Source organism: Vulpes lagopus, chromosome 8 (assembly GCF_018345385.1).
Source record: "Vulpes lagopus strain Blue_001 chromosome 8, ASM1834538v1, whole genome shotgun sequence".
Lineage (NCBI taxonomy): Eukaryota > Metazoa > Chordata > Mammalia > Carnivora > Canidae > Vulpes > Vulpes lagopus.
Genome location: NC_054831.1, coordinates 41583177 through 41727355, shown reverse-complemented (window position 1 = coordinate 41727355; position 144179 = coordinate 41583177). Strand labels below are relative to the sequence as shown.

At 43.1% G+C, this 144179-nt stretch overlaps 1 protein-coding gene, 3 long non-coding RNA genes and 1 other non-coding gene across 7 annotated transcripts; 2 read left to right on the top strand and 3 right to left on the bottom strand.

Annotated features, from left to right (window-relative positions):
- The first annotated feature begins 44300 nt into the window (after positions 1-44300).
- HMGB1 (high mobility group box 1) lies at positions 44301-50629 on the top strand. The gene is made up of 5 exons (XM_041767208.1): positions 44301-44443; positions 46653-46815; positions 47047-47192; positions 47710-47884; positions 48940-50629. Exons 2-5 carry the CDS (start codon positions 46666-46668, stop codon positions 49114-49116), a joined length of 648 nt encoding a protein of 215 aa, XP_041623142.1. The 5' UTR covers positions 44301-44443; positions 46653-46665; the 3' UTR covers positions 49117-50629.
- Positions 50630-62682: 12053 nt separating this feature from the next.
- On the bottom strand, positions 62683-93422 carry LOC121497951. Of its 2 annotated transcripts, XR_005989579.1 has the most exons (4): positions 93226-93422; positions 75958-76111; positions 63477-63568; positions 62811-62941 (listed from the first exon to the last, which is right to left on the bottom strand). It is a non-coding gene; the product is annotated as an uncharacterized LOC121497951 (long non-coding RNA). The 2 variants fall into 2 exon arrangements; XR_005989578.1 differs by lacking the exons at positions 75958-76111; positions 93226-93422 and adding an exon at positions 72144-72279 and having other exon boundaries at positions 62683-62941.
- LOC121498305 lies at positions 67990-68095 on the bottom strand. Its single transcript, XR_005989701.1, has one exon. It is a non-coding gene; the product is annotated as a U6 spliceosomal RNA (small nuclear RNA).
- Positions 79407-88467, top strand: LOC121497952. Its single transcript, XR_005989580.1, has 3 exons — positions 79407-80533; positions 84073-84901; positions 87548-88467. It is a non-coding gene; the product is annotated as an uncharacterized LOC121497952 (long non-coding RNA).
- A 12473-nt stretch (positions 93423-105895) lies between the features above and the next one.
- On the bottom strand, positions 105896-111621 carry LOC121497950. 2 transcript variants are annotated; one of them, XR_005989576.1, is made up of 5 exons: positions 110762-111621; positions 109102-109498; positions 108144-108246; positions 107699-107744; positions 105896-106214 (listed from the first exon to the last, which is right to left on the bottom strand). It is a non-coding gene; the product is annotated as an uncharacterized LOC121497950 (long non-coding RNA). The 2 variants fall into 2 exon arrangements; XR_005989575.1 differs by lacking the exon at positions 105896-106214 and adding an exon at positions 106805-107447.
- Between the last annotated feature and the right edge of the window lie 32558 nt (positions 111622-144179).

The following is a 144179-nucleotide window of genomic DNA, read 5'->3' as shown; positions in this document are numbered from 1 at the left end:
CACACCAGCTTATGCAGAGAGTGAGGCCTATCAATAACATCACATCGTTCTTATACTAAGAACAGAACACATCTCTGGAACAAATCCTGAAAAAAACATTTTTTTTTTTTGGTTTCGATACATATACTCCACATGCTAATCAACCTGTTGGACTCTGTTAACTCAGTATAATGTCATGGCTCAATGATGAGAAGTTGACTTTACTAGTGAGGTAAGTATGCTCCGTGTAAAGGCCTTTTGCCTCACCCAGCCAGGGTTTAGTAACATGCAGCTTTTCTTTGACTAGGAAAGACTGGAGCTATAGTGCTTAACCTCCAAGGAGATTATTTCATAAAATATTGATTTTTTTTTTGCACATAAAGGAGATAGTTCATGAATAGAAAATGTAAGCATAAGCAAAAATTCTTTCGTTCTCTCAGTTTATGAGCACAAAATGTAATGAATCCAGCTCACCAACTGAGGCTGACACCTACTGTTCCTATTGCGGGGTGGGCAGAGCTGGAATATTATTCCTCTCTGATGTCATAATTCCAAGAAGAGATATGCCCAAAAGAGACTAACCTGGACTGTACAGCCTTTTACTACAAGCTGTGAAGGCCACGTCATAGACTTCGTTGTAAGTTGTAGACTTGTTTGCCTCTGTACTTCCCAAGCTACAACTGGGCCTTTTCCCAAAATCAGACTCACGTTAGTGAGCTGTTGCTGGCCAATATGGTTTACTAGCTGTTGCTGTCTTGTGAAAGCCAGCAGCAACACCACAGCATCTCACGGCATGGTGCAGTACTGTGTCCTGCACCAACCCCAACCTCCCCGCCTTCCCCAGCTTACCTGTGATCTGTCATCACTCTTGCCCTTACTCAGTAGCAGGTAGCTAGCAGTTCCAACAGCCAGGTGTGGAGGAGGAACAGTGGTCCCAGAATCTAGAAGCACTTTGGCTCACGTGCTGTCCCGAACTGAGCTATCTTGAGCAAGTTGGTGAATCAGTCCTAGTGTTTACTTCCGTGACTGCGGGTAAGGAATGGTGACAGATGTTCTGCAGATCAAATGAGAAAATGCAAGTGAAAATGCTTTTAAAAATAAATGCAGTGGCCACAATGAGCTACTCATTCACACCCACTAAGGACGGCAACAAGCAAAAAGACAAGATAATAACAAATGTTGACAAGGATGGGGGGGAAATTGGAACCCTCATATTTTGCCAGCTGGTGGATTGTAAAATGGTACAGCTGCTTTGGAAAAACAGTCTGGCAGTTCCTCAAACAGTTAAACATAGAGTCACCATAAGACCTAGCAATTCTACTCTTGGGGATGTGCCCAGGAGTGATGAAAACATACATCTACACAAAAACTTGCACATGAATGTTTGTGGCAGCCTTGTTTATCACAGCCAATAAGTAGAAACAACCCAAATTTCCATCGGCTCGCAAGCGGATGAATCACATGTGGTATATCCATACAATTGAATGTTGTTTGACCAGCAAAAGGTAGGGAGAACTGACCTGCACTCCAGTAGGGATGAATCTTGAAAGCATTATGCAAAGTGAAAGAAGCCAGTCACAAAAGGCCACGTATTTTGTGATTCCATTTATGTAAAATATCCAGAATAGGCAAGTCCATAAAAATGAAAAGTAGAGGGATCCCTGGGTGGCGCAGCGGTTTGGCGCCTGCCTTTGGCCCAGGGCGCGATCCTGGAGACCCGGGATCGAATCCCACGTCAGGCTCCCGGTGCATGGAGCCTGCTTCTCTCCCTCTGCCTATGTCTCTGCCTCTCTCTCTCTCTCTGTGACTGTAATAAAATAAATAAAAATTTTTTAAAAAAATGAAAAGTAGATTAATTGTTGGAGGGCCAGGAGTTGGGGGGAAGAATTGGTAGCGGCTGTGAATGGGTCCAGGATTTCTCTTTAGGATGATAAGGTTGTTCTAAAATTGATGTGTTGGCATACACTGCGAATATACCAAAAACCATAGAATTTTGTGCTTTAAATGAGTAAACAGTATTGTTTGCGAATTTTATCTCAATAAAGCTGTTATGGAAAACAAATAAGTACAATGTGAAAGCCATTAAAAGTAATACTGTGTTTTCTGCGATTACCAAACAGAGCTGAACCTCAGCGAGGATCCGTTCAGGGCCTCATTGATTTATTACCAACATCTGTGAAATCAAGATGCATCTTATAATCGAAGACGCCTCCCAGTCCATTGGCCAGGCACAGTTGTCATTGCCTGCATGTCCAGGAACTTCAAATGCACCAGTGTCCAAACTTGGGAAATGGGTGTCCATTGCTTGCAGTAAATTCCCATAAGGAAGAGTGAAGCACTCTTTCAATCTCAAGAACCAAATGTTTATGAAAGAGGGAGTGGGGAAAATGATGAATCATCACATGCTTGGTAGTATTCTTTTTTTTTTTTTTTTAAGATTTTGTTTATTTATTCATGAGAGACCTAGGTAGAGGGATAGGCTCCCTGTGGGGAGCCTGATACAAGACTCGATCCTAGAACCCCGGGATCACAGCCTAAGCCGAATGCAGACACTCAACCTCTGAGCCACCCAGACATCCTGCTTTGTGGTATTCTTGAAGCAGGAATCAAAAATAAGGAAGCAAAGAGTCCAGTCACAAGAGTTTTTTGTACTTTAGGATTCTCTTAAGTAATGCCGCCTCACCAATGCCTCTGATAGTACCAAGGGTGACATTGAATAAGCAGTGACCCAGACTCTGAGTCAAACAAGTGATTCAGAAGACAGGAGCTCTGAATGTGAAGACAAAGTAGGAATATTTGAAATCAGCTTCTTTTGCCTATGCTTTCTTTTTTTTTTTTTTTAAAGAATTATTTATTTATTTATTCATGAGAGACACAGAGAGAGAGAGGTAGAGACACAGGCAGAGGGAGAAGAAGCAGGCTCCATGCAAGGAGCCCGACATGGGACTCCATCCCGGGTCTCCAGGATCACACCCTGGGCTGAAGGCGGTGCTAAACTGCTGAGCCACTAGGGCTGCCCCAATGCTTTCCTTTTTAAAAATCAAAGTCTGAAAGACCAACTTCCTAAGGTACAAAATGAAAATTGTAAGCGAGAAGGAAGTGTCTTCTGATGGTTTAATTGACTTTTTTTCTAAGCGCTACATAATATGATGCTGTGTCTTAGAATTGGAGGCTTTATATTTGATAATATCTGGTACTTATTAAAGATAGTTCATGAGGGTGGGGGAACCTCTGAGTTCTTTCATTGAAAAATATTATAGTGGTGGAAGGACCAGCCCTGCCCACCTGGGCATCCATCAAGAGGAGAAAACAAATAAGCAAATAAACATTTAGTATAATTCTAGCTTCCCAAGCATTAAATTGACACCTATTCTAGAACTTTTATTGCATTTTTATTAGTAGTAAGGGCTGTTTTCTGTTTATGACCTCTTAGTCTGCCAGACACTATACTACATACTTTTTGTGTATTTTCTTATTGGTGCCTAATAACAATGAGATGTAGAAGATAGTACTATTTCCTATTTTATAGAAAAGGAAGCTGAGGTTTAGGAATATTAAATAACCCTCCCAGGGTCATTCAGCAATAAATGACAGAGTGAGGATTTGAATCCATCTGACCTAGAAGATCATGCTCTTGACTACTCTGCCAGAACACATTTATGATTGATTCTAAATTGAATCATAAAATCACAGGCAAGTAAACAAGTGGACATAGAAGTTATACGGTAGTTGCAGGCTTCTGGCCATTCCCTAATTACACTAATGATCAGCAAGGCCAACACTGCATTTCCCATGTTCTAGAAGTTGGAGCAAGAGAAGTGAGAATCTATAGTTCAAGGCTCCAGCTTTCTCTTTCTGTCAATTCTGTTGATCAGCTGTTAAAACTAATTTAAGTTTCTGTATTCTACCTTCATTCTCTGAACATTCTGGTTTTGCTTTGGTGTGCTGAAACACCCATAGAGGATTTGAGATGTAGAGCCAGAACAAGGGTATCTTACAATAAAATCCGCAAACACAGAGCTTTAGAACTAAATGGGATCTCAGACACTGGCGCACATCAAAACCACCTATGCAGCTTTTTCTCAGACCTGTCAAGTGAGAATCTCAAGGGAATTGGTATAAGAATTAGATTCTCCATGGCTATTGAAATGGGGTTACTGGACCAGCAGCTTCAGCATTACCTGGAAACTTGTTAGAAATACAGATTCTTGGGCCCCTCCCCAGAACTGTGGATCAGAGACTCTGGGGCTGTGGCCCAATGATCAGTGCTTTACCAAGTCTTCCAGTAGTTTCTGAAGCCTCTTAGAGTTTGAGAACCACTGACCTACAAGCAGAAATTTGGGTAGGAGCCTAAGTTATTCCTCCTTTTTGAAGTAGATTGCAACTCTATTTCAAATTCAATTTAAAAAATATTTGTTTTCAAAGGGCCTGGGTGGCTCAGTGGTTGAGCGTCTGCCTTTGGCTCAGGTCATGATATCCCAGGGTCCTGGGATCAAGTCCCACATTGGGCTTCCTGCATGGAGCCTGCTTCTCCCTCTGCCTGTGTCTCTGCCTCTCTCTCTGTCTCATGAATAAATAAATAAAATCTTTTTTAAAAAATTTGTTTTCATACTTTATACATAAAATCTCTTTTAGAATTTGGAGTATTTAAAAGCACAAGAATCCTAGCCTAAAATTCTAATATTCTCCTACTCTCCTCCTTGGGGCCTTACTCAACTTGACAATGCTGACTAAAGAATCTTTTCTTAAAAATTTGTTTAGTCTGATGTGTTTTCTGCATTCAATTATAAAGTAGTAGATGACAGAAATCACCTTGTTCCACTTATATCTGAAACATACCACATACCCATTGATGCATAAATGGGTGTATAGTATCACTAAGACTATTCTAGAGATGCATAAATAGGTATGATATCACTAAAACTATTCTAGAAAGTTCCTTGGGAATCCTTTGGCTATATAGGTATTTTCTTAATATAGCTGTGAAAAATCATTTTTCCCACTTACTGATAGTAGGAAGAAAAATAGTGAAAAGTTGATAAGTTGCTATAGCCAATAGAGAAAGAAGAGGGGACACTTTCCTGACTCCTGAATATCTTTAACCAATTCAGTTTCTGAAACATATCATTCCCTGCTAATATATTGATTTGATATTTGGTCTGGGGGGATCCCTGGGTGGCGCAGCGGTTTGGCGCCTGCCTTTGGCCCAGGGCGCGATCCTGGAGACCCGGGATCGAATCCCACGTCAGGCTCCCGGTGCCTGGAGCCTGCTTCTCCCTCTGCCTATGTCTCTGCCTTGTCTCTGCCACTCTCTCTCTGTATGACTATCATAAATAAATAATAAAAAAAAAAAAATTTGATATTTGGTCTGGGGAAGCGAGGAATTTGTTTAGGTCAGCATTTCCCGAATGGTGTTCCTACCAGATATCAAGTTGTGTCTCAAAGCAAAGATTTTGTGGTAAATACATCTGGGAAATCCTGTATTTAAAAAATAAAAAATTAAGTAGATTCACTTCATGACTGTTTTGAATTCTTAGTATGGTAATATGCAGTGTGACTCTCCAAAGGGGTATGTAGTACACAGCACTTGACAGATTTTTCAAATAAAAATTTTTGGAAACAAACCAACAAAGCATTGTTTCTAAGGATCTTCTGCACTGACATGAAAATAGAATTGTTACGTGGAATCCTTTTTTGTAATGGTAATTTATGCAAAGAAATTTTACCTGTAAATTCCTTTGATGATTACCTTAGTTTGTAAAATATTTTGCTAGCTGACTTTTGGTGTCTTGAAACTTAAATATAGTCCTTGGGTATATGAAATGTGTATCTAGGTGCACATTTAAATAATCTTTAAATAATTCCTTTTTGTGTTTTATAAAAACATCAATTCTGGAATAATGTGTTTTAAGCAATTTAATAAATATAAACCGAGCATGACAGATATTGCTTAAAATAAAATCTTTGTTAAATCTTTTTTTAAATTTTTTAAATAATAGAGAAGACGTTGACATTCTGACATTACTGGTGATAAGGTAAAGTTATTTCAGCTATTAATGTTTTCTCAATGAATATGTATCTACTCTACTGTTAAATAATGTGTTAATAATTAAGACATTAAAAAGTATTAGTCTTCTATTGCTACATATCAAAAATTGTCACAAATGGAGGCTTCAAACAACCCCCAGGCATCAGCTTGCAGTTCTGCAGGTGTTAAATCCAGCTAGGCATAGCCAGGTTCTCTGCTCATGGTATCAAGAAGCTGAAATCAAGATGTTGGCCCAGCTGAGTCTGGGGAAAAAATCCATTTCCAGGCTTGTTAAGTTATTGTCTGAATCTGGCTCCTTGCCACTCTATGATTGAGGTCACCATTTTCTTGTTGTCTTAGGGCATCGCTCCCTGGTCCTAAAGGCTGATTTCAGGTTGTCTGCCTTCAGGCCTGCAAGGGCATGCCCAACTCCTTCCTGTGCTTTGAATCTCTGACTTTCTCTCCTGCCTTTAGCCAGAGAAAACTCTCTGCTTTTAGTGATATAATGTAATTAGATCTGGCCCACCTGGGTAATCTCCCTTTCTTAAGTCAGCTGTGCTATCTAACATGACCTAATCGTGGGAATAATATCACATTCACAGATTCCACCGACATTAAAAGGGGAGGGGATTCTACAAGTAAGAGGGGTTATGTGGGGTCATCATAGAAGTCTGTCTATCCCAAAATATAAGACACACACCAGTTGTCCAGTGTTTAAAAATGCATCAGTGGGTGGATATACAAACATGAACATAATATACATTTTTAAATAAATAGTACAGGTAGTGTAGCAGTAGTTTATAGAAGGGCAACATCATTGCAATGGTTAGAAAGGTCACATAGAGTTTAAAAAGAAATTGCACTTGACCTTAAGGGATAATAGTAGTAATGGCTAACATTTATTGAGTTATGAGACCTGGGTACTGTGCTGTTTATGTGTATTATCTCATTTGATCTTTACAAAGTCCAACTATAATTATTCCTGTTTTAAATTCAAAGAAACAGAAGCTTAGAGAGCCAAAAGCACCAGCATGTGGTAGAACTGGGAACAGAGTAATGCCAAGCCCATTGTGCTCCTTGTTACCATCAGTGTGAAGGACCTCTGCTAGGTCTTTGTCCTGTGCTAGGCAGTCTGCTAGGTGCCCTTAATACAAAAGTAAACTACAATTCCTGTCCTTGGGACTTCACAGTAAGAGAGAGGGTCAGGGGAACAAATCATCACCATAGAGTACGTAAGGCACAATGAGAGAGCATGTATTAAGTAGAATGGCTTCACAAAACAAGGAGGAATCAACTCTTTAGTGAGTCACCAAGGGCTTCTCAGAGTGTGACACTAGAGCTACATCTGAAGAATGAATAGTTCTTCAGGAGAATGTGGAGCATTGGGATGGACAAGGAAAAACCTCAGATAGGAGCAAAGGCAAGAATGAAACCATGGGGTCCATTTAGGGAAATGCTGGTGTACCTGGTAGTTCTATATGGCCCGATCTCAGGGAACTGGGAAAGAAAGATGAGGCTGGGAAAAAGGCCAGGGATCTCGATCATAAAGGGACTTGTATGACATAATGACCAGTTTGGATTTATCCCATAGATAGGGAATCCATTGAGCTGTTTTACATAGGAGAATAACATGTTCAGAGTTGTCCCCCAAAATGATAATTGAAGCATTCACACGGAGGGTGTATTTGAGAAGAACAAAAGTAGAGCAAGGAGACTGTTTAAAGATGACCATCATAGTCTAGATGAGCATCAAGGGCCTGAGGTAAAAGGCAGAGCAGACAAATGTGAAGGGACAACGGGTAGATGAGATTTAGTGACTGATGAGATGTGGGACATGAACAAGAAAGGGAATTTAGGATGACTCCTGGGTCTGATTTAGCATGCTCTTTGGATGATGGTACCATTAATTGGCATAAGGAGGGAAAAGTAAGTTCAGCATTTGCTCAAATAAGGCTAGGTTATCTGTATCACATCCAAGCAGAGATGTCCAAACACATGTGCAGGTGTCACAGTGTCATGAAGGGCACATGCACAGCATCCTAGAACATTCATGGGGAGTGACTCCCTAAAACAGCTGATTCCAGGGAGATAGGAGTAAAACCAGGAGGGAATAGTGGAAGGGATCTTCTGTAGAGCAAGTGAAAGTGACTCGAGAGCCAAAAATGGGAGCAACTAGAAAGAAAATGGAATCCAGATTAAGGTAGTTCTGTGTTTATGGTGTGGTTTTACCATAGTGCACTCAGCATGGAGTGATGTATAGACTGTGCCTAGATAGTGAGCAGACTCTCCACTCTGAGGCCTTCCCTGAACACATTTACCTTGGTCAGTTCACTGTGGTCCTGGAGCTCTCCCTCAGGCTCAGAAATTTGGTTTATTTTATTTGTTGAATATCATTATTGTTGGAGTGGAAGTGGCTACTGCAGGGGGAACTGTGATCAGCCATCTGCCTGACTGACAAGGACCCAGTCCATGGGAAGCCAGTCTGCCAGGATCTTGCTCTGGGACCATGGGCTAGTAAAAGAGATTGTTAGGTTACTCCTGTGCTCAATAGTGTCAGTCAACGTGAGTTCTCACGTTCTCCCTCAACGGTGGGGGCAGACGTTCTGGTTGACTTAACAGATAGGTGTTACCTGCTTCTTGCTCCTTAGGTTTCCTTTGCTGGCCCTTCTAGTCACTCTTTTTCTCTTAACCAGGTTCATCATTTGCTTCTGCTTGCTAAATGACAGTTACTTTTTAGTCCAACTTCCATGGTATGACTCCCAAGTTTGGATTGGAGTTTGGCATTGTCCCCAGGTCTACAGTCACTCATTTCCGGAGCAGGTATTCTTTTGATTCAGTCCTGCCGGTGTTACATCCATTGTGTAGAGCTTTACACAGGTAAATCATGATGACAACTCCCCAGGACTTAAGGGGCAGTCCACAGTCACTTCCCCTGTGAAGAAGAGTCAGAGAGCTTAGACCAGTAGTGTAGGCTAAGATTTAAAAGTTCTTGAATATCTGGCTTAAGAGTGTGTCCCTTGTCCTATGGAGCACGAAGGAGCCCCTGGAAATGTGGCTGGGATGAGATGTTTGGCTGTGAGATGGTTTGATGAAATCCATGTTGTGGGGAGGTTGATCTGGGGCTGAGGGTAAACTGCACTCAAATCAGGTGAAACCAAAAACTGAGAGCCCAGCTAGGAAACTGAGATGACGCACTTAGATGAAATACGCAAGGCCAGGACTAAAATGGTGACAGGGCACGGAAAGGAGATGCCATGTTGAATTGTCATCCAAAAGACAGAAGCAACGAGTCTTGGTGACTGAAGAGCTAGAGAGAATAAAAAATTGGAAAACATTGGTATACTCTCTTTCTTGAGTCATATGATTGTTATCGGCAGTGTTTTGGATACTTAACTATTCTCATTTTAGGTGTGTGTTTATAGGCACTACGTAGGTAGTAAAACTGTGGTTTCTGTGTGATGAGCCGTATGTCAGAATCTGGCACTCTCACTCTGCTTTACTTAGGATAGTTAATAGAATGAGCAACTTCTTTTTTTTAAAGATTTTATGTATTTATTCATGAAAGCCACAGAGAGAGACAAAGGGAGAAGCAGGCTCCCCACAGGGAGCCCAATGTGGGACTCCAGGACCCCAGGATCACTACCTGCCAAAGGCATATTCTCAACCATTGAGCCATCCAGGTACCCCTGAATGAGCAACTTTAAAAACAATTCCAATCTGTAGGTTAATCTAGATTGTTTTCCTTTCTCAGATATCTTAGGAGGAAATGTTCCTGATCATAAGCAGTAAATTGCAAAGGATAAGGACTAGAATTCAGAGAGAAACTCTAGGTACTGAAGAGTGAAGTGGGGGTGGGAGAAAGAGTCATTCAGTAAACCTTTACTGGATGCCTGAGGTGGTGTGAGGTGTTGTGAAGGCCACAAAAGCTCTATAACAGCTCCTTTTTGTAAGAGCTTAACGCCTTCTCCAGAGCCGGATCCTTCTATAAGAAATCACCAGAAGCCAGCAACATAAAAGAGTCTATCACTGAGCCGCTAAGCTAAGCCGTGCATAGAGATTAACAGTATTTACGTAAAGACTGAGTGATGGGCCTTTGGAAGCCATAGCAGAGAAAACAACAAGGTTAGGAGGACAAAAAAATCATAGCTTGAAAGGAATAGGCAAACTAGGGCTGGTAAGTTTAGTAACAGATTCCAGAGGGATTTGTCCTGTCTATCCCACCACCACCACCACCCCAGAGGTTTATTCTTTGCAGAACACTTTTATGTGTATTAATCTCATTTTAACCTCAACACAATCCAGCAAGGGAAGCAAGGTAAGGATTATAAAGGGGGGAAGGATTTTGGAGAGATTTATGCTGTAGAAACAGCAGGATCTTATATCCAATTAATCTGGTTGAGGGTGAAGGACGAATGGAGGATGATGTGCCCCCACCCATTCACTCATTCACTCATTCACTCACTTGTATGAGTACTTCTCGAGGGTCTGTTACGTATCTGCTCCACACTCCCATGCTGGGTTTCCAGATTCCTGGCTAGGCTACCAGGTGGATTATTGTGCCATTGCCTACCCCAGGTGACAGTGCAGGCAGATTGCCGGATCCTAGTGGGCCTTCAGATGTCAACCCTGTGAATTCAGGTCACCTGTGTGACACCCAGGTGAAATTGGGAGGTAGGTGATTTTGGCTTTTGCAGGAAAGAGCTCTGGGATATGATATCCATTTGGAAATCATTAGCCTATAGGTGAGCATTAAAACCCAGAGTGAATTAGGTGACCTAGGGAGATCTTGGTTAAGATGTTTAACGATTCTGAGTTTTCAGTTTCCTTCTCTGGGAGATGGAGATAATATCCACATCACAGGATCATCTTCAGTCAGATGAATGTGAATGGGCCTGGACAATAGCAAAGCGTTATAGAAACTGAAAATATCATCACTGACATCTCATTACTATACTATCAGCACCTTCTCACCACCTTAGCAAATTCCTTAAAGAAGACCAAATTTTGCAGTAATATCCTTCTGTTATCTTATTATCATCACACTTCCAGGCAGAGGTCAAGAGCTGAATATGAACAGGTCTTGATATTTTGGCTTTGACTGGGAATTAAGAATACTAGACTAATTCATAAATATATTCTAGAGATGAGAGATGTGTCTGATCCGGAACCAAGGCAGGAAGATAATGCAAAGCAGAAGGTTGTACTTTTATTCAGCATGGTTTCTAAAAACACAACTAATGAATAATTAATAGGCAAGAAATATTTTCAGATATTCTGACTATCGAAGAGGGAGGGAAATTTAGAGAAATTTGAGTGAAAAATTCAAGTTATGATCAGGAAACTCCCTGACTGTCAAAGTGAAAGCCAGGGGGAAAGCCAGGATACCTTTAGAAAAATACTCAAATTTGAAGGAGACTAAATTTAAGAGTGCTGTTTTGATTGAATGCAAGGATGAAATAGATGATAAAGAGGTTTGTTTTGTTTTTTTTTTAAAGATCTTTTTTTTCCCATTTTCAACTCCATAAGACTGTGGTTTAAAAACAACTTTATTAGATGAATCTTTTTTTAAAAAAAGATTTGTATTTATTTATTCATAAGAGACACAGAAAGGCAGAGACATAGGCAGAGGGAGAAGCAGGCTCCCTGCGGGGAGCCCGATTCACGACTCAATCCCAGGACTCTATCCTGGGACTCCGGGATCACAACCTGAGCCAAAGGCAAATGCTCAACCACTGAGCCACCCAGGTGTCCCTCTTAGATGAATCTTTTATTTTTCAGATGATGTTACTGCAACTAACTTTATGGGTTAGAGCCTGACTGGGAATATTAAGGAACACATTTGCACCCAACTTTTAATTGTTTATACAGTATGATACAAGAGCAGTGGCTTAGTGCCACGGCCAGTCAGTCTATCGAGTTTTCTGGATGAAACTCTCATTCTAATTAGTGACTGGGGCCATAGGTACATCTACTGTGCAAGTAGTACTCAGAAGTTCAACAGAGGAAGGAAGACAGGTAACCATATGCTGGAAATGTGCTTACTACCACCAAAACATAGTAGGTCATTTCCTGAAATTTTAATTTTTGAGACCTTAGATACTCAAAGTGCAATATTCATCTTCCCCAGACCACAGAAATTAGCATGAAGTGTCAGTTAATTTGTGTTTCTGCAGTGACAGAAAGTGAAGGAACCAGATACTTGATTTCCTCCTCCAGCATAAACAGGTGTTTTTATGCCAGACATTGTGCTAATTGCTAGACACAGATGAATGAAGTCCTAGCTCTTAGGAACCTTCCAGGCTAGAGAAGAAGACAATGCCAGGATTAGGATCAGAGCACATTTCACACAAATAGTTACCACGAAATCTGAGTCCTCAAGGATCAGCAGGAAAGAAAAAAAAAAAAAAGAAGATCAGCAGGACATGGTCAGTGGGTTAGGGGTTCAAATCCTAGCCAAGGGAGAGAACCTGCAACATGAGAGAATTCAGTACGGGGCTTGGAGAAGTTCACATTGTAGGGGGAGGTTGTATGCTTATTGACAGAAGGTTGAACTGGAGAGCTAGTTCAAGGCTAGAAGGACCTCACATGTCATTCTAAAATAATCTGGATTGTTACCTTGCATGTGATGGGAGGCCTCCTGAAGAACAGTTAGTAGGCAAACACTCTGATCTCCTTGCTTTGGGGGAGACTCTTCTCTGTAGACCGAATTACTTTGAGAGCAGAGGTGGTTTTGTTCACCTTTGTGTCCCCATTGTTACCCCTCAAACGTTTAAGAGCCTTGTGAGCCAGTACCCTGAGAGCCAGGGATACAGGAGAAACCTGACTTAGTCCCTGCCACCAGGGCCTCAGCCCAGCTAGGAGAGAGAGATGCTAACATGCACCTGTGCATGGAGGGCCCGCAGGATGCTCGAGACTCAGATGTGGCAGATGCGCCCCCGCCCCCAACTCTCTTGAGAAAGGTGGTGTGTCATGGGTTCCCTGAAGAGGGTGAGGCTTTGGAGAATAAGCAGTCCAGCAAGGGGAGGGAGGACAAGAGTGTTGTGCTCAGGTGTGTGGCGGAGCAAACGCGGCATGACAGCAGGAGCAACGCCCTGGAGGAGGTGGGAGGACACCCGGAGAGCTGAAAGTAGACTTGCTGGCCAGGAAAGAAGAGGATCACATCCTCCTGTGAGATCAGAGGACAAGAAGTGAGGGTGGATGTGACTACAGATTGGTTTAAAGAAGGGATTGGTAATAAAGTTTCAATAAACATCTGCTTATTCAATCACATTTGGATATCCTTAGCATCACAGGAGCCAGAATGAGCGTCAGCAGGTCTTAGATGCTTCTCCCAAAAAGTTGCGCCTCCCCCTCCTCTGACCCTCCCAGGTTTGTGATCTCCCCCATTCAAAGGCCCCCCTCTCCTGTCAGAGGTCCCAGGTGCCCCCATGTGGCAAGGGGGTGGAGAAGCCTTTTAAGCCGGAGTTCCACCTCTCAGCCTCGGAGAAGCTCTGCTCTGCCTTTTCCTGGTTCTGTCCTGATTCAAAGGGCTTTGCCTGTCTCCCTTCCAGCCAGTTTGGTATTTCCATGGAGATCTTTTCTTCTTCCTCAAATCTGTCTCCTTGTTGTCCTCAGATTACCCCTCAAGAGGATGGGAGTGTGTGAAGGGAAAGAGGGAATCCAAAAAGCAGGCTTGAGGTTCACTGAAGTCATTGAAGATGACACGGTGGCCTCAAAATAACCCAGTCAGTGGCAGTATGGATGAAAACAGGACTGGTGTGTGCTGCTGAAGCTGGGCGATGGGTTCACAGGGCTGCATTACACTCTCATTTCTATTCCTTTGCAGCTTCCCATGATAAAAAGTAAAAAGTAAAATGGTACTTTTTACATTAAATGGTGAATTTACAATAAAACCTCATTTTTGACAGTTAAAGTGAAAAAAAAAAACCCATACATTATTTGCAATGTAAAAAAAAAATGCAGGAAGTGTCTTATGAGAGCATTGCTGGGTTGGTCCTCTCCTTCCCTCTCACCTCTGGCTCCAGTCTTTGGTGGTATCATCTGGTATTTTTCTTTCTTGTTGGTTTTTTTTTTTTTTTTTTTTTTTAAGAATTGTATTTATTTATTCATGAGAGACACAGAGACATAGGCAGAGGAAGAAGCAGACTCCCTGCGGGGAGCCTGATGTGGGACTTGATCCCAGGACCCCCAGAATCATGACCTGAGCCAAAGGCAGATGGTCAACCACTGAGCCACCCAGGCATTCCCCCTTCTTGGTTTTAATCAGAATCACCCTATAATTTCATCCCTTCTGTCTGAGCATGCTTGTGAAAGGAGCACCTTCCTGTATCTCTGTTCAAAATTGGAAAGGGTAACCCTATTGTAAGGAAGGTGCCATTTAGACCTAACCCAAGCCTTCCCTGGTCTGGGTTCTTCTTTCCACTCCAGCTATGACTTTGATGCAATGAGGAGTTGCTGGTTGTCCTACTCATTTTTCAATCACCACCCCTTTGGGCGTCTCGAAATGAATCCTTTTATTGTCCAGCTTTTTCACAGGTTTCTGATGTTTCAAAAAGCAGTGTCTAGAACTTCTCCAGCACTGAAAAAAAGGCTTCACGATATTAAGCATGCAAAGCAAATTTCAGATATAAAAGATTATTTTCAGTTGAGACCACATTGTAATTGAGAAACTTGAAGACAAGTAACTTTATGAGTCAAAAGATAAGGAACCAACGAGCAAGAATGGCAGATGTTTTGGGTGGAGCCTGTCACACGCTGGGACGGAATAGTTCACATTCAGCCTTCTAACTGCCCTTTCCTCCAGGGCTACCCTCTTCCATTCCACCTTCTAAATGGCTCTACATTTTCTTCAGGATAAAACCCAAATGTGTCTTACAGGGCATATCAAAGTCATTGAGACCTGTGTATCTCTCCACTTGCATCTCTAAGTTCCCTTCCTGGAAGCCTTCCTTGACGCCTTGAAACCATGCTGATTTCTCCACTGGTGCTTCCAAAGCTTTGATCTATTATACCACACCTTGACTAGTATTTTCCCTGCTACAAGTTTTCTGGGCTCAGGTTTAGTCTTGGTTATTTTTGTAGTATCTGTGTTTGGCACCTACCAGGTTCCCCCAAAAAGCCTAGTGGCATCAGCTACCCTACAGAATGGTAGCAGCCCCAAATGAAGACAGCTCATTAAACAAACTCTTAGGGTGGAAACAAATACTAGTTTTCTAATAGTATAAAGACATTCATCCTAATGTATATGACAATATAATTGTCTTGTTTGTTTATTTACCCTTACGGTGTGCTTACCATGAACCAGCCACTAAGCAAAACACTTCTGCCTACTTTTCCTCAAGTACTTTTGTCTTAAACTACTCCCTCTCTTTCACCCACCTGCCCCTCTAGTTTCCATCAAATTAGAGTGTGGGCTCTGAAGCCCAGTCTGCCTCTTTCTAGCTTATAACTTTAGTGGGCAAATTACCTTCTTGTGCCTTAATCTCCACATCTGTAAAATGGGTACCATAACAGTAAATACCTAAAATGGAATTGTCGTGAGAACTTAAACAGTTGTCAGAACTTACATATTGAGGTTTTAGAACAGTATCTTGGCCACAGTCAATGTTATATAACTGTTAGCTATTCGTATCACTATTTCAGGATACATACTCAAAATTGCTGTTTTGTGTGTGTGTTTTTTTTTAAATCTATTCCCTGCCCTTTTTTTCCCCCTCCATTTTCCAGTTCATTTTTGGACTCAAGATTTTGTAAATCAACTGACGTCTCTGTCTATTGAAATCACAGGATCACCAAAAACAATCCTATCTAATTGCAGTCTCTGAGCATTCTTTTTCTAAGGAAACTGAGAAGATGGCCTCTCTTTTTAGAAAGTAATCACAGGGATCCCTGGGTGGCGCAGCGGTTTGGCGCCTGCCTTTGGCCCAGGGCGCGATCCTGGAGACCCGGGATCGAATCCCACATCAGGCTCCCGGTGCATGGAGCCTGCTTCTCCCTCCGCCTGTGTCTCTGCCTCTCTCTCTCTCTCTCTCTCTCTGTGACTATCATAAATAAATAAATAAAAAATTAAAAAAAAAAAAGAAAGTAATCACAAATCTTTCCATGTTGACATTGAGAAAACATCTTCAAGAAGGTTTAGCACTAACTAGAAAATGAAAGTTAAATATCCATATATATCCATGTATCACTGTAATCTAAGTAACTGAGTTTTTAAATAAATTACATATACGATATTATATATATATAAAATTTTAAAATTCACTTACCTAGATCATGATGATGGTTGTACAGACCTGAAGATTTACCAAAAATCATTGAATTGTACATTTGACACGAGCGAACTTTATATGTATATACATACATATAGTATGTACATTACATTGCAATAAAGCTGATTTTAAAATCCTGTATAAGCTTCTGTGTAAAGAAAACATCTGGCAGAAAATACATTAAACTGGTAATAGTATTATCTATATAATTATAACAGTTACTATAAAGAGAGGAACTGAGATGGGGTGGGCCTTCAGGAGAACAACTGTGCTTTTTTATTCTATACACTTCTGTAGCTAAATGTTTTATAATGAGCCTATATTTATGTATTTTTATATATTTTTCATCTGTTCTATTCACTGCTGTTACTTTAGCACCTAGATCAGTGCCTCCATATAGCAAAGGATCAATAAATATTTGTCAAATTAATGGATAAATAAATTATATTGTAAATGTAAAAAAACAAATAGTGTGCACAATAACTTGATAGGTTTGTGTATGGCTGACTCAAACTTGATCATGTTTAAAATCCATTTTCAAGATAGATTTACGGAAGTGATGCTTTCCAGCAATTTGAGAACTATTCTTGGAATACTCTGAATGGATCCCGGTGTAAAAAATTCAGGCTCTGAATTTGATTTTTGGCTGCAAAATTTGACTATGAAAGGAGTTTTCACAGAATGTCTTTTAATCAATCTGTTATAAAGCATGCAAAATAATTTATTTTTCTTATTTGATACAGGAAGATGAAATGCCATAACTGAGGAAAAATGTGATTATATTTATATTACCTTTGAATTACTTGATTAAAGTATTTCTTAGACATTAAACAATAGCAGAAGTACATCAGCCATTTTCAATCTAAGCTAAAATATGTATTTGACCTTCCCCTTCTCAGATAAATTTGTTTGATGTATATTAAAGGTAAATACTTGTGGATAGGTACTGGCAATGCTGGAATAATACGTCAGTATTAGTGTTTAAACATGGTCACTGATCATGTTATGATTATAGTATCTGATGTGTTTCATCTTTTTGTTTGCAGAAATGGAAGGTTTTTTTGCTATTTTAATGCATTTGTAAGCATATAAAATAATATTTTGATTTAAATCTTCCCTTTTCTCTAAAACAAAAGTTCTTTTTCTTAAAGATTTTATTTACTTATTCATGAGAGACACAGAGAGAGGCAGAGACAGGAAAAGCAGGCTACGGGACTCAATCCTGGGATTCCGAGATCACGCCCTGAGCCAAAGATAGATGCTCAACCACTGAGCCACAGAGGCATCCCTAAAACAAAAGTTCTTAAAACTTTTGAAGGCCATAAAGCCCTTAAGGATCTGAGAGAAGTCATGAACTTTTGCAGCAGAAAAATGTACACGTTTGAAGATGGTCCACACCCCAGGTTAATCACTTGTGTTCTAAATTATTAAAATGCATAGAGATATCCATAGATATCTTCACACCCATAGTTTTCCGTTTATACATTCATATGTACATTTAACTTAAAAGCATGCAGTTTGACTTAGGCTCTTACTTAGCTTTTGTATAGATGGAGACTTTCATCTGTAACCTGTGGCTCTTCAAGCTAGCAAGTTCCTTGATGAGAATATCATAATCGCTTCTCCAGAAGTGAGCTACTCAGATGACTCTAAGATGGTTGGCAGATGGACTTCACATTCACATTGACCAAACTCCAGCAGCTTAGGACAGATTTAATTTAATTTTGTTTAACTGAATTCAACAGTTTTCTGAACTCTTCAGATAGTCATTACATAATTATTTAAAGTAATATAACTGAAGACTTGGCCTCACAAGATTCCTTTTTCGGTCGTATGATCCTAAGAAGTTTAAGACTAGCAACTCTAAAAAAACAAACTAACAACTTTGATGTTGAAAGACGAGAGAACCTGCGATTAATGAAGGGTTATTTCTCATGCTTTGTCCTCCTGTGAGAACAAGAGAAGAGTATTGTGGCTTTGAAAAGTGGTTCGGGGGATCCCTGGGTGGCGCAGCGGTTTGGCGCCTGCCTTTGGCCCAGGGCGCGATCCTGGAGACCCGGGATCGAATCCCACGTCAGGCTCTCGGTGCATGGAGCCTGCTTCTCCCTCTGCCTGTGTCTCTGGCTCTGTCTCTGCCTGTGTCTCTGGCTCTGTCTCTGCCTGTGTCTCTGGCTCTGTCTCTCCTTCTATCTCTCAAGAATAAATAAATAAAAAATCTTAAAAAAAAAAAAGAGCTATCTTTAAAAAGAAAAAAAGAAAAGAAAAGTGGTTCGGGGAATGCTATGATAATGGAAAGATCAGTGTTGGGACAGACCGCAAGGTCTGATGAAAGACAATGATAGAAACTCAGTTTAAAATAAGAAAAAAGAAAACCAAAGAAGACATTAGATTAAGGATCAAGGATAGGTCAGAATAGCAATTTGTGCACTGGTGATCCAGAGACATTCTGGTGAAGAGCCACCCAATCTAGAGATGAGAGATTCTGTGGGCCCATCACAGATTGATGCATAGCTCTCATTCAATTCTGTTAGTAAGGAATGGAAGGGGTTGGGTGATTACTGTTCCCGTGTTCAGAACAAAGAATTTGCTGATTTTCTACACTAAAAATATTCTAGTTTTGTGGTATTTGGGACAAAATGGATTGGAATCATATCCTGCTCCATAACTAGACACGGGGGGAGGGTACCTTAAGAAGGTAGAGTAATGATAATCTTCAGAGGATAACAAGCCCAGCAATCTCTCTCACCTCAGCAGCTATTCCTCCTCTCAAGTCTCTCCCACTTTGGCTGGACCCTAACAGGATAAGCAAAAGTATACGAGAAGATAAATTCCAAAAGACCATGGATTTGGTCCAACTAAAGGCCCTTACTGACCTTAGGAAATATATTTTTGTAGGTTAGTGAAAACGGAGTAAGTGGTGAATCTGAGGTAGCAATAAATGTTGGATAATCATTTGAAGTGCTCGGCAAGTGAGAAGAGAGAGATGAGTTGGTGCAGTGGTTTTTGCATTGAAATATGTCTTCCACATTGTAGAGTCCTGGTTATATTTAAAGGGGAGGAGGAAAGACCCAATGGAAAGTGCTAGGGGATAATTTTGGAAGAAGAGGTAACTAAGGACCTTATGGTCTCTTTCCAGGATTGAAGAGAAAAAAGGCTGAGAAGCGGAGGGGATAGCTTTCCTGTGTAGAGGAGTATTAGCACTGAATTTCTAAGTAGAAGAGACATTACATGCAAGACTCTGGGAATGATGAATATATTGGTGATGTGTGTTAGGAGGGTGCGGGTGGTTGATCTGATGAAAGGCATATCTACGTGGAGGAACAAATGACTATCAGCCTGAAGTTGACCATAGAGGGGAAAAGTGCCAAAACTTTGTTCCATTGTCTTTCCTCTTTAAACAACTCAAAAGTTTCAAGGAAAGTACCTGGAAAAGCAATCCTTCTTTTTGCCTGTCAAATATATTGTACTTTACTTTGGAAAATTCAACAAAAATAAACAATGCTCCTAAAGAATCTTCTCTCCTGATAGCTTAGCTTTTTAGCTTCACAGAGAAAGCAAGCTAGAAGATTGGTTTATTGGTCCATTCCCCTGCACATTTTTGGGGAAGGCTTTTATTTAGTGCACAGAGTCTGAACTTCCAGGTATTTTGCATAAATGCACTTCCTGGTATATGTGTTTTATGACCATTGCCAACCAATTTCTGCTTCTAATCATCTGCCACAGTGCCCAATAGCTATCAGGGACAGCACTGATGGTGTGAGGAGGAGGCCCCTATGTCAGATTGTGCATCTTGGCAGATTGTTGAAAAAGCAGTTACTTACTAAAGGCTAGAGTTTGGTGAGTAACAGATAGGAGGCCTGAAGGGAGGAGTGGGTGTGGTGGTGACCTGCATTTGTATCGGGAGCTGTGAACATTTAATAAATAGGCAAAACTGGCAAGGACAAAATTCTTTCCTATCTCAGCTCTCACTCTCTTCTTTCCTTTGGCCACTCCTTTCTTCAGGTGCCCAACAGCATTGTCAAAATTTATCTGGGGAAAAAAATCATTAATATTTGAATTTACTGCAGGTTAATATATCATCAACTTTGGAGATAAAAGATATTAATGGCATGTTAGACTGCATTTCAGTAGTAGAGCAGAAGAAGAAAAGAGACATCCAACTTTCTAGCTATAGGATTATATTTAGGCATCCCGTTTTCAAAGGGACACACACAGCCCAACTTGGATCACATCAGAGACTAGCTGGGGCCACCATGTTATCTGAAGAATGAGCAAAGGCTTGGATAAAGAAGGCCCGGTGGCTGTCTTCAGGTACTCATGGGTTGTCTGCCATGTAGAAGGGGGAAGTACTATTATTCAGTGTTGCCCTGGAGGCAGAACCAGGAGCAATGGGAGGAATTGATGAGGAAATACATATTGGATTAAAATAAGAAAAAAAATGGTACTAATCAGAGTTATTCAAAAGTGGAGTGGGAAAAACAAATTTCAGAACAAAATGAGACATTTGATTCCATTTTAGTTTGAAATTCTATACAAAGGCCTTTTGAGTAATGGAGGGACAAAATCACTGCTTTAGCAAAAAGATGCTGGCAGTAGGTAAGAAGATGCGTGAAAGAAGACAGGAGATCCAATTAGTCGACCAGTGAAATAATCCAGGTGAGCGATGATGTGACCTGAAGCTGGGGTAGTAGCAGTGGGCATTCACAGTTAGAGATGACCCACATGTCCATCAACAGATAAATGGACCAACAACCCATGGTGTGTACATGCAGTGGAATATTCCATGGCCTTCAAAAGGAAAGAAATTTTGACAACATGCTATATAACATGGATGGACAATGAAGTCATTATTCTAGGTCAAATAAAACCAGTTACGAAGGACAAATATTGCATGATTCCACTTAGAAAGGGACCCTGAGGGGCACCTGGGTGTGTCAGTGGTTGAGTGTCTGCCTTTGGCTCGGGTCATGATCCTCAGGTCCTGGGATTGTACCCCGCGTCTGGCTTCCTGCAGGGAGCCTGCTTCTCCCTCTGCCTGTGTCTCTACTCTCTCTCTCTGTGTCTCTCATGAATAAATAAATAAAATCTTAAAAAAAAAAGGGGGGGAGGGACTTGAGTCAAATTCATAGAGACAGTGGAATGGTGGTTGCCAGAGGCTGGGGAGGGAAGAGAATGCCGGGGGGCAGGGTTCACTTTAGGGAGATGAAGAGGCTCCAGATATGGGTGGTAGTGATGGCTGCATCACAATGTGAGTGTACTTAATGTCACCGAACTGTACATTTTTAAGTGGTTAAAATGGTCAATTTTATGTTATGCACAAGTTTAAAATACACTGTTCTGATTTTTTTTTAAAGGAGAGATAAATTTGAGAAAGGGAGTAAAGGTGTGGAGGAGGAGTGAATGTGGTTGCCAAGCTGTCTAGCTTAGCTGACTGGGTAGAAGGCAAGGCAATTAGTCAAGAAAGAGCATTAAACCAAAAAAAAAAAAAGAGAGAGAGAGAGAGAGAGAAGCAGGCTTGGAAGGGGCTTATGAGCTTGATTTTAGAAATATGAAATTTGAGTAACCTAAAGAACATTCAATTGGAGATTTAAAAATAATTTATGGAGTTGTACAGAATGCAAATTGCATCTAAAGTGTACAGTTCAAAGACTTTTGAGGGGATCCCTGGGTGGCGCAGCGGTTTGGCGCCTGCCTTTGGCCCAGGGCCCGATCCTGGAGACCCGGGATCGAATCCCATATCAGGCTTCCGGTGCATGGAGCCTGCTTCTCCCTCCGCCTGTGTCTCTGCCTCTCTCTCTCTCTCTCTCTGTGACTATCATAAATAAATAAAAAAAAAAAAAAAGACTTTTGACCAATACGTGCACTCATGTATCTATCACAGCCAAGATACCAAACATTTCTATCATCCCAAAGGTTTTCTGGTCCCCCTGACCCCCTTCCACTCCTGTCCCAGACAATGACTGATCTTTCTTTCACTTATAGATTAGTTTGCATTTTTTAGAATTTTATTTAAATGGAATCAATCATGCAACTTGTACTTTTTGTGTGTCTGACCTATTTCACTCAGCACAATTATTTTGACAATCATCGTGTTGTATCAGTACTTCAGTCTTTTTATTAATGACTGATAGTTTACTGTATGGATATGCACAACTGGTTTATCCGTACATCTATCTGTCCTTGGGCATTTGGTTTGTTTCTAGTTTTTGACTATTACAAATAAAGCTACTATAAATGTTCCTGTAACGTGTTTGGGTGGACATCCCATTTCATTTCTCTCAGGGAAATACCTAGGAGTAAAATGACCAGGTTGAATGGTAGGTGTACCTTTCACTTTTTAAGAAACTGTTAGTCATCCAAAGTATTTGTACTATTTTACATTCTTACCAGCAGTTGTTCCATATCTTTGTCAGCACTTGATATTGTCAGCTCTTTAACTTTAGCTATTTTATTTAGGTGTGTGGTAGTATCTCATTGTGGTCCTAATTTGCATTTTCCCTATGACTAATGATGTTGACTACTTTTTCATGTGCTTATCACTTTGTAAAGTGGCTGTTCAAATCTTTACCCACTAAAAATATTGCATGGGTTGTCTCCCTCCTATTGAGCTGTAATCTTTATATATTCTGGATACCAAATCTTTATTACATTTATGTACTGCAGATCTTTAGCCATTCTGTGCCTTATCTTTTCATTTCTTAAAAGTATCTTTTCAAAAGTGAATTTTAAAACTTCGGTAAAGCTCAGTTTCTCAATTTTCTTGTTTACCAAGACATTTTTGTTTCCTTCAATGTTAAATAGATTTTCTCCTTTGTTTAGCCCTAGGAGCCTTCTAGTTTCAGGTTTTACATTTAGGTCTATCATTAATTTTTAACTAGGGGCCTCTGGGTGGCTTAGTCAGTTAAGTATCTGAATTTGGCTTGGGTCATGATCTCAGAGTCCTGGGATTGACCCCACCCCACCCTGAGTCAGGCTCCCAGCTCAGCAGAAGCCTGCTTCTCTCTCTCCCTTCCCCCCATCCCTTGTGCTCTCTGTCTCTCTCTTGAATAAATAAATAAAATATTTTAAATTTTTTTTAAATTTTTTCTATAGAGGGTGAAGTAATAAGGGTCAGTGTTCATCCTCCTCCTGCCCCAATATGACTATGTAGTTGTCTATCAGAATTTATTGAAAAGATTTTCCTTTTCCCCATTAAATTGTCGTACCACCTTTATTGAAAATCAGTTGACCATTTATGTGTGGGTGTATTTCTGGAGTCTCTATTCTGTTCCACATGTAGGTTATCTAGTGAGATGATTCAAGTAGGGAATTGAAGTAGGGAATACCTTTTTGGTGAATATTAGCCTTGTATCTCTGCCTGGCCCCTGGAGAAAAGCATCTTTCCTTACCTCTGTTAGGTTTGCTTGTCAATTCTTAAATTCTTGAGTGAAATACATATTTCTTATGAGTTAACATTAGAGGCAAGACCTACACCAATGAGGCAAAGGAAAATATGAAAACTTGGGTGTAGACTTGGTCAAATGCACCATGTCACAAAGTACTTTGGGGACCTAATTGTTTACAACACTAAATTTATTCATATATTATTTCTGTGAGCAATTTTACAGGTTAAAGGACTCAAAGTGCCTGAAGACAACTTAAGGATCTGGGAACTTTCTCTGCAAAGACAATCAGGAATCTGGACATTGGCAATCTACCCAGCCTTTTCTTATTCCAGTTCATCCACAAAAAGTCATCTTTCAGGGAACCAGGATCACGGGCTGTGATTTCCTGGCACTGGTGTAGATGTGTGGGCCTTTCTATCTCTAGAGCCCAAGAGAAGCAAGTGCTTGGCAGAAATGGATTCAACCACCTCTAATAATAGAGCCCGGCCCATGTCATAGGGGTTCAAGAAATACTTTTTGTTCCCATAAAGGGTCTCTTTATTTCCCTACATTTATCTGGGTATAATGGCCTGAGGAAAGAAGAAACTAGTCCAATTTATTATAAATAAGAGTTTAAAATAAGTATGAGAGCAGTTTTGAGGACATAAGAGTGGAAGAGACTAAATATGAAGTTCAATTTTAGTGGATAATTTAAAAGGATAGAGAATATGTTGAAGAATGTGTATTTAGAAGCATGGGGCCTGGGGACAGAGAGTCTAAGTTTGTACTCCAACTTGGGCAAATATCTCTTAATGAGAACTGCACATGCTATTAGGAGCAGGACATAATGACTGCTTCACTATGCTTATTTAATGACAAGTAAATTTAGAAATATATTCTAGACAAATCCTTTTCCACTTACACATGCAGTGGGGTTTTTTGTTGCTTTTTGGTTTTTGCTTTCACACTTTAGATTTTGACCCTCTTTCCATGAGTACAATTACATCTTCTTGGTAGAAAACGTCAACTCAGGAATTGATTTTATAGCCTTCAACAAGAGTCTTCGGAAGTTAAAGTTACAGGGTTTGAAACTGTTAATGATCTTCTGAAGAGTGTCACATCCACTACTTGCTAAGCCTATGCCCTTAAAGGTCCTCAAAAATGTAGTAAAACTCCCAGGCCGTAAGATGAAAGGAAAAAAAAATTTTTCCAACATTTGTGTTTTTGGTAAATATTTACACTAAATGTTCACGTTTAACCTTTTGTCTAATTATTTGAATTCAGGTCCTCTTCTTAGGCTATTGTGGTTTTTGTGTGTGTGTGTGTGTGTGTGTGTGATGGTAGGTGTGTGGAGGATGGCATAAGATACCTTAAGTTTCTATAATTGCAAAAGTTGTTAGTTGCCTTGAATCATGGTGAGCCAATGGATTTTTTTTAGTAATAAATATTTATTGATATTTGCCTAATTTGGACCTTATTGAAATGATTGCTTTTAGCTTGGCTTCAGTCATCATCCAACAGACAAATGTGTGGATTAATTACTAAAGTAAATCACCTTCACCAAGTTCTATTTATCTCCTCCATAACCAGAGGTATTTTCAGAGACTCAACTATAAATTTTTATTTAAATTCAGCCAACATACAGTACATCATCAATTTCAGATGTGATGTTCAATAATCAGTCAGTGGATGCTTTTTAAGCATTGTCTATTCATGACAAGTTCTTGATTTCCTACTTTGAATATTTTGAATCTGGAACTTTTTGTAGTTTATCTCCATAGCAATTCTGATACATTTCTTCATGATGTTGCAATTTCTGTCTTAGCATCCAAATTAGAAAATAAAACTAATTGCTGGTAGTAGTTTGTTTTTGTTTTGTTTCAAATGAGGGTTTCCAATTGTGTTTTTATTATTTAAAGTTTGCCAGTAGTAGGATATAATTACTTCCATTTTGGACATAATTTATGTATAAACATCAAGTTTATAGACCACGTCATGTATTTGGTGGGGTCCAAAGGTTACACAACAATTCTGTAACTCTTGAAAGACTGGCCATGTGGTTTTTTTCCCCCCTCAATCTTAAGTCATTATTTTGTAAGGAAATTTAATTAGAAAAAAAAATGGTTTTTTTAAGTGCAGGTCCCTCCATTGAGCCAATAAAGAATTTGTTTGAAAATAATTCCCAGCTTTTAGAACTACTAAGAGTATAAATTTTTCCCCTTTAATTAGTATCTTAGATTTTTTTTTTTAACTGATGCCAAATGCAATGTGAGCTCAAGTTTTTTAGTTCAGTTCTAAACTTAGAACCCGTGATTTTCAAGTGGGTTCTAAATTTGGCAAAATGTCTTCTCCCAGCCATAGTAGCTGGTGTTTTCCCATTCTTAAGGGTTCATACATCTTATTTTCTAAGCAAGCAGTACTGTTTTTCTGCACTTTTTAATAATTTTTTCCCATTTCCCTTTTAGGGAATACCAAATGTGATGCAACCTTTTTTAGACTGTAAAATCAACTAGATATGGCAGCTTTTTGAAAGAGAAGGGAGAGTGGTAAGGGGTGGAGGGTAGTCATTTAGCTTCTTCCTTACAACGAAAAGATAAATATCATATGTCTTAGATATCAGAGTTGTATGAAGTTTATGTACAGTTTGGTCGAAATCTCCACATCAGAGTTCAAGTCAAATACTTATCTTTTCTGCAAATTTCTGCATATAGACCAATGAGTCCCAGCCCCATCCTGAGAAAAACCTGTGAAAGAGCCTTACGTTCGGTCACCACTTCAAGAAGTGTGTCCTACAAAGCCATAAAAGCGATCTCCTGCAGTCTGCTCTGTGCTAAATACTTAATCCTACTCCTTGCAGATAAGGACCCCAGGCCAAGTGCTCAATGCAGACCTCTCGGGGGCAGAACATAGGCCCTGGCCACCGCGGAGTCCCAGCTGTTGGTGGATAGCTGTTGTTAACAGTTGTAGACACTTCCTCATTCTGCAAGGTGTCACAGAGAAGGACACCAACACCTCTCCCCCAGACAGGCACACGCACACATCCCCCACTCACCTGCACTTATTTCTGCCCGCCAGCTCCAGGCTCAGATCTCTCACTATCCTAGTCCACGTATCTCTTTTTCCTCCCAGTACCACCATATTTTCATGAAAATAAACCGAATCAGAGGAAAGAAGACCAGCACGAAGAGAAAGGTGAAACTGGACTCTGTTTCCCTGCAGGGGCCAGACCTGGGGACTTGATCCCTAGCTGCACACCTCTGTAGCAGCGTGCATCTGTCTGAGCAGCCTTCTTTTCTACCTGGGATTACGTTGTCTCGAAGCATTTGTGTCCGCCACCCCAGCACAGAATGCGAAGCAGAAGCATGATCAGAGAGTATTTCCCAGCACCTGCTTGGAGATCTTGGCAAATGGCATCCCATGCACTCAGGTCTCTCCAGCCCAGGCTCATTTCTCTGTTCCTCTTCTTTCCGGGCCTCTTCTAGCCCATGGCAGCCTCCAACAACAAGAGAGTGGCCTCAACGGTCTTGTCCAACAGGTTCCTCTGCTTTATTCTCTCTCTTGCTCCTGCAGTGCCAAGAGGGGAGGACTGGAATACTTAAGATATTTCCCACTCCCAGTCTGCCTGGGTACTAAGCGTCTTGACTACCATACTCCCCACAGAGGCAGCAGCAGAATTTTCTGGGATGGATGGCCCTCCCATCCTCCATCCACTGCCACTGGCAGCTGTCTCCCCTCCCCACCCTGCAAGTGTTGGTAGAATTCCATTGACCTCAACATTCCTAGAGTGGCTGCAGTTGGCTTGGACATCCAACCTTGAAGGGAATGCAGCCATGTGAGTGAACCAGCCTGTGCTCTCCCCCAGTGCAGATCATTGGAGTCCAAGGAATAGGTGCTCCGAGAGAGAAACGCCAATCAGTTTATGGATCTGCATGTCACCCAGGCTAGTCTTTTGCCTCTGACAAGTAGTTCAAATGGCTATTTTGGGAGAAAACAGTGTTGCTCTCTCCCATGTCAGCCGCACACTTTGAGGGTTACTGCACACGACATGTTGGCTTTCCTTCACAATATATTATTTATCTGGCCCTTCCAACTTTTCTATTTTGGGGCTCTATCGTCTGTCGCAGTGTTTTTTATAGGAAATAATCTAAAGGAAATAGCATTAACTAGGCTAGGCGTGAGAAGTCTTGGGTTTAATATGTAGCTCTGCCATAAGGTGATGTATGAGCTCCAGCAAGGCCTACTTCTGAGTTCCCTGGGCCTACTTCCTTCATCTAAAATGCGGGAGCAGCTGCATTGATTATAACCATGTTTTAAAATTCCTTCCATGAACTGAGGCACCTGGATGGCTCAGTCAGTTAGGCATCTGCCCTCAGCTCAGGTCATGATCCCAGGATCCTGGGATCGAGTCCCACATCGGGCTCCCTGCTCGGTGGGGAGTCTGCTTCTCCCTCTCTCTCTGCCTGCCACTCCCCCTGCTTGTGCTCTGTCAAATGAATTAAATAAAATATTAAAAAAATAAAAATAAAATAATAAAATTCTATGAACCTTCTTTAAACTGCTACTGAATAGTATGGTAAATGGACAATACTATTTAAAACACCACCGTGAGAGTGTACTTCCCCCACAATCGTCCCTAAATTACTTTGGTCACACTTTGAGAAGCAGTGCTATTTCTGGTCTTCCAGGTTTGCCTGCCATTCAGTCTATTACTGAATTAACTTCCTCATACTCCCTCTTTTTCTTCAGCTTTACTGATTGCAGATCTACTGTCTTTTTTTCTCTTTGTTAATCTACTTTTATTTAGAAAGTCTCAAAATGCTTGATTGTCTTTGCTACCCATCTCTAGGGACACCCCAGCTCTGAAGGAAGCAGTATGTACTGAAGGCAGGATTATGGTGTTTTCCATTTGTTTCTTCATGATACTCCAGTCTGGTGGCATTGGGATGGCAGCCAGCCCCCTGAGGTGGTGCCTTTTGGGGCTACCCACAGTGTAGCCCCAAGATGCCTTTCCTATATTATAAATAGGAGCTCACAGTCCATCATCTTCTAAGTACATCTGAAAATTTTTTGCTCAAATACTTTACTCTTGGCCACAGGAATACCTGTCTTCCACTTTTTGCCCATTCACAGAGCTTTGAGAGATCTTTTGGTGGTTTATGCCATTGGCCCTTCATCACCTTGAAGAGGAATCACCTACAGAATTGAAGATTGCCCTGTGTATTGCCACTTGCATGTCATTTTTTTTTTTAATTCTGAAAAACTGTCAGGGCACCTAGGTGGCTCAGGCAGTTAAGCCCCCAACTTTTGATTTCGGCTCAGGTCATGATCCTGACCATGACTGTGACCATGATCTTGAGATCGAGCTCCGCATCACGCTCTGTGTGCAGTGCAGTCTGCTTGTCCCTTGCTCCTCCTCTGCTCCTTCCCTTGCATGCTCTCTCTCAAACAAATAAAACTTTATTTTTATTTATGTATTTATTTATTTTACAAATAAAACTTTAAAAAGATTTGGGGCTCCTGGGTGGCTCAGTCAGCCAAGAGTCTGTCTGCCTGCCTTCAGCACAGGCCATGATCCCTGCATCAGGCTCCCTGCTTAGTGAGGAATCCGCTTCTCCCTCTCTCTCTGCCCCTCCCCCACCTTGTGCTTTCTCTGTCTCTCTCTCAAATAAATAGTCTTTAAAAGGGGGGGGGGGCTCTCTCCCTCTGCCTTTGCCCCTCTCCCCTCTAAAAAATAAAATAAAAAATAAACTCTCATACTCATCCTGATTCCTGGGAGTGGGTAGCAGTCAGTGGGGGATAGTGAGTGAGGAACAAGGTGAAGATCCTTTTTAAAGGAGGGGAAAACAGCACTTCATTTTACCATGGATTCTAGGAGCAGGTTACAGAAGTTAGTGGCAAAGTCATGATTAGACTCACATCTCTTAATTACTTTCTCCACTTGGTTATATGTAAGCATTTATTCATGAATCGAGTAGCTCCTATAAGCCAGGCTTTAGGCTAAACGCTGAGGAAAATGGTGAATAAAGCACACCCTGCCCCAGAAGGACTTACAGAGTGGAAGTGTGGATGGTTGCAGGCCTGGGTGAGAGCATGCCGAGATCAGAAGAGTGGAGTAGGAGCTTTGCAGGGAATGCCACACCCAGGCTTGGGCACAGATCAGGGTAGTAAAGGAAGGCTTCTGGAAGCAGTGACATCTATGATTAAAGACAAGCTGAAGTTGCATCATTGGAAGATTATCATAACCGAAGGAATTGCAAGTGACTGAGGAAGCATATACATCTCAGGACCTTCCAATGGTTCAAGATGATGAGACCATAGAGCATGGGGCTGGAGAAAGGGGCAGGTGCTGGCCATGAAAGGCCTAGGATGCTCTGCTAAGGAGTTTGAATGTTCTGCAGACAATGGGAAGTTCTGGAGGGGTTTTTTAAAGTAGGGATATATTGTGATCATATTTACTTCAGAAGAAAAACCACCTGGAGTTTTCTAAAGCCAAGACTCAGGGACATTAGATGGTTAGAAATTGTTTAAGTAGACCAAGCTTCAGCTAAGACCGTGGCCTTTGAAACGGACAGAAGTGAGTAAATCAGAGGAATAAATGAAAGAGGCAGGATCCACAGAACTTGATGGTTTGTTGATGGTTGGGAGTTAGGGAAAGAGAGGAATCAGTGATGAAATGAGTGGACTTGGGAGCCAGGATAACTGAGTGGTAAAGCACCATGAGAGGGTGTCCATGGTGAGTGCAGAGGTGAATGAAGTCTCGACTCTTCATGGCTACCCGAAAGTATCACCAAGTTTCTAAGTCATGGTGTACCCAGAACCATAAAGGACTATCTGAAGAATGAAATGGATTTTCTGTGTCTCCTTGGCCCACTTACCTTTTTGGCAAAGTGTACTGGCACTACACCTTGGCTAGAGTCTCTGACCCATCACCTACCTGTTCCATTAGGATTTCTCCTCAATAAGTTGTAAAGAACATCGGTTTCCTCATTTCCTTTGGAATGTCTCTCATTGTGATTGATGTGTTGGGGTGCCAAAGCAGAGAGTATAAGGAGACATCCATACAGGGTGTCATGGCTTTGGAGCCAGAGAGACCAACTGGGTAAGCCTTAAGCAACCTTAATTCCCTCCTCTGTAAAACAAGGAAAGCATCAACTCCAAGGACTTGCCACGAGAGTTATAATGAAATAAAGCATGCCTGGTGTCCAGCAGGTGGTAGATGCACAATAAACGTTAATTTCTGCCCCCACAAACCCCATCCATGGGTACTTAAACAGTCCAAACAATACAGCCTTCCCCTCTAATAAATGCTGCTCTTACCTTTACCATCTTGCTGATAACTGGTTTGCTCTTGTTGTTGCTTTTAATTTCTTAGACAATGGAGAGAAAAAGGAGAAAACGGAAGGAATCCAAATCCAATTTAGCAACTTTTCTGAGTGGAAGTTTTGCCTGAAAGAGTTCCTTTAAATGCCTTGATGTCTGTAAACCTGCAGCTTGTGACAATCATGTGTGTCTATGGTAGCACATTTAAAAAGACTAAGAATACTTGAATGGAGCTGGAATGGCCAGCCAGTGGGTAGGACGATAGCTTCTTTTTCTTCATAGGCTGACTTTGCCCCACCACTCTTTGTCCTTGAATCTTACAGTTTGAATCTATGATGCAATTGGCATCTCACTTTCAAAAAATTCAGGTTCTTCTGCCTTGAGTCCTCTCCAAATGTTTCAGCTTTTGGAGATATGGATGTAAATTCTTTCTTATTACTCTTCCTGGATATAGATAGCATCTAACTCTTGCATTTATGGCTCACAGACTCCCTCAGGCCACCTTTCTTAGATGTTGGATGGATTTAGGGAACATTTTTGAGTGGAACAGTCTTTGGCGCTGGCTTCCACTTCTACAGCCTCCCCTACCCCTTCTTGGCATTCTTTCTTCTGTTGTCCTAGTAGTTCCTTTTCTAAGCTCATTTGTATTATTTTGCCCCATTAAAAAAAAAAGAGAAAAAAAAACACCCTCTGAGAAAGATGAAGTTCACTTTCAGCCACTTGGTTACTTTGCTTTTTACTGGGATTTTAATAGCTACATAAAATGTTCTTTAAATCTTCTGTCATTAATAAACATAGCTTAGGAAGACAACTTGCCACCATATACTACTTAGGTCAGGATACCATTTCTACCTACCCTACCCACATTTCTGTAGGTAAGGTAAGAAGACACAAAAGGAAAAAGATTGAAGAGACTAATATTCTACCTCTTTTAAAAGAGAGGCTGGAAACCATAAAGGTAGCCTCTCAAAAATCTATTCTTCTGTGTGGGATGAGATTATTAATTTCCTTAGTTACTATTTTTCCCTGAAGTGTTGAAATAAGTGCCTTTTGATGCTTAGGCTTGAGAAAAGCTTGTTCCCCCAAAGCCACTTGGCAAATATAAATCCCAGGAACTAGGTGTTTTAAGCACTGTGTTTGTGAAGCTGCAACCATTGTTGGGAGAGGAGGGTGGGAAAAGCGTAGAGAGGGTGAGGGAGGGTGGCGGGGATGGGTGGGGAGATGGTGGTGACAGTAAAAGGAACCAACAATGGGTGCGAATGACCAAAACACAAGAGAGTAGGTCCTTACAGGGACCTTGCAGGTGGAGCTTGTTTGGCTTTCCTCTTTCTACCACCACCCAGTTCACCTAGGGTACCTACTAGTCCACTTAAATCCTGGAGTACTTTCATGCAAATCTAAACTGGTACAAACCAGTTGTTGTTGTCGTTCCAAATCTAAAAGCTACATTGAATTCCTTGAATTCAGTAAACACACACTTTGGTGTCAAAGTAGATTTTCTACGCAAGAACAATGCTAACATTTTAGGGGAGTTTATGGGCTTCTGTGATATCTGACAATATGGAGAAAAAAATGTGTGTGAAACTCCAAAAGCAGCTTTGTTGCCACACAAATGCAACCATTTAGAAGCTTGGCGTTACTGTTTTGATTTTAAAGATTTTTAGTAAAATACATGAATTAAAATATGAATATATACAAATCAAAACCACAATGAGATACCACCTCACACCAGTGAGAATGGGGAAAATTAACAAGGCAGGAAACCACAAATGTTGGAGAGGATGCAGAGAAAAGGGAACCCTCTTACACTGTTGGTGGGAATGTGAACTGGTGCAGCCACTCTGGAAAACTGTGTGGAGGTTCCTCAAAGAGTTAAAAATAGACCTGCCCTACGACCCAGCAATTGCACTGCTGGGGATTTACCCCAAAGATTCAGATGCAATGAAACGTCGGGACACCTGCACCCCGATGTTTCTATCAGCAATGGCCACAATTGCCAAACTGTGGAAGGAGCCTCGGTGTCCATCGAAAGATGAATGGATAAAGAAGATGTGGTTTATGTATACAATGGAATATTCCTCAGCCATTAGAAACGACAAATACCCACCATTTGCTTCGACGTGGATGGAACTGGAGGGTATTATGCTGAGTGAAATAAGTCAATCGGAGAAGGACAAACAGTGTATGTTCTCATTCATTTGGGGAATATGAATAATGTTGAAAGGGAATATAAAGGAAGGGAGAAGAAATGTTGGGAAATATCAGGAAGGGAGACAGAACATAAAGACTCCTAACTCGGGGAAACGAACTAGGGGTGGTGGAAGGGGAGGAGGGCGGGTGTTGGAGGGGAATGGGTGACGGGCACTGAGGTGGACACTTGACGGGATGAGCACTGGGTGTTTTTCTGTATGTTGGTAAATTGAACACCAATAAAAATTAATTTAAAAAATAAATAAAATAAAATAAAATAAAATAAAATAAAATAAAATAAAATAAAATATGAATATATTTACGAGCTTATGAACTATCACAACCCCTCACCAAGTAAAAAGCTAAAAAGAAAATCTGTTAAGGCACAGCTCATAAAAACATTGCCCCAAATAAATGATCAAGATAGGGGCCAACCTAAACAGAATTGAACATGAAGTTGCCAATATCAATTGATTTTGACCAGAAAAATGACAACAAAATACATTTTGCTCCATGTCCCTAAAGTCAACATACTAGAATGTAATTTAATCTGTGAATTTATCAGCAAGGGAATTTTAGATATCATCTCTTAAAATTGAATATCAAAAACATGATACGTGTAGACAGGAAGTTGAACCTCATCTTTATGTTCAGTCAATATTGAGTGCCTATGATGGACAAAGTGCTGGAGAAACACGAGGAAGAGAGCATAATATGTGATGTTTATATAGGTTACAAATGGTATAATGTTAAATAGATTGTTGTCCTATGCACGACACTACAGGACCATTGGAAAATCAGAGCTCCAAAATTAAGGAAAGCTCACCAAGTTGAGAATTATAAAAGATTGGGAAGGGGGGGGATTCCCTGGGTGGCTCAGCGGTTTGGTGCCTGCCTTCGGCCCAGGGCACGATCCTGGAAACCCGGAATCGAGTCCCACGTCAGGCTTCCTGCATTGAGCCTGCTTCTCCCTCCTCCTATGTCTCTGCCTCTCTCTCTCTCTCTCTCTCTCTCTCTCTCTCTATCACAAATAAAATAAATAAATCGTAAAAAAAAAAAAAAAAAAGGTTGGGAAGGTTTTAAAGGATAGGTTGGATTTCAGCAGAGGTGGGGGAAGGACTCCCAGCAAAAGAAACAACGTGACTAGAAGCTCGAAAGAAGGAGAGTACAAGGTCCAGGTTGATTGGAAAATAGGCAAGCAGTGAAGGGAAAGCAGAGAGAAATGTGCTTTGATAGGGAGGGCCCTGAAGGCCAGGTGAGGATCATGTAGTTAATTTAGATGAAAATGTTGTAATTAAATAGAAAGTTTTTAAGCGGGGATCCCTGGGTGGCGCAGCGGTTTGGCGCCTGCCTTTGGCCCAGGGCGCGATCCTGGAGACCCGGGATCGAATCCCACATCGGGCTCCCGGCGCATGGAGCCTGCTTCTCCCTCTGCCTGTGTCTCTGCCTCTCTCTCTCTCTCTGTGACTATCATAAATAAAAAAAAAAAAAAAGAAAGTTTTTAAGCAGTGGTTTTTATGCATTAGGAAAATATTAAAAATACCATTTTTTCAAGTAATCAAAAATAGACAGCCAACATCTGTTGATCATCTACAGCATTCTAAGCAATTTACATACTAGTCTCAGCTCTTTATGTATATGAGCTAATTTAAACTCAGCTAATTTAATATTCCCTTTTCAAAGGGGAGTATTATCCATTTTACAGGAGCAGTTGAGGCTCAGAGAGGTTAATTCACCTGGCCCAAAGTGACACAGCTAGTTAGTGCCACGGCCAGGATTTTTAAACTATGGGGTCTGGTTCCAAACTCTCTTTTCTGAACCACACAATAACAAATGCCAGAACTAGAGTTAGGACCAATAAAAATGGGGGAAAAAAGGAAATGATTCAAAGTATTGTGACAAAGATGTTAAAGAACTTAATGCAAGGAAAGAACTGGAAGGGGGAATCGCAGACTCCTAGAATTGGAGCCACCTGGGAAAGCTGGAGTGGGTGGGGAAATCAGAAAGAGGCGTGCTCTAGAGAGTAGGCAGGTGAGCTTGAGAAACTGGTAGGTGGGGGATCCCTGGGTGGCTCAGTGGTTTAGCACTGCCTTCAGCCCAGGGTGTGATCCGGGGGTCTCAGGTCCTGGGGTCTCAGGATCGAGTCCCACATCGGACTCCCTGCATGAAGCCTGCCTCTCTCTCTCATGAATAAATAAATAAAATATATATTTTTTAAAAGAAACTGGTAAGTGGTGGGAGTCCAGGAGAGAGCCTAAAGGTGAAAGGGGAGTTTAGGGTCATTTACCTAGAGATGGGGGTTAAGCCTCAACATGAGGTCTTCACCTAGATCTCTAAGAGAGAAGAGAAGCAGAAAGCTGACTGGGGACTGAATTATGGGGGGAGAAGGACTATCCCCTGAGGAAGACACATCAATAGATTCGAGAGGTAAAAGTTATTTCAAGTAGACTCTGATGCTTTTCCTTCCAAGATACCTAATTCTGATTTGTGTTATCAGGGTGGTCACCTTTTGATAACAATGGGGATGCCTTTACTGCAACGCTATGATAAATATGCATGATTTATATATATATATAGTATAGCTACTATATATATGTGTACACATTGCATATATATGTGTGTATTTCCCTTATAGGGAAGAGTTTCTAGAATAATGAAGTCTGAATTTTTCAAAATGATCTGAATCTTTGAGTCTTTTATTAGCAAATTTCTTATTTAAAAAAAATTGAAGCTTTTATTGCTAGTTACAGAAGATATATAAATTGTAGAAAACTGAGGAGTTTAGGGAGAAAACGAAGATAACTTTTTTTTTTTTTTTTTTTTTTTTTTTTAGATTTTTTTAAATGTATTTACTCATGAGAGACACCGATATAGGCAGAGGGAGAAGCAGGCTTCCTGAGGGGAGCCTGATGCAGGACTCAATCCCCAGGACCCCAGGATCACGACCTGAGCTGAATGCAGATGCTCAACCACTGAGCCACCCAGGCACCCCAACAAAGATAACTTTGCACTAGAAAATAAATGCTAATAAATAAATAAATCCACCTGGGTCGATCAGTGGGTAAGGTATCTGCCTTCAGCTCAGGTCATGATCCCAGGGTCCTGGGATCCAGCCCCACCCCCATCAACGCCTTCCCCACCCCATCGAGCCCCCACATCAGACTCCCTGCTCATCAGGAAGCCTGCTTCTCCCTCTGCACCACCCCCAATACACGTGCTCTCTTGCTTGCTCGCTCTACACACTCTCTCTCAAATAAAATCTTTTTAAAAAAAGAAAACACTATTAACATTTTTTAGTATATTCTTCCATTCTTTTTTGGATTTACATACACACTTTTTTTCAAACCAGGGATCCTTCATAAGATATTATTAATATTTCTCCATGGCATTAAATTTTATATTCATAACAATTAGACGGTAGCATCCTCGTAATCCGTCATAATGGTGGACGAGAATTTATTTCACCAAGCCCCTGTCATTGGGTATGTAGGTTGTTTCCACATTATAGATAATGCTGCAGTTAATATTCTTAATCAAACTTTTGCGTTTTTTACTACTTTCTTATTTTCTAAATACTTCCTAGAAGCAAAATCACTGGTCAAATACCATGAATGCTTCCAAATCAGTTCCACTTCTGAGTGTAGTATCAATTTGCTGGTAGTACTTACATTAGAATCTACTAAATCGGTTTATCGCCTTCCTTACTTCCTCATTCCCATCATTGCAAGTCAAAAGAAAACCTTAGAACAAAGATCAACAGCAACCTTTCAGAAAAAGCATACACTTTTTTTGTTGTTGATTTTTTTAATTAACATCTTCATGAGCAACAGGTATGGGGCAGCAATCACCTTCTCTTTAGCCCCACAAGCCATTCTAAGAGCTCAGTGGTTTTTGTTTATTTATTTGACAGCTTAAAGAGGAGAGGGAGGTGCAGACTCCTTGCTGAGCAGGGAGCCAGATGTGGGACTCATCCCAAGACCCTGAGATCAGGACTTGAGATCAGGACCTGAGCTGAAGGCAGACACTTAACTGAGCCACCCAGGCACCCTGCGCTCAGTGTTTTTTAAACAAAATGCCTGGTCCCTCGGGACGTGAGGCCACCTTCCCAAGCAGTCCAGCTCCTGATTGGCAGAGGGACTCCTGTGCTTCTGGCCTCTCACTTTCATTAGAGGCCAATCCAAGGTAGGGAATTTCACCCAGGTGAGGATGATATTTATCAGGGCTGCAATGGATGGCTCTCCTGGGCCTGGGTGATTTGCGGGCATCTTCTTTGCATTTCCCAGAGGCCTCTGTCCTGGAGCACTAGTTTTTGTCTTGGGTCTCCCTAGCAGAGCAAAGCCCTCCCTTTTCCTGTCTCCAGAGTCTTTCTCTGGGTTTGGGACAGCCCCAGTCTTGGTGCCAAACTGGTTTGCTGTACTGGGAGGCTGTGGCTGCAGGTGGTGGATGCTAGGCCTGTCTCCCAGCCCTCCCTCCCTCCCTCTTCAGTCCTGTTTGTTCAGTCAGCCAGCAGCACCTGCTCTTGTCATCTAAGGCTGATGGCACCCTTGATGGGAAATGGGGCTTATTGACCATAGCTCTAATGCATGTTTTGCAAACTGTGGGGCCCACTGATGGGCTGGGAAGTAAATTTAGGATTTTAAGGAAAAAAAGTCACTGTATCACACCAGTGGTAGATATTTTTTCATGAAACTTTTTCTCAAACGTTGTCTATACAAACTGTCTTGGTCCCATCCAAAACCCTTGAAAGCCAAAGCTGTAAACTCAAGTCAGGATTCCCATGAGGATGTGGTGGCTACTTAGGTGGGAAAATGTGACCTTATTAAAATTTTTATTAGCTAAGCTAATAACTGGAAGGTCATGTGGCTTAGTGGAGAAAACTTTAGCTTTGGGGTCAGAACTGGGTCAATATTGTTGCTTTCTCGCAACAATAAAGAGATAAGTAATAATATCAATTTGCTGGTAGTACTTATATTAGAATATATTAAATTTCTCTTGAGCCTCCTTGTCATTATTTTTAAAAAATAAAACACAATGAAAAATAAATAATTAAAAAAAAAAAAAAAGCAATAAGCATCCTGACCTGTAGGCTCACTGTGGAGGATTAAATGAAATCTATGTGTAGTGCTCAGTACATAGGAGACACATGATAAATAAAGCTTATTTTTTCTAGTCTTTTGTCTAGGCCATAAGACATCCTCTGCAGCATAGCCAGACTCCTCCCTCATTCCTCATCAAGAATACGTGCTACCTATGATATCACCCAAAATGGTTCCATTTCTCACCCGAGGAACCCCTTTGCTTCAGTTTCCTACCCCCTGTGTTCTCTGTGATAACAAGTGTTTCCTATGAAAGGAATCCCTAATCAAGAAAATTGCAGAATCACAAGTCAGAGCCATAATTTAATAAGGACCCAACTCAGGATGAGCAAGCTCAAGTGTCTATCCCTATAGACAGGCTAGGCAGGTAGCATGAGTGGATAAAAAGTCAAGTAGAAAGCTTAGGTAGTGGTGGGGATTGTGGCTAACTACAGGACATATGCCCCCATTAAGGAGGCAGCCACTATTCATGCTGCAAGATTGTCACTCTATCGAAATGTGGATGCAAGCTTTTCAGATCTCTGATTTTTCAAAAGAAGCCAAATATCTGGATTTCTTTAACGTGGAAAAAATCCAACTTTTAAAAACACTGTGTTGGCCAAATGAAACGTCCGTGCATCAGATAAGGCCAGAGGCCTGCCAGTTTGCACTCTGACCTAACCTTTATGGCTCACCTGCTTTATTGCAGTCACCCCAGGCTCTAGAGAAAAACCTCCCAAGGTACCCTTGGGAAGTGCTCTTAACATTATTTTGTACCAAAAATGCACTGTACACACATAATATATAATTCCAATAATAGATGAGATTTCCACCTGAAGAGGAAGGCCACCATTGTCACAAGGTGTTCAACATGAGGGGCAACAGCAGGAAAGGACTGGACAAAATTAGCTAGTAGGTAGAGTTCTGTTATCCCCTTCTATGTTCGTTTGGTTAGCCAAAACCACTCAGAAAACGTTTATTCCTTTTTATAAAAGATAGCTATAAGTCACATACAATTCAGTGATTTTTGGTATAGGCACAGGGTTATACAACCATTACTATAATCTGATTTTAGAACATTTTTATCCTCCTAAAAACAGCCCCATAACCAGTAGCATCACTCCCCTTCTTCCAACTCACTTTCAACTCCTCGCTACCACTAATCTACTTTCCATCTTTATAAATTTCTGTATTCTGGACATTTCATGTGAATGGAACCCAATGTGGCCTTTGGCCCCTGGCTTTTTTCACTTAGCCTAATGTTCCCAAGGTTCATCCATGCTGTAGCATGAATGAGTCCTTCACTTCCCCCATTGCCAGTAATATCCAGCCACATAGATGTACCACATTTCATTTATCCACTCATCAGTTGATGGGCATTTGGGTTGTTTCCACTTTTTGACTATTACAAATAAGGCTGCTGTGAACATTTATAGCAAGTTTTTGTGTGGACATGTTTTTGTTTCTCTTGGATATATACCTAGGAGTGGGAATTGCTGGGTTATATGGTAATTCTGGATTTAACCTTTGTTTTCCAAAACAGCTGCAGCATTTTACATGCTCACCAGCCGTGTATGACATTTCCAGTTTCCCCACATCCTCACCCACACTTGCTGTCATCTTTTTCCTTATAGCCATCCTCATAGGTGTGTTAAAACATTTATTCTTAAGGTATATGACACTTTCAATACAGCAGCTGAATTTGGTCTGTTGATGTGCATCTTGAGATCAAGACCTAAAATAGTGATTTTTTTTCATTGAGATCATCATTTTATAAAGGTTTTACTAATAAAGTTTCCCCTCTGAATGTGTACCATTCTTTTAGTAGCCATAGAAAAGGTATCTTTTTAAGAAAAGGTATGATATCTCTTTCTTATCAGTGAAATATTCCAATTCTAGAGAGATTATTGGCATACATTAGCTTCAGGACTGTTTTCTCTGCCTCAGCCATCAGTGCAGCCCACAGATGAAGCCGCTGCACTCCCCACCTGCAAGTCACATTCAGACAAAACTCAGGCTGGAGCAGAAGTATTTAAGCAATTCCAGACCAGGTTCTCCTGATTCCACACACTGACAAATATACCACCACTTCTCTGCCCTCCACCTCTAGTCTTGCTTTGTGCCTATCCTGCGACATCCTTTCAAGTTAGATAAGGTATCAGTAGTCCTAAGTAAGAGTTGGGGAAATGGAGCACAGAGCTTAGGGGGCTACCCAGATTGGGAGGCTTGGAAATCAGTGGCCTAGCTTGTAGTCCAGACTTCACAAACATGTCTCTTTCTGAATTCCTCTTTTCTTTATTTTCAGCACCCCCCCCCCAAATTTTTTTTTTTCATGAAAAAAAAAAAGATTTTAAGTATGTATGATCTGTAATATGGTTGACCTCATCAGACATTTTGGTTTATTACTTTTACTCCTTTTCAGAACCTGGCCCTTTTCAAGAAGGAGAGACAATAAGAGAACTCACCTAGCTTGACTTTAGCACTGGGGAAAAATCAGTATCCTTCAGCCAAAGACTTAACATCCCTATCTGCATTTTATGTTTTTTTTTTTATATATTAGAATTAAGTTTTAAATACCTGTTAGAAGCAACCTTTGGGCAGACATTCTTGCAGTTTTCTGTGACAAATTCTTATTTGGCTTGCCATAGTTCACTATATCCAAGAAGGAATAACCTTGGCCTATTTGGAAACTGCTAAATGCTGAAAATGTATGTGTTTATCTAAATTCAAGATCCCCTCCAGCCCAACCCCATGTCCCCCTTTTTTAAATTATAAGAATGAGGTGCAATTGGCATCTGCCTCAAACTTAGTATCCTAACATTTACTTACTACTTATTATTCTATTTTCCTGCCTTCTGATTTAGAGAGACCCAAATGCTTATCTCCAAAGATGGAAGAGGAAGATTAAAACAATAATTTGCAGTAAGTACTCTTTCAGCTGTTAATTCATTTATTCAGCAGACTTTATTTAGTGCTTATAGATGCCAGGCACCCTGCTAGGTGCTTGGTATACAAGCTAAGCTAGGGTCCCTGCCTTCAAAGACTGCAGTGCAATAGGACAAACAGGCATATAACTGGATAAGTGCACTTGTGAACACAGTAATTAATGTGCAGAATATTATGGGATTGCAGAAGAGAGGTGTTTCACCTGTCCTAGAGGAGATTGAGGCGGCTTCAGGAAGGATATAAACTATATTAATGAAGATCTGTAATTCAGTCAGCTAAATCAGGTAGGGAGAGAGTGTCAGTCTTTTTGAATTAGCTATCTTTGTAATTTAGGACAAAACACCCACTAACTCTAAAGTAAAATATATGCCAATTCCTGGTGGACTCGTGTTAAAGAAGGAAGGGGTTTAACATCATGAATAAGTGAACATCAAGGTTGCAGAATTAGAGCTAGAAGTTTAGGATCCCTGGGTGGTGCAGCAGTTTAGCACCTGCCTTTGGCCCAGGGCGCGATCCTGGAGACCTGGGATCGAATCCCACGTCGGGCTCCCGGTGCATGGAGCCTGCTTCTCCCTCTGCCTATGTCTCTGCCTCTCTCTCTCTCTGTGTGACTATCATAAATTAAAAAAAAAAAAAAATTTTTTTCCCTGCCTAAATCATGGAAAAACAAATATGAGAAATTCTGTGCCTATAAGTGGAACTTTTTATATTCTTCTCTCTGACATGGCTTCTGTTACACTTAGGAATATGTAAAGGCATCATCACTAGAATGAATGAGTATTGAGACTAGGATTTAAAAAAAAAAAGCTTAATTAGATTTGCAACCACTGCCCTCATATAAAATTAAAATAATCGAGAAAAAAATCAAGTTTAATTTCACTTGATGTTTTCTAAGTCATGGGTTTGAAGGGATCAGCATGACATAATCTGAAACCTTTGAACAAAAAGTTTAATCTTTACAACCCTGTGATCACCTCCATTTGATAGCTGAGAGAATTGAAGCACAAAGTGATTTAAAAAAAAACTTGCCTACAATTATACAGCTAAGTAGCACAGCTGGGATTTGAACCCAGTTCTAGTTGAACCCAGTGTCTATCCCTCACCATATCATTCTGCTTAAATAGAAACCTGTGTGGGCTCATTGCTTTCCTATGGTTCTGTGATCGTGAACTTAGTCTGGGGAGCAAGCTATTAGAGAAAACTGGTAAAAGTGTGTGGTTGGGACAAAGCAAATCCAACATTGCTCCTGCAAAATATTGGTGGTGATGTCTTCAAATAATAGTCAAATTTTAGTATCATGGATGCCACTTAAAATGTCAACAATTTTTATGAATATTTTGTAATATAGGCCCTGAGAATGTGAAGCAGAATTGAAGTAAATGTCTAGATTTGAATAGAGCGCAAAATTTGATTCATAGGGAAAGCAGACAAGAGTAAATACATGTGAAGATAATAATATAAAAGCTACCTTGAGATGTTTACTTTTTAATTAGTGTGCATACGTTATACTAGTTTATATATCCTTTAATATTATACTCATTTTCATATGCATGTGCCATGTATTGTCCACTCAGTGAGACTATAATCCCTGAGACCAGTCATGTATTTTTTTTAAAAAAAGGAGTAAGCATTAAAACCATAGGTCAGGAAAGGTTATCTAAGCCTATTCTCAAACAGTTTAATAAATGGGAGCAAATACATTAGGTTATGGATGCTTTGAGTAGATACAAGAAATGAATTAACATAATAAAATGATTTGTTTTTAACTTTGATCTATTACATTGGGAGGAATTGGCTGGTGGATTTAGAAGTGTTATAAACACACCATTAGAGAGTGAAAAGGGGGAAGTCTGTTATAACTGAACAGGGGTGTGGTCTGCTTAGGCTAAGGAGGAATAGATAATCGTTTCATAAAAGACCAATAGAACTATAGTCTTCAGAACTGACCATTATAGCTAGTACATTTTCTTTACAGACATAATAAGTATGTCTATTAATACCAGCCAGCTTGGCGAGTTAGAGAAACCACAGCCTGTGGATTTGGGCATATGCACTCTCTGCCTGCATCTAATCCTCCGGGTAACAATATACGTACAACTGCTGTAATCCTAGAGCAGTTACATGGATGCACTAAGTGGTGTGATGGGAGGGAAAGATAGCATCACAAGGATTCGTTTGATTATAACAGTAATCCACACCAAGTCAAATAAAATAGCCAAACAGGCAAAAATGTGGTCTCTAATGAATTTGCTAATTCTAGCAGGCCCTCACAAACATTTCCTGCTAGAGTACCCCATATCAAAACGAAGTAGCTGTGCTTTAATTACATGGGATAATTATTTGATTTCCAGGAAGTTAAGACAGTGCTTTGTATTTAAATAAAAAGTTCTAGACATGCTGTGAAACTCGATCAAACCAAGAAAAAGAGTGAAACTGAATGCCTGTTCAGTGAGTCAAGATTTCAGCTGCTCAGCAAGCTTGACGTTACAGCTTATGAGCCCAGAAATGGGGTATTTTAAAACCGGCTGACTGGATCATGTCACTTTGCTGCAGGAAAAGCCCTGCCTTTCCAGAGATCTCAAGTGTAATGCAACCATATGCTGTTGAGGGGCTCGAATCTTGGCTGCCTTTGCCCCTCTGCACTAGCCGATACCCCAATTTTCAGGGGACGTGATCTCAAACTGTCGCACTCACTTTTGAAGGTCTGTTAAAATTCTGGGGCCTCTTATTTCAATGGCTTTGGAAGTGAGTTTGGGGTAAGAAGGGGGGGGGAGGCCTGTGAGTGTCTCTTTTGCCTGAGGAGTTGGGGACACTTGTGGAAAAGTCAGGCACTTTTCGCTCCGGCGGCCGCTCCGGTGTGGGGCTGGCTTGGGTTAGACACATGCACACATACACCATAGAGCTCTGCTTTCCCGTAGCAGCTGCTGCCTCTGCCTCTGCCTCTCCCGCCTCAGCCTCTTTGCCCGGCATACACACACATTCAGATTTGCGCGCTGTTTCAATCCTTGATGACGTGTCCCCGGAGACAGCCAATAGCAAACGGGCTCTGGTCAGGACAATGGGAGGTATCGGGCCAATGAGCGAGCCCCGTGAGTTGGCGGTAGCCAATAGGAGCCGCGCTGGCTGGAGAGTAATGTTACAGAGCGGAGAGAGTGAGGAGGCTGCGTCTGGCTCCCGCTCTCACAGCCATTGCAGTACATTGAGCTCCATAGAGACAGCGCCGGGGCAAGTGAGAGCCAGACGGGCACTGGGCGACTCTGTGCCTCGCTGAGGGTGAGTCTGGGGCAGCGCCGCGGCGGGGAGAGCGCCTCCGGCAGCTCCCCACCCCGCGCGGTGGCCGGATCCCCGCGGCCGGGAGCCGGCGGGTCAGGATCCACACAAAGGCAAATGAGGGGGGACCGTGGGGGGAACTGCGCACGGAGCGAGGCTCTTCTCGGGCGCCGGGAGCCCTGCCCCGCGCCGGAACCCCGGCCCACAGGCTGCCTGAGGCGCTGCGAACCCCGAGCCCCGCGAGTTTCCACCCCCGGCGGCGTCCGCGCTGACTGGCGCAAAAAAAATTTTTTTTAATTAAAAAAAAATTTTTTAACGTGTTTTGGGCCCCCGGGCCGAGTGTTCGAGCGGCCGGCGTGCGCGGGGGGCGGCGGGCGGCGGGGCCGGCGGCGGGAGGGCAGGCGGGCGGGCGGACAGGCGGGCAGGCGGCGGCGCTTCCACGGGCTGCATTGGCCGCCGCAGAGAGCCGGGCGCCGGCGGCGAGCGCGGGCGGGCGGGCGCTGCGGGCGAGGCGGCGCGGTGGGCCGGGGGCGGCGGCGCGGGGCCGAGCCCGCCGGCCTGTGCCCGGGCGCGGCGGTGGCGGCGGCGGCGGCGGCGGCGGCGGCGGCTCGGCGGCGGGGGGAGCGGCGCCGCTGCGCTCGCTGGAACATGGCTGACTCGGCCCGGCGCTGCTGGCTGGAGAGAAAACAAGGCGGGCGGGAGCGGGCGGGGGACCTGGGCGCAGCAGTTCCGAGGCAACTTTTTTTTCCTCTCTAACCAGCCCCGCGTTCTCCGTGCGGGGGCGGCCGGGGCGCGCGGGCCCACGCCGAGGGGGCCGGGGAGCGGCGGGCCGGTGGGCGCCTCCCGGGGCGGCCCCCTCCCCCGCGGGCCGGGAGGGGGAGGGTCCGGGCCCGCGCGCCCCCCGCCCCTCCCCCCCGGCTGTAATGGCCGAGTGTGTGCGCCAGAGCGCGGCGCGCACCCCGCCCGCCTGCGCTCACACTCACACACTCACTCACACACACACACACACACACACACACACACACAAAGGGAAGGAGCCATATTCTCGCTCGCGCTCGCCCTCGCGGCGGCGGCGGCGGCGGCGGCGCAGGCGGGGAAGACGCGCAGCGGCCATTCCGTGCGCGGCGGCCCCGGCGGCCGCGGGCGGAGCCAGCCCCCATTTCGAGCGGGGCTTCTCCCTCCGCCGAGCTGACAAAATGGGGGAGGCCTGCGGGGCCTGCGCCGGCGGGCAGACGGGCGGGCGCACGTGGCGGGGCCGGCGCGGGCGGCCCGGGGCCTGGAGGCTGGGCCGCGGCCCCGCGGCGGCTCGGCCGCCCCGCCGCCACCGAAGTTCGGGGGGTGGGGGCCGAGTGGCGGGAAGGTGTGCGGCGCCCGCCTCGAGCGGCGCCCCGACTTCCACAGATTATTAAAAAAAATACTCCCCTGGTGGTTGGGGGGGGGGCAGGCAGAGCAGCGAGCAGGAGTGGCTTTTGTCCCTCATCCTTGTTTACTCGAAGAAACTTCAGACCGGACGTGTTTAGTCAGAACTGAAATACATCTCGGGGCCAAACCGATAGGAAACGAGGCTGCCTCGCGGTGGCAGCCGCACAAATACCGCCGCCACCCCCCGGCCTGGGTCCGAGCCGGAGCTTCCTACGCCTCCCTCCCCCCAGCAAAGTTTTGTGCAGAGAGTATTTTTAAAAGTCCCCATTGGGAAAACTTCAGGTAGACGGTGACTTAGGCCCATGATTTGGAAAAAGTCTACCCACTGAGCTCCTGTCCATGTGTATTCCTTCTGTGATGCAGATCCACGAGCCGGCAGCGTTAGTTTTGTGGTCTTTGGTTTGGGGGATTAAACATGGTTTTGTACGTTTAAAAAGTTTCTAAGTGACCGGTTAGGTGTTCATTTGGAGCAGATACAGGCAGATGAGTAATGAATACCGTGAGGATGCCATTGTGTCTACACTTTTTTGAGCTCACACTGAAGGACTGGTTTTTTTTGTCGTCGTCGTCGTCGTTGTTGTTGTTGTTGTTTTGTTTTGCTTGGCATAGCCTCTTATAGGAATTGGCCATCACTGCCATTTTCTTGTTTAGGATTGTTTAGGAGGCTAATGTCACTGCTATGTTAAATAATCAATACTTTGGTTTTCATTCACTCCCCCACGAAGTTGAAGTGCTCTTAAAGTGCCATAATTTCATTGCTAACGTCAAACATTACTTTATCTCTTTTTAGAAAATAATTAAACATGGGCAAAGGAGATCCTAAGAAGCCGAGAGGCAAAATGTCATCATATGCATTCTTTGTGCAAACTTGCCGAGAGGAGCACAAGAAGAAGCACCCAGATGCTTCAGTCAACTTCTCAGAGTTTTCTAAGAAGTGCTCAGAAAGGTGGAAGGTAAGGGGGCTTGAAAAATATTAAGGAGGTGATTTTTTAAATGTTAAATCCAAATTAAGATTTTTTAAAAGCGTAGGTGCTATTTGCATAACATGAGTAGTGATGTTTAGAACAGGCTGCAGGATAACTAGCAAAGAAACTGGTTTTATTTAGTCTTTATACTTCAGTACTTTGAGGACAGTTTATTAAGATTTCATTATCTACTTAAGTTTACAAATAATTCTTTTGTAGACCATGTCTGCTAAAGAAAAAGGAAAATTTGAAGACATGGCTAAGGCGGACAAGGCCCGTTATGAAAGAGAAATGAAAACTTATATCCCCCCTAAAGGGGAAACAAAAAAGAAGTTCAAGGATCCCAATGCACCCAAGAGGCCTCCGTAAGTATCTTGCCAAGGAGGGTTTTTTTTTTTTTTTCAAGGAGGGTTTTGCATTGGAATAAGATAGAAATTTTAGCAAGCCACCTTGTGGGTTTAGAGTGTAAAATCAAAGTTTCTTAGCTGGTAAGTGTCTCACATTGGTATATTTGAATATTGCAAGTAAAATTCCTGTCGAATGGGAGTTTTAGCCAGAGCATTTGGATTAGACACTTGCCTCCTTCACTTAATATATCTTCTAAATGTAACATTCTTTTATTTGTTTAGAAATATCTATCTGAAATACTTAGCGATTTGCAGAGCTGTTTCTGGAGCTCTAACATTTATCAATAGTACACATTCGAGTAGTAATAGCTAGTTGAATAAGTTAAATAGCTGCAAATTAAACTTTGGTTATGAAGGACATTAGGCATACAATATCCACACCCTGTTGGGTACCTGGTAGAAATTAGAAGCGGCTTTTATAGAACAGTACAATTAGATAGTAAACTTAAAATCCTAAAATTAAATTTCTTTTTAGCTCGGCCTTTTTCTTGTTTTGTTCTGAGTATCGCCCAAAAATCAAAGGAGAGCATCCCGGCCTATCCATTGGTGATGTTGCAAAGAAACTGGGAGAGATGTGGAATAACACTGCTGCAGATGACAAGCAGCCTTATGAAAAGAAGGCTGCTAAGCTGAAGGAAAAATATGAAAAGGTAAGAAGTATGGGTTTGTTCGGTGCAGTGATGAAAAGGTACGCCAGATGTAGATTGTTCTTGGTAGCTCATTTCAATTTCTCATTTTCTTGTGGAATTCTAAGTAAGTTTGGGGTGTAATGCAGTTTTTAGATTAACAACTACATTCAGTATGCCAGTGACTGTAGTCTTAATTCTTTTCCATCTTTTAAAGAGTACAAAAGATCAAATTGTTACTTTTTTTTTTTTAATTGGGTTCAAAGGCATACACTTGAGCTGGTTGTTTGTGTTCTCTAGTACTTCCAAATTTGTGAAAATTTTGGTGGTCACTTTGAGTCAGATGATTACCTATGTTAAATTATAAGACATGCATCATAAATATATTCTGGGCAAAGTAATACAGACTGTATCCTTCGTAAACCTAGCCTAAAATACTTATTTTACTTAAACAACAAAGAAATATCCCAACTTAATTAAAAAGAAAAGTTAAAAGTCTGTTGATCTGTGTAGTAGTAAGTTGATAAAGAGAAAGCTATGGCTCCTATACTTTGAGTTGGAATATTAAGTTGCATTTTAGCTTATTTAGTTATCTGGGAAAATGTTGACTTGTAGATGTTTCTGAACATGACTGCATTCTTACTGGCAAATTACCTTTTTTTTTTTTTTAAGACAAAATTTTCTATTGTGGATTAGGGTCTGATATAAACCTGTAGAATGCTGTTTTGCATTCAGAAGGTGGCAGTGTCTACCCTTTAATCAAAGTCTACATTCTAGTTTTAATAAAGTTAGGATGTGATACATAATTGTACTTGAGTGAGGCATAACACTGCAAAAACTAGAGCATGTCATTCCATGAGTTATAGATTATTAATTGCAACTATCTCCTAGTATTTTTATTTGCTTCCCTCAGTCCAACTTATTTACGGAATTGGGGTGAGTGTATAGATACATGGTATTTTTGTGTAATTGAGATCTTGATGTTTTCCTTGAGTTTTCCTCAAATTCAGTGTTTTCTTTCTCCCCTTACTTAACTGTTTTGTCTTTTCTTCCACTTTCTCCTGCCTTTATCTTGGAAGGATATTGCTGCGTACCGAGCTAAAGGAAAGCCTGATGCGGCAAAAAAGGGAGTTGTCAAGGCTGAAAAGAGCAAGAAAAAGAAGGAAGAGGAGGAAGACGAGGAGGATGAAGAGGATGAGGAGGAGGAAGAAGATGAAGAAGATGAAGATGAAGAAGAAGATGATGATGATGAATAAGTTGGTTCTAGCGCAGTTTTTTTTCTTGTCTATAAAGCATTTAACCCCCCTGTACACAACTCACTCCTTTTAAAGAAAAAAATTGAAATGTAAGGCTGTGTAAGATTTGTTTTTAAACTGTACAGTGTCTTTTTTTGTATAGTTAACACACTACCGAATGTGTCTTTAGATAGCCCTGTCCTGGTGGTATTTTCAATAGCCACTAACCTTGCCTGGTACAGTATGGGGGTTGTAAATTGGCATGGAAATTTAAAGCAGGTTCTTGTTGGTGCACAGCACAAATTAGTTATATATGGGGATGGTAGTTTTTTCATCTTCAGTTGTCTCTGATGCAGCTTCTACGAAATAATTGTTGTTCTGTTAACTGAATACCACTCTGTAATTGCAAAAAAAAAAAAGTTGCAGCTGTTTTGTTGACATTCTGAATGCTTCTAAGTAAATACAATTTTTTTTATTAGTATTGTTGTCCTTTTCATAGGTCTGAAATTTTTCTTCTTGAGGGGAAGCTAGTCTTGCTTTTGCCCATTTTGGATCACATGGATTATTACAGTGTTTATCTTTTCATATAGTTAGCTGATAGAAAGCTTTTGTCTGCACCCTGCATACTCATGAGGGTAATAAAAGTCGAATTGAGACAGTTTTCATCCATAACTGAAACTCAAATCTTGATCAGTTGATACCAGATCTCACATAGCCCAGTCACATTTATAAAGTGAAGAGTAACCAGTCTATTCACAGCATGGGATTAGTAGAATCAATCATTTTGAAAGTCTGTCCTTGAAGGACTAAGAAAAGTATGTTCTAATCTTTACATGAGGACTCTACATTCTTTAACTCCCATTACCATGTAATGGCAGTTATATTTGCAGTTCCCACATTAAAGAAGACCTGAGAATGTATCCCCAAAAGCGTGAGCTTAAAATACAAGACTGCCATATTAAATGTTTTGTTGACATTAGTCCCAGCAAAGGCTCTGGAAAACAAAAAAAAAAAGTGCTGGCTGTAAATGTCTTCTATTTATCTAAATGTGGATTTCTAAGGAAACTTGACTCTCCATTAAAGGTATTTTTAATTAATTGGGCCAACTTCTAAAATGTATGCCACATTTAAAATCAAGTATATTTTCCTATATTAGAGTTTGCTCCTTTAAGTCAAATAGACCTAAAGGAAGAAGACCCTTAAAACTTGGTATTTCAGTATGATTTATCTGATTCGAATTTGATTTTTCTTACAAAACCCAAACTCATTCATTAGAGTCATGTTTATCTACTTAGCAGTTTAGGGAACAATTTGGCAATTTTGTGGTTTTTTGAGATTATCGTTCTCTTAAAGTGCCAGTGTTTTAAAATAGCGTTCTTGTAATTTTACACGCTTTTGTGATGGAGTGCTGTTTTGTTATATAATTTTGACTTGGATTCTTTCCATTTGCATTTGTTTATGTAATTTCAGGAAGAATACTGAACATCTGAGTCCTGGATGATACTAATAAACTAATAATTGCAGAGGTTTTAAATATTAGTTAAATGGCTTTCACTTAAGATTTTAAGATTTTGTTATATACATATTTTCATCTTTTCAGTAGTATCTCTTAGCAACACCATTTAAGCAAGTATAAGGTCTGGCAAAGTTTTTCCCTGTAAAAATACTTGGTTTATAAATAGGTTAATGATAACAATTTTTGTCAAACTGTTCTCAGGGGATGATATATATATACATATATATATATAAATGCAGAAAAATTAAATTTACTTTCAGAATGCTGGGTTAAACAACATAGTTTTTCAAAACAACGCATGTGCGATTAAAAAATGTGGTAAGTCTATCAGTTTTCTAAATCCATGGAGGACCTCCATAGAAAGGCCATGATTGTGTAAAAATTAATCAAGTTTTTAGTACAGAGGAGCAAGTCCCTATCCTTACATGGATGTTTCTGCTTCTAGCTATAGCACAACTGTCAACATCTGTTGCTAGTAAGTGATCCAATTAAAAGTGAATTGAATTCTGCCTCAAGGAAACTTGTAACTTTAGTGTGTCATGACAACTACCAGTTTCTTAAGATGTTGAGAATGGGAATGGAGTTTTTTTGTGTTAACTAGCTTCAGATCTTGACAAAAAAAAAACCTCTTCAGTCTGGAACCTAATACAGTTCTCTAGTGTTTTCAGCAGTATCCCTAGGGCTTGAAATTTTAGGTAGTTTAGTGTAAAGCCTTGGGATGATTTGTTAAAGTTAATGTATAGCAACTATCTTAATGTTCAGAAATAGTTACAGTACTCTGGGGATAAAGGTTTTCTAAATCAAACCAGTATAAATTTTAGTATTAAGTTTTGGGCAGGTAAACCAGTATGGTTTAAAACCTTTTGGTCCTCTTGTAAAAAAAAGGGCTAATTGAGATTAAAACCTAATTGAGATTAAACCAAAAGGTTTAATCTCAATTCCCTAACTTTCCTTTGTGGAGGTTGGGAACTATGGCAGGTTGGTTGCTGTAATCTTCCATCAAGGTGTTGATATTTGCTATAGTTATTTTCTTAGAGTGAAATCTTAAAAAAAAAAATTTTTTTTTGTGCCCTGTGCACCACAGGGATGAAAAATACTTGTGTAGCAGTGGCCATTTGACAAATATTTCCCTCACTGCTTAGAGAATTTTAAGTATTGCTCAGATGTTAGGGTAGCAGCTAGCTATGTTGGAAACTACACTGGAGCGACAAAATAGTATTTTTTTTTTTAATGAAATACATGGCCAACTCCCTTGTTTGGCATCACAATCTATGATGAGAGCGGATACAGGTCAGATCCGTACAACATACCCTCTGAAAGGGCCTGAAATAGCTCTTTTTCACTACGGGCCAGGCACTTTTTGCATATGATGGTATCACTACAAATCTGCATAAATCAAATACAGCCTATATCTTGGCATTACCTTTCAGCTGTGAACCGTCGGCTAGTTATGAGGCTATTTTGTTAATAAGAGAGTGGTAAGTCCAAGCTTTTTTTCATATTGGTGTCTTTTCATTTGTCAAATGACCTGAAGTGCCTTTTAAAACTACATAAAAGCCAGCAAATGGTTTGGATACCTATGCAACAAAAGATGAAGGCTGGTTCATTCTCTCGTCCTCTTCTAATAGCAAAGACTGAACAGTAGTGCTAACACTTGCCACAACTTGGGAAATTCCCTGGGTCTGAGCCAGGTTGCTCCCTGGAGTTAAAAGGCAAAGATGTGGCTCAGTTCTAGAAATGCTGCTATTTAACCATGCACCGTGGTACAGAAATACCACACAACACCGGATAACAAGCATAATTTCCTATGCCACACCAAACATTCAATTCCCATATCTCAGTCTGAAGTAGGTCATGTCAACCAGGAGGAAGTGTAATCACTCAGGCCTTTAGATACGTCCACTGGTTTGGACCTTCTCTGTAAGTTGAATTTATTGGTCACTCACTGAAAATGAGGAATTCCTAATAGAGATCTGGAAGTGGCCGCAAGGGGAATGATAGGCAGGGGCCCAGTATGGAGGCTGAATGCCAGTAATGGCCAGAGAATCTGTGAAGGGAGGTAAAGAGATCCTTGTAGATTTTTATGATGTACTTTTATTTTTCTCCTTAGTCACACAATTCAGACATAAGTGACATTGAACAGTATGATGCCCCATAATCTATTTGATCATTACTGATGGTCATTCATGGTTCCTAGTTTTTGGTGTTTCTAATTACTGCCATGAGCATCTGTACATTCCTCTTAGGCATAAGTAAGTCTGTAGACACCTCTAAGTAGAATTGCTAACTTGAAAGATTTTTGGCAGGTACTGACAAATTACCACCCTCCCAAAAGGTTACACTTAACCATGAAACATTTTAACAATTTTTATGATAGATTAAGATTTTTTACTGGTTATTCTTTGGGTTCATGAAATAACTGTCCATCTTTTAAAGATGAGAAATTCAAATACTGAAATACTGTTATTTGTTCAGAGCCACCCAAATACAAGAAGGCAGAAACAGAACTGAAAGCCTCTTGGATTGGCTATTGATTATTAAACTACCGAACAGAGTCTTAAAAATTACTGCAAAAGTAAATATTTAAGTTCTCTACTGGTTAGAGATGAGAAGCTTCCTTCCCATTTTGGCACCCTTCATCCTAAATGGAAGTATCTGGTAGTTTTATCAGAGGGCTTTTTTTTTTTCTTTTGTTTTTTTAAGCAAAGATGGTGTGTTGATCTTTATAGTCGCTGCAGTTTTGGGAAGGGAGGGGTCTGCTACAAAATTGTAGTCAAGAATCCTGTGGGCCAGATCCTGGGCATTAGAAGGATGACATGTTATTTTGAAAAGTGAAATGGATATTTAGGATCTGCCTGAAATGGAATAAACTTGGTCACTGCTTCACCTCCTTGCTGGAGAGGGTACTTTAGGAAGAGGGTCATACTCCAAATGTATTTATAAATGCAATTGTATTAAGAGGCTTTAAAGTGGAATTAAACTTACTCTCAGAGTTACATAGACTCTCTCATTACAGGCTTTCCTTATTTTTGTTCATTGGGTTTCAGTTAGAAATCATCTTATAAAGTGTTCTGAACAAAACCAGGTAAGAGAATGAAAGTCCTAAAACAAAATAACTGTTGAGTGTGAGAGAATACTCCTACTAAAGGTAAAGATAAATAGCGGGATGCATGGGTGGCTCAGTTGGTTGGGTGTCTGCCGTCAGCTCAGGTCATGGTCCCAGGGTCCTGGCATCAAGCCTTGAACTGGGCTCCCTGCTACTAGTGGGAAGCCTGCTTCTCCCTCTCCCTTTGCCACTCCCCCTGCTTGTGCTCGCTCTCTCTCTCTTTCTCCCCCTAAAATAAATAAAATCTTAAAAAAAAAAAAAAAGAAAAAGGAAAACAGCTTAATTACTACAGGCCTTCAGGTGTCAGTGTAATGCCCAGGAAGGTGTGAAGAGTTAAGATTAAAGGTTACTCAGAGCCAGGACATCCAGTGCCCGCCCCACTCCCCAACCCGAACTTCAGGGAGACTCAGGCCTTGCCCTGCCATCTGGAGTCGGCCTTCCTGGGATTTGGGCATAGTGAAAGGCTAGGCACACCCAGGCTGAGAAGCAGGGAGGCAGACCAGAGAAGATAGCCCTTTTTTTTTTTACAAGAGACCAAAAGATGCCATTGCTTTGGGGGCCTTCAAAAGAATAAAGTATAGCACCAGTGCAGGCTCATAGCACATGAGTGGTAAAAGGCTCCAAGGGCTCTTGCAGTCCCTGTGCATTTTGGCAAACAAGTGGCAAAGAAGTCCATAGAGATTCCGAGGCTTGCTGGAGGACCAAAAGCAACATCAAAACAATCTTGCAGGGCAGCGTGGGTGGCTCAGCGGTTTAGCACCGTCTTCAGCCCAGGGCCTGATCCTGGAGACCTGGGATCGAGTCCTGCCTGCTTCTCCCTCTTCCTGTGTCTCTGCCTCTCTCTCTCTCTGTCTCATGAATAAATAAAATCTTAAAAAAAAAAATCTTGCAGCACCAGGTTCACGGTAGGTGCAAAGTGTGAGCTCCTTCCCTTTTCCTTTAGGACCATGAGAAGGAGTTGGAAGACTTCCTCTTTACTCCTTCCTTTCATGCCTGGGTTCTCCTGCCATGGCTACAGTTGATATGTAAGCATAGCCAGCACATTCTATCAGTGTGATTCTTCTCAGGCCCTCCACCTTCTATTTTCTTGGACTTAACACTTCTAAACAAAACAAAAATATTGCCAATCACAGGAACTTATAAGCTACCTGATTCTAAAGAGCTGGGAAGGATTAGAAGAATGTGTGCTGCTAATGTGTCCTTAGAATCGCAGCATGAACTTAAACACAGTCAGAAGGAAGGATTGCAATACACTACATACTATGGTAACTTCTGAAAGACTGTTTACCCTTATTATGAATGAAATTTGCTTTCACTGAAAGATAACAAGAAAAAAATCTCCAATTCTAGTCAGACTAGTACTGTGTGCCCTTGTAGCTTTTTATATATGATATAGGTAGTTTTAATTTAATATCTATTATATATAATTATACAAATTGATGGGAGATTTACATCACATAAGATTAGCCATTTTGAAATGAACAATTCAGTGACAGTAGATTCACAATATTGTGCGACCACCCCCTCAGTCTAGTTCCAAACATTATCATCACCCCGAAAGGAGGTTTCATACCTATTAATTTCCTCCTCCCCTAGAGCCTTTGGCAGAAACTGATCTGCATCATCTCTATGGATTTACCTATTCTTGATATTTCTTATTAATTCAATCATACATGGCCTTTTGTGTCTGGCTTTTGTCACTTAGCATAATGTTTTCAATGTTTGTCCACGTTGTAATATGTATCAGTATTCCATTCCAGCTGGATAATATTCCCTGATTTATATGTATCACAATTCATTTATTCACTCATCCAGTGATGGACACTTGGCCTGTTGTCCCCTTTTAGTTATTGTGACTAGTGCTACTATGAACATACATACATGGACACACGTTTGTTTGAATCCCTATTTTCAGTTCTTTAGCTAGGAGTGGACTTGCTAGCTCATATGGTAATTCTATGTTTAACTTAAGAGGGATCACCAAACTCTTCCACAGCAGCCGAACCATTTTACATTCCCTACAGTAATGTATTAGTGTTCCAATTTCTTCACAACCTCATCAACACTTCTATGTTTGGCTACTGAGCTGGTTTGGTTGATTAGTTTGTTCTTTCTTTCCTTCTTTCTTAATAACAGCCATCCTACTAGGTGTGAAGTGATACCATTGTGGTTTTGGTTCTCATTTCCCTGATTATTAATGATGCTAAGCATCTCTTCATTGCTTGTTGGCCATTTGTATACCTTCTTTGGAAAACTAATTCAAGTCCCTTGCCCATTTTTAAATTGGGTTATTTTTTGGTAAATTGTATATATTTTGTTTTACAAAAATGGCAATATGTTTGTAAACATTCTATTTATACACTTTTTCTGCTTAACAGTCTCTCTTAAAAAAAAGTTTATGTCATTGTATATTCTTATTTTGCACTGCATTATTTTTAATAGCTGCACGGTATCCCACTGAATGGATGTAAAATACCATAAATGAACAGTACATCCCATATTCTGACATTTGTGTCATTTCTGATTTTTTACCATCATGAATAAGGCTAAGATGACGTTATACCCATACCTTTGTGCCCATGATTATTGTGTGGGATATGAATATATTCCTCAATGTGAAACTGCTGAATCAAAGCATGAGCCAAATTTAGGGGATTTAACCAAGCTGCCTTTGGAAAGTTTTCACCCAAATGTAATAACTTCTTAAAAAGGCTATTCAGACAATTTTTACATATAAGGGATACAGAGTAGGGTCATGGCTTCTAAGGTTTTATAAAGGTTCGAGCCTACAGCAATGGGGGAAATTGTGAAAGGGGTAAACCTTCAAAAGCCAGCAGATGAAAAGCTTGAAAAGCCTGAAGAGCCATTGGGTTGAAATGTCCATTCCCCTTTATACTTCTGTTATTTTACTACTTTTCAGGTTGAAGATTAACAGAAAGGGCTTTTATATTCAAGTAATTGCAGGACTGCAAAAAGAGAATGTGTAGATCAATTGGAATGCGTGAAAAAAACTGAAAATTTTACAAAAGCACTAGAGCTTTCTTGCTTTTCATTTCATTGTATTCATTGTATGTTCCTACACATAATTGACATAATTTCCAAAACTTATTAATTAATCCTTTGTATCAGAATTCTTTTCCTTAAATAAGGCAAACTGTATTTTCACATTTCATTTAAGACCAAGACATAGATCAACAGTTTTTCTGGAGAGTACGTGTCTTACTGAATGGTGACCAACAAGTCAACACAAAATTGGATTAATTATAGAAAGCTCATTTTCTAGTCAATCCCATAGGAATCCATTTCGTACATTGATGAGGATTGGACTTTACTATATAGACCAAATCTGAAAAGTAAAGTAGTATAATTTTTGTGTTTCTTTTAAGAACCTAAACTTTAGAGATCAACATGCCAAAACTTTATGTCATGAATTTTTATGCACTGAGCTTCTATGGATAATTAAAATGGACCATTAGAAATAAAATTGATCTTATTTTTTAAAATTAGACATATGTTATTGTACTATAGCTCTATTATAAATATAAATATAATACTTAAAGTTTTTTTTAATTAAACATTAAGGTCCTGAGGGTTTTTAAAGAATTACAGTTAAGATCAACTAACCAGAAAAAAAGAGAGAGAGATACAATTTTTTTACTATTATTTTTTTGTTGTGTCTTCATTGTTAAGCCAAATCTAATTTTTTCTCACCTTTAAGACCAGGCAGTCTTAGTAGACTAAGTAGTCTTAGTAGACTAATAATAATACTGTTTAAAACCTCACTAAAGGGGTGCCTGGTGGCTTGAGCACCTCAACCTAGTGGTTGAGCATCTATCTGCCTTTGGCTCAGGAGTTCCAGGATTGAGTCCTTCATCGGGCTTCCCACAGGGAGCCTGCTTCTCCCTCTGCCTGTGTCTCTGCCTCTCTTCTCTGTGTCTCTCATGAAAAAATAAAATCTTTAAAAAAGTTTTTTTAAAAATAAAACCTCACTAAAATCATAAGAACATTTCTATTTTGTGTTATTATAAATATCTCTTCTTTTAATGGGAAAAAGTATTAAGAAACTTCTGGTACAAAGACAAATCTCAAAATATATCTTTACTAGCTCTCATGCCTCCACCATCAAATAGGATGAAAAGATGAAAAAAAGAATGAATAAACGCTCATGTGAGAGTTTAATATGTGACTTTTCTTCTTTTCATTTAAACCCGTAAACAAGAGTAAAGCAAGTGATAACTACATGGACTTGCCCAGGAGCCTGTGATATGATGTAGGAGTTTGGTGATGGTCTAGTCATGCTTTGGCAGGCTAGGGGACAGCACACGGGAGGGATGATGACAGATGCAGGGTAACTTCCTCAGCTCCAACAGGACCTCCCATGTAACTGGGTCTGGAGGACCTGTTCCAGGGAACATTTTCTACAACTGTTAGCATTTCCTTGATGAACAAGACTTACTGAGCACCCAGGCAAAGCATTTCCTTTGTGATGGAACAGCCCCTTTGGAGCCATGTTCCAGGGAAAGAAAATCTGGAATCATGTTCTCTAGAGGTAGGCAACCTGCTGCTAGGTGCAGGATGTTGGGATTTCACTGGAGTAGACTTCCAGGAGTAGCTTCTACCAGTTTTCAGAAGTACAAAGAAATTCCTAAAACTGTTATTTTTCCTCTTGAGGGCTCAGGAATGTGGATTTCTATTTTAAAGTTTCTGGTCTCTTAATTCCAGGGAGGAAGGCAGGCAGGTAAGTAACATAAATTGTCAGATGACCATCATCATCATCTACTCTAGATTCTTTTCCAGGACCCAATTTTAGCTAGACATGTAAAATAATACCCTTCTGGCACCACTCAAGAGTTAAGAAGAGAAAGCCTGAAGAAGATTTTTAAGAGATAAATTAGCAAAATACACTCATAATAAAGCTGATCAAAATTACAGTTGCAATCTAAGCTCACACCCAGTACAAATAAGTCTTCCAATTTTTTATAAAAGGATTTAAAAATTCTATTCACCAAAATTAGGGCTGCTTTAAGTACATGATGTACCATCAATGTATGCATGATTTTACTCTGTAGAGGTGTCCCCTTGCTAACTTAAACGGATCTAGCATGACTTCTAACAAAAAATGATCAAAACAGGGCAAACACTCAAATATCTTTTCCTTGAGAAAGTCCATGATGTGAAAGAATGTCCCTCGACCTGTAAATTCTGTGATGAGACTAAGCCCAGTGTCTCCACTCAGTTTGGTTCTGCTGATCCATCCAGATCCTTACTCTCCTGACACACATCTCCAAAGAAACAGGTGCTCATGGGCAGTGAGGGAGCTGATGAGAACCTGGACAACTCTATGACCCACAGACTTCTCCAGTGGGGTCAATAGATGTGGTAGCCATATTCCCCTCACCCCACCCCCACTACAAATTCTGGACTCCCAAAATCCAGAGGTGTTGGATCACTATCTATAGGCAAATCCTTGTGCACTAGATTTCTATTTTCCAGTTTTATTTTAAAAGCAGGGTAAGGGATGCCTGGGAGGCTCAGCAATTGATCATCTGCCTTTGGCTCAGGTTGTGATCCTGGGGTCCCAGGATGGAGTTGCACCTCTGGCTCCCCGCATGGAGTCTGCTTCTCCCTCTGCCTGTGTCTCTGACTCTCTCTCTGCATCTCTCATGAATAAATAAATAAAATCTTAAAAAAAAAATAAAAATAAAAAGCAGGGTGGGAGTCAAAATGCAATTCAAATTACTTAGTTGATTGAGACGTTGTTCAGATGGTGTGGTAACATTTTGAAGTAGGGCTGTCCGTTCCAGGAGTGCTGGCACAGTTCCTGTCTTGTTGAGTGCTGGCTCAGCTGGGTAGGTGCTCGTAAAGAAGAGCATCTACATGAATATATTCTGCTTTCTACTCTAGCAAACTACAAACTTTAACATGTTGGTTCTATTACTGAACAAGACACAAGTCACTTCTAGAAGCAAGGTGACATGCTCTACCGTGTAGTTGCGTGGAAGGGTTTGGGAAGAGGCTAGCAAAAACTGGGGACGATTCATTATAATTACAGAGGAATAGGTAGTGAACTCCGAGATCTTGGAAAGAACAGACACTATTACGTCCAACATATATAATTTTCACAGTATCTCCAAATTGCAGACATCATCATCAGATATAACTGTCACTTTTGACAAGCCTTCTCTTTTCAGTGGATTTTCTCATTGAGTGTAAAATATTTAAGTTTAGAGAACATTTGCTTTTAGTGTTAAGACTCCTTCTTTTCCATTAATGAATAAAGGTAATTTTATGAATGTCATTAAATCTTCCTTCATGGGCTGAATTCTTATTAAATACAACAGACTATGTCGGATCTGTCACTAAGTCAAATTTGTTGAATTGAATTGAATTGAGTCTTTCTCAAATTTATTTTCATCAATTTTTAGGTGAAAGTCTTCCTCTCAATGATTATGTACATGCCAAAAAAAAGTACATATGGGACTTTCTACCACCTGTGGGTTGCCAGGAGCCAGCCAGGAGGGGTGCAGCCCTCTCCTTATGGCTCCAATTTTCTAAATACATCAATACATCAATAAAGTATCTGTTTACAGACTCTAAAAAAAAGTTTTGATATATTATTGTCACTTTCTAGTTTCCCTAGAATTTAACCTTTTTTAAAATGATGTGAGATTATATTAAATAGTAACAAGTGGCACACATCACATAAACTGTAAAGATCACTAATATTGGGACGTCTGGGTGGCTCAGTGGCTGAGCATCTGTCTTCAGCTCAGGTCATGATCCCGGGTCAGGGGATCGAGTCCTGTATCAGGCTCCCCAGAGGGAGCCTGCTTCTGTTTCTGCCTCTCTCTGTGCGTCTCTCATGAATAAATAAATAAAATCTTAAAAAAAAAAAAAAAAGGTCACTGGAATGCCTGGGTGGCTCAGTGGTTGAGCATCTGCCTTCAGCTCAGGGCGTGACACCCCAGCGTTCCAGGATCGAGTCCCACATCAGGCTCCCTGCATGGAGCCTGCTTCTCCCTCTTCCTTCTGCCTGTGTCTCTCCCTTCTCTCTGTGTCTCTCATGAATAAATAAATAAAATCTTAAAAAAAAGATCACTCATATTTAGTCAGATCCCATTGTGTGGGTTGGAAAATATATAAGCCCCTAAAGAATGAATTTTTTTTTATGGCCAAATAAATCTAGTTGCTCTCCATAGGTTTCTGACAGCACCTCCTTAACAATATGAAATTGAGAAATCCAACTCCTTGGTGGATTAGGAGGCAGCTGGCTCCTTGGGTCCCGTTCATTCATTTACAAAGGAGCCAGGCACTGTGTTTGGCACGAACGAAACAGACCAGGTGCCTCCGTCACCACCGTCTATGAGCTTCCAGTTCCGTGGACAAGACAGACGATGAACAAGCAAACAGATAGATAAGAAAGAGAAGTTCTGGGGATCCCTGGGTGGCTCAGCAGTTGGGCGCCTGCCTTTGGCCCAGGGTGCGATCCCGGAGTCCCGGGATCGAGTCCCGCGTCGGGCTCCCTGCATGGAGCCTGCTTCTCCGTCCTCCTGTGTCTCTGCCTCTCTCTTTCTCTCTCTACATCTATCATGAATAAATAAGTAAATAAATCTTAAAAAAAAAAAAGAAAGAAAGAAAGAAAGAGAAGTTCTGATGCCACTAAGGGCATCTGAAAATAATAAAACAGGGTAACGGGGCTCCGGGTGAATGATAGCGCCGGCTACCTAGAGTCAGGAAAGGGTTCCCGGGAGACCACAGCAGGAGGTTAGTTCATTCATTTTCAGGCTCCGCTAGTAGTTCTTGGGTCTGCGCGGTGAGGACTGGAGGCGGGCTGCGCTGGGGGACCGGGGGCGGGGGCGGGCAGGGCCTGGTTCCCAGCTCCCCCAGGCCCTCCCCGGGTCCGGGAAGGCCCCGCCCACCCTCGCAGCCCCCTCCCCGCCGCGCCCCCACTGCGCGCCTGTCACTCACGCCCTCGGGGCGGGGCCTCCGCGGCCGGCGCTCGGGACCCGGGGGGCGCGCGGCAGGGCCGCGGCGGGGAGGAGGCCGCCCGCCAGCGCACACCGCCGCTTCGCTTTTCTCATTGGGGCGCGCGTGGTGATGGAAGGCCGGCGAAGAAGAGGAGAGACGTGGGCCCCGAGACGTTTTCTGTTTCTCTTCAACACAGACTCAGGGGCCGCTCAGCACAGATAATTCAGGCTTTTGTACCAGGCGAAGGGACGCGGCTGAGGAGAAGGGACCGGGGGTCAAACCCCACCCTCTGTGTTCTCGTGCGGGGCCTTGCCTCAGGATGTGTCCAGTCTTTTTCCTTTATCACCTTAAAATATTTCCCGCCTGAGATTTCCCGCCAGTTTCAAGATCCACATTCTCCTCAGGCCATCTTCCTAAACTCAAAAATCCAAGTATTATTTATAAGGCACCATGAGAAATCTTTTTTTATTTTTTTAGATTGTATTTATTTATTCCTGAGAGGCACTGAAAGAGAGGCAGAGACGGGCAGAGGGAGAAGCAGGCTTCGGGACTCGATCCCAGGACCCCGGATCATGACCTGACCCAAAGGCAGACGCCCGACGACTGAACCACCCAGGTGCCCCAGGAACTCTGTCTTTGAAGAAGGAAGCGTGAAACGAGTTGAAAGCAGACCCCCTCGGCCTGCCACACACAGCAGAGACGGGCCCAGCCCTGCGCAGCCCCGCCAGCCTGCCCCAAAGGAAAGTGGGTGAGGAGACCTCCAGGGAGTGGAGCATAGTTGGTACCCAGGGGCTTGACCCATCTCCGGGGTGGGTGCGCATCGGCTCGGGTGTGTGCCTCTGCCCCAAAGCTGGAGGCCACGCCGGCCATCACTGAGCTGGGAGGCGGATGCTCGCCCCTCGTGGGACCTCACCTTCCATGAGGATGTGGACCGCTTCTTCCGGGGGCCTGCCTGGTGCTCAAGGGGAGCGCCGGTCCCTTGTGAGGCCCAGGTGCCTTGGCAGGTAGCAGGAGCCCCCGGGGAGGTGGGGGTGCTGTGCACCCAGCCTCGTGGGGGCAGTGCCCTGGTGGGGTGCGGGGCAGGGCCCTCACTCCCTCCGCCCGGATGCTGGCTGTGCTGGGTGTGCCCGAGCAAAAATCCTGCTCTCCTGAGGTAAGTGGGTTGAAGAAAAAACACAACCGCTGAGATTGGCCCAGATTCTGCTCTGACGGTCAGCCTTGGTCCTGGGGGAGCTTCTCAGAGCAGTTCCTCTCAGCTTTTATATGAAAAGGAGAAAGAAGACATAATTCAGAAATTCGTGTACAGCCTCGTAATTGTCACAGGAAACTGCTGCAAATGACCGTGACATTATATTGTATTTTCATATCTCTTTCTTCCTTTTGTTTTTTCATTATGCAACAAAAAACAGTGATGTTTATCATCTAAATATTAAGCTTTTAGATGCTGGTATTTAATACATGTTACTTAGGGCACCTACCTCAAAAAAAAAAAAAAAAAACCAAAAATAAACTCCAAATAACTTTTTAAACAAACCATGCAGGTTGACAAGTTGCCACAGAAGATTTTATGAAATAACAAGATTTGCTGTGAATGGGAAGTACTCTTTTTCAATTAAATTTTAAACACACTTAGCAAATATGCCTGTTTCCTCCAGGTGGGAGGTTTGTTTCAGGTTTCCACATGCTGCCTAAGAGTGCTTTAAGTATGCCCAAAACTCCCCTGAGAGAGCAGGAGATCGTAATGTGGAATATTAACTCTTCTGCTTGTTATAACCATAAAGCCAGGCCTACCTCTCTCCCAGGGGCATCAGAAATTGCTTTTGTGTGCTGCTCGGAAAGGCCTTGGAATCCAGAAACGAAGAAAAGCGAAACAACCCAATGCCCTGCCAAAGAGATAAGATAGTGAGTCCAAAGACCTAAGGAAACAGAGTTTTAAGTGACTGGTTTTTAAAAAACAATTCAAGTACAGCCACACACTGCTTTGCGCCAGCCCTCACGTGGCCATGTGCTAGTTAGGTATCCTTGGGCAAATATTTGACCTCTTGTTCCTCAATTTCCCTACTTGTAAAATGGGCATAATAATTGTAATGATTTCATAAGCTTTCACTGGCATGTGTGAGAATTTAGTAAAAAAATCCACATAAAATCCTTGGCGTGGTGCTTGACACTTGTTTAGAACTCAATAAATAGTTAGCTATTACATTTTAAAATAATAGCAACTAATGATATAATAAATTATTAACTTATAGTAAATGCTCTTATATTACAGCCTAGTCTCATTCTTTTCTCCTTCTCCAACTTAGGCTTCACCTTAAGGCCAAACATATTGTAGTGGCTTCATTCCTATTTATTTGAACTTGATGTCAGGCCTTCCCAATCACCTAGGTTGCTTATAAAGGTCCAATGCCTGTGTCTTATCTCCAAGATTCTGACTTAATTGATCTTGGTGTGGCCTGGGCTTTAGAAGGTTTGGAAGCTCCTGCAGGTGACTCTAATGTACAGCCAAGTTTGGAAACCAGCACTTTTCGGTGTTGTCCTGCTCAAAGAGGCACACAGATGTGTATAGTTTAAATCAAATTAAAATGGCATGTCTTCTGAGCTAATAATGTGACTCATTTTGCTGCATTAGCCATTCGAATCAGCCAATCAATCTGACTTATTTTTTCACTGAATTCATAGGTTTTGACTGATTTGACCAATTAATTCAGTAAAAAGTTTGATTCATTATAATTATATGGTTATAGCCTCAAGTAAATTGAATTTTCTGGAAACCAGCTATGATTGAGTGGATATTTGGAACCTTTTAGATGATACATTACCATAGAAGTTCACATTATTTAATTCCATTCTATACATTGATAAGAAACTGGATATTAAATAAAAATGCTGATAGCTCTGGATTGATTTAACCAATTCATTTAATAAAAATTTGATTTTTCAAACTCTCGTAGCCATAGCCTAAAGAAAATTGGATTTGTTGGGGATGACCTAGGATTTTAAGTGTAATTTGGAATATAAATCACTACAGGAGTACACATTATTTAATTCCATCCTGCACATTTGCTAACCAACTGGATGTTAAATCAAAATGCTGATAGTTGGAATAAGATTAATGTTGTCTCATCCCTTTGATCTTGTCCTGGGGGCCTTTGAAGGCTTCTAGGTTGCTATTGGATTTGCACACTGCTGCCTATTATTAACCTCTCTAAAAAATTAATGAGCGTGTTGATCCACTTAGCGCTTTGGTCATACTGATCCATCAGATGAATCATGAGTGAGGTAGCATTCACAGCTTCTATCAACATCCTGTCAACATTTTCCGTTACAGGCACCAAATGCTACATTCGAAAAAGTCCCTGAAGCTAGAAGTTTTGCATCTGGCTGTGAACCTGTGGCATCATGATCTCTGGAACTAGCTGGGCAGACCAAACCTCTCTGGGATATACCCACAGTTGGACAAAACCAAATTCAACAACCACTTGTCTCTAAGCATTTATATTGAAAATAGGAAACAATTGAGTTAAAAATCAGGCAATGTGTTGTATATGGACTACTTCTCCCACTGCGGAACAAGTTATTTGTGAGAGCATTTATTTGTAGGATGCACAGGAATGATGTCGCTAGAAATTGGAGGACATAAGAAAAGTCTTTTAAAATTTCCCTTCTGATAGTTTTATGAAAAAGAGAATTTTGGCTAAAGAGTGAATAAAAAAATTCATAGTGGTCAAAGGGGTAGGAACGGTATGAATATTTAGTAAGTGCTTATTATGTGCTGGACTCTTTCTGTACATAATCTCCTTTAACCTTTATAACAATTCCTCAGATTGTATCAGTCCCAATTCATGGATAGGGTTATTGAAGTTCAGAGAGATTAGTTAACTTGCTCAAACTGCACAGCGTGAAGTCACAAAAATACATTTAAACCCAAGTCTGTCTGTTCCAGACCCCACCCTGTATGTCAGGGTGACTGATGCTCCTGGTTTACCCAGGACTGATTTCCCAGAACATGGAACTCAGTTTTAAAGTCATGATAGGCCCTGGAAAACCAGAACAAGTTGGCTACTATACTTGGTGACCAGAAGTTACTACTCCCTTAGCCAGCCAGCCAGATTTTAGGCCCTACATCTGCCCCTGGGGGAGAAGCACACATGGGAGGCCCAGCTCAGCTCACTCCCTCATTTCAGAAAATATATATCCAACAGATTACATTTCTAAACTTTTTTTTAAAGATTTATTTATTTATTTATTCATTCATTCATTCATTCATTCATGAGCGATACAGAGGGAGAGACAGAGACACAGGCAGAGGGAGAAGCAGGCTCCCCATGGGAAGCCCGATGCTGGACTTGATCCCAGGACCCCAGGATCACAATCTGAGCCAAAGGCAGACGCTCCACCACTGAGCCTCCCAGGTGCCCTACATTTCCAAGTTAATGGCACTTCTAGACAAATTACTGTATCCTTAGATCGTGTAGGTGAAGGATCAGCAAATATTCCCCCTAAAAAGCCTTTTTTTAATTTTGTGGGTCACAGAATCTCTGTCACAACCACTCAACTCTGCCATGGTAATGGAAAGTATCCACAGACAACACAAAAACGAACAGATAGGGCTGTGTTCCAAGAAAATACTAGTTACCAAAACCAGAGCTGGGCTGGATCTGGCCCGTGGCTAAATTATCAAACCCTGACATAGATTATTTGTAAAGAATCCTCTGTGTAGATAATGCAATTTTGAAGAATTATTATTTCTGGAAGTTACTTTAATTGGGGTAGGGCCAGCAGGCTGTTGGGAGCTGTCTTTGGATCAACCTATTTGGAGTTAGCTGTGCTTGTTTGGGGGCTATCAAATTTGACTTTTCTGATCCTTCCCCAAAAGCACTTAGTGTGTGTCTGTGTGAAGGAGCAGCATGGCATCTCCCATCACAAATGTATATCCCTTCCTTGTCGCATTCATTTTTCTCTTGCCTTTTCAGATTTTATTTCCAAACACCATTTAAAAAGTCATTCCTGGGGCACCTGTGTGGCTCAGTCGGTTAAGCATCTGCCTTTGGCTCAGGTCAGGATCCCAAGGTCCTGGGATGAAGCCCCGCATTGGGTTTCCCGATCACCAGGGAGTCTGCTTCTCCCTCTCCCTCTGTGCATGTGCTCTCTCTCTCTCTCTCTTAAATAAACAAACAAACAAATAATAAATCTTTTTTAAAAATAAAGTCATTTCTATTAGCACTCTATGTAAACTTCAGATATACTCATTTGCTTCAATATAGCATTTTCTTTTTTAATGTGTGCAGGGAAAATACTGAAGTTGTTCTATACTGAAAAGCAAATACCACTTTATCACCAGAGCAGCCTCTACCAACCAACATTCATTGTTGTGTGCCTTCCTCTGCTCACAGGGTCCTCACAGAGCAGTCAGTCGCCTGCAAGTGTGAAGTCACAAAAACAGGATTTGAGGGGCCCCTCAAGACCTCATGCCCTAGGGATCCCTGGGTGGCGCAGCGGTTTGGCGCCTGCCTTTGGCCCAGGGTGCGATCCTGGAGTCCCGGGATCGAATCCCACATCGGGCTCCCGGTGCATGGAGCCTGCTTCTCCCTCTGCCTATGTCTCTGCCTCTCTTTCTCTCTGTGACTATCATAAATAAATAAAGATTTTTTAAAAAATTAAAAAAAAAAAAAAGATCTCATGCCCTAAACACAGATCTGGCCCAAAGAGGAGAAGTGTATAACCAACATATTCTCAAATGTGAAAGGAATAGCGGGCATGGCTTGAGGACGCAGGTGGGGTGGGGAGGAGGTGTAAATCTGGGGGGCAGATAGCAACAGGTAAGGTTTGGGCTCGGGATTAGCCAGGCAGAGAGGCGGCTGATACATAGATTAGCTAAGGAAGAGAAGAAGCAGGTGCTCAGCCTTTGGAGACAGTGACGGACATTAGGAGGATGTAATTCTTAAAGCAAGCAGAGGCCCACTGTGCATTCTCAAGCAGGAGGGGATCCACGGACAGTGATAAGGTGGACACCACGGGCAGGGGGTCCTACCGGTGTTGAAGTTAGGAGACTGGGGCAGAATGTTGCAGCTGAAATGGACGGTAAGGGACGGGGTCCAAAAAACTTCCCCAGAATCTGGAGGATGGTGGTAGTGTAGCTAATTCCAGAAAAATTGGGAAGAGGTGATGCTCATTTATGAAAATGACTTCAAGCTTTAGCTTGAAAACCTATGATATTTCCATGCCCCTTGAAAACAACTGTTCTCTGGGCAAGCAGGTAGGAGATCAGAGCTTCATGCAGATTCTTTTTTTTAAGTAAACTCTAAAAAACATGGAACACATTACAAATTTGCATATCATCCTTGTGCAGGGCCGTGCTAATCTTCCGTGTATCATTCCGATTTTAGTATATGTGCTGCCAAAGTGAGCCCCCTGTGCAGATTTTACGTAGAACTCCACAGATGATAACTGAGCCAGGCAAGGAGTTCCTATGCTTTTTTTGGCCATTTATTTCCCTAATGACCCCTGCCTAAACTCTTCCGTGTTTGGTTGAAGAGCAACACATCAGGATTATTGTCTCTTTTGATTTGCTCTGGCTGCCCCATGCACAAACTTGCAGACAACATCCCCATCAAACACTTCTCTACTAACTCTAGGATCTCCAGATCATTGTTCCTGAGTTAACCCATAAACCGACTGAATCATCAGCTCTGGCAAGGGTGGGTTCTGACAACTGGTTTCTTAATCCTGGCCACACTAGCCGCTGAATTGGTATTGGTAAGCTTGCACTTGACTTAGGAGAACTGAATTGAGCTGCTTATGACCTTCAAAGAGAATCAGTTAAAGAAGGTATCATGGGGCACCCAGGTGGTTCAGTGGTTGAGCATCTACCTTCAGCTGAGGTCATGATCCTGGGGTCCTTGGATCTAGTCCGGCATCAGGTTCCCCAAAGGGAGCCTGCTTCTCCCTCTGCCTATGTCTCTGCCTCTCTCTGTGTCTCTCATGAATACATACATAAAAATCTTAAAAAACGGTATCACAACAATTAGGAATATATACACATATATTAGGTAGATATTTAGATAATGCACGCATTAAGCAAAGCACTATTTCTATTTAATGACAAAAGCAGAATCAACTATGGACCTGAAAACACTTCATAATTGTTTAGTTTATCAATTTAACCCACTGACTTCAATTTTCCAACCTTACACTTGTAAGGAAGGCATTAATATTGAAGATTATAGTGATATCCAGTAGAGAATACAGTAATAAATAATTTAGCTTCTTTATGCTTTAGTTGCTTTCCTAAATTACTTATGAAACAGCAACAAATACTACTGGTGCTATTGGGAAAGCTGACATTATCCATTTCTTATTTAACAATGGAGTCATAAAAAAAGAGAGAAGGGAGGCTGGGAGCGAGAAAATCATTATTGTATTAAATACAGATCCTGGTATCTTGAGAAGCAGCATGTTTGATTTGGCTAAAGAATATCAAAAGCCACTAAGCAAGAAAAGGACATTTGTTGTAGCCAAAGTAAACAGTTTTTATTTGTTTTCCATATGCAAGCACATGAGTAGAACCCAGCATATTTTATATTTGTACATTTTGGGGAAACATGTAGAATTTTAGTCATCATAACATAAACCATGTCCCTTCTGCTACTTTATGTTTATTAACCGGGAGTGTTACATGAGCAAAGCATGTGGAAATCAGTGATCCTATGACATTTCAGGACGCCATATGGAATTTGTCAAGGCCCAGACTGAAAGAAGTACACCTGAATTGTCTCGGTTGTGTGAAAATGTATTCTATAACTGTTTCCAGAATATGCGATTCAAATATCATAGTGACTTATCAAATATAATCCTTGTTGCCAGGGAATATTTCCTTGAGCCTTATTGACTTACTAATTTTTTTTTATCTCACTAGAGATGGCCGTGTCTCCCATCTTCCAGAAACTCTAAGATTTTTCCTCTCTCTCCAAAACAGGAGAGTTTTTGGAGACAAAACCCCTGCCCCTCAATATGAACATGATCAAATGCATGCATTTTCAAAGAGGGCTTTAACCAAAGATCAGAAAAATTGAGGGTGCTTTTTTTGAAATATTATTTCCCACATTCTAACAGTTATGCCTGCCAGACAAGATGTCTGCAGTAAACTTTATAAACCTCCATATTTTGAGAAATCAATTGTGGATGTTAAAATGGAAGTAGAAGAAATTCATTTTAAAAAGTTATTGATAATGTAAATAAAGCCTTTAACAGTGCTTGGCACATAATATGTGCTCAATAAATACAATGTTAGCTATTGTAATTTTATTATTTGGGATATTCACAATTAATGACAAATGGTAACATGTATGTACATATGTATAAATGTACACACAGATTTATGTATATAACGGGTATGTATAAACAGAGAAGTGCCTAACTTTTGTAATTGCCAAAAATAATCTTTGCTTGTGAATTAATTCATTGCCATTCGCTATTTGTTTTCCTGTTTCAAGTTGGAAAGGAGAACACCAGCAGAGGTGTGAAATGGCTCATTTATTTCAGTGAATTATTAACCCAGAAGACTTGCCACAATTATTCTAATCAGAGCAGTGAAGCAACTCTGGCCATTGAGGAAACACCAAATCAATGAATTTAAATCGTGAAACACGCTGCCCAGTGCCACCTTAATCACAGAATAATAAAACATTAGGATCAGAAGGGCCTTCAGAAACAAATAATGAGGGATGCCTGGGTAGCTTAGCGGTACAGCATCTGCCTTTGCCCTGGGACGTGATCCTGGAGTCCTGGAATCGAGGCCCACATCAGGCTCCCTGCATGGAGCCTGCTTCTCCCTCTGCCTGTGTCTCTGCCTCTCTCTCTGTGTCTTTCATGAATAAATAAATAAAATCTTAAAAAATAACAACAACAACAACAACAACAAATCATGAAAGACCCAAAACTATAGAGCACAAACTGAGGGTAGATGGAGACAGGTGGGTGGAGGATGGGCTGGAGGGGGGATGGGCATTAAAGAGGGCACTTGTTAGGAAGAGCACCGGGTATTATATGTAAATGACAAGCCACTGAACTCTACTCCTGAAACCAATGTTGAACTTTATGTCATCTAACCAAAAATTAATTAAAAAAGAAAAAAAAAAAAGAAGAAGAAGGGCCATCAGATGTCATCCAACATAATGTCTTCATCTTACAAGTGAGGAATCTGGGGCCCAAAGAGGTAGGGTGACTTGCTGGAGCACATAGTTGGTATCAGAAGAGTCATTCCAACATTGGGCTTTTGTCTCCAAATCCAGGGTCTGCTCAGTCTCATCTGTATGGTATTTCTCTCCCTCTAAAAAAATAAGTCTATCTAATTGCACTGAGTCTGTGTGAAGCCATTACAGCTGGATTTGCCTCGTTAGCCTCTCAAATATTGAGAAGATGGATTATGATTTAAGATCATTGAACCAAAGGGGCCCCAACAAGTATCCCTTTAACCTCACCTTTTCTGATCTCCTATTGTCGATATCCAGGATATATGGGTGCACATCACTTCACTTTAGAATTAAAACGTCCACTATTAGGCTTTTGTTTTCCAAGTGTATTTTTAAATGAAGCCTTTGAAACAGATCACAGGAATCTCTTTCTTATATCTAGATAGGCTCCACATCCAGCATGGAGCCCTATGTGGGGCCTGGACTTATGAACCTGAGATCAAGACCTGAGCTGAAAAAAAAAAAAAAAGGCCTGAGCTGAGCTAAGAGTTGGATGCTTAACTGACTTAGCTACCCAGGCACCCCTAGACATGGCCTTTTTAGTGAGAATTATTGATAAGTTGGAGAAATCACTTGTCCCTGATTCCAATGTTCAGGATACATGATCCAGATGGCGAAATTAGCTTAAATCCACACAGGCAGAACCCACAGTGGAGTGGGGCTGGAGGTTCCTGAACACAGGATTTGGTCTCCTTTACATTTGTATCTCCTGCACGAAGCACAGTGCTTGCTTGGTACATTGTAGGTACTCAATACAGTTAGTTGGACAAATTAATGAAAGAATAAGCAAATTAAATTTCTGGTTCTCCAAACTTTCCATAGGAAGAGAAGAGTAGCTTCACCTGAAGACAGGCATTTGTGCTCTGAAGTTGGGTTTCCCAAACTTGATGGGCTGGTGGCTACTTTGGAGAGACCAAGAAACCAACCAGCCAGACAACCAGAAAAACAAACATTTTTTCAAGACTTTTCCGTCCACTTTTGGTAGCCACTACAAAGCACATTTCCATGCCTAAAGGGACATCCTTGAACTTCAGTGGATGACTTCAGAATGCACCCCTGCACCCCTCTACTTCCTTCAGAATGCTATGCTATTCTGAGATGCTGGCCTCTGTCTTTTGTTCATTACAGAGGCCAGTTGACCAGTTGCTTGTAGCATCTTACCTTTTTCAGACCTAACTATGGGAAAGCCCACATCCAAGTTGCTCACCTTAGCAGGTTTTTGTGTAGTCTGGTGTTCCCATGAAGAAAAAAATGAACACTTGTTTCCTTTTAAACAATTCTTTGGGGTGCCAGGGGCTCAGTCAGTTAAGGCACCCAACTTTTACTTTCAGCTCAGGTCTTGATCTCCGTGTCCTGGGATAGAGCCCTGAGTTGGGCTCTGTGCTTGGTGCAGAGTCTGCTTGGGACTCTCTCTCTAAATAAATAAATAAATAAACAAATCTAAAAAAAAAAAGAAAAAGAATTAAACAGGGCTGCCTGGGTGGCTCAGTTGGCGTATGCCTTTAGCTCAGGTCATGATCCCAAGGTCCTGGGATTGACTCCCACATCAGACTCCCCCCTGAGGGTGGGAGTCTGTTTCTCCCTCTGCCTGCGGCTCCCCCTACTTGTGCTCTCATTCTCTCTGTCAAATAGATAAATAAAATCTTTTTAAAAAAGAAATTTAAAAAAAGAATTAAACAATTCCTCTTTAATAAAGCCTTTGCCTCTCTGTCATTGGAATCCCAGCCAGCCTGACTTCTGATTAAATTTCTCCATTAAGTGGTGGAAGATGGTTCAGAGTGTATGCTGCTTGAAAGATGGCCATTCAGACAACCATGTGTTGTAAAACTATTTTGTGCATGTGGCCCACTCGTAGGGAAAGGCATTCCAGCACAGAGTATGTGTGTGTCAGCGCTGGCAAGAGACCACGCTGGGGCATGAATATGTATGTTTTAAGGAAGGAGTAACAGTTGAGAATGGACGAAAGACATAGCCTGGGCACCCTCCCAATGCCTATAATTACACCACTAACCCTCCCCTAGGGAAAGCTCGGTTCTGCTCATTTTCAGAGAGGTGAAATTGGCATCTGAAGACATGTTTTTGAGATTTGAACACTGAGGTCTCTTTATGTAAGCATCAGCAATAAAACATCTTTATGTTGACCACATTTTCTTTCCCAGAGACACGAGAAAAGAACAGGATTTGCCTCGTAGGCCTAAAAGGAACACTCTGCTTCCTTTCTTAAAATCTTCCATGGTGTTTTTCTACCTTTGGTTTTGAGTTATAGAGAGATGGATATTTTTGTTCCTGAGCCAAGAAGCCTGTGTGCCATGTGTCTTTCACACAGCAGCTACATTTCACAAAAAAAGAAGTGTTTTTTTTTACCTGATTTTTCCTGTGGCATTTAAAAAATCTGCACTGAACTTTGCCACATTCATTTTTTCCGACCCAAAGGCACCAGTGTGAGTTGGTGGGAGGAAAAACATTAACTTCACTTAAACCTGGAGAGAGGTCAGCGGACATGTCCAGAATCACACAGTGACTCAGAATACCTGCCTAGGCACTTTCTTAATCAGTCTGAAAGGCTGGCCATTTAAACAACAGGAGAGATTTACTCATTTTGGAAGTCTCTTAGGCTGTGTTTCTAAATGGTCAACATCTAGTTTCAGGCGGGCAAATGAAGTGTCATTTTTACTCATTATTCCAAGCCAACAAAGTGAAAATAAAAATATATCCAAAAAGTTTGTAAAAAGCTTCTCTCATGATAAATCTATAGTTGGTTTTGATTAAGTTGGAAAAGTCTATTTGAAAGATGTCTTGGGACGCCTGGATGGCTCAGTGGTTGAGTGTCTGCCTTTGGCCCAGGACAGGATCCTGCAGTCCCGGGATCAAGTCCTGCATCGGACTCCCTGCACGGAGCTTGCTTCTCCCTCTGCCTGTATCTCTGCCTCTCTCTGTGTGTGTCTCTCATAAATAAATAAATAAAATCTTTAAAAGAAAGAAAAAGAAAGATGTCTCAAGCTTGAGAAGTTGATTTCACGGAGTAGCTCTACACTCTCATGACTGACCCCATCCCCATCCCAACAGTCAACTGTGAGCAAAGCACCCCAAATGGCAAGACTCACATCTGAGCCCACTTGACATTTTACAATTTTTTTAAATGTTTGGGCGAAAGCTGACTTTCCAGGTATCTGGTAGCCACTTTTTTGGTATTTACCTAGATGCTTATACTACAGACAAAAGAATAGAGAACACAAAAGGCAATTTAACACCTTTCCTCCACACTCCAGCAGTTTGGGATACTACCTTTAGGTCAGTTTATGTCAAGAAATCAACTCATAGCAATGCTTGGTTCTAAATTTAAAGTTTCTCCCTTTATGTTCAGCTGTGGTTAAAATTCCTGTTTTCTCTGAATTTGCACTTCTAGTGGGACACAGTTCTCTTACCCCTACTTTACCCTTTGCATGCTAAACAATTCCAGTTCCTTCAACCATCCAATCTTTTTCTAGCTCCCTCTCCAGCCTGCTGTAGTACTCCTCTCTGGGACTGCTATGAGTTTCCCAATTAGGTTCTCTTGGGTAGTCTGGAAATCTACCCACACCAGTGGACCTTGCCCCCCAAAACAAAAACAAAGCAACTCACACACATTCCCCCAAACCAACAGGAGGAGCAGCTCACCTTTCCCAGTTGGCATGTGTCATTTATTTCATATGTATTAGTATATGTAGTCATCTGTGGGTTTCTTTGGCCATCTTATTGAGCAAATTAAATTCTAAGACAGTCAAAAGTTTAGTAATATAACCAGAAAACTCTTAGCCACTGAATATGGCAATGACATGACATGTCTTTCAAGAAGAAATTGGCTATGACAATGACCAAAGAAGAAAATCCCTAGAGTCCCTGGCAACGTGGCAACTTAACGTTGCTTACTGAGAGGTATGGGTTTCTTCTAGCTTATGATAATCACAAGAGCTGGTTCTACTGGATGTAAAAAGGAGGAGCTTGAAGGAAAAGTTTCTTTACAAGTTGAAAGTAAACGAAGCTAGGCTGATGATAATTTCCATAGATTTTAGATATAAAAAATTATAGAAACTGGTTTCAGTTATTAAAAAGCATGAGCGTAAGCCTTTTGATCCCTTAATTAAAGTTCTTGTTCAAAAACTGTGTTCAAACAAAACCTTTAACAGCTCAATTTCTAAAATAATATCATAAAAGCAGGAGAGGGAACAGATCTGTATGTATCTGTACTATATGAGAAATCTTATCTCCAATTACTAAAGGGAAAGGCAGGAGTCCCAGGGTGCCTGTTAAAGATTTTACTGGAGAGGTACTGGGCGGGGAAGGGGGGCATGAAAATGTCATTAAGGAGAATGAAAGCCTAGGTATGCTAAAAAATACAGCCTTGCAGAGCCACCTAGCAAAACCTGGAGCGGGAGACACTACTTTTTTTTGTCTGTGAGGTTTGCATTTGTTCCCTTTACCAAAGCCATCTGAGCCCCTTGCACCCCATCTCCTGTTGTCTCCATCTTTGGCCTTAAACAAAGACATCCAGGTCACGGTGTGCATTTCAGGTCTTCTAATCACTAAGTGTCAGTTCAGTGAGGGGAAATATCAGTTAATACAAAAATGGATTTCTCACAGCGGTGGCTGGTACAGATCCAGGTTCAGATTTTTCACCTTTACTCCACATCACCTCTCAACCCTTCATGCCCAGGGGATTTTTAAAAAAAGGAATAGAAAGGCATGGAGCACATAATTTCTTTTCTTTCAGGTTCTCTAAGTAAACCCCGGGTTCTGGTTGGACCGTGTGTCAATATCATGATGTCTGAATTCTCATTGTTATCAGAGTAGCCAGAGCTTACTGTTTTTAAAACTCCAATTGCTCTGATGGGTAGTTCCATCTAGCAAAGGCAACTCTCAATGGTGCATGTGCACAGACTCTCAAATTAAGTTCAAATTAGCAGTTTGAACTTGGGCTCAGCACAGCAACCTGCAAACTTTTTTAGAGTGACCATCTGTGGTTCATCCTATCTTAACATTACCTGCATAGTCACCAGTTGACTGAAGACTAATGCTTTGTCCAAATTAAATCGCTTATCTTGTACTTCAAAGCCAAAAGTGAAATCCTTGGTGAATTTGTTCCTCAAAGAATTTCCATTAACCCAGTTTGTATTTCTCAACAGGAAATCCTATAGACTTGGAAAATGAAAAAGTCATGTAACTGAGAGCCAAAGATGAGAACAGACAGGTCAAATATACAAATATACCCATGCAAAGAGATAGGAAGAAGATATTTGGGGGCATTGTCACAAAAAGGTTGCCTCTTTATTTTTTTATATTTTATTTATTTACATGAGAGAGAGAGAGAGAGCACAGAGGGAGAGGGAGAAGCAGACTCTCCACTGAACAGGGGCAACTTTTAGAACATCTGGGTGGCTCAGTCAGTTAAGCATCTGCCTACGGCTCAGGTCGTGATCCCGGGGTCCTGAGATCAAGTCCCTCATCGGGCTCCTCCCGATGAACAAGTCCCTCCATCGGGAGAAGAGCCTGCTTCTCCCTCTGCCAATGTCTCTGCCTCTCTCTCCATGTCTCTCATGAATAAATAAATAAAATCTTAAAAAAAAAAAGTTGCCCCTTCAGAGAAGAAATTAAAATTACACTCCTTACCTGAATTTTCAGATGTAGCACACTTCATAGAGTATTTGGAAAACTGAAATCCCCTCTCATTTTTGTGATGAAATTAGACTTGTATTTCTCTAAAACAAGTATTAGACCCAGAGAAACACAAAGTGCAAGAGGAATGCAGCAAAACATATGTTCCCCCCCACAAATCACATATTTAAAGGTAAGATTATCTTTTATTGATAAATTATGAAAAGTACTACTCAAAATAAGTTACGGAATATGCATGCAAAGTGGAGTCATTTTTATTTTTGGTGTAATAGCTAAGAAACTTAAAAAGAAAGCAATATTGCAACAGAACAAAACAAATGAGAGACCGTGGAGTCACTTAGCTTCTGTCACGACTTTCCTTAATATTCTGTGAAAAGAGAACATACAAGCTGCATTAGCTGCATTTAAAAAAAAATAGCCAGGATCCCTGGGTGGCGCAGCGGTTTGGCGCCTGCCTTTGGCCCAGGGCGCGATCCTGGAGACCCGGGATTGAGTCCCACGTCAGGCTCCCGGTGCATGGAGCCTGCTTCTCCCTCTGCCTGTGTCTCTGCCTCTCTCTCTCTCTGTGTGTGTGACTATCATAAATAAATAAAAATAAAAAAAAAAAATTAAAAAAAATAGCCTGTCGTGGAAGCTTCTGGTGTTTGGAAATGAATGGTCGATCTTGGTTAAAGCCTAGAGGAGATGCAGACACTTTGATTCAAAATGCAATAGGATATCTGAAAGCTCTCCAGCCACGGGGCAAGGCTTGTGTAGAGCAGGGTTGGGCAAGAAGTCCATCTGGCAAGGAACTAAGGTAGGAGTCAAAACAAACAAGATTGCAGCAAATTTCAGGCTACAGACAGCAATCAAATACACAAGAAGTCAAAACAGGTTGTTTATATGGCCTCTCTTCCCCAACTGGAAGACAAGTTCCATGTGCACAGGAATTTTTTATTTTTGTTTACAATCGCATCCCCAGTTTCTAGAACAATTCCTCGCTCAAATATTTGATGACTGAATGAACATCTAAGTTCCAGAAGATAGATTTGTCAAAGGAAATGAAATTCCACAAATATCTAGTGATCACCTAAGCAGCGCCATGTTAAGCGTCCACATATAGTAACATATATAGCACTGCAATGTGACATGAAAATGCATAATGCAAGGTGAGGAGAGGACAGGCCAGTGATGGTATAAAGGACTGTCGTTGTTAAGAATGGCATGGGTAGGAAGGCTGAAATCTGTGCCAGGCCCCCAGCTTGGTATTCAGTTCCCTGAGATCCCTGCACAGAAATAACTTCATCTACTGTATACCTAAGTGTACTTCATCATATACCTAAGTGTACTTCTAGTAGGTGCTCAGTAAATGTCTGGGAATTAATGAGAAGGCAATAAGGGACCCAAAGAGAACATGCGATTTGGCTTCAGGGTTAGAATATTGGCCAGGACCAGCCAGAGAATCGGCCCAGGGTTCCCTGCTTGTTCCCTCCTTCTCCTTCAATGGAATGACCATAGCCAGTCCAGATCTCAGACTGTCAGAGTGAAGTCTGAGACCTCCAGGCCTAGAATTAAATACCAAAACGTGAAACCCCAGGGCTCTGTTGAAGACTTCCCAAATCAGTGGTGCCTGAATGGCTCAGCTGGTTAAGCATCTGCCTTCTGCTCAAGTCATAATCCGTAGGTCCTGGTATCAAGCCCTGGGTGGGGCTCCCTGCTCAGTGCTTCTCCCTCACCCTCTGCTGTTCCCTGCTCCCTCCCCCCATATAAATAAATAAAATATTTTTAAATTTTTGAAAAAAAAAAAAGACTTCTTGAATCAAAATCCTGGATGGGGGACCCAGAAACTAACATCTTATCCAAGTACCCAGGTAAATCTTCTGCATGACAAAGTTTGGATTCAACTAAAGTAGGATTTTGTAGACAAGTAAAAAGATCTAATAAGGATTCTCTCAGGTACCTATATTAGTAACTGAAATCCGAAGGGCAAGGAAAACTAATATTTTGGGGGGTTACTGTAGACCAGGTACTATTCAAGATGGTGTCACATAAAATAATTTAATATTCAAAAATCCAAGGTGGTAGTTTCATTACATCTATTTTTAAAGAAACAAGCTTAAGAACAATAAATAACTTGCCTAACATTGCACAAGTCCTTACTGGGATTCCAAATCATGTTTAATTTCTGAGATCACATGCTCCCCTACGTCTTGCTGCAACTTTTGGAAAGGCAAAATTGAGTGAACTGGGATATTCTGTAGTGCCTGTCTTTAAGAAATGTACATAGAGGGGCAGCCCCGGTGGCTCAGCGGTTTAGCGCCGCCTTCAGCCAGGGCCTGATCCTGGAGGCCTGGGATCGAGTCCCACATCGGGCTCCCTGCATGGAGCCTGCTTCTCCCTCTGCCTGTGTCTCTGCCCCTCTCTCTCTCTCTCTCTCTCTCTCTGTCATGAATAAATAAATAAAATCTTTAAAAAAAAAAAAAGAAAAAAAAGAAATGTACATAGAATCTGTTACTGATTGGATGAATCCGCCAAGATAAATTTCTAGAAATGAAGATTTGAGTCATATATTGCTGGGCTCCAGCCAACCAGCCCTCCCCAGTGGCCAGGTCTCATATTTTAAAGAAACGCCAAAAGTCCAGCTTTGCATGTGAAATATCCTGATTTTTAAATATAGATAACTAATTCAAAAGTTTAAAACATAGGGATCCCTGGGTGGCTCAGTGATTTAGCGCCTGTTCGGCCCAGGGCAAGATCCTGGGGTCCAGGGATCAAGTCCTGGGATCCAGACCCACATCCAACTCCCTGCATGAAGCCTGCTTCTCCCTTTGCCTGTGTCTCTGCCTCTCTCTATGTGTCTCTCACGAATAAATAAAATCTAAAAAAAAAAAAAAAAAAAGTTTAAAATACATCTCAAAAGTCAAACAGGTCTGGAAAACAAAATCTCTACTTTGGAGTATACAAATCCCAGGGAATTAAGGTGCATAGAACAACTGGGATACTATTTAGTGTATTTAGCTTTAGAACAGAGACATGTGTCCATGCATTCTGCTTACAAGAAGCTATATCCTATCACTACTTCTGGTTTAATTTGATAAAACCTGCATTGCATCATCTTTTGATTTTATACAGATGTTTCAGATATGGCCCAAAGGCCAAATTTTTGTAAATTGAACTGGACCTATTAACTTACCATCCTGGAGGTGAAAACCTTACTTACTATTCCGGTTTGGGAGTGACCATCGATTAGCATTGACCAATTTTAAATTTGTGATCCCCTGCTTTTCCAATACGTTTTAAAGGAAAATGGAGTAAACTCTGGGGGAAGAACTTTCCGTGTTAGTAAGCACTCCGTACTGCATCTGCTTTCTAATAATTGCATTTGTGGATTTCTCAAGTGGAACTCCTCGGTACCAAAGTGAGCCCTGTTTCAGAGCAGAAATTCTCTCCCACACCCAAAGACCTAATAACGAGTGATTTACTACGCAGGATGTATGTTCTAAAACAGCAAGTTTGCAATAACTGAGTTTTCATCCCTATTATTATTTAATGATTCCATAGTGCTAACTTACGAATGACAATAAACAAGCCAACGAGCTTTTGTTGTTTCTAACATATCCACGGTCCAAATAATACTCCACTCTTCCGATACTGGCGTTGCCTCAGGGGATTTTTTTTCTTCATCTATTTTACCGCAGGGTTAAGAAGATACCTCTCCTTCCGTGTCTTCAGGTTTGCAACGTGTAGACATTTATTTCAGGTTATCAAGTGAGGCGACGTTAACGGACCCAGGCAGAAACCATCATTAACTTAATACAGCGTCACAACGTCACCAGTCAAGGGATGTTAAACGCAGCAGAGACGCGCGAGCATCAGTGTGAGCAGATGAGAAAGGCACAAGGATGACCCGCCAAGATTCCTAGTCTCAAGACCCCACAGAAAGCCTCCAGGAAGTGAAGTCGGCAGGTTCTAATTTCACTTATTTTCATGGCTATGTTTGGGGGGGGTTTGTTCTTTTTTGTTCCTGTTTTTGTTTTCTGGTTTTTAAAAAATTATTATTGTAGTTTCCCACTGCAAAAGCAAAGCGCATCAGAGGAGTCTGGCGGATTTCTGAGCAGAAGAGCCTCGTCTCTCCCGGAAGCGTGACGGCGCCGAGTGCCCGGAGCCGCGCGGCCCCGGCCACAGGGCAGCGCCCCGCCCGCCCCGCGCCCCGCCGCCCCCTACCCCCGGCGGGGCTGCACCGGGCGGGGCTGCACCGGGCGGGCGGGGCGGGGCTCCGGCTGCTGCGCGAGAGCTCCGCGGTGCTCCCCGGCCCGCCGGCCGCCGGGCGTTAGAGAAACTAGGGGCCTTGCTCGGCACGCCCGGGCTCCCGGAGCGCCTCGCTGCCCCAGCCGGCTCCGCGCCCTCGGCCCGCGCGCGCTCCGCCCCCCCCGCACTTACTCACCCCTTCTTCCCCCGCCCCCGGCTCCCACCGCCGCCCACCCCCGACCTCCCCTCCGCCTCTCCCCCTTCTCCTCACCTCTCCCTCCCGCCTCCTCCTACCCGTTTCCTCCCCCTCCGCCCCTCCCCCGCCGCTCACCTCCGTCCTCCACTTCTTCCCTCTGCCACCTCCCCCTGCACCCCTTCCTTCCCACGTCCTCTTACCTCCACTTCATCCTCCCCACCCTCTGCTTACTCACCCCTTCTTCCTGTCTCCCTCCCTTTCTTCCTCCCCCCGTACCTCCTTTCCCTCACATCTTCCCTCCCCTACCTCCTCCCCCTTCTCCCTTCCTCTTCCCTCTCCCAGCCCCTCCTCCCCTTCTCACTTCCCCTGCCTCCCATCTCCTCCTACCCCCACTTCCTCCACCTTTGCCCCCACTTCCTGCCACCTTCCTCCCCCTCCCCCTTTCTCTCTCCCACTTCTCCCACCCACGCCTCCCACTTCCTTCTTCCCTCTCCCACCTCCTCCAACCCTTCCTTCCTCCACCTCGGTTCAACCCCTCTTCTGATGCACCCATTCTTCCTACCCGCCTACCCTCTTCTTCCAAACCCCCGACTCCCACCCCTCTCCTTTTCCTTCTCCTCCTCCCCTCCCCTCCCCCACTCGTCTTCTCCTGCCCTCCGCCCCTCCCCCTCTCACCTCCCACCTCATTGCCCCCACCTCCTGCCCCTCCCTCTCCTCCCTTCTCCCCTGGGGGCCGCCTCCCTCATTTCGGGAAACCCAGATTTGGGCAGAATGTGGTTTCAGGGCTCAGTCACGAAATCAGAGGAGAAGGCTTTACAGGCAGCTCCACCGCGGGGGTGGCCTGGAGCCCCAGGCAGCCTTGGCGTTTGCCCCGCAAAACTCTGAGCTTCTGTGGGGCGGGGGGTCCCAGCCCCAAGGGCAGCGCCCCGGCTCTTCTCAGTTGAACGACGGTTCTGCTCTGCTCTGGAAGTTTCGCACGGATCAAAGCGCAGCAGTACTTTTGGTTTTAGAGAGGAATGAGGACCCAGAAGAGGACTGAGAGAGAGAGGCCCGGGGAGGCAAGAGAACAGGGGGAGCGAGATGGTCCTGCTGTGCTCTAGACCGGATCCTTTAGAGCGGAATTTCATGTTTGGACACCTGGGGGGCGAGGGTAGGTAGATGTAAAGATAAGGTGGCCTGGACAGCAGAATCCCACAGAAGGACAGTGTGGCATTTCTGCTACCAGAAATGGTGGCCTCACGGTCTTGTTTCCCACAGCCTCCCATCCCCATCCAATTCAGTAGGTCGCGTGGGTCTCTTTGATTTCCGTTTAGCACATCGGGACACTGAGGCCAGGGTAGGCTAAGAGATTTGGCCATGACCACACAGTTCTTAGAGGCAGACCCAAGACTCAAATCTATATCTGACTCCCAGACTCAAAACCTGACTTAGTATATGCTGGTGTTCAGCTTGAACACAGATTGAACTGACGCCTGGTTTGGAGGACAGTCAGGTAGCTCTGCAGGTAGGTACCTGCTCACAGTTCTTCCAGACTTGTGTTTCACAACGGACATAATGAGGGCATCTTTTCCCCCCAAGGGATGTTCCTGAGGCCTTTCATTAGCAGGAATCTCTGAATTCCTAGTCTCTCTCCAGAGTGGGTACTTATAGAGCTATTATCTCTAGTTAACCCAAATCTCCTTTGGGCTCATTAGGGAAATTCCTTGGGCCCTAGGCTGGCATCCCAAAGCAAAAGTACTGGACTATCCCATAGTTTTTTTTTACACCCAAAAAACTTTATCTCATTTTTGGGTGAGGATTAGGGTGTGTTCTGGTGACATATGAGTATATAGATATCAACTAGTAATGAAAATACAACTGAAGCATAAAACATCCTGCATGGTATCTTGAAACATTCTGAAAAAAAAACAAACCAAAACAAAACACAAAATCATCAGAGGAGCCTTACAGAAACAAGTGTGTTTTATATTTGCTGGAGATAAACAGGAAAGGAACACACATACGTGCTGAACCACAAATATCCCATCACCCTCACCACCCAGCAACATTGTCTCCCTGGTCTCCAGAGTAAGTCACCCCGTTGCATACCATAGGAATAGGAACAGAGAATACCAATTTTCCCCTGTTCTTCACAGTCCAGTGGAGATTCTGGATGTACTGCAAGGGCCCCATTAAACCTCAGTTTCACTTGTCTTGTTGGTCTCCCCCTCCTCACTACTATTTATTTCCTTTGTAGGAGAATGGGTATTTGGGGGAGAGTAAAAAAATACATAAATAAAATCTTTTAAAGAAAATGAGATAGGTGGCTCAGCAGTTGAGCATCTGCCTTCAGCTCAGGGGTGTAATCCTGGACTCCCAGGATTGAGTCCCACAGCGGGCTCCCTGCATGGAGGCTGCTTCTCCCTCTGACTATGTCTCTGCCTCTCTCTCTCTGTCTTTCATGAATAAGTCAAATCTTTAAAAAGAAAAAAAGAAAATTAGATAAAGTTTTGACAAGCCCAGTCTTCTAAGAAAGTCAGTGGGAAGACTGGCTGTTAAATATAATGTTCTACACATGTTCTAATGGAGTGCAGAGGGAATTTGTGTTTAAAATGCTGTGTCGTGGAATACCTCAGGGTGCCATCTGATGGTTCATTTATTTCTAAACTTCGTACAGCTACCATATTGATAAATAAATCCCCCACAGGAGTGCTAGGAAGTTCTCCTGGTTACCCTTTCTCCATTTTTATAGGTTAAGAATCAAAGCCACCAGAAAGAGGTCGACAACATACAACCCTGATACCCAAGCCTTGTTTTTGGTGGTGGGTAGTGAGGCTGTAGGCCTGAGGTTCCTTAGGTGAACAATGGAGTGAAGAAAGTAAATGGTTCTGCCTACCAGCTCTAAGAGTAGTCACGAATCCCCACTATGGATGGAAGGGCCTTCTGGTCCCAGCAGCTGCTCCACAACAGAATCAGGCCATTTTCTCCAAGGTGGCCAACTATCCCTAATCTTTTTGTCATGTCAGACTCCATGGTAGAAGATGCAACTGAGGCTACCTCTAAGGACCTTCTCCTCCTACAGGGGCCTAATATCCTGCTTTCTGGTACTGAGGAGGGAGCCATGGAAACTGGTCAGAGAACCTCCTCCTTCCTGCAGGAAGAGAAAGAGAATCAGGCAAATCAAAATGAAGCAAGGCCTGGGGCAGTGCCCAAAGCTGACAGGCCACCACCCTATGCAAATACAGTTGACTAAGACTCAAGTTGTTCATCTGGCCCTTGGCCACCCTGCAGACTCTGCCGGTGAGGCCTGTCAGCCACTGGGATGCCCTGGGCCCCAGACCTCTCCTGGCAGTTGTACCTCTGCTGGATACCATTCCTGGTATCATTCCTAGGGAATCTGGAGGCAAGTCCAGGCTTATGTGCTCAGTGAGAAACAGTGGGCATGTGTTTGCCATTTGACTGAGACCATCAACAAACAAGGCTTGGATCCCAGGTCTGAGGCCGGGGAGCTTCAGGCCTTTGCAGTGGCAGAACAGTGAGGGAGGTACTCCGGGCTTTCAGCACCTCTTAAATCATGCCAGAGAGAGAGCCACTTACTTCCACACGCACAGGCTGCCGCTGGCTCTGTCACAAGAAGATGAACTACAAGTAATAAAATCAAGATGAAGTTCTGTGTAAATCTTTCTAGCTCACAAAGACTGTAGAAAGTTGAAGATGAAAGGCATATTAAAGACCATCGAGTTCTATCTTCTCATCCCGCATCTGCAAACCTTCGGCCCTGAGAAGTGAGTGGACCACCCCACCATCACGCAGCGCCTCCAAGGCGGGAGTGGCGCTGACTTTCCATGGACGTCACGCCACATCCTTGCCGGCCTGCTAGTCACACGTCTTCTCACGACTTCAGAAAACAGGTAAGGAGAAATCAGTCCTCCAGGATCTTTATCTCTCCCTTCGTTGTTTCCAGCTGCTAAAAATTGGCACGGTTAAAAGTGGGTCGCCCTGCCAGTCACGGAGGGTCAGCGCTTTGGGAACAACAGGCAGGCGCTCAGAAGCGTAATTGCCAGTCTTCTCCCTGGCACCTGGAGATTTCTGTCACTCAAGTCCCTGGGTATGTGCCCTCAGCAAAAACTACCCCATGAAGTCAATTGCCAGCTCCAACCATCTGTACATTTACCCTCTGGGGATGGAAAGCCAGAGGAAATGCGATTTCCTAATCTAATTGGCCTCGGACACAACAGAGGTTTTTGCCTGATAAAAGCCCTCAGAGAGTCCATGCATATTTAGGACCTACAATGCTCTCCAGGATCCTTCATGGGACCAGGCTGTACAGAGAAAAACACCTCAAAGATGGCTCTGGCTCTCTCTTTGCCTCAGTTAAGGCCTTGGTTGAGACAAGTTTGAGACCTTGGTTGCTAGTGATCAGCTCAGCTGGGTTAGGCAGCAAGGGAAATGAAATCTTTAAAATAAAAATAAAATATTTAAATAAAATCTTTAAAAAAAAAAAGTGCAACTATCCTAGACTTCAAATTAGTTATTGATATAGAAGAAGTGAAGTGGTGCAGGTGGGAGTTTTGAGGCACAATTCAGACACTGGAGCCTAATTTCTTTCTTTCTTTCTTTCTTTCTTTCTTTCTTTCTTTCTTTCTTTCTTTCTTTCTTTCTTTCTTTTCTTTCTTCTTTCTTTTCTTTCTTCTTTCTTTCTTCTTTCTTTTCTTCTTTCTTTCTTTTTTTTTTTTTTTTAAGATTTTATTTACTCATTCATGAGAGACACAGAGAGAGAGAGGCAGAGACACAGGCAGAGGGAGAAGCAGGCTCCACACAGAGAGCCCAACGTGGGACTTGATCTTGGGTCTCTAGGATTAGGCCCTGGACTGAAGGCGGCACTAAACCGCTGAGCCACCCTGGCTGCCCTGGAGCCTAATTTCTTGAGGGATAAATTGTCTATCATAGAGCTGAAGCCATTTAGATAGCAGTTTCCTGGAGATTGCACTCCTATCCTCTGGGCTCTATTAAGAAAGCCCGTCAAACAAACATCTTGATCTTTTATGTGACTATCATATATATTTTCTTCCTGTTGATGTGTGCTAGTTAGCTAGATACGAACATGAAATAAAAGTGTAATTTTAAACTTCTGTGTGTCAAGATATGTAAATGCACATATACATGTGCTTAAAAACCCAAACCTATTTCCAAGAAGGATTAGAAGCAACTAACAAAAACACAGAAGAAGGGGCTCAGTCGGTTGGATGTCTGCCTTTGGCTCAGGTCATGACCTCGGGGTCCTGGGATCAAGCCTTCCCCATAGAACTCTCTGTTCAGCAGGGAGCCTGCTTCTCCCTCTCCCTCTGCCTGCTGCTCCCCCTGCTTGTGCTCTCTCTCTCTCTCTCTCTCTCTGTCAAATAAATAAAATCTTTAACAACAACAACAACAAAATGACCAAAAGCCATTAACACTAAAAAAGAAGTAAAAACTATGTAGCAAACAGCTTGTGATTGAACAGAGTGATAAAAGACGGCAGGCTATAATTCCTGACCTGAACTGATTAGTAAACCTAGTTATGAACTTTATAATATTCAAGGCAAAGAAGAAAATGTTATGAATTAAATCACTCTTATTATTTAAACAGTGTGAACCTGTTTAAAAATAGTTCTTAAAATATAGTTCTTAAAATATAGTCCAGGAACCATTGTGGTCCTCAAAACGCTTTCTGGGGGCCCACAGATCAAAACTATTTTCATAATACTAAGGCATTGCTTGCCCCTTTCTCTCTCGTTCTGTCATGAGTGTCCAGTGAATTTTGTAGAGGCTACATGTCATGTAATATTACCACAGACAGAATGCAAAAGCACATATACAAATCCAACTGTCTTCTACTGAACCAGATATTCAAGAGATTGGCAAAAATTTAAAACAGTGTCACTCTTTTCACTATTTTTGCTTTGAAAACTTATTTTCATAAAATATAATTTTGTTGGTGTATTTTGGGCTTATTGCTATTATTTTAAACGAATTAGAAAATATTTAATTTTTTAAAAATTTCTAATATGGTAAGCCTTGTAGATATATTCTAGATAAGAAAAAAACTCTTTTGAGATTCTCAATGATTTTTGTAAGAGTGTATAGGGATTCTGAGACCACATGTTTAAGAATTGCTAATCAAGAGTTTTACTATTATTTATGCATCGGACGTGATTTTTTGAAGTTTCTTTCTAGAAGGCAGTGGTCATGGCCACATTTGATCCCAAGCAAAATTAAAATCATTTTATGAACAAATGAAGTATCATTTTTTACACATATTCATTTATTCTTCATTTTATCTGTTCCAGAAATATCAACTGAGCACCAGTACGTAGGTTCTGTGTATTGTGCCTTATTCTGTGAAGACAGTGAAGGGTAAAACAAATACAATCCCTGTCCTCACAGAGATCTGTGATCTGGTTTGCAAAGGAGAAACAATGATGATGTGAAAATTCAAGATCAATGTAAAACCAGATGAAACTGCTTTTGTTTATATTCACATAAACTACCAATTTAAAAGAATACTGTTTATTTTACAGAGTCTGAAGACTTGAGGTTGAAGAGTTTCCTGTCAGGAGGACATCATTTGATAGATATTAGATTTACTGGTGATTCAAGTTACAGCAGCCCTAGTCTGTTATCATTGTGTTTAAAAGTATGATATGTTTTGAGGAAATTCACTGTAGGTAAACAAATCTACATTAGAAAGCACTGTACTTGCATTACGAAAAGGTTTTTCATTTTAGAAATACTATACTGGTCTTACAGAGGGAGTGATCAATAACCTTATTGACTGAATGAACAGCTCATTGTACACCTAAAATTTGATTCATATTATCACAATTGATTCACAGCCTTTCAGTTATGTGTATAATACATTTAGGAAGATGAAATTGTATTGTGCAGTTACAGTAAAAAGGAGAAAGCAAGCGTCCAGTTGTGATCAATGACTGATGTTAGTTGAGCCTTAGGCCAGGAAGAAAAGCCTAGAATTGGTAAAAGAGAGGTGCCAAAGAAAATGGGAACTGTGAGGTGTAAGTAGAACTTCATTCATTTGTTTGACAGCATGGTTGGGCTGGAGGGTCAAAGCAATGCGTGTACATTTCAGTATGGCATTAGTCAAAAATCTTTTAGAGTGTCCTTGTCAATTCATGGAGAGATATAGGGTAGAAGTAGGGCAAATTAGATTGATTTGTAGCTGGTTGAACAGTCACTTCCCAAAAGTCTTGAAATGGATCCATTTCAATTTTGATGGAGGTCCCTAGTGACTTGCCACAGAAATCTACCTTCAGCCTCACTCAGTACAATATTGTTATAAATGATATCCTGAAGAAGTCTGTTGGTGACAAATATGGGGAAAAAAGTTTATATGTGAAGAGACTAGAAGCCAGGGTCCAAAAATGTTTTTAAAGGGAACAATGTGGGCAGCCCCGGTGGCTCAGCGGTTTAGTGCCACCTTCGGCCAGGGCCTGATCCTGGAGACCCGGGATGAGTCCCGCATCGGGCTCCCGGCATGGAGCCTGCTTCTTCCTCTGCCTGTGTCTCTGCCTCTCTCTCTCTCTCTCTCTGTGTGTGTGTCTTTCATGAATAAATAAATAAAATCTTTAAAAAAATAAAATAAAATAAAATAAATAGAACAATGTGTCAAATCTAACAAGAATTTAATAGGGAAGTATCCCACAGTTATGCACCTAAAAGTTATCCAAACAAGTTCAGGGTGTTTGGAACCTGGAATGTTTAAGTGAAACAAGGATAAAGCAAATGTAAAAATGTACCTGTAAAGATTTTGTTAGGAGTCGGCCAGCAGTTGGTGCTTAGGATGTTTCCCAAAGCTCCACGATAACAGTAGATGTTAGTCTAGAGAACAGGAAGATGAACAGGAGAAGAGACTCGGGTAGGGAGTGTGGTTTAAGAGTCCAATATGCAAAAGAAAAAATAAATGACTTCTTAAAATACTACATGAGAAGCCTTGGATTGTATTAATAGAAATATTATGTCCAGGGACGCCTGGGTGGCTCAGTGGTTGGGCTCTGGGATCAAGTCCCACATCGGGCTCCTGTGAAGAGCCTGCTTCTCCCTCTGCCTATGTCTCTGCCTCTCTCCATGTCTCTCATGAATAAATAAATAAATCTTAAAAAAAAAAAAAAAAGAAATATTATGTCCAGAATAAAGGAGGGTATAGTCTTGCTCTACTCTGCATGTTAGGCCTCTCCTGGATACTGAAGGCAATTCTGGGTGACTATATTTTATGGTGGCTTTGATCAGCTAGACTATGTAGAGAAGACAGCAAACTAATATGGAGTCTTTTTTTTTTTTCCATTGGAGTTCAATTTGCCAACATATAGCATAATACCCAGTGGTCATCCCACCAAGTGCCCCCCTCAGTGCCCATCACCCAGTCACCCCAACCCCCTGCCCACCGCCCCTTCCACTACCCCTTGTTCGTTTCCCAGAGTTAGGAGTCTCTCATGTTTTGTCTCCCTCACTGATATTTTCACTCATTTTCTCTCCTTTTCCCTTCATTCCCTTTCACTAATTTTTATATTCCCCAAATGAATGAGACCATATAATGTTTGTCCTTCTCCGATTGACTTATTTCACTCAGCATAATACCCTCCAGTTCCATCCATGTTGAAGCAAATGGTGGGTATTTGTCGTTTCTAATGGCTGAGTAATATTCCATTGTGTACATAGACCACAGCTTCTTTATCCATTCATCTTTCGATGGACACCGAGGCTCCTTCCACAGTTTGGCTATTGTGGCCATTGCTGCTAGAAACATTGGGGTGCAGGTGTCCCAGCGTTTCACTGCATCTGTATCTTTGGGGTAAATCCCCAGCAGTGCAATTGCTGGGTCGTAGGGCAGGTCTGTTTTTAACTCTTTGAGGAACCTCCACACAGTTTTCCAGAGTGGCTGCACCAGTTCACATTCCCACCAACAGTGTAAGAGGGTTCCCTTTTCTCCGCATCCTCTCCAACATTTGTGGTTTCCTGCCTTGTTAATTTTCCCCATTCTCACTGGTGTGAGGTGGTATCTCATTGTGGTTTTGATTTGTATTTCCCTGATGGCCAGTGATGCGGAGCATTTTCTCATGTGCTTGTTGGCCATGTGTATGTCTCATTTGGTGAAACTTCTGTTCATGTCTTTTGCCCATTTCATGATTGGATTGTTTGTTTCTTTGCTGTTGAGTTTAATAAGTTCTTTATAGATCTTGGATACTAGCTAATATGGAAAGAGTCTTGAAGTTATGTTGTATCCCTGCTCTCAAGACAGCAAAGTGTGGCCCTAGACCTTCAAGGCCACATGACTACTGGCTACCCTTCTGATTTCTCTCTTTTTCTCCATTTCAGTGTGGCTGGCCTCCTTGATACTTCTCAAACATCAAGCATTTATCTTTGTAGGGTCTTTGCTCTTCCCCTCACATGTCACATGGTTCATCCCCTCCATTCAGTCAGGTCTTTGCTCAAAAGTCACCTCCTCATTTAGACCTCCTTTACCTCCCAATCTAAAGAAACACTCCTATTTCCCAGTCTCTTTACCTTGCTTGTCCTTTAGTATATTAATCAGTACCTAACATTATGTTATAAATATACTTAACTGTTTATTGTCTGTCTTCACAATAGAATGTAAGATCCAGGAGGGCTGGGGCTTTGTTTGCTTCCCTGATCCATCGCTTGTTCCTGATATACCTTAGGTTCCCAATGAGCACATTTTGATAAACTCAAAGGCCATACTGCAAACTCACAAAAGAACAGCCTCTGAGAGCTGTCAAACATTGGAAGAGCTGCTTGGTGGAAGGGGCCTCTCCCACCCACATGGCCAGGTTAGAATGATGAGTAGGCACTCAAGGCAAGGAACTTTGGGACTCTCAGGTTCTATATAAATAAATATTTCTAAGCATTGGAAGGAGTGGGCCACTTGGAGCCTCCCTGCCATAGGGCACGTTTCCTCAGGTGTGAGAAAGTCACTTGTCAGAGGCATTGTTTGGGACTTGAATTCAATGAGACCTATTCCAAATTTTATGAGATTGTCCCAGGCCACCTCCTTCTTGTTGAAACATTTCTGAATGTGGTCTACTGAAATAGTTTTCCTGTGTGAACACATTTTCAATGTTTTGAATGGGATAATGGGATTCAATTTGTAGAAACGATGCCTATTTTCTGAAGCGTGCTTAAGAATATGTGAGATTTAGAGGAGAAAGACTGATCTTGTGTGAATTGTGTGTCATTCTCTGTTCTCTGACAGCATCTCAAGAATGATCAAAATGTACCTAATTTTTCTTATTCACATGCCCAATGTGCTCACCAGCCTGATAAATAATCACAAATGTTGCTTTCTCAGTATCTTTCTAGATAAGACATGGCATCTGTCCCAAGGAGAATGATTTTAGCACTCAGCAGCTGAGAAAGGAAATGAATTATCCCATTGTGACTACTAGAGCAATTTAGGTAGTCAGGAATTATCCTGGTATGGACAGATAGACAAAGAGTCAACAAGACGTTGGTATGCTTTTTCAATGAGGCAAACGTTTTCTTTTGGAAAATAGCACTAAATGTATAACACAGAGCTCAGAGAATATTGAACATAGAGATCTATGTGTTTTTATAAATTAAAACAAATAAAAAAAAAAAACCATAAAGAGGACTGTGTTTCTCACTTGGGGAAAAGGGGACAAAATATCAGTGTGGAGGGATTCCAGGCGCCTTACAGTTAATATCTCCAGCAATGACTTACTCCCACAGTCCTGAAGCAGGCCAAGAACAGAGATAGAGCTTGAAAGTGTGTCATGGGAATTTGTGACTGTTTCTCTGGCTGCGTGATGAGAATTTTGCTGTCTGTAAATGGCTGAGGTTGGAACCCCACGGCTCGTGTTCTGTTAACCTAAAAGTCTTTCCTGAAACTCTAAATTTGTAAAATTTATTTTAAAAAGCAAACAAGCCCAAACATATTTTCAGCACATTAAAACAGCAACTCCTGAGCCATATAAAGGCAGACATGCAAGTGAACCTTCTTTTTCTCCCAACATCAGCTTGATTCTAGAACAAAGTTTCATGAGAAGGAAAGGGTAGTATATGGATGTGTGACACTAATTCTTAGGAACTTTCCAGGAAATGAATTTGTACAGCAATGGGTTAATGAAGCCAGAACAGACCCAAGATGAGAAATTGGGATGCTTCTATTACTTGGTCCTGAAGTATGAAACAATGGTTGTTCTTCCCTGGGCATCACCTTTTCATGCTGGCTTTCCTGTGGGACTCTATATTGTTTGGGCTGGCTTTTGGGCCTACCCAGTGCTGGTGGCTAGGCCTCTCTTTCCTGGGTCCTCTTGTGCCTTACTGACTAAATTAGTGGAATCAAGACAGCTAGCCAGGGTGGCACCAGGGTCAGATCGAAATTGTCCTTTATGCTTTACTGGTCTACTGCACACAGGGCTGATCGTTTCTTAAGGACAGGGGTGCAGCGTGTTATCATTATATCCCCAGCACCTAGCACAGCCCCAGCCCCAAATTCAGTCCTCAGTAAAGGTTGTGTTTGTTTGTTTGTTACTATTAAATGACCTGAAAAGTTCCAAAGGAATGCATGCCTGCATTAACCTTTTTCTAACCAATGGCACAGATTGCATATTTTGGTATGAGGGTGGTTTTTTTCTTCCATATTGTTTTGGATTCTCAAATAATGGACACCACATACATCTTGTGACCTGAAAACCCATTTCTTCTTCTTCTTTTTTTTTAAGATTTTATTTATGTATTTATGAGACACAGACAAAAAGAGAAAAAGAGAGGCAGAGACATAGCAAAGGGAGAAGTAGGCTCCCTGCGGGGAACCTGATACAGGACTGGATCCCAGAATCCTGGGACTACCACCTGAGGGGAGGGCTCAACCACTAACCCACCCAGGCGTCCCTGAGAACTCATTTCCTTGGTGGTCTGGATAATGAGGGAAGGATCTAAGTCCTTTCTCATTGCTCACCACTGAATCTCCCATACTGTGCCCAGGACCCCATCCACAATCAATAAACATTTGTTAAATAAATAAAAATATAAAAACTTTAAAAATCAAGAAAAATAATAAGGTGACCCCAACTGGCCCCACTTGCACCTACCCAGCTGCTGACATTGCCCAATAAATGGGCCTCTTTCAAAACAGGACATGTTAGGAAACTGAATATCCCTAAAGGGAAAAGATGTTAGGACAGCAGGCCCTCTTTCCTACCGGTTTCGGGAAGGTGAGCAGAAATATGGGGCAGAACTGCCCAGGGTACCGGTCCTGCACTGGCTGACGGGCTTGCAGCGGTAACCCGGCGCCCGGCCGCGCTCCCCAGACCGGGAGCCGAGGAGGCAGGGCCCGCAGGTCCGCAGGCCCGGGAGGCTGGTCCAGTCCGCCCCCGCCCCGCCCCCGCCCCCGCCCCCGCCCGCGGCTCGGTGGCTGCTCGGCTCCCGCCCACTCCCGCGCCGCCACCAAGTGTTTCAAAGGTGACGCTGGGGGCGGGGCGGGGGGGGGGGCGGGATGCGGCGGGGACAGAGGGCGGCCCCGCGGGGCGCGGGGCCCGCGCTGCCCCCGCCTCCCGGAGCCTCCATGTGGGGAGTTCACCGTGGCCCGGGAGCCAGGAGAGAGACACCTGCCGGTGGCACGCGGCAGTGCGGGTCCCCGCGACCGCCCCACGCCGGCGGGGCGGGGCCGCTCGGCGCGGAACCCGGAACCCGCTCCTCTGCCAGACGCTTCTGGATTCCGTTTCCAAGGACCCAACACGATCTTTTCTTTGGACCTTCTTCGAAAAGATTTTTTTTTAATTCCATCTTTCTGTTCATTAGAGACACACAGAGGCAGAGCACAGGCAGAGGTTCTCGAGAAGCAGGCTCCCTGGTAGCCCGATGGAGACTCGATCCCAGGACCCCGCGACCCCAGGATCACGCCCTGAGCCAAAGGCGGATGCTCAACCGCTGGGACACCCGGGTGCCCCTCGAAAATATTTTTTTAAATGGACTCATGTTCACGTACAGGGGAGCCCAAATGTCCCCCTGCCGTGGCCCTCCTGGGCATCCGCAGCCAGCCAGCCCACACCTGTTCCTGGCGCAGCGGGGCCGTCAGCACAAGGACCCGCCTCCGCAATCAGCCGGTCCTTGAAAGAGAGGGCAAAGTCTCACTAGTCTCACTCTTTTTTTTTTTTTCTTTAAGTGATTTATTTTTTTTATAGTGATCTCTACACCCAACTTGGGGCTCAAACTCACGATCAGAGATCAAGAGTCACATGCTCTTCCAACTGACCAGCCAGGCGCTCCTCACTAGGTTTCTTTTAAGCTCACCTACAGAGCTTAGCCAGATGACTCTCTGGGAAACATTGACCTGGGCTCTGTGGGCTTCAGGCCGAGCCCCAAACCAGTGCTTGCCCCTGTGTGTGTGTGTGTGTGTGTGTGTGGTGCGTTTCTGCGCGGGTATAGGAAAGCGTGTAAGGTGAAAGGTGGATGTGCTAGAAGTCACAATGAAAGAAGGGAACAAAGTGCACTGAGAACAAATAAGAACTCGCTATGAACCAGTCTAGGACCCTGGGGGCACCCTCTGGTGAGAAAGGAAGGAAACCTGGCAATTCTAATCATCAACTTTCATTACCCACCAAGTACCAGAAGAAACTCCATGAAGGCTGAAGAAGTAAAAAGTGTTTTGGGGTTGCTGGTCTGGAGATAATCCCTGCACAATGGGGGAGATTTGAGTCATTGCAAGGCGATGGGACAAACAGGGCTTTCCATTTCCGGAGAGTGGGGAGGTGGGGGGGTGGGTAGGGTAACAGGCTTAAGGTGCTGCTGACTAGGTAGGGAGTGTGGATATTCCCACGTGACCCACAGGGAGCCACTGCTGGTTCTCCACAGTCCAGGAAGCACATGGTACCTCTGAAATTCATCTATGAAAGCATCCAGTCTCAAAGCAGTTTGAGCCTCACCTGGGAACTTGTTAGACATGCAAAATTGAGCCCCCCCCCCACCCTTGACCTACTGAATCAGAGTCTCTGGGGGTGGGTCCTGGGGATCTGTCTTTAACAAGCCCTATGGGTGATTCTGGTGTTTTCTAAAATTTGGGAACCTCTGGATTGGGAAATAGAGAAGAAAGGAGCTGACTGGATGACATTCCAGGTGTAGGGCAGCAAGCTCCCCGCGTATAAATAAGGGGGAAGACAGGTATACCAGTGACAGGTACAGTAGGGGAAGGGGATTCAGTTTGTGAGGGGAAGAGCATGAAGTAAAGGTCATTTGGGTCCTGTTGAGTTTAGCATGAAAGCAAGGTACCCACCTCAAAATTCCTTGAGGCAGCTGGAAGTCAAGGCCTTACATGGCCGGGAGAGCAAGGATGAGGTCACCTATATGCAGGGGAAAAAAAGAGGGGGTCAGCTCAGTGTGATCAGACAGACAGGGGAGAACAGAGAGTCCAAGAACCTATAAGGAAGAGCTGGTCAGAGAGGAAGCAAAAACAAACAAAACCAACAATCTGCATGGTGTCACTGAGGCAGAGAAAGGAAAGAGTCCAGAAAGAACAGGTCAGAGGAAGATCTCCAGTGTCAGCTGGCCTGGGCGGTGTTTTCTCACCCATTAGAGGACTATGAAACAATATGGCTATAAAACCCGCATTTAGGGATCCCTGGGTGGCGCAGCGGTTTGGCGCCTGCCTTTGGCCCAGGGCGCGATCCTGGAGACCCGGGATCGAATCCCACGTCGGGCTCCCTGCATGGAGCCTGCTTCTTCCTCTGCCTGTGTCTCTGCCTCTCTCTCTCTCTGTGTGACTATCATAAATAAATAAATAAATAAAATTAAAAAAAAAAAAAAAAACAAACCCGCATTTAAAATAATAACAGAAAATGTCAGAGTGTATCTCACATAGCAAGGATACAGTTTCATGAAATTTCTATGTAAGATATATTTTGGTGTCAACTGCACTTCAATCTCAAAAAGATATATTTGGGGGGGCTGCATTATTTCTGTGGCATTCTTGCTAAAAATGTCTGACTTCAGTGCAATTTTGAAAAAATATCAGACAAACTGCAGTGGAGGGACATTTGACAACATAACTGATCAACACTCTTTAAGTGTGGAGGTCATAAAAGTCAACAAAAGACTGATGAACTCACATAGATTCAGGAGACCAAGGAGAAATGACGAAATGCAATATGAGACACTGAAGGGGTCCTGGTACAGGAAAGGGACATTAGTGGGAAATTGGGGTCTCTGGTTTGGTTAATAGTCCAGCTCCAACGTTAGTTTCCTGGTTTTGATCATTGTACTAGAGGAAGCGGGATGAGAATGGCTTCGTCTATTCCAGCTGCTATAATACAATGCCAAAGATTGGGTGGCATATAAACAGCAGTTTATTTCTAACAGTTCTGTTGGTTGGAAGTCCAAGGTCCTGGTGCTGGCAGATTCCATATCTGGTGAGGACCCATTTCCTTGTTCATAGATGGTGCCTTCTTGCTGTGTCCTCAGTGGGTGGAAGGGCCCAGGGAGCTCTCTGGAGCCCCCCCTTTGTAAGGGCACTAATCTCATTCTTGAAGGCTCCTTCCTCATGGCCTACTCACCTCCCAAGGCCATACCCTTTAATACCATCGCTTTGTGCATTAGATCCCAACATAGGAATTCTGGGGTGATACAAGCATCTGGACCATAGTAAAGTATATATGGAAGTTCTCTGAAGGATTTTTGCAACTTTTCTGCAAGTCCAAAATAAATTCAGATCACGGCTTAAAAACACAATGTATTTTTATATATGAGAACTGGCGGCGGGGGGAGGGGGGCATGATGGAAAATACGGTAAGCCATGGTGAAAAAAGTTTGAAAGCCACACCATCTGGGGTATGCACCAGGCAGGGAGGGTAAGCTCCTGCAGCTGAGGTCCTGGCAGGCTGTGTGCCTGGGTGCGTGTTGTCGGGGAGGATGAGGAGTTGCAGGTAATGGGCCTTCGTCAGAGAGGGAACTGGCGTTATCACAGTGCGTGCAGGTGGCTAGGTGCAGGCCTCAGTTCTGCTGTTTGACAGATGCTGTGGATTCCAGAAGGAGAGAAATTCTGACCCCAGGAAGTCTGAGAGGTGGGTAGGCAATGTGGATGTTAAAGCTGTCACAGCCACATACTGTTACAATCAACCACAGCCACGTGGAGGGGGAGTTATATGCCAGAAACAGATCCCCTGCCACCCAGGGGAGGGTCACATGATAGTCTAGGGGATATGTTATTTCTTTGATTTTTGTTTTTCCTGGGTGAGGGAGGGGGATCTAATTTCATAATCTAAGTTTCATAGTCAAAGTTAGGATCGAAGTTCACCTGTTTTATAATAGAAGACTCTCTGAAATCCGAAAAGCCCTAGGCCAATAATTGTCCCTGCTTCATGAGGAATCTTTCAAGCAACTTGGAGGAATGAAAGATTCTGGTAGTGCAGTAGTTTCTAACGTGCTTCGCAAATGTTTTCATTTAGAGCCATGGTTCTCTACTAAGGGCGATTTTGCCTCCTTTCCCCCCTCATTTGGCACTGTCTGGAGACATTTTCAATGGTCACAACAGGGTGTGCGCACGCCTGCACTAATGGTATTTCGGGGAGGCCCAGGATGGTGCTAAACACCTGTGGTGCACAAAACAGCCCGTCTACCCCACAGCAGAAAATTATCCAGCCCAGAATGTCAATAATGCCAAAGTTGAGAAACCCTGAATTAGAGGAGATGAAAATCTGAGGTCTGTTTATGGTTAGGAACGTTGCCTGGGTGCTTCTCACAAAAGAAGGGTATTAAACTTCATTTCTTGGCTTCATTTCAAGTGGATAATTATAACCTGCCTACCTAAAATTTACACTTTAATTTTCAATGGGTATCTTTCTTCAGTTCATGCTTAAACAGGCTTGGGGTGGCTGTATTCTTGACAACTGGGCAATATTCTGTGCCTGAGCCAGTTATAGGTCAATGGTGGGTGAAACAATTGGTCTTGAAGTGATTCGAAGTCTTTGGGCGATAGGCACTAAAACAAGAAACATAGGACATTATCATCATTATTAATTATTAGTACTATCACAGCGCTCATTCAGCCACTCTCAGGATTCCCACAGGATTGCCATTAGTACAAAGGTCAAAAGCAGATTCGTGACCTTTGGTCTCACCAGACACCACCCAGAATTAATATATTAGCCGTTAAAAGCCGGGAGCTCTCACTCTGCAGCGCCTTGCTGCCTGCTCCCAGCCTTCGGGAGAGGTTCTACATTGGCAACATTGAGCTTCAAAGCAAATCTTCAATCTTCTATTTGTACTGGCTGTTCCCATATTTAGAACAGAGCAGCACATACTTGTCTATTGCTTCAAGGCAAGAGCAAATTCTGAAGGTATTAAGTAGAGACTCACTTCAAGCAAACAAGAGAGCCCAGAACAAGTTAAGGGCAAGACTTTCCCTCTCTCTTTCCTTACATTTTAAAGCTTTCTGATAATTTGGATAGCAAAACTTAAAATCACAAGTCAGGCTGCCAACTAATTAACAAACCAAATGCTTGCTTTTTGTGAGCCACGCTGATCAGTTTGTGAAAATTGATTTGGCTTTTTAATTTTTTTAATATTATTTTAATGTCAAACAAGCCTGGGTGGCTACATGCAATATAAGAAAAGCAGGTTGGGGGGCAGCCCCGGTGGCTCAGCGGTTTAAGCGCCACCTTCAGTCCAGGGCGTGATCCTGAGTCCTGCGTCGGGCTCCTTGCATGGAGCCTGCTTCTCCCTCTGCTTATGTCTCTGCCTCTCTCTCTGTATCTCTCATGAATAAATAAATAAAATCTTAAAAATAAAATAAAATAAAATAAAAGCAGGTTCGTTTTCCTCTACAGGTCTAAGAGCAGGTTGGGTTTTCTTTCTGTCATTTGTCAAGTTGTGGTTTTTTGTTTTGTTTTGTTTTCGTTTTGAAGTTTTGTTTGCTTTCCCTAGGATTTCTGTCTTTGAAAGATTGTATCAAGTTCATCCTTAGTTACCTGGAACTTTGGTAAAATATGACTCTGGGGATCATAAATAGTGATATATGGTGCTTCTCTGCTTGATGCGTCTTTATTGAAATAGGTTTGGAGTGGAGACTCTCCTGGCACAATTCTTCCCTAAAAGTCCAGATTATTTCACAGTTGAAGTGCTGCCTTTCACAAATGGATAAGATGTCACTGACTTTAATCTGATTTTTTATGAGCTGCCCGCTCCACATCGGCTGGCCCAGGTCCTCAAAAACATGCATTTTGAAGGTGTTAGCTGAGGGGAGAAGCAGATATTTTATTCAGGGGGCAGAGTCTGTCTTTGCAAAACAAATGACTGGTGTATCCTGGACAGAGCCTGAGATCCAGGGTTCCTGGTGGGAACAATCTAAACCATGATAAGTGTTCATATTCCCTGGCTATTTAGTATGTGGCAAGCCGACCCCCAAGTTTGTCTGTGGAATGATTCATTTCAGCTTTGTCACAACTCCCTGACCAAGGAGTTACTTGGAGGTTCTACTTCATGGTTGAGGATCCTGAGGCTCAGAGAGGTCAGGTACTTTACCCAAGGTCATGGAGCAGAAAGACTTGCTAGAATTTGCAACAAGCCATCTGTGTCTAGGGGCCTTGCTCTTGACTTTTCCCAGCAAATGTGACCTTAAAAACCTGAAAAAGATTAGCAGGGGATAATTATATGTTTTGTTTTTTAAATGTTGCAAGCTATTTTCACATTCATTCCCTCTTTTGCTCAGGAGGCATGATGGTAACTAGAATCTGGGAAGGTGTCTTTTCATAAAGGTTGGATTTAAAGACGGCTAGACATGAGCACACGCACTCCCTTTCCTAATACAACTTGAATGGGAGGCCTGCTTGAGAAAATTGGGTGCCCCAAGAAATTACTTCAGTTTATTTTCTTTCTCCCAAAGATGAATTTAGGTGGTGGGATGTTGGAGGTTGCCTTTCAGTAATGCCTTTCTTTTTCTACACTTTTCTTGAAGGTGATGCAATTAATACCCTTTTGAAGTTTAATTATACCTCTGGCATTGCATTGCATGAAGCATTTACTCATGGCTGTGTTTTTGGAAGCTAAGTGTATGGCAGGAACGACATATTTATCTTGGAATTGAGACTTGAGAAGCGAGTTCCCTTGAACTCGCTTGAACGTGGCCTAGGATGTATCACCTCCCCATCTGGGATTCCAGCCTCAGGTACATAAGGGAGCCAACAGTAAAGTTGAAGAGTAAAAAGAGCAAGAAGACATCTTCCATGAATGGAGCTAAAAGCTGATGAGGGAAAGTACAGCCATCCAACATTTCTGAAGGGGTTTAGTACTGGTATGTCCACCCCATCCTGCGCCCTCCCATTCACCATCCTCCACTTATCCTAAAGATAAGAATGGTTGGCAAATCACCACTTTCAACAATGTCTATTCCAGCTTAAATATGGCCCTGGTGCCTCAAGTTGAGTATAGAACAAGTTGATAACATACGGACAATTCTATGCTCATGAGACATGTAGCAACCTGTCGGTATCACCTACGAGGCCCTCTGAAATAAGTCCCCATCCTGCGTGGCTGGCTGAGTTAGTAGAGCATTTGACTCTTGATCTTCAGGGTCATGAGTTCAAGCCCCATGTTGGGCAGAGAGTTTACTTTAAAAAAAATAAATAAATAAAGAGGGGCACTTGGGTGACTCAGTGTCTGCCTTTGGCTCAGGCCGTGATCCTGGGGTCCTGGGATTGAGTCCTTACATCAGGCTCCCTGTAGGAGGGTGGAGGCTCTCCCTCTGCCTGTGTCTCTGCCTCTCTCTCTCTCTCTGTCTCTCATGAATAAATAAATAAAATCTTTAAAATAAATACATTAAATTTAAAAAATGGAATTAGTCCCCAAACCTTCCTTTCTAGATCTAGCACCTCCCTACCTTGCAGCTATACTTAGATGGCCTGCACCATTTTACTCCAAGTGGGGTAAAAGGTCAGTTGCGGCCACGTTTCAGAATTCCACGGATTGATTTTCTACCTTCTCTAGGCTGCACTTTGGAGACTTAGAAACAAGACTAGGATGGGTGATGTGGGCCCAAGATAACCAACTCGGGCAGCCCAAACTCACAGACACAGGGAGTTCAATATCTTAATTTCATGCCTCCACACATCAATTTAATTCATGTAGATCTCTCATCCTGGGATGCCCTCCTTCACTTTGTCTCTAGAATTATACTTTTCCTTCAGTATCCAATCATTTTCCAGTGACCCAACCCTCTGAGATGCCCCTCGATGCTGCCATAACACTCCGGACTTCCCCTTTATAGCACGCACCACATGGAGGCCTCTTGCTATTGCTTTTTCTACCTTCTCACTAAATTTCTATTAATTCATTTTGGCTAATAGTAGGGGATCAATATAGTTGCTGAATAAATGAATGAATCTTTCTTTCTGATAGAGCCTATTTGGGAAATTCAAGTCAGAAGATTAATTAGTGAATATAGAAGGCCTGGGATGAGCTGAGCCAGAAATGCCCCAAATTCATGTCTGAGACCAGCAGCCCTGTCCCATAGCATTGCTACTCTGCCAGGTTGTTCCAGATTCTTCAAACTCTCCATTTTTTGATGCTGTGCCTACCTCTGTCAGCTCTGGTCCTATCAAATGGACCCCCAAATAGGTACTAATATCTTTGGTTTTAAACTTGGCCAGGATTGCAGTAAAGAAGAAAACCCAAGAAGGCTCTAGTCGCCTATGTTGAAGAAGTTATGTTACTTTTCACAACTTGGGATCATGAGTTGAGCTGGACCAGCTTTGTGGGGTGTTCCACCTGCAGGTTCCCCCACATCTGCCTTTGGGCCCCAAAGACCTTGTTTTTCAAAGGGGTATAGGAATGCTCCTGGGCTAGTGGCTACATAGGACACAGCTATGAGGAAGAGAATTCTCCCCTCAGAGGCAGCTCTGCATGAAAGCAAAGGAGATGGCCTCTATCAGCCCATCGCCAAATCCAAAGTCTAAGAGAGGGCAGCCCGAGTGGCTCAGCAGTTTAGCACTGCCTTTGGCCCAGACTGTGATCCCGGAGTCCTGGGATCGAGTCCCACGTCGGGCTCCCTGCACGGAGCCTGCTTCTCCCTCTGCCTGTGTCTCTGCCCTCTCTGTGTATCTTTCATGAATAAATAAATACAATCTTTAAATTAAATTAAATTAAATTAAATTAAATTAAATTAAATTAAATTAAAAAAGTCTAAGAGAGGGGGCTTTTGGAAGTAGGGGTCTATTAATCTCTGCTAACACATTAGCACTAATTTGTTGTTCAAGGACAGGAAGGCTCCTATAGGAGCCTTTTGATCATTTTGACCATGTAGAAGGCTCCTGAAATATCTGTAAGTGCAAGGAAAATAGAGACTTCTGGGTAGCATGAGAATCTGAGCTTGGATCATGGGCATTCTCTTGGTCATGTTGGAGGGCTCTGCCAGGTTCTCCCTCTGTAATTTTTGTCCTGTAGTTTTGCATGGAAATTATTCTGTACCTCCTGGGGATCTAATCAAATGAAAATACCTTAAAATGCCATCAAAAGCCTTAGAGGCACTGGTCAGGTATTATCAGTGACTAAGAGTGAATCTGAATTACAAGATTTCAAGTAGCATTCCATTGTGTAGATGTAGCACATCTTCTTTATTCATTCATCTCTCAAAAAATTGCCATTCAGGACAACATGGATGGAACTAGAGGGCATTATGCTAAGTGAAGTAAGTCAGAGAGAGAAAGACAAATATTTTGTGATTTCACTTATATTTAGAATCTAGGAAACAAAACAAATGAACCAACACACAAACAACAACAACAAAAATAACAGATTCATAAATGTGGACAGTAAACTGGCGGTTGCCAGAGGGGAGGGGTAGGGGGTAACTGAAGAGGCCAAATAGGTGAAGGGGCTTAAGAGGTAACAAAATTCCAATTATGAAATAAATAAGTCACAGGTGCGGGAAGGACAGCATAGAGAATATAGTCAATAATATTGTAATAACTTTTTAATGGAGATAGATGGTAACTATACCTACCACAGTGAGCATTTCATAATGTATATCATTGTTGAATCATATATTGTACATCTGAAACTTGTATGTCAATTATACTTCAACTAAAAATATTTTTAAAAATAGTGAATCTGAGCTCCCCTGAATCTCTGATGCTCAGCACAAGGGCAGCCCTTCCCATACCCTCCTGTCCCTGAGCTTCTGGAAGGTCTGGGCCATCTCTTTTTTGTTTTTTTATTCCTCATGGCACTCAACTCAATATTTTACATTTAGGTGCTCAAAGGGTGTTTGTGAATGGAATTTTTTTTTTTAAATTTTTTTATTATTATTTATTTATGATAGTTACAGAGAGAGAGAGAGAGAGGCAGAGACACAGGCAGAGGGAGAAGCAGGCTCCATGCACCGGGAGCCCGACGTGGGATTCGATCCCGGGTCTCCAGGACCGCGCCCTGGGCCAAAGGCAGGCGCCGAACCGCTGCACCACCCAGGGATCCCTGTTTGTGAATGGAATTGAATGCAACAAGGATTTGCATTTGGTTGAACTACCACCTTTGTAGATCCCCAAAAATATGGGAACTTGGGCAGATTTCATAGTTTAACTGGAGTGGTCTGTCAATGGAGAGCCCATGAGACTGGCTACACAGAGCCTGGACTTTTCTAGATAGCCTTGGTTTGAAATAATCTATCTTGCTGTCTACCTAAGTATACTGTACAAATCTTATACTAGAAGTTCTTAATTTGGGACTTGAAAAACGTGATTGCTCTATGTGTGGGACATCCAGAATAACAACAGTAACAATAATAATGCCACCCAATAAAGAAAACATTTGTTAAGTGCCAAGCGTGGAGCTAAGAAACACTCTTCCATGTAGCATGATCACCGAGGGACCAGGTCAGTGAGAGGTTAGGCAATATCTCTATTTATGGCTCTCATCCATACATTTTTCCTAAAGAGTTTTCTGCCTACTTGAGGTTCTTCATCACAGGCTCAGTATAGGTCTGACTTGATGAAGGAGGATGCAGAGATCAGGTCTGCTGGAAAGCTGCCACAGACATCCCCCAGATCGGACCTGTTTTCGTGTTTATGGATTACTCATGGTTACTGTCAGCGATTAATATAGAGAACAATTTGAGGCCATCCTAACGACCAACTTTACTTTTTCCAAGGAGGCCTGGGGCTTTCCCAAATGAGGATTATTCTTCTTTTCTAAAAATTCAATTGTTGCTAACTTAGAATTCTGAGGTACAAGCTTTATTTTTTTTTTAAAGATTTTGTTTACTTATTTGACAGAGCGAGAGAGAGCATAAGCAGGGGGAGTGGGAGAGGGACAAGCAGGCTCCCCACCAAGCAGGGAGCTGGGTCCCAGGACCCTGAGATAATGACCTGAGCCAAAGGCAGGTGGTTAATGGATTGAGCCACTCAGGTGCCCCAAGTTTTATATAAGAGTAGAATATTCGGGATGGCTGGGTGGTTCAGCGGTTTAGTGCCTGCCTCTGGCCCGGGGCATGATCCTGGAGACCCACTATCGAGTCCCACTCAGGGCTCCCTGCATGGAGGCTGCTTCTCCCTCTGCCTGTGTCTCTACCTCTCTCTCTCTGTGTGTGTCTCTCATGAATAAAAAAAAAATAAAGTAATTAATTTTTAAAAAAATAAAAAAAGAATATTCTATTCTTTTGTTTTGTTTTCTTGTTTTAAGATTAGAATAGTCTTTATAGTTTCCGGTAACATGCACTATATTATTGTATGTTAAGTCAGAAAGCCAGGGCAGAGGACATTTAAAACTCAATGTCTATAATCTTTCCTCTCATGATTCCTGGGATCTTCTTCTTTCATATCCCTTGAAGCCCAACTGTTTTGCTAACACTCCATCAAATATTTCCTATGACCTGCAAAATCTATTAATAGGTGAGAAAAAAACTCACTAGTGCAGGCAACAAAGTTTATCCCAAATCTTGAACATTTTCTACTGGAGGCAGTGAAAACTGGTTGGGAGGCAGAGTTGAATCCTTCCTTAATCTTTGTCCTTCTATGCCACCGATTCTCTTTCTAGCAAATCAGATCAATGGGCTGGGTGAGGGTGACGATGGTCTGATGAAGGTAAGGCCTCACCTCTCTGAGCTGTCAGCATCACAGAACCCAGGTGAAAGGACAAGAGAGATGGTACAACAATCAACATAATTTCATCTCCTTGGACCTCAGAAGGGATAGGATCGATGGGTAACTCCTAGGGATCCTGCAGATACACAGAGTACGATAAACAGGGCAAAATTTTTTTGAGATTACCTGAAGCTCTAAAAATGTGCAAGTGATACTCAGACACCCTTTGAAGCTTCTTATTTGGGTAAAATATACTCTGCATCATTAGAACACTTTAAAGCATACACTTCCACGGCACTAAGTACGTTTCCGTGTTGTGAATCACCATTTCATCTTCCCAAACTGAAGCTCTGTCCTGCTCAAATACTAACTCACCATTCTCCCCTCAACCCATGCCCTGACAACCACCATTCTATTTTCTGTTTCTATGAATTCAACTCCTTTAGGTACCTCATGTAAATGGAATTATACAGTATTTGTCTTATTGTGATGGGTTTATTTCACTTAGCATCATGTCCTCAAGGTCACCCATGTTGTAGTACTCATCAGAATTTCCTGTCTCAGGATCGCGCCCTGGGCCAAAGGCAGGCGCTAAAACCGCTGCGCCACCCCTGGATCCCTAAATCTTTTTTTTTTTTTTTTTTTTTTTAAATTTATGATAGTCACAGAGAGAGAGAGACAGAGAGAGAGGCAGAGACACAGGCAGAGGGAGAAGCAGGCTCCATGCAGGGAGCCCGACGTGGATTCGATCCCGGGTCTCCAGGACCGCACCTGGGCCAAAGGCAGGCGCTAAACCGCTGCGCCACCCAGGGATCCCAATTTCCTCCCTTTTGAAAGCTGAATAATATTCACTTGTATGTGGACAGCACATTTGTTTATCCCTTCATCCATGGACACTTGGGCTGTTTCCACCTTTTGGCCAGTATGAATAATGCCTCTATGAACATAGGTGTACAAGCATCTGTTTGAGTCCCTGCTCTCCATTCTTGTGGACATATGCCCAGAAGTGGAACTGTTGGATCATATGGCAATTCCATGTTTAACTTTTTGAAGAACTGTCATATTGTTTTCTGTAGAGGCTGTACCATTCTGATTCTCTTGCTGGTGCTCATCTTTACAAGAGGTGAACCTGGAGAAGACATAAATTTTATCTTTGATTTTCTACCACTGGGGCTGTTACCATGCTTCTATCTTAGGTTCCCCACCTGCAGAAGGAAGATAGCAGTTAACTGTTTCTCTTGGGAAACCAAGGGACTATGGGAATTATTATTGAGATTGGCTAGGAGAAGACATTCGGTTCAAAATACCTTGAGTTCCAAGGCCAGAACCTGTGCCTGTCTGCCTCCTTTCTCCAGCTTGAGCTGCCTCTCCTTCCACTGCACAGGTCAGGGTGGGGGTGGTTGGAGGCTATGTCTGGGGTCCGATATCCATCCTGCTTATCATACATGATATCAAGGACCTTCTCCGGGACGCCAGTGTGGCTCAGTTGGTTAAGCATCTGCCTTTGGCTCAGGTCATGTTCCCAGGATCCTGGATTGAGCCCCTCATTGGTCTCCCTGCTCGGTGGGGAACCTGTTTCTCCCTCTCCCTTTGCCTCTTCCCCTGCTTCTGCTCTCTCTCTATGTCAGATAAATAAAATCTTAAAAAGAAAAAAAAAAAAAAAAAGGACCTTTTCTGAGGCCTTGGTATAAAGGACCATCCTCAGCCACCAGACCATTGTGCCTGCATTTCTAACTTTTATTTAAATTTGCTGTATTCCCTTTCCTTTGGTGTGGTATTGGTTCCATAGAGTAGAGTGTCCACTGAACAATCAGTTCATCGAAGTCCAATCGTGATTTCATCAAGAACTCGGGAGCTCCATTCTTTCCCTCTGTCTTGCCCTTCCTGTGACCTGGTCATTTCTTATTCAGCATGTCAAAAGCTCTGCCATTTTCAGAACACACTTTCACTCTCTCATCCACATCAGGGCTTGTCAAAAGAGGCAAGGCCCCATACTACCATTGAGCTGCCATTGAGGAATAGAAGCAGGATTGGCACCCTGTCCTTGGGAGGGCAAGGACCTCACCCCTCTGGCACTGTGGACAGGCTGGCCTTTTGGGTAGCTCCTGCCAGAGTTGCTGGGGTGTCCTTGGATGGGGGACTGCGGAGAAACAGGGAAGCAGAAGGAAGGCACTGATGCTTCAGCTGGAACTCTGGCAGTGAGTTGGTTGCAGCTCAAGGAGGGATCACTCCCAAGCAGCTCTGCTGTATTTTTGGCCATGCTGCTGGCAGCAGTGAGACATCTACACAATACACAAAGACTCTTGTCCATGTAGGATCAGAAACGGAGAGCAAGGACTCCTCAAGGCTGGCTGGAAGGTGTCTAAGAAACAAGATCACACCTGTATCTGCCAGCAAAAATTGACTTATGTTTCCAAATCATCAGCTGGCAAATTAATTAACCTTTAGTGGCCCCATCATTTGAGCAATGGCTGTAATGCAGAAGGGACTTTCACATGCTGTGCCCCCCCTGCCCGCCGCCCCCCCTCCCAGCCCTGCCTCCTGGCCAGCTCAGGCCAGGCCTCCTGGGCTTGGGCTTTTGAAGGTAACCCTGTCACTGGAGTGAGGCCCCACCTCGGCATGGATCCGGCTCCCTTGTTCACAGCTGCTTCCTCAGCACCTGGAAGAATGCCAGGCAGGGGAGGCACTCAGTCAGTATTTGCAGAATGAATGAATCCACAGCTGAAATCTGGCCTGGGCTGGTAAACGGACCCGCCTCCTGTTCTAGAGGACAGACACTGCTGGAGAAGTGACTGCTATGGAGAAATGCTTTGCAGTTCCATTCAGAGAAGACCTTGGACTAGAGATAACCAATGTTATCTCCTCCGTGGTCCTTCTCCTGTAACTGAGCCATCACTGAAGACTACCCTTAGAGACAGGGCAAAGCAAAATATTGCAGGCCTTCTACGGCCTTGGGGGAGGGGAGTGGGAGAGTTTTACAACGTGCCTAGTAAGGATGTCACTTTCTGGGTATTGGAGGGGGCCCCTTTTGAGGCAACCGGTGTCCACAGACACTAACCTGCAAAGAGACAGCCAACTCCTCCCACCTATAAACAGACTAATCCTTCTGTCTCCTTTGGGGATGTGCTGAATCAAAATTTAACTGCCAATGTTCTAGAAACCTTATGGGAAACAAAAAACACAAAATGAACACGCCATTAAAAATTTAAATTTAAAAATATCGTTTTCAGTTTACATTTTTTTCTAAGTAGAAAAGAGCCTATTTTGAAGACTCCAGAGAGGGAAATAATCAAAGGTCAAAACAATCCCGAATCTTCTGTTGCAAAAGGGATTGGATCTCCTGGTTTTTTCCTTTATTTGTGTGCGTGCAATAGGGCTCCTAACCTTAACCTAAGAAGAAAGCTCGGAGAAATTGGGTCTCTTCCTTTTTCAAGATCATCAGACGTTTTCCAAGGGGAAAATGGACTCTCACTTTGGAAAACATAAAACCCTATTTGTTTTAAGTCTCTCAGAAAACAGCTCCTTGCGCCGGGCGGAGGCAGGCTGGGCGCTGGAAGCCGGAGCTCGGGGCTGCAGCGCGTTGTGTAACCCGCCCGGGAATCACGTTGCACTGACGAGATCCGCAGGCTTTTAGTGCAATAATAAGCTTGATCTTTTTTATTCAAATACAAGGAACAACCACAGCCGGCTCCAAGTCACGTGCCCCGGTCACATGGTGCCGAGACACAGAAACCGGCTGGCAATCATTAACTAATGCTTACTCCCAGGGCGAAAATGCAGGTTTTAAAGACCCGAGCTCTGTTTTTGTAAAACAAGCAGCCCTGCAAGAGAAGGTACACACGGGGGGTGGGGCGTCTCGAGCTCGCTAAGCGCTTTCCAAGGAGAGGGGGAGCCCACAGACCGACCCGGGGGCTGCTCCGCTCCCACCAGCTCCCACCCCGACTTGCTCGGGGCCACCCCCTTCCCGAGCCCGGAGGGGCGGCGGGGCCGAGCATCCCGAGGGAGGGGCCGCCGACCTGGCGCGGGGCCCGAGCATTTGCGACCCGGAGGCCAGAGCTCCGAAATTAGCCGGCGAGCTGCAGCGGCCCGGCCTTGTGAAATTCACGCTTCGGGGGGCGGGGGCGGGGCGGGGCGGGGCGGGGGCGGGGGCCGGGCCGCTTCGGGCCTTCGCAGCGAAAGGAAAGCAGCCTCCGCAGTGTGGTTTCTCGAAGTCTTCCGGTGGCGAGAAGCAGACCTGCGAGGGCTCTGCCGACCTGAATGTGTCCTTGTTCGGGCGTTTGCATTTAGAAAATTCTTTCACTTTCTCCGACTCCTGGAGTGTTACTCTGTGCTTTCAAAAACTAATTATCCGGCCGAGTTTGCTTGATTTGGGTGTAGACGCGACAATGGGAAGCGGGGAATGTTGAGTGTCTGCTGGAGGGAGGGGATAGATGAAGCACAGATAAAGGACTAGCAGAAACTGACTTAAAAAAAAATTTTTTTTTAAAGCTAGGTGTGTTTTATTTCACATTATAAAAAAGTACTTTCCCCCCAAACACTGCGGTATGGGCTCAGCCTGGTGAGAAAATCCACCAGGATAGGGTGGAGCCTTATATTCTTATTTCATTTAAATCTTTTCAGAAAGAACAGATACACAAGGAATTTCCAGTTTTGTAGGTTCCCTGACTGACATAGAAATATTTCAGGAAATTTACTTAGGGAGTTCAGTTTTCTCTATTCTCACCTTCCCCTCAACTCTACCCTCTTTTTTTTTTTTTTTTTTTAAGATTTTATTTATTTATTCATGAGACAGAGAGAGGCAGAGGGAGAAGCAGGCTCCATGTAGGGAGCCTGATGTGGGACTTGATCCCAAGACCCCGGGATCATGCCCTGAGCCGAAGGCAGATGCTCAACTGCTGAGCCACGGAGGCATCCCACCACTCTACCCTCTTGAAAGAGATAAAAGTCCATGCTTTTAAGGGATGGACCTAGGTTTTACTGTAGGGCCTGAAGCTTATACAATCCGAGAAGCCCTTTTAAAGAGGGTGTAACATTATATATACAAAATTAGGTATTAAAGTATCCCCAAATTCAGAAAAATACTTAGTATTTGCTTACCACATCTCTAACATTTTTTTTTTTTTTGGTCCTGTAGTGGGGGGGGGGGGCATGTTTCTTAGGAGGTCTGAGGTTCATTGTGACCAGTTATCAATTTTAAGTGTGCCTACAGTTGCACAGGTTTGATGGTTGGAAAAATTTCCCCCAGGCCAGCTTCTGATTAGTCTGTTCTGGCTCTGTCTATTCCACATCTTGATTTCCCTGCCCAGGCCCACACTACCTCTCGTGCCAGACACCACAGGACACAGTCATATTGAGATATGACCTCTGGATCTGAGCCTTCCCATCTCCACAGGGGGTGGGTGGGCCCAGTGGGCCAGAGGAATACTGCTGGAAACCTTCCCTGCTTGAGAACAGCCAGCAGTGACTAAAGTATAAATATAGTTTATACATTTGTAAATACCTCTTAACCCAAAGTAAAGGTATCTCTGACTCCGTTTCCTCTTAGCCAGAACCCAAATATGCCCACGGCCATTCCAAAGTCACCTAAAAGGAGGGGAAATGTGGCCAAAGGGAAGTCAGAGTAGAAAGAGGCAGCGATCTTAAGCAATCAAAGCAATCAAGGTCAGAGTATCTTACCACCGCCAAGTTTACAAAGGCAGATGGCCGTGAGTGTGTTGCTGGGGCTCCTGCGTGGGTGAGAGGCTTGGAGCTTCCTTTTCCTCAGCTTCAAGGTAAATCTGTTTCTGGTGACCCTGGGTGCATAACGAGTGTATCTCAGGGAGTCATTTCCTGGGTCCTAGAATCAAAGAGCCTTGTTTGAGGCAGGCTTGCTTATCTGGGCCTCTCGTGGGAATGATCTGTCAAAGTCAACTCCATTAATAAAAGGCCTCTGTCGGGCTCCCTTCACCCAGCCGGGCTCGCAGGGAAAACCCATCTCCCTGTCCGCACGTGCGGGGGAAGGGAGGCGGAGGAGCCGGCCGCGCGTTTGCTCCGCGTGTTTCCTGTGCCCCGCGCCACCCAGAAGTTCTTTTGTCACACACAGCACACCCTGTCGCCAGGACGACCGCGCCGAGCGGCTGTTGCGAGGCGCCCGGTGCTGCGGAGGAGCCACGGAGGCGCGGGGAGACGGTGTCCTGCCCGCAGGCACATGCGACAGCTTTTGCAAGCGGGAGCTCGGGGCCGGCGGGGACGCCCAGGCTGGCTCCTGGGTGCGCGCGCGTCGATGCCACACGCGTCTTGCTTTGGCTTCTGTAGTGGGGCGGTATCGGGCGAGAGCTCCCGTCTCCGCACGGCCGTTCCTGCCGAGCGTGATCTCACTGCCTGTGAAAATAATTAGGCCCTGGACCAATGAGATTCCTCGCCTGGCTTTAAAGGGCCTCTCCTCCCCCGACGCTAATGCTCTTCCCCGGCTTCACCTGTGCCGCGCCCGCGACCTCAGCGAGGCCGCACTGCGCGCTCCCCCCGCCACCCTGTGGGTCGCCCCTAGAATATGCCACCCGCCTGCACCTGGCACAGCAGACAGTCACCTTGTCGAATCACTTGCTTCGCTTGTCAGGACAGTATTTTGAATTTGGAGTGGCTTGCCAGCGTGCGCTTTAGGGGGGAGAGGAGGCTGTCGGTTCATCAATCCGCAAGTGTACTAATTAGTTGGATGGAAGAGGCCCAAGTGCAGGCGGTAGCATCTCCCCTGCAGATGAGATAACCCCTCTGATCCAGTTTCCTGACTGCGGTAGCAGTGATTTTTTTTTTTTTTTCTTCCCAGGCCCCGCTGGGGACCAGGGCTCCTGAGCGTTACCATCTCCACTTCTAAGCCACTGACATCTGGGGCTGGATTGGAGCTGAGGGTGTGGGGGAGCTGGCTCATGCCTTAGGATGTTTAGTAGGATCCCTGGCTACCATTTAGTACTTCCCCCGCCCCCCCACCCCACCCCCCAACTGGGGTAATCAATAATATCTTCCCACGTTGCCAAATGTCCCTGGGGAGGGGGTGGGGGTGGGGGTGGGCAAAATTGCCCCTGGTTGAGAACCGCTTCCTGAGCCCTGTCAACACAAGGCCACCAATAGCTTCCATTTGTGTTGATTCCTAAGATGTGGGGGCAAGAGACGAGTGGCTTTGGCTCTCATAGAGAGGTGACTCACAGGGGGAATGTTCTAAGGTAGACACAAGGCTCCTGGTGGCAGCCCTCCTGCGTGAGAGTATTGTAAAGAAAAAGGTGAAACCTTTGAGCACAGAAGCACATTCGTTTCTCCAGTCATTTAACCTGAGGTGAGGTGATTACCTGAAAAGGTTCAGTGGTTAAGAGTTCTGTGGTCAGAGACTCCGGTTTGAATCCCAGCTTTGCTCTTAATTAGCAGTGTGTCTTTGGATAAGTTACTTTACCTACCTGTGTCTTGGTTTCCTTACTTGGAATATGGGAATGAGAATATAGCATAGTTGTTCAAAGAATTCAAGGAGATAATGCATGTGCTTGATGCATAGTAAGTATTTAACCAATGTAACCTAGTTTTTAAAAAATTTCTGGACCAATCTTTGATGATGATGATTGGGTTTTTTTTGTTTGTTTTTTAGTATAGATAAGAAGATTTCTGCCCAGATTCTCCAGATAATTGTGTCAACCTCCTGCTTGGTTGATTCTGGAAACAGTGTACCAAGTAGCAACTTCAGAGTCTCCCTCTTGCTTTTTTTTTTTTTTTTTTTTTTTAAGTTTTATGTTTTAAGTAGGATCCACTCACAACCCCAGGATCATCCTTCTGGCTCTTTTTGGGAAGTACAGACACCCTTTCCTTGAGCTCTTCCATGGTTATCAACAAATCTCTACTGTCTGGAGAAAGTTCTGCTCACCACCAATGCCCATTCAGGATTCTTGGCTATAAGCCCCTTGGTCTACAGTGTGCTTGCTCTGATCATGCTAAGCCTGAGTGTTTTGCAAACATTTTTAACCCCATCGTGTCCATGTAAGGTTTACAATATATTCAATTTAAACAAGAGAGATAATTTTTAAAAACTGGAAGCCAGTGAAAAATAATGAACGTTGCCCTTCTGTATGGATTGAGTCATTAGAGAAGTTCAAAAGGACAAAGGGTAATTATGTAATATAGAGAAGCTGCCTTGCTTCTTTGGTCAGTAATCCACAAGAGATAGGACAAGCAGTAGACAGAAACGAAAGGGTTCAGTGTCATGGCTCAGAGGCTTGCATCAAGAAAGAGCCTACCAGCCTCTGTCAGGACCATGCCAGGAGTTTGAAGACACAGAGGCCAGAGCAATGGCATGCCTGCTCCAGGCCATGGATGTTTCCTCTGCACAAGGCTCCCTTTGAATGTGCCTGACTTCAAAGTGTGGCAGGCTGGTGGATATGAAGTTAAGGAGATTCTTAATAATATTTGCAGATACTGTCTCTTTCAATGTGTTTTCAATGCAAAAAAAAAAAAAAAAAAAAACAAAAAAAAAACCTCCCACAAATTTGTTGGGGGAAATACACCCAAGAGAACATATATCAGTGAAGAGAAGGAGCATGTACTTGACTTTAAAACACTTTTATTTGATGGACATCAATCAGAAGGCTGCCAGCGGAAACCCCTCCTAGGCAACTGGGATGACAAACAGTGCGCTTAAGAAAACCTTTCAGGACCTGACCTGCTTCTATGTGGAGGAGCTTCTGAACATGAAGAGTCTTGCAACTGGCAGGCAGCTGCTTCGTTATTGGCAGCTTACATGTGACATGTAAGCTCAGATCTGTAAACATAGGGATTGGTTTTAAAATTCTGAGGGCATAAACAAATGGCATGGTTAGAACCAAGACCTCTATCTGTCTGCGCTATTTTGGACACAAGAAGAGAGTGGCTTCCTTGGAAGTTGGAGCTGTGCAGAGCCGGAACTCAAAGCAGCTTAGAAGTACACAGGGAAAGGGTGCTTGGGTGGCTCAGCTGATTTAACGTCTGACTTTTGATTTTGGCTCAGGTCATGATCTGAGAATCCTGGGATCGAGCCCCATGTTGGGCTCCCGGCTCCGGCGGGAGGCTGCCTATCTCCCTCTGCCTCTGGCCCTCCCCCTGCTTGCACTTGCTTTTTTTCTCTCTCTCAAACAAATAAATAAATAAATCTTAAAATTAAAAATTAAAAAAAGAGGCACACAAGAAAACAGGTTCCATCTTAAGGGCTGTTTGCTTTCCTTTCCTATAACTTTTTCTAGTCCAGCAAAAGTCCAAGACCTTTTAGCCAAACCTGTTGGCTGATGTAGAAAAATGTTCAATGAGAATGACCAGGCAGCTGGCCCAGGCACGAACTCTGAATTCACCACTAGAATTGAGCGCTGCTACAACTTACATCCATACGTCCACATCATTACTAAATAAACCTTAGAAGTTAGCTGTGATACATCAGCTGAGGATGGAAAATGACATTTTAACATAGGATGTATTTCTTTAAAGTTTTTCATTTTTATTTATTTTGGGGGGCAGATGGGCAGAGGAAGAGGGTGAGAGAGATACTTAAGCAAGTTCCACGTCTAGTGGAACGTGGGGCTCAATCTCACGATCCTGAGATCATGACCGGAGCCCAAATCAAGAGTCAGATGCTTAACTGACTGAGCCACCCAGGGGCTCCAAAAGTTCTTTATTTATTTAAGTACTCTCTATACCCCACATGGGGCTCGAACTCATGACCCCGAGATTAAGAGTGGCATGTTCTGACTGAGCAGCCAGTTGCCCCATAGTATGTACTTTAAAAAAAAAAAAAAACAACTTTTATTTTGCAATAATTTTAGACTTACAGAAAAGTAAAAATAGTGCAGAGGATTTTCATATATCCCTCACCCACCTTCCCCTAATGTTTACATCTCATAAAATTATAGTACAATGATCAAAACCAAGAAATTAATGCTATTAACTAAACTATGGGTTTATGTGGAGTTTGCCAGTTTTTTTCACTAATACCCCATTCTCAGGATCCACATCGCATTTAACTATTTCTCCTTCTTTTCCTCCAATCTGTCCAATTCTTTGGTCTTTCCTTGTTGTTCGTGATTTTGTGACTATTAAAAAAAATACCAGTGAGTTATTTTGTAGAATGTCCCTCTATTTGGGTTTGCCTGTTGATTTCTCATGACTCTTTAGCAAGGACACCACGGAAGTAATGTGCACCTCTCAGTGCATCAGACTAACAGATTCATGACATTGATAATTCTTATAAGTAGGGATGTTTACCTTGATTGCTTGACTAAGGGGCAGGGTTTCTCTGCTGTAAAGTTCTTTTTCCTTTTTTAGTTAATAAATATCTTGAGGGAGATACTGGTAGATTGTACAAGTATCCTGTTTCTTCTCAAATTTCTGCCCACTCATTGTGGCATCCACTGGAGAATCTTGCCTGCAACAATGACTTCTGTGGTGTTGTAATGGTGGTTCTGTCTTTTCCTCATTTCTTCTACAATTGTTAATTGGAATTCTTCTGTAAGGAAGAGCTATCCCCTTCGCCTGCCTTCCTTCCTTCCTTCCTTCCTTCCTTCCTTCCTTCCTTCCTTCCCTCCTTCCTTCCTTCATGTGTTTATATTGGTATGAACTAATATACTTATTTAGGCTATGGGCTATAATCTAATTATATTATTATTTATATTGTACCTCAGATTGTTCCAGCTTTGGCCATTGGAAGTGCTTTCAGGTTTGTTCCTGTGTTCTTTGTTTTAAGATTTTATTTATTTATTCATGAGAGACATACACAAAGAGAGGCAGAAATAAAGGCAGAGGGAGAAGCAGGCTCCCTGCAGGGAGCCTGATGTGGGACTTGATCTCAGGACCCTGGGATCACGACCTGAGCCGAAGGCAGACACTCAACCACTGAGCTACCCAGGTGCCCCTCCTGTGTTCTTTGAATCTTGTGCCTTCATCCTTCCTTGGGCACTTTCTTACCTTCTAGCACCACAAGATACTCCCGACTTATCTCATGTCTCCACTCTCCAAACTGCATCAGCCACTTCTCAAAGAGCCTTGGTTCCCTTGAATGGATCATAGTATTTAAAAACCAACATCTAGGCACTAGATGGGCTCACTGTTTTTGGGATGTCATGGCTTCTAGGCCTTCTTAGCACACAGAGCTAGGAAATAAATGTATGTATATTTATAAGCCAAGTATATATACATATTTGCTTGTTTCTTTATCTATTGAACTGTATACATATTTAAAAATGATGAGAGTTCATAACAATACCCCTAATTCCAGCCCAGCACCACAGGGTTTATCCCAGCCTTTCCCCTTTCCCTATCTATAGCTTCTTTCTCTGACAGTGAGAAAGCTGGCTCTTATGACCAACACTGTATTTACCATTCTGTTCAACCATAGTAAACGCATAAAGTAATTTTTAAAAAAATATATTTATTTATTTATTCATGAGAGGCACAGAGGGAGAGAGGCAGAGACACAGGCAGAGGGAGAAGCAGGCTCCCTGCAGGGGGCCAGATGCAGGGTTCTGTCCCAGATCCTGGGATCACGCCCTGAGCCAAAGGCAGACTGAGCCACCCAGGTGTCCCCACAGAAAGTAATTTGAGAGCTGCTAACCTGTCGGCTTCTGAGAAACACATTTACTGACTAGACGCAGTATTTGCATAGAGTTCTTTCTGTCTTAAGCCTTACAGTATCATGTTAAAATACTGCTTTCAGAGTTCCAAACATCCTTTGCAGTGGTTATGGTATTCATTTATCATACACTTAGATTAATTTGTGATGGGGTACATTCCTTTTGGGTTCCCTCCCAGAGTCTGATTCATTTGGTTTTAAATCTACTTACAACAAACTTCATACTCTGTGGTGTCCAGGTCTGTGGGTTTTGACAAATGCACTGAGTTGTGTATCCACCACCACAGTCATGACACAGAATAATTCTACCACAAAATTTCCCACACGCTGCCGCCTTTCCAGCCAACCCCTCCCTGAACTTCATCCCCTGGCAATCACTGATCTGCTTTCTGTCCCTGTAGTGTGGCCTTTTCCAGAAAGTGAAATGAATGGAATTCTGTAATAGTCTTTTGCATCTAGCTTATGTCACTAAGCAAAATGCATCTCAGAGTCAGCCATTCGATTGCATGAATCAATAATTTGTTCCTTTTTATTGCTGAATAATATTCCACTTATTAGGTATGTCAGGCTGCTCTTGCCATTGCTGTCACACTGACTTGATCACAGCTGGGTCCTCCAGAAGAAAAAATACTCACACTGCTGGTTGGGTGCTACCCTGGACTCTGGTCTCCTTTCTCAACTGCCTGCTGCTGTTTACTTTTTTGGATTCCCCAAACAGACGTTATATCGTTCTGTCCAGGTTTTATGAAGACCACCCATGGGAGAGTCCAGGCAGAGGGTGTATTCACCATCGTACCCAGAGCCAGGCCTTCTGTCTTTTGTCTTTTTGCTTTTAGAAGTCTGAAGTCAATGTGTTTCCTGATCCTTGTAATTGATCTATTTCATTTTTGTGGAAACCCATAGGATCGTTTTTGTTCCCAGTGGATTTCCGGTGGTTAGAAATTGCCTAATGATGTTCCCTGAACAATTCTCATCCATTGTATTGGGTACTTGGTAGAGCTTTTCATTCTAGAATGATATGTCCTGTTCCGGGAAAACTACTTGAATAATTTTGTCGATGATTTTCCTCCTATTTCTCTTTTCACTCTTTCTGAGATTTCTTCTGTTATTTAAATGTCAGACTTCCTGGACTCACCCTCTACTTTCCTCTTCTCCTTCATTTTTTATCGCTTTGTCTTTTTGCAATGTTTCTGGGATACTTACCATCAACTTTGTTTTCCAGCCTATTTAATTTGTCATCTATGCAGTCATGTTTTTAGTTCCCAAGAGCCTTTTGTCTGTTCTCTAGATTTCTTTTCTTTCTTTTCTTTTTTTTTTTTAGAGAGAGAGAGAGGGAGTGGGGGTTGGGGGCAGAGGGTCAGGGGGAATCCTCAAGCAGATTCCCCGCTGAGCAGGGAGCCTGAGGTAGGGGCTCGATCTTCACTTGAGGTCAAGAGTCAGACACTTAACTGACTGAGCCATCCAGTGGCCTCTCTCCTTCTCCTTTTTTATAGCATTCTGGTTTTTTTTGCTTAGATCTTCTGTCATTTCTCTGAGAAGATAAATGATTTTTGGGAAAGCTTTCCTCTCCCTGCATAGACTCCTGTTGCCTTTTTCTTTTGTTTGTGGTATAGCTATGTCCACCATAGAGTTGAGAACCAACAAGCTAACTGGAAGCTCTGAGCTCAAGGCAGGGGTTTGCTGACTGTGAGCCTCACTGTGGGGTGAGCTGGCTCGGTGGACTATGGGTTGAGCATTCCCTAATTTCAGTATCTTTGGCTGGTTTCTCTTGGGCTGGTCAGATCTCCAGAGCAGAAGTTTAATCTTCTGCTTGGAAGTTTAACATCTGGCTGCCTAAGCTCTGGGAGCTAAGTTGGGGAAAGAGAGCTGGGGGTCTCAGCAGCTGGCACTGATCGTGTATACTGTCATTTGTTTTGTTTTATTTTGTTTTAAAGATTTTATTTATTTATTCATGAGAGACACAGAGAGGGCAGAGATACAGGCAAAGGGAGAAGCAGGCCACTTGCAGGGAGCCCGATTCAGGACTCGATCCCCAGACAGTCATGCCCTGAGCTGAAGGCAGATGCTCAACCACTGAGCCACCCAGGCATCCCTGTCATTTGGTTTTAACATGGTGGATCCAGGCAACATGGTACATCCAGGGGCTCCCAGGTGGCTCCAGGGTTCGAGGCCCACGTTAGGCTCCTTGCATGGAGCCTGCTTCTCCCTCTGCCTGTATCTCTGCCTCTCTCTCTCGTGAATAAATAAATAAAATATTAAAAAAAAAAAAAACTTATGGTGCATCCAAGTTCCTAGTCCACAGACATCTATGGTATACTCTTAGGAGGGGAACATCTCTAAATTATGGTTAAATAGTGGTAAAAGCAGTCTCCTGGTGTACAGGGTGGGGGCAGGGAGCTAGAGATCTGTGTCCCTGGGGGCTTTCATTCAATCCTTATTCTAGTCATCCTTTTTATACCTCCATTTCCAAAGGTACCTGGTGCTGTTGGTTTCTGAGTTTTTTGAAGATTTTCTAATGTGAAATAAGTTCATCCTTACCTTTACTGCGAATTCAAGGTCGGGTAAATCTTAGATCATATGCTCACCTACTTCCTAGTTTCTCTAATTTTGTTGCTGTTTTCGCCTCCCCTATGCTGCCTATCTTTGTGGGGGTGTGTCTTCAAACAATCTCTTTACTGTATTATTAGTGTATTTTGGGAGGAAGCAAGTTAGATGAGATATTCATTCTGGCATTTTAAAAAGGAAGTCTAGAATGCATTTTTTTAAATATAAGAAATCAAAAAAAAAAAAAAAAGAAATCATAACTCTTTATGCTACAATGGGACTTGGATACCACTTTTGCTGGGCCTCAGTTGGGCAGGTGACTTGTACAAATCCACACATAGCTAGTTAGGGAAGAGCAGCTTTTGAACCTGGGGACTGACTTGCCTAATTCTGTTTGTACTGTACCAGCAGAGTGCCCCTTATGATCATTTTGAAATAACATTAAAAAAAAAACCAAACTTTTATTTTGAACTAGTTTAAGACTCCTGAAAAGTTCCAAAAAATAATACAGAGAGTTCCCATGTGCCCTTTACTCAGCCTCCCCCAACAACAGTCTTATATGACAACAGTATATTGTCAAAACCAGGAGCTTGACGTTGCAACAATACTCTGATGAAGATCAAGTACAGACCTTCAAGTAACATTTTGAATGTATTAAATTTGTGTGTTCTGGGCAGCCTGGGTGGCTCAGTGGTTTAGTGCCACCTTCGGCCCAGGGCGTGATACTGGAGACCCAGGATCGAATCCCACGTCTGGCTCCCTGCATGGAGCCTGCTTCTCCCTCGTTGTCTCTGCCTCTCTCTCTCCCTGTGTCTCTCATGAATAAATAAATAAATAAAATCTTTAAAATAAAATAAAATTAAATTTTAAAAAATTTGTGTATTCTGCTAAAGAAGAGCCAGAAGAGGACTCAATCTTTTCATATTAAGGAGGCTACAATCTAAATAGACATATAAAGAGAACTCACCAAATAACACTAAAGTATAGTCCAAAAATATATTTTAGGGTTCCCTTCCAGAAATGCAACAGGTGGTCAAAAGAGGATGGGCTTTGAAATCTGACAAATCTAAGTCCGAATTCTTCTTCACTGCTTAAGATTTATGTGTCCCTGGGCAAGGAATTTCCCTGAGCCTCATTTTCTTAATGTAAAATGGTGAATATTATACCGATTTCTTAACATGGTGAGAATGAAATCATATATATTACAGTCTAGAACAGTGCCTGGTACATAGTAGATGTTCAATAAATGGTCACCATAATAGTTATTAGTAGAATAATAATCCTTAACAATCATAATCCTCTAGTTGTTCACTTGACCTCGTGTCCAGCTCAAACACCAGGTAGGTTTCTACCTCCTAATTTACTCTGTTGGATTTAGATAGAAATCAAAGAACAATTTCTTGTGAAGAGAGGCCTCAGAGAGCAGCATGACTGCCCCAAATTAGGGGTGTCCTCTGAGCCTCTAATATTCCCATCAGTGTTTCGGGAAAGTATGGAAGAAGGTCAAACATTTAACTAAATGCAAGTAATTTATTTATCTTTTCTTTTAAAGTAAACTTTGGAAAATGACTAGGATTCTTTTAGTTGTAATAGAAAGTAAGGGTGCGTACCTAATGGCCAAGAGAATGCTGTTTATCTCTTGCCCACATTATCACTTTACAAGCAGTTCAGTTCAAGCCCAGATAAAGACACTTGCTCCTTTCCCAGTACTCCTCCAACTGCTCCCCCACCCCCCACTGTTACACATGCAAGTCCAAGGGTCTCAGCCCATAGAGGAAGTGGGCTTCACAGGCACAGCAAGGATGCTTTGGAATTAGAAACCCATGGAAATTCTAAATTGAGCTTTGTTTGATTATCTGAACAAAAGCACTTGCAAGTCAGTGTGTGAACTAGCAACTGGAGGCTTTTCAAAGGCCCACACTTGGGCCCCACTCAGCAGGTGGTTGTCGGAGGAGCATCCTGCTTTACATCACACCTGATCCCCCCACCTGCCTACCTCGGGCTTGAATTTCCTGCCCTTGCCATCAACAGAAAGGGGGTTTTGTCAAGGTGGCAGCTTCCAGCTTGGCCCGACAGCGAGGAAGGAGCTCTGCTGGCAAACTTGGCCATTTGTTTAAATTGTAAAGTCAGGCTTTTCCTTTGGGGGTCAGGGTGCCCCTGCAGTCCATTTGGGTCCACCCAAGCAGGCTGATGGTAAGACAGGATCTGAGGATAAAGAAAAAGCTACTTTGTGATCCTGTCTCTTTTCCTGTTCCTATTGCCTGCCATTTGAAGGAATAACTTCCAGGCCTTCTTTTATGTCTCCAATGTGTTCCTCCCCTACCATCTCACAAAAGATTACATTTCCTTCTGCTGGTTTATCCCATCGTCTGTCGGTTTTTTAGGGATTCAGGTACAGCTTTTGGTAGGTTAGCAGAACTGCTAATTCAAGAAAATCTCTCTCCTATTCATCACGCAACTCACATAACCAGAATTTTCTCAAAGAAATTAGGCTACCTCTACATTAACGGTGTGGTAAGTGCTGTAATATAAATGGAAAACATGGGATGTCTGGGTGGCTCAGTGGTTAAGCATCTGCCTTTGGCTCAGTTCGTAACCCCAGGGTCCTGGATCAAGTCTTACCTACATCAGGCTCCCTGCAGGGAACCTGCTTCTCCCTCTGCCTGTGTCCCTGTCTCTCTCTCTCTCTCTCTCTCTCTGTGTCTCTCATGAATAAATAAATGAAATCTTAAAAAAAAAAAAAAAAAAGAGAAAAAGAAAGAAAGGAAGGAAGGAAGGAAGAAAGAAAGAAAGAAAGAAAGAAGAAAGAAAGAAAGAAAGAAAGAAAGAAAGAAAGAAAGAAAGAAAGAAAGAAAGAAAGAAAGAAAACTGTGTATCACGGCCTGAATTGTGCCATCTCCCTCCTCCCCCATGCTATGTTGAAATCCCAACCCCCGGTACCTCAGAATATGACTACATATTTGGAGACAGGGATTTTAAAGAGGTGATTAAGTTAAAAGGGAGCCTTTAGGGTGGGATCTAATTCTATATGACTCGAAGGGAAGGATATTGAGACACAGGAGAGTGCACAGAGGGAAGACCATATGGTTGGGATTGACAAGTCAAGGAGACAGGTCTCAGAAGAACCCGACCCTGTTGACACCTTGATCTTGGCCTTGTAGCCTCCAAAACTGTAAGGCAATAAATCTCTGTTACTTAAACCGCCCAGTTTGCGGTTCTTTCTCATGGCAGTCCTAGCAGCCCTGAACATGTCTTAATCATAATTGTACTGTGATTTCATCAATCAACTCACAAAAGTTAATGGACACCTATTTTTTTTTAAATCACCGTGTAAATTGAGTGTACTTGTTTTATTTTGTTTTCTTTTTAACAGCTTAACTGAGGGATAACTCACACCCAATAAACTGTATGCACTTTAAGGGTACAATCTGATAAATGTTGACATCTCTTTACACTCATAAAACCATCACCACAATTAAGATAATGAACATATCTGTCATCTTAAGAGTTTCCCTGAGCTCCTTTCTACTTTCTCTGTTCTCTTCTTCTCCTTCCCCATTTTTCCGGCCACCATTGAATCTGCTTTTTGTCACTAGAGATTAATTTGCCACTTCTAGAGTTTTATATAAATGGAATCATATAGCATGCATTCTTTTTGTCTAATTGCTTTCACTTTATTTAATTATTTGGAGATTCAACCAGGTGGTTGTGTATATCAACAGTAGTATTCCATGGTATGCGATCACAGAATGGACAGCCCATTTACTTGCGAAATGTAAATGTTTAGGGCCTGTTTTGTTTTCTTTCTAATAAAGAAGAAGTTTTCATTCATTAATAATATAAAGTGATTAAGTACCACATTGTCTTTATTTACTATCTTATCCATGTTATTTTATTTTAAGAATATGAAAAGAATTGTAATAGTGTTTCTGATGATAGCAAGGAGTCCCTATTGTTTTCCAACAGGGGTTTCATTTCTTAATTATTGGAATGCCCTAGAATAGGGATTTCAAGAACATGACCTGGATTTTAGTTGATTCTTAGTTATTATCTTTGACCATAATGGTTTTTTCCCCCCTTCTTCACTCGATTTAATCAATTGTTCAGTTTACAATTGTTTGAGATTCAGAATAGAGCTGCTGTAAACTTACATGCACAAGTCTTTCTGTAGGCATATGCTTTCTTTTCGTTTGGGAAAATACAAAGAAGTGAAATGGTTGGATCCTATGGAAGGTGTGTTTAACTTTTTAAAAATTGCCAAACTTTTCCCAAAATGGCTCTCCCATTTTGTACTATTACCAGTAGTATATGAGAGTTCCAGTTCCTCTCCATCTTTGCCAATACTTGGAATAATTTTTTTTTTAATTTTAGCCATTCTAATAGGAATGTAGTGACATATCGTTTTTTGATGTTAATTTGCATATCCCTAATGATGTTGAGTAGCATCGCTATCCATATATATTTTTTTTAGATGACATGTCTGCTTAGATCTTTTGCCTATTTTTAAACTGGGCTGTTTTCTTACAATTGAATTTTGAGAGTTAATTATTCCGGATGCAGGTCTTTTATCAGCTACAGACTTTGCATATATTTTTTCTAGCCTGTGACTTGTATTTTCATTCTCTTAATAGTGTCTTTCAAACAGCAGAATTTTTAATTTTGATGAAATCCAATTTATCACCTTTTCCTTTTATAGATTATGCTTGTGGTGTCACATCTAAGAAATCTTTGCCTAAACTTGTCACCAACATTTTCTTCTGTTTTCTTCAAAAAGTGTCATGCTTTTAGGTCTCATACTTGGGAATATAGCCCATTTTGAGTTAATGTTTATATATGATATGAGGTATGAATCAAAATTCTTTTATTTTTATTTTTTGCATGTGGGTGTTGGACTGTGTCAGTACCATTTGTTACAAAGACTGTTCTTCCTCTGGTGTATTGCCTTTTGATCATTGTAAATCGGTTGTCCTTATATGTATGGGTTTCTTTTTTAGACATTTTATTTTAGTTAAAGATTTTATTTATTTATTCTTGAGAGACACACACACACACAGAGAGAGAGAGAGAGAGAGAGAGAGAGAGAGAGAGGCAGAGACACAGGCGGAGGGAGAAACAGGCTCCACGCAGGGAGCCCGACGTGGGACTCGATCCTGGGTCTCCAGGATCAGGCCCTGGGCGGAAGGCGGCGCTAAACCGCTGAGCCACCCGGGCTGCCCATTTTATTTTATTTTTAAATATTTTATTTATTTATTTATTTGAGAGAGAGAGAGAGAGAGAGTGAGCACATGCAAGTTGCAGAGGGAGAGGGAGAAGCTGAATTGGGAGCCTGATGCGAGCTCCATCCCAGGACCCTGGGATCATGACCTGAGCTGAAGGCAGACATTTAACTGATAGCAAAGTGCCACCCATGGGACATTAGAACTTCTCTCTTTATGTTCATTTTTAAAAATCTCATCTATTAAGGTTTAATTTTTACGTGTTTTATGTATTAACAGAGTATACATATAGTTTAGAAATAAGTATAACTATTGACGATACATGTTCAAAATTTTTTGAGAAGGATATACAATAAAAATAGTTGGGAGTTCACCATTCTTAACTGAGTGAAGTGACCCTGTCTTGTTCTTGTCCAGAACATCATGCCATTTTGTAATAACTGGGTGTCTTCTGCATGGACTGTGATCCAGTTAGGCTTAAGTTGCACACAACAGTCAATCGGAGAAAGACAATTATCATATGGTTCACTCCTATGTGGAATATAAGAAATAGTGCAAGGGACCATAAGGGAAAGAGGGGAAACTGAGTGGGGAAAATCAGAGAGGAAGACAAACCATGAGAGACCCTTAACTCTGGGAAACAAACTGAGGGTGGGGGATAGGGTAACTGGGTGATGGGGATTAAGGAGGACACACAATATGATGAGCAGCGGGTGTTATACATAGCTAATGAATTACTGAACACTACATCTAAGCTAAAAATGTACTGTATGTTGGCAAATTGAATTTAAATTAAATAAAAAGTTGCACACAACAGGTTCTACTCCCATTAGTTTTAGCAGGAATGGATTTATTATAGGTTGTTGCCTTGTAGCGAAGTTCTTAAACTTTAGCATGCATCAGAATCTGCAGAAAGGTTTGTTAAAACCGAGATTACTGGGCCCCACCCCAAAAGTTTCTGATTCAGTGGACCTGGTGTGTGGGGTCTGAGAATCTGTGTTTCTAACAAGTTCACAGGTACTGCTGATACTGCTGGGCCAGAGGCCACCCTTGGGGAACCGTTGGGTTACAGAATGGTGACAAGAGCTCAAGACAGAAGCTCCAGATTGGGCATCTGGACACAACTCCCAGAGTCACACTGCAAAACTAGCTTGGCCAGGTAGTGGCTGCACCTACTGCTTGCACTGTTAACCCCCAAATCCCAATGCCTCTGCTGTAGGTGTGAAAGCTGCAGAACCAGGAAGCTGTGTGGACACTGCTCCGTACCCAGGTGGTTAGAGACTAGACTAGACGTTACCGCCTTTTTGCCCTTGCTGGAGAAGGTCCAAAGCACCTTCTGTCTCACCTGTGTGAGACAGGGCAACCAAAGAGACCTCAGGAAAAACTGCTTTTTTTGCTCCTTTTCCTGCTTCTGTTCTTGCCACGACCTGCGCTTCTACCTTACACATGCCTTAGAGAACAGCCCATGTGTGTTCTCCTTGTAAAGGTCAAGGAGTTGATTTCTTTGGAGTCTTTCAGCACAATGGATAAGATCTATAGAGTGTCAGGGCAGGTCAGCATAAAGGTTTTCAAAGACCACAGACTCACCACGACCCCTGGCTCCGGGGCATAAGCGACTTATAGAGGACACCTAAATACTCCTTTTTGCTCCCAGATGCCTGGGAAGACACGTGCTCTGGACCACAATTCTCAGTAAATCCCCAGACCCCAGGCAAAGACCAGACTCTCTCTCCCTTCCTTTCTGAGTCTCCCAGACGTTGCTGTTTCTGTTCTCTCTGTATCTTCACTAAGCTCTCTTCTCACTTCCTGCTGGTTTGTGTCTGATTTCCATCCTGCAGGCCACCAAGGACCCTCTGGGCTGGTCCTGCGGGACCCCCTCTGGGTCCTCGGATGCAGCCTGCCTGCAAGATCTGTATCCAGAGGGGCAGCGTGGTGGCCACTGACAGTGCTCACACTGCACCATGCGCCAGAGCATCTGCCCAGGGGCTGTGGCTTTCATCTTGCTGTCTGGTAGGGCAGCTGACCCGACCCCCAGGACCTGGCACAGAGCGGGCCCTCAGTGTACCCTTCTCTCTTTCCTAGCTTCAGCCCCCCCCCTCCCCGCCTACAGCATGATGGGCCTTGCTTGAGACTTTGCCCTGCTGATACAATCAGGGAGTCTTCCCTCTGCTTCTTTCCAGTCACATGGGCTCCCTGAACCTGCCAGTTATACTGAGGGGAGCAGAATTTTGCAGTGACAGGTCCACCTCAGACTCTTCCATTGTGAGAGTTTGTGACCCTCGGCTCACCTGGGATCTAGGTCACTGTGTCGGTATCCCCCCAACCCCCCCCCCCCCCCCACCGCCCAGGGTGATCTCTCCCCAGCTCCTTCCCTCCCCATGCTCATCTGCAGAGACAGGAGCCCAGGTGTGTGTAGGCTCTGAGACTGAGGCTGATCCTGGAGGAAAGATGTGAAACCCTTCCACTAAGGAGCTGTAAAGCGGTTTGGGGTGAACCCTCTCTCCCCAAGGCTTGCAGCTCTCACAGTGGTTTCCAGCGGACCTCGGCAGGCTACAGATGCAGACGCTCAAGTTGCCAGTTCACTAGCACAGTTCGGGTCAAGGTGTCAAGGTCAAGGTGTCAGTCAGACAGCCGGGGAGGCTTGCTCAGCCCACCTGCCTGCCAGCGCCCAGGGGCGGGCGGGGGCGAAGGACCCTCGCGCTCAGAGTTCAGGCGGTACTTGCTCCTGCCCGGAGCTCCAGCCTCTTCCTCTAAAGCCACGCTGGGTGCCACCCCCAGCCCTTGCCGACCATGAATGACATAAGCAAGCTGTTTTAAGACGTTGGCAGTGCTCATAGTGTCAGAAGCCAAGCTTTAAACGGAGAGGCGGCATGACACAGCGGAAGGAGCGGAGGGCTGGGAAATAGGAGGTCTCCGGGCTCCACGCTCTCCTCTGTTGACACGTTGTGGGACTCTGGACACATTTGGTTCTTTCTTTTCTTTTCTTTTCTTTTCTTTTCTTTTCTTTTCTTTTCTTTTCTTTTCTTTTCTTTTCTTTTCTTTTCTTTTCTTTTCTTTTCTTTTCTTCCTAGGTGTGTGTGTGTGTGTGTGTGTGTGTGTGTATATGTATGTATTTATTTACTTATATGAAAGAGAGAGGGTATGAGCCCAGGGAGGGGCAGAGGGAGAGGGAGAAGCAGACTTCCCAGCAATCACACATCCCCATGCTGGGCTGGATGGAGGACCCCAAGGTCATGACCTGAGCTGAAGTCAGACTCACTTAATTGAGCCAGTTATGTGCCCCTCTCTGCAAATTTCTCAACCTTTCCTTGCCTTAGCGTCTTCACCTGTTAAAAAGAGAAAACTGCCTTCGAGACTCATGAGGATGTAATATTAAGTTTTTTGTTTTTTAAAAATTTTATTTATTTATTCACGAGAGACACGGAGAGGCAGAGACACAGGGAGAGGGAGAAGCAGGCTCCCTGTGGGGAGCCTGATGCAGGACTCAACCCCAGGACCCCAGGATCATGACTGGAGTCAAAGGAGACACTCAACCACTGAGCCACCCAGGTGCCCCTGATATTAAGTTTTTAATACATGTTGTCACAGGGCAGCAATTAGTAATATTTACAGTGTGGAGGCCTGTATGATCAGGGGCTAGTAGCTTATGTGCTTATGCTCATGAACACGTGCACCATCTCAGTATATGGCCAGTCTTAGTGGGACAGACTGCATTTGTAAATTCTACTCATCTGCTGTCTCAAATCCCGTCTAGAATGAGGCAAGGTATAACAATTATTTTTTATATTGTACATTCACTTAGTAGGTGAGCACTTCCCCCATTTGGTGCTAGAGATATAGATTTGAGAGAGATAGTGCCTGCCCTCAAGGACCTCACGGTCAAGGGGGCAAGGCCATCTTGCACATGTAATAGCAGACAGTGAGATGCCTTCAGCCCCAGGGATGTACCAGCAGTGCTAAGAGCCCAGAAAAAGGGTGGCAAGCATCAAGGGCAGGCCTTTGTGTGCCAGGCCAAGGAGCTGGGACTCTTCTGTAGGCCGTGGGAGCCCCGCTAGGAGAGAGAGCTGGTTGGGTTTGCATTTGGAGCTTTCACTGCTGCAGCTGGAGCTGGAGGAAAGGAGAATGCAGGACTGCGAGCGCAGGCACCTCAGTCCAGGTGAGCAGTGGCAAGAGAGTGAAGACCATGGGTGGATTCCAGGGCTGGTAAGAGGGCCACTCAACAAGTTGAGGTGGCTGACTGGATGCAGGGACAAAGCCAAGAGGCAAGGACATGGGTGATTTCAGGCTTATGTGACTGGGTGGATGGTTGTGCTTTGGGCCACGTTTGTCTTTGAACACAACAACAAAAATCATGGCATATTCTTAGTAATTCTGATTTCCTGTGGATTATTTTTGGTGCCAGAGTTTATTTTGTTGTCCCTCTTTGCTAAGATAATCTTTTCTTTTCTTTTTTTTTAACACTTTTATTTATTTGAGAGAGAGAGTGGGTGCGCATGAGAGCACAAGAGGTAGAGAGGGAGTAGCAGACTCCCCACTGAGCAGGGAGCCCAATGTGGGGCTCCATCCTAGAACCCTGGGATTAACCTGAGCTGAAGGCAGATGCTCAACTGACTGAGCCACCCAGGTGCCCCATTTCTAAGGAAATCCTATCTGATAACTAGTAGAGATTGTAAATAAGAGCGGAAATAAGGGCAGGACTCTTTACACACAACCCCCACCCCCCAAGGGAAGCTGTTAGGAGTATTTATTTGCTGTTAACTTATGTGGCCTACTAGGGTGGAGAGGGGAGTGAGAGCGATGGCTTGGGAAGTACTGCACAGTTGCCCAGCAAGTGCTCAAAACAGCTCTGGTTTAGTCACTTTGCCAGGCCCCAACCCCAAAGGTTATAAAATATTTAATATTGTATTTTCATGGGAGAAATGCAACAAAGAGAAAGAAATGTGTTGTAAAGGTGGTCTGACCAGATATTGCTCAACTGGCTGGCTTAAAGGACAGGAATTAAAGAAGAAATATAAAAACAAAAACAGGGATGCCTGGGTGGCTCAGCGGTTGAGCATCTGCCTTTGGTCAGGTTGTGACCTGGGGTCCTGGGATCGAGTCCCACATCGGGATCCCTGCCTGGAGCCTGCTTCTCCCTCTGCCTGTGTCTCTGCCTCTCTCTCTCTCTCTCTCTGTCTCTCATGAATAAATAAATAATATCTTAAAGGAAAGAAAAGAAAAAAAATCAAATGGTATTTTTCTCAGAGTTGGGTGAAAGTGAGGGAAAGATATATTTTCTGTTTGAGAGAGACTTTTTTTTCCCTAATTAAGATGTATGTAAAGTCTAATTACAAAGACCCCAGGTAAACTAAAAATCTATTGTTGTGAATTTTAAAAGGTAGAAGGATTCATGTCAGAAGATGTTGGCTCTCACTGAGTTTTGGAGGACTCAAGTGCCTTTCACATTATTAAGGACTGAGATTTTGGGACACCTGGGTGGCTCAGCAGTTGAGCGTCTGTCTTTGGCTCAGGGCGTGATCTCGGAGTCTCAGGATCGAGTCCCACATCGCGCTCACTGCATTGAGCCTACTTCTCCCTCTGCCTGTGTCTCTGCCTCTCTGTGTGTCTCTCATGCATAAATAAATAAATAAAATCTTTAAAAAAAAAAAAAAAGAAGGACTGAGATTTTAAGCTGCAGAGCATATTTGCTTACCATTGGGGTGTGTGTGAATGCTGTGTGTGTGTTTATCTCACACCAAAGATTGAAATCTCACAGAAACCTCAGGTAGCAGGTGTCATGATTATCCCATAAACACAGCAGCACACTGTGGATTGCTGCCACGTAGTTATTTTCTTCAAACATATCTTTGTGGCATAATGTTCTCTTTCTGGAAGCAAACGCTTCCAATGCTGGATTCCTGAGTGTATCATTAAGCCTCCCCAAACACAAGTACATCTACCACGTTTTAAAAGTAATGGCCCGCATAGCTACTTAGCTCTGTGACTGGTGATACATGCAAAAAAACGGGATCTAAGAAGTGTTAATGAAGTAACCATTCCTAGGGTGTCTGGGTGGCTCAGTGGTTGAGTGTCTGCCTTTGGCTCAGGGTGTGACCCCGGGATCCTAGGATCGAATCCCACATCGGGCTCCCCACAGGGAACCTGCTTCTCCCTCTGCATGTGTCTCTGCCTCTCTCTGTGTGTCTCTCATGAATAAATAAATAAATTCTTAAAAAAAAAAAAGTAACCATCCCTGAGCACTGAACAGTCAGAACTAAGCCCTCAAATCAACCCGGGAGCAGGCAGGTAGGGGAAGGAGGCTCTGAGGGCAAGTCCTAGCTGAGCGGCCTGGTAACCTGCAGCCATGCAGAGCAGCCGGGCAAAGGGGTGTCCTGATGCCCCATGCTCGGTCGTGTGCTTGGAACTCCACAGCTGGCAGATTGAAAGTTGTTTGCTCACCCTGTTCAAAACAAGAGGCGTAAAAGGACAACAACTGAAAGCCGAGTCACAATTTGTAACTGACTGGCTATGCTTGACGAGCCCCATGTATTTATAATCTCTCAAAGCCAAATGCAAAGGTCCCCGTGCCTCATTAGTCATCCAGCCGCAGCAGTCTTGTTTATCGTGCTGTTTGTCACCACCAGACCTGAGCTAGAGTAAACTTTTCCTTCCCAAGCTTTCCTTGCATCAGAGCTGCTGCTTTAGCCTTTCTAAGTGATAGCAACCCATGTCTGGTTCAGGCTGGTCCCTGGGGGCTGTAATTGCAGAAGTACAACCTGGCAGTTAGATCACAAGGTCCCAGAAACCGCCAGGGCACCAACGTGCTTCCTGCCAGGCGACCTTTGGCAGCTGAAGACACGGGTGCCCCATCTGCAGCCCCTGGCTGCATGTGCTATTCCCAGGGCATAATGGAGGTGTCTGCTGAAAACACCGAGTCAAAACCTGGAACCCTGGGCTCTTGCCCTGCCACCATATCAGCTTCCTGTTCATGGAGTGGCTTTGCTCAGGTGTTAATTGGCAAGGATGTTTGTTTGCTTTTGCTTTTTATAAAAAGAAAGGCATTTTAGTATGAGACATTTCCTACTTTTGAATTAGCTTAGCACATGTTTCCTACTAAACAGATAAGCATTATCTGTACAAGGATGCAGAATATCTTGCTCAGTTTAGCCCTTGGGAAAGGAGGCCTAGAGTCACAGCTGAGGGGATTCAGGCAGGGCACAGCCTTTGTGCTTGAGGATGTGGATGTTGGCCATGCTTGGCCCTGGCCTGGTTCCTATCTCAGGCTCAATATCCTCATCTGTAAAATAAGGTAGTTGTGAGGAGTCCACGAGCTAATGCATATGAATGATAGCCACACACAACGAATGACAGCCTTCATAACATCCACACGCTGTTCCTTCACTAAAGGAAGGTTTATCACTCAGAGCAGATCTGTGGTGGAGATACTATTGCTATTTTGCAGATGGGAGGTTGAGGCACAGAAGGTCACAGATAGTAAGTTGCCCAAGGTCACACAGTTATTAAGGGGGCACACCTGGGATTTGAAACCGAGCTTGATTATAGAGCCCATGTTCTTACTTATGAAAATAAACTGCCTTTTGTAAGCTAGTTGGTGGGTGCTGTGTACTTGGTGATTATCCAGTATATACCAGCAGGGAGGGCACAGCCGATTTCTCATACCACAAGCCGTGTTTCTCCTCTTTGGATGTTATGTTAAGATTCATGGGTGACCCTTTAAAGTCCTAATAGCACCACTTACTTCTCAAAGGGTGAGTCCCTTCTCTATGGCCTCAGAAAGTTGGAGCAAACAGAAGTGTGGTAAAGTGTCAAGGCAACAGTTAGTGTGGGGATGGTAAGATGCCACCATGTTGCTGCCAAATTGGGCCAAGCCAGTGGTGGGATGCTTTAGGTCATGGTGCGGGGATCTTGATGGGGGTTGCTGTGACAAGGAGACACTTGACCTGTGTGCTTGTGTCTAGGGAGGTGATGGAGAACTTCAGGTGACTTCCAGTCCTGGGAAGGAGCTCTTAGGACAGAGTACTGGGTCCTATGAGTATTTCAGGTGTTTTTGCAGTTGGAGAATAAAAAGGGTGATCAGGGCTGATTGAGAGAAGGCAGTGTGAGTTCTCCCACAGGCCTTTGTCTTAGAGACTCTGGAAGTTTTTTTTTTTTTTTTTTTTTGAATATGTTTTAATAGTAAAGAGATGCTCATAGGATGAGACAGGATAGCTGTGACTCTGGCATTTGCTCGTGGAAGGCTAGAAATGCCAACACTCCTATGCTGGAACTTGCTTTAGATTTTTACCCTCCGTGTAATTCTGCTCCATAGCTGGTCAAGCACTATTTTAGGGGTTGGCAATTCAAAGATAGTAGAAAACACAGGCCCTGCCCTCAAGCAACAAATGTTCGTTGGAAGAGACAGACACATAAACGGAAAATATAAATCAACAGGGTAACCCAGAGGCAAGCATGAGAGATCATGGGAACTTCAGGAAGGAAATCTAACTCTGGGAGGGAGGTGGTAGGATCAGAGATGGCTAGTGATACCTGCCAAATGTCAGCCTCCAAGGCAGAAGGAGGTGGAAGGTAACAGGGAGGCAAGAGACAATCAGTTTTGTCTTGATGGGTCTTGAAATATTCGGTAAGGCAAGGCAGGGAATAAAGGTGGGGAGACAGGGCCATGTGTAATATTGGAAGGAGCTCAGGCTTCATTGGCTCTCTGGCAACGATGGGATCACTAGATATATGAGTTGCTTTGTAAATAGATCCCTCTGACAGCAGTATGGAGGATGGAATTCATGGGAGAAGAGGCTGAGCCAGTGAGACCTGTTGCAGTGAATTTAGACAGGACGATAAGGGCTTGAGCCAGACTATGATCATAGGAAAGCCGGGTAAATAAACTGAGCGGCACTTGATGTTGGATTGGTTACGGGTAGAAGGTTGGAAGAAAGAAAATTTGGTGATGGCTCCCGGGTTTCTAGCTTGGGTGGCTGGGAAGATGGTGGCGCTACCACTGAGTTGGAAGTTACAGGAGAAGAGTTGGATTAGAATAGGAGATTATCAGGTCAGTCTTGAAAACATTGTGTTGGAACTGCCTGGTGGATATTTATATGGATGCTTGGAGGCGGTTCCAGAGGCCAGTGCCGATGTCATCAGCATCTAGTGCATTGTTGAAACCTTGGAGGAGAAATGGGCTCAGCTGCGAGCAGACCAGGGCTCTGAGAAAGGGCTGTGGCCCTGCTGGCAGCCTGAGCCTGGGGTGGCACCAGATCAAGGCATCAGTTGCTGTGAAGCTCAAGGGCTCTGGACAAGTGTGGACTCCAGTGGGCAGAGATGCTGCAGCCTACACTGGCTTTGCAGGAGAACTGGGGACAGTTGGCCTGTTTCTGGGCTCGGGACATTGGGTCCCAAAGCTGGTTCTGATGCAGGGCTGGGGAGAAGGGTGGGATGGGGGAGGAGATGGGATGGCAGTCCCCTGCTGGCTAAGAGGACTCCTTGAAATGTAAACCTTTAAAGTATTCGTGAAGCACCATGAACTATTCCAGTCTTTGGTGTCTAGGCAGAGGTCCTTGGGCAGGTGAAGGGAGGAAATCACTGGTCAAATTATGGATCCCCTCCTCCTCCCACTAGCTCTGAGATTTTCACAGGTCATAGGCTTGTGACAGGCTTGGGTGCTGTCCTCAGGGGAGCGGACAGGGTGGGTCCATTCTGAAAAAAACTCTGGGGTGGTTCCTCCCAGGTGGAGAAGCCCTGCTGTAGGGGACATGGGACTAAGTGGAAAGAAGTCTTGGGACCCTCAGACTTTGTCCCTCGAAGCTGAACTGTTTTCCACCAGCACTTCAAAGACATCCTCTAGCCCGACAGTGGTACAATCCCCCCATTCAGAAATTTGTACACTTTTGCTCACACTGCAGTAAAATAATTACGAATCATCACTCAATCACCCGGCATTATCGGGAAGGCTAGGGGAAGCACCCGAAGCCACAGTGCTCTTTGTAGAACACCACAAAATAGTGACATATTTATGTCTATTAAATGATTTCAGACAATTTCACAGGCAGAAAGTATGACTCTATAATATATGTATGCAATCTAAAATTACCACCAACTGTCCATGAAAAAAAAAATCAAGCTGTCACACCAAGCCTAATTGGTGATTTCTGTGTCTTTCTGCTAATTTCTGTTAGCTATGCTCATTTATTTGTTTTGTCATAGAAGCATTCACTGGCAGACAAGTGGTAGCAGTTGCCAAAGTCTTAAGAAAAATTTGGGTAACAAATTTCAATGAGTATATTGAGGTTGTGGTGCCTTTGGGACAAGAGTGCAATTCCATCACCCCTGAAAACAGGCAATAACTGCAATCATTGAATTTAACTTGTAGAACCCCTGCGTCCCACTTATGGAATAAATCTTTGAGAACCACTGACTTAAACGATGACACGTATTTCTACTTTAACTGTCAGATGGCAACTGTGTTGATATAGATATCCTTGACCCAAGCAATGAGAGAGCTTTAGGGCATCTGAGAACCTACTCAAACTGAAAGGCAGCCCCCGTGTGTTCTAGTCCAGAAACTTGGTCTTTGGGTCCGTTCTACCTTGAACACGTTCTCCCCTCAGTCTGTACCAGCAAGAAGCCTTGCTTCTAGGCTCAGCTCACAGGCCATTTGCTAAAATCATTGTACCAAGGGCTGAAGGTCTCAGAGAGAGAGACAGAGACAGAGACAGAGAGAGAGAGAAGTCTCTTCCAGCTGCAGGTACTAGCCCACCACACTGCAGGGAGCTCCAACTTCTGCTTGAGTACCTTCAGGGCTGGGGAGCTCACTATTTCACAAAGAAAAGGTTTTCATTAAACACCTTTGATTCCCATCTCCAACTTCTAAAATCACCCGACCCTGAAATTCTGCCTTGTTTTTGCCATCGACACCTTCTCCCTTATGTTATTTTGATTTGGGTACTTACTCTGTCGCTCTGTGGTAAGAGGCTCAGGTTTTGGAGTCATCTGGGCTGGAACCTTAAAATCAGAATTCCCTTCACCATTTACTAGCTGTGTGACCTTGGCGCGTTACTCAACCTCTCTGAGCCTCAGTTATCACATATGTAAAATGAGTCATATGACTGTCTATTTCAAGGATTATCATGAGGCCTAAGGTAAAGGGAAGGAAACTGCCTGACAGACAGGCATCAGTGTAGCTCAGATATTCTTATTCCCCCTCCCAGATTACAAAGTCACCGAGGGCTGGGACATCTTTGAATCTCTGCCCACCAGTCAGCAAAGTACGTGTATGAGGAATCTAGAGGAATCTAATGACCTTACGGCATGAAAGAGACTGACCAAGACAGACAGGAATTGGGTATTTATTTGAAATGTCTAAAGTCATCAGAAGGTTTAAAAAATGTAAGGCCAACCCTCCCGCAAAAGAAATGTGCAGAGCAGAAAACAAAACCTTGAGCAGAAAGCAGAGAGCAAGGGCAAGCTGGGACAGGCTATGAAGAAGAAATTGGGAAAGGTCGTGCAGAATCAGGTCAAGTTCTGGGGGAAGAAAGAGCAGGGACGCATGATGTGGTGAGTGCTAATTAACGTGGCTAAAGAGAACAGTGCCAGTGCGCAGCAGCAGCAAATGCTGCAGAGCAAGGAGCTCCGCACCAGGGCTGACCCGACGGAAAAAAGAAAAGCAATCTCTCCACCACACAACCTGTTTATGGGCCTGCAAATTTCCATGCATCCTTTCTCCTGCCGTTGCGGCTTTCTAGACGAGGAATATGATGGCGGAGTGGCGGGCCTTCCCAAGATGTATTAACCCTGGAATTGGCTCCTGGCTCCTGTATAGGCTGCAGCCTCTTCCTGACTTCCTTTTCCTCTGTGCGCGGCAGTATATGCTCATCCGGGAGCAGGAAATGATTGCATGCTTGTGCTTTTCTGCAGTTAGTTCTAAAGAGAGAAACTAAACGGGGCAAGAAAGCAAGCTGGATGTTTGGAGAGATGCTAAATGCTTTTAAAGACTAGCTGGGAACCAAGGCAAGAAAGGAAAAGTGGAGGCTGGCCATTCAGATTCCCCGGGAGTGGGGACCTGTGGGAATTCATCTCAGGCTGGCTTATGTGTATTCTGCACTGCAAGGTGACTTTACAGGTCTATTTGGAGATTCCAACCCAGGCGAGAAAGGAACACCTTGCAAGCTCTCGGACTGTAGGATACATTGAAAAGAGAACAGGGCTCTGGGAGAATTTGGGAGAGCAGGTGGAGGGGCAGGGCCAGCTGCGAATCACTCACCCTCCAGAGCAAATCATGGCCTTTTTTTTTTCCTCCTGGAGAATCAGCTGTTAAACATCTACCAGCACACTGCTGTGTATAAACAAGACCCAAGAGGAACCAGTTAACCTACTAGAGTGAACAAAGAGTTTGGCACAAAACTGGGGGCAGATAAGCAGATAAGGTTAATTGTATTATGTATCCCTTCATTAATGAAAACCTGGTAGGAATGCTACCTAATGTGACTCAGCAATCAGTGCCATTTACCGTACATCCTTGGAAGCAATAGTATTGGCTTTTAGTATTTCTTCTCTTTTGCTTTTCTTGCCCCTAAATTGGAGGCCTCCTGTTGCAAAACTCCCCAGTTTACAGGTTATTCATGCCTGATGGGCATGAAAAGTCGTGTGAAAAGTCTGATGTAAGAATTCAGGGAGTTGCGGGCAAGCTGCCTGCCAGGCTGCAGATACTGAGGTAGAGTTCAAGGTTGAGGGGGGAGGGCCTAGAAGTGTAGGCTGGAGTCTGGTGTTTTTATCTCAAAACTGGATTCCAATCCCTCTCTTTTAAACCTTAGAACAATTTTTCCGTAGTAATCCCAAGTACCAGAAGTGCTGTTGCCGCCCGAAGGTGGTGAGTGCAATTTCACTGTGTACTTGAGAAATGGGGTGTTAATGGAGTTTGGGCATCGTGCTCCCTCCATCCATTCCAGAAACCGCAAGCCTTGAGGTCCACCCCACCAGTCGACCAGCTTTCTCAGCTGAGAGACTATGGTCTGGCTTCCCAAAGTCCTGTGTCTGTGAAATTCAGCCAGATGCGACCTTTCATTTCAAAGGTGTGACATGGTGACATGGAAAAGATGGGATGTGGAGTTCGGGGTCAAAAGACTAGGTTCATGGCAAACTAATCTCTGGAGAGAAATCAGAAAGTGGTTGAGGGTTTTCTGGGAGAGGGCCTGAGGGGATTTTCTGGGTGACAGCAATGTTTGGTTTGGTTTTGAAGTAGGCACCACACCAGGTGCAGAGCCCAGCGTGGGGCTTGAACTCAGGACCCTGAGATAAGACCTGGACTGAAATCAAGAGTCTGGACGCTTAACCGTCTGAGCCACCCAGGCACCCCTAGAAATGTTCTGTATCCTTTCCGGGGGGAGGTAACATACGCATATACATTTGTCAGAATTCAGCAAACGGCACTGATGATCTGCGCGTTTTATTGAATGTAAATTAGACAGCAGTTTTTAAAAGAGCAGGTTCAAGTGCTGGCCCTCTCTCTTCCAGTTCAGACGCGTCCTTCATCTCTGAGCCTCGGTTCCCTCTCTGAAACATGGAAGGACCACTTACACCTGCGCCATGGGTGACCGCATCTGTTATCAACGAGACCACGTGCGCGTCCCAAGTGCTTTGTGAACGAGAAGCCCAGGCCGCGGCGAGTACCGTTGTTCTGCTCTTCACCCAGCTGCCTTCTGCAGCAGTTTCTTGAGCGGGCACGAATCTGTGGGCTCTGCCCTGCAACTTCCCTTGGAGATGAGTGTTTATCTATTTTAAGGAGACTCTGGAGGTATCAAAATGCTGCAGAAAAGCAAATGGAGTATGATTTGCCGGGGAGAGGAGGGCGGGCGGCAAAGGGAACAGCTGGGGAGAAAGCCATGTATCCAGCTGGGCAGCAGGGCCAGCCGGTGCCGAGAGGGAGTCGCTGAATGCCTGTGAGAGAGTCGTGACCAGGAAAAGCAGTGTGAGTAAAAAAATAAAAAATAAAAAATTCACATCTTGCCAAACAAACTGGGTCACATTCGTGATGGAGTTAGTCACTGAGCAGAGCCGGAAAAGCGTTTTCAGGGGGAAAAAGCATGGTTGGGGGGACCATGGTGACTCAGCTGAAGCAGCAAAGGCCACTTGGGCCTCCTGGCCTGGGGTGGTAGTCAAGCGAGAGAGTCTGTCTGTGGCTCCTGCAGCGTGTCTTGCAGTATTTGGAGTTTGAACTTGATCTTTACTCCCAAAGACAATCACAAACAAACCTTTACGTTGGAATGGAGAATATAGCACACGTTTTAAAATGGAAAAGTCTTAGTGAGAAGCCAAGTTAAACTGAGACCGGAAGAGTGGGAAGGCCATTGCGGAGTTCACCCCCGGAATTCGAGTGGGAGGTGACAACTGCCCGAATACAACCGAGCTCTGAGTGATGACACTGGCAAAGGTTTCAGTTTAGCAACTTGAAAGTCAGAGCAAAGAGCAAATGCCCTTTGGCAACGAAAACCTATAAGATGATTGAACAATGCTGGAATCAAATTTAAAATCGTTGGCCACTAAAGCAAAGTTAAAATAGGGAAAGATGTAGCAGGAAGAAACAATCTAGAAGACAAATCTGATGTGTGAAATTTTGATTTTATCCTCATTATAAAAATTTTGGTGCTTTCTGCTAGATGGCTCTGCCAAGAAATGTGATATGTTGAAAAAGAAGAGGAAATGTTCTCTAGATGCTGAGGCTATAAAAGGCTGTTTAAAGTGATAGGAATCAGTCGAGGTTCTCCCCATGACCGAGGTTATAAAATTAGGATCTTGAAACTACCAAATCTGGGTTGAGAAAAAAAAAAAAAAAGCTCCAGTAAAAGCCATACCTAAATTTATCTTAATATAACTTACATTTTCCCACAATGTCTGTCTTTTCTCTGGGCATGTCGGATTCCTGGGGCTGTTAATTCCCTCCCGGAAGAGCTGTCTCTGTTGGAGCAAGGTGGGGAGCTGGGGTGAGGAGGCACAGTGAGAAAGTAGGGGTGTCTTTCCTATAACCTCTGAATGGGGAAGGAGGGGGCCATGAGACGTGGACGCTGGCACGTGGGGCGGGGGGGGGGCGGGGATCAGGGAGCTCAGGATGCTGAGGGAAGCCTAGCTGGGTGCAGCCTTTCCCACCCAGGTCTTTGTCCCACCAGTAATCTGATGCCTTAAATGTCCGCCTCTCCTCCCAGGTCGTCGGGAACAGTTGGACACACGACTCCTCTCCACAAGTCACTTGTGGGCTATGAATTGTACGGAAATCTCTCATTTCTCCCTGGCTTTGGAGGGAGATTTGGGTTTGAACCTCAGGGCCATTGCGTAGGGGCCATCTGGGAAACCTCTGTGAATGCTAAGTTTCTTGAGAGGTGGCAGAGAGTGAGTAGCCAGTATGCATGGGCTGTTTAACACTTTGCCAAATACTGGGATAGACCTTGATGGTGAAATAGCCAAATCAACATGCAATTGGTTATCCTTTTTTTTTTTTTTTTTAATTTTTAGAATTTATTCATGATAGACACAGAGACACAGGGAGAGGGAGAAGCAAGCTCCCTGTGGAGAGCCTGGTGTAGGACTTGATTCCAGGACCCTGGGATCACGACCTGAGCCCAAGGCAGATGCTCAACCACTGAGCCACCCAGACTTTCTGGCACAAGATTTTCTTAAACCCTTAGAACTTCCAGGAAAGATAGGAGAGGAGCTTCTTTTGTTATTCAGAACAAGCCCCTTTCAGCCACACCTGCGTTTATGCTAATGAAGTGACTTCATTGCTTCAGGATGGGATCTGTTTGCTAGAAGAACCAACTCTGTGATAGGACAGTTGGAAATTTCAGTTCTAACCCCTGACCTGGGAGGGGAGAGGGACTAGAGATGGAAGTAACCACCAATGGCCAATGATTTAATCGATCGTATTTGGGTAATTTTACAACCTCCATAAACAATGAAGTTTAGAGAGCTTCCAGGTCAATGACCACATCAAGGTGTGGAAGGGTGGCACACCAAGAGAGGATGCGGAAACTCTACTACCCTGCCCTCCCTCCACCCAATACCCTGCTCCATGCATCTCTTCCATTTGACTGTTCATTTGTTTCCCTTTAAAAAAAATGTTTTTTTAAGATTTTATTTATTTATTCATGAGAGACACAGAGAGAGGCAGAGACACAGGCAGAGGGAGAAGCAGGCTCCCTGAGGGGAGGCCGATGTAGGACTTGATCTCAGGACCCTGGGATCTCGCCCTGAGCCAAAGACAGATGCTCAACCACTGACCCACCCAGGTGTCCCTCATTTGTATCCTTTATAATGCCCTTTACAATAAACCATTTCCCTGAGTTCTGTGAGCCGTAATAGAAAATTCTGGAATCTGAGGTGGGCGTTGTGGGACCCCCTAAACTTTGCAGCCTTTGGGAGGCCCCCAGGATGTGCTATTGGTACCTGAAGTGGGGGCAGCTTTATGGGGCTGAACGTGAAGCTGTGGACTCTGTACTAATTCTGGAGAAATAATGTCAGAATTAAATCACAGAACACCTCCCTGGTGTGCAGAGAGTTGGAGAACTATTTGACTTGGTACAAAAACTGCACTAATTTGGTGCCAGAGTGTCGTGAATAGAAACAGCCTAAGGAACAGGTTTAGGAGCATGGCCCACAGTGACCCCTCACTGGGGCTGGGGCAGGACATTCTGATGGCATCAGAGTTCTTGGGTGGCAAGCAACTGAAAGAGGTTCTGATGAACTTACTGGAAAAGGACTTTGCTGGAAAGGTATGGAGTAGTTGCTTGCTGGATGCTAAAGAGCCAGGCCTCAGGAAGAAGGAAGGCTGTTAGCAGGAAGGAATGGGCAGATTCTATGTTCCCCCATCAGAACGTCTAAGCCGCAGTGTTTTCTGTTATTCTCTCAGAGGCTCCAAAGCCTAGGAACCAGTCTGGATGGCCTAGATGGGGTTCCGTGCGCCAGTTCCATCCTCCCAATAGGAGGGGCCCAGGGAGAATCTTTGACTGACTGGCACTCAAGACTTCTCAGAATGGGAGAAGGGTTAATTCACTAATGGGAAATCAGGGTGCTTTTAACCCCCAAAGTGGAAAGGCATGTATGACAGGCCAAAGCAAAGATCCTTGGCATGCTGATTTTAGGCTCCACTGTTAAAAGAAAGTGTAGAAAAACAAGAAAATGATTTCATTGTACCCTTCCCTGGCCAGGATCAGGCCCAGTTCTGGGAAGCACACTGTCGGAGGCCTTTGACTGCTTGGGAGGTGTTCAGAAAGACCAATTTAAGACAGTGAACATCTGGAAAACATGACACATAAGAAATGGTTGGAAGACGAGGGGAAGAAATCCAAAGAAGAGAAGACGGAGTGCGCCTCTACTGGCTGTTCTCAGATATCTTGAAGATCTGGAATGTAGAAGAAGAAAAATTTTCTATCTGGTGGCTCCAAAAGGAAGAACTAAAAAAATCAACTGCTGGAAATTAAATGAACTGATGTAAGGTAGGGAACTTTCCATCCCCGAGAAACCTTGGTTCTTTAATTAGCAAGAGCAAGAAGTACACTCCTTGCATTGCATTATAACACAACAGTGTGTCACAGCCCTGTTTTTGGGGACCCCAACCTAATGGCTGTCAGTGAAAAAGCACTCCCTGTTTGGCCACCTTTGCTAAAGAGCACTTTTCCATATGTAGAGTGCTGGATGTGCACAATGTGAGTGATGATGGATGGAAAGGACAAGAAGGAGTTCCTCCAGATACCTTTCAACCTACATGCCCAGAGCCACATGGTACAAACATAGCTTGGGGAGTCCTTAATTTAGAGCATCGCTTTACTCAAGGACCTCTCTTGCCAAGTGTTGCATTAATGTGCATCCTTCATGCACCTCTCAGTGCAAATCAAGCCAAATCTTGCTTTACCATTGAACAGTATTCAGCGAAGTTATGTCAAATCTCTTGGGCTAATTCCTAGACTAGAAAGCTACCATATCAGTGTTGGAAGAAATTTTGTGGTCAACAAGTTTATAATGCTTGAATATATCCAATGGCATTCTTGACAAGTTGATTTGTAACCTGGTCTTGATTTTTTTCAGACACTCACAACCTCCTAAAGTAGTGCACAGCACTTTGGGCAGTTTTGGTTGACAAAGTCCCTTCTTACTTTGGGGTAAAGTCTATGCTCTATGGGGCTATATCTATCAAAATGTAAAATATGCAGAGCCTTTGACCAGCAATCCCACTCTTAACAATCCATCCTACAGATACAGTCCCCATGGGCTCAAAGATATCCATCCAATGAATATCTATTCATTACAGCAAAGGGCTGGAAATCATTTAAATGTTTAACCAGGGGACTGATTAAAAAAAAATTATGGAGTATCTCATCTGTGGAATATCAGGCAGCTGTTAACAAATTCAACTATTTTCAAGTACTGATAGGGAAGTCTTTACATTGGTTCTTTTGTCCCTGGCTCTGTTGATTTGTGAAAAAAGGAAAGCATCTCAATAATATGTGTCACATTTATGTAATCAAAAAGAAGGATACACACGAATATATGTTAAGGTTTTATCTGGAAAGATATTGGCAACTGTACTTGCCTCTGGGAAAGAAAACTGTGAGATGGGGTATCTGGTAGACAGGAGAATTTTATGTGCATATGCATATGAATATATATCTAGGTATGTTTATATGTATATGTACATATCTTTCACTGTCTCTCTCTACCCAGCCCCCTTTCACTTTTGAAGTTTGTTTACCCTGTAAATATATCACTTAAAAAACTTCTTTAAAAATATGTCTTCTTAGGCAACAAAACCAAAAATAGACAAATGAGACTATATCAAGCTTAAAAACTTCTATGCATCAAAAGGAATAATCAATAGAGTGAAAAAGCAGCCTACAGAATGGGAGAAAATACTGGCAAATCAAATATGTGATAAGGACTTAATCACCAGAACATATAAAGAACTTCTATAAATCAACAACAAAATTCCTGAGTAACCCAATTAAAAAATGGCAAAGGGCCTGAATAGGCTATTCTCCAAAGAAGATATTCAGGAGAAGATGAACATATAAAAAAATGCTTGATGTCACTAATCATCAGAAATATGTAAATAAAAATTACCATGACATGTCATCTCACACCCATTAGGTTGACCACTATCAGAAGAAAAGAATGTAACAATTGTCAGCAAGGATGCAGAAAAATTGGAACCCTTGGGCACTGTTGGTATGAATGTAAAATGGTACAGCCATATGGAAAACAGTATGGAAGTTCCTAAAAAAATTAAAAATGAAATTACCATATGATCTAGCAATCTCATTTCTGGGTATGTATCTAAAAGAATTCAAAGCAGGATTTCAGAGAGATAGTTGTACATCTATGTTCACAAAACTGTCATTCACAATAACCAATAGGTAGAAATGACCCAAATGTCAATGAGTAAATGAAATGTGGTATATACACACAGTGAAATATTATGCAGCCTTAAAAAAGAAGGTAATCCTGCCCCAGGCTACAACATGAACGGACATGAAGCCCATCATGCTAAGTAAAATAAGTCAGTCACAAAAGGACAGATACGATGTGATTCCACTCACGTGAAGTGTCTAAAATAGTCAAAATGATAGATAGTCGAAAGGTGTTTGCCAAAGGCTGGGGGGCAGGAGAAATTCGTGTTTAATGGGTATAGAGTTTCGGTTTTGCAAGATGAGAAAGTTCTAGAGATCTGTCGTATAGTAATGTGAATATATTTAATTGT

Excerpts from the sequence above, each read along its gene's own strand:
- HMGB1 (XM_041767208.1), top strand. The coding sequence starts at position 46,666 with ATGGGCAAAGGAGATCCTAAGAAGCCGAGAGGCAAAATGTCATCATAT. Across the intron at positions 46,816-47,046 it reads AGTGCTCAGAAAGGTGGAAG|ACCATGTCTGCTAAAGAAAA; the intron begins GTAAGGGGGCTT and ends ATTCTTTTGTAG. Across the intron at positions 47,193-47,709 it reads AATGCACCCAAGAGGCCTCC|CTCGGCCTTTTTCTTGTTTT; the intron begins GTAAGTATCTTG and ends ATTTCTTTTTAG.